Source organism: Cimex lectularius, unplaced genomic scaffold, assembly GCF_000648675.2.
Source record: "Cimex lectularius strain Harlan isolate CLEC.00 unplaced genomic scaffold, Clec_2.1 scaffold189, whole genome shotgun sequence".
Classification (NCBI taxonomy): Eukaryota; Metazoa; Arthropoda; class Insecta; order Hemiptera; family Cimicidae; genus Cimex; species Cimex lectularius.
Window position 1 is genome coordinate 223,561 of NW_019392780.1, and position 144,179 is coordinate 367,739.

The following is a 144,179-nucleotide window of genomic DNA, read 5'->3' on the forward strand; positions in this document are numbered from 1 at the left end:
CTATTTGCTTGCTTATTTATGTCAGACAGATATTTATCTTTTGAAAATACTCGTTAGAACAGGTCTTACACGATTTGCAAGTTCTCCTTGGCTTCTCCGACTTCCTTTCCAATGGTGTGTCTTCAGTCAGATGACCTTCCGTAAGTATATCCGTAAGTACCTAAAAGAAAAGTTTGTTCAAAAATATTTCGTATTAAATTAATAATTACAAAATCCCCTCCAGCTTCGTCTGCGGGGGGAAGCGAAAGGAAAACGCGACAATTTCTGATTACATCCTGAATATAGAAGGAGGCGACAATGTGCCGTGGGCCTTTGTCGAAGGAGCGCAAGGAGTGGAGGGAGACAAGGCATTTATCTTTGAATATAATTCATTAATCATTGTTAAAAGTTGGACAAGAGGGAGACAGAGCTCGGGATGAGGGAGAGGGAGCGAGAGGAGTGAAGTGCATTGTATAAGGATCTAGGAAAGAGCTTCCGATTGTCCTTTTGAAAGGGCCGAGTTGAATTAATTACAAGATTGTGCCAAGTGTCGCGAGCTCCCTTTGTCGTCGTGTTGTACGCAAAGCGGGTATTAATATTGTGTGCATGGGTTTCCTTGAAAGCTGCGTTTTCAATTGCGCTACACTCTGTTCAGCAAGCAACTTTACACAATAATATTATACTATTCAACATTCTCGACAGAATACGTGTGAATGTGTGTTCCCTCCTTATGAAATATCACACCTCTCTAAGTTAAGCGTGCTTAAATTTAGGAGTTTCTCTGTATTCTCTTCGTCTCAATTCAAGGAAAACCTATTCAAATCAAATAAAATATTAATACCTTTAATTTGAACATTACAGTGCAAAGTGTTAAATAATATATTGCGGTTTTGACCCGTTTAAAAAAGCCTTATAAATGGAAAATAAGAGAAATTTTATTTGTAAATTTCAGCGTTAAAATAGCGTTTATCTACAACCGGTTCAAATGATATTTCAATTGGCAAATTGTTTTACTGATTTATATAAGATATGATGTTTGCTGATCGACCTGGAGATAATCTATGTGGAGTTTCAATCTTCATGGAGGTCAGTAGATACGTGAAGAAAGGAAAAGACAAATTGTTGGGTTCACCAAGCTTTCGGCAACTTAAAAGTGCCATCATCAGGGCTTCCCCAAGAGTGCAGAAAACGAGTAAGTACGTCTTTGGTTTCACGTTATGAAGCACATGGCCAGCAAATTACATTAAACATGGTGAAAACAGTCATCTCGCTAATAAAATCCGTATGATTGTGGTTTCAACAATTTTGTTCTGACTAGCAATTTCTTATAGGTAACATTTATGATCACAGAGTATTTTGACTAGAATTATAGCTATTTATAAAGACTGTACATAGAATTAAAATTAATGAGAGAGAGAGAGAGAGAGAGAGAGAGAGAGAGAGAGAGAGAGAGAGAGAGCGACAACCACCGTCGGCTCAGGTTGAACTGTTACGAAATTTTCCTTTCTTCACCATCTACTGACCTCCATGAAGATTGAAACTCCACATAAATTTATATAAGCTCAAATCTCCACAGGCATATGTATACATACACACATGTCCAGAGTTGAGAATATCACTTCTCGTTCATCGGCAATTCCAGCCTTGGTAATTTACAATAAATTATCGGCAGGCCTCTAGAATCACCGACGCTGGCTGTTCGGAGTCAGACCTGCATACTGTCAACAATTAGGCCATTTCAGCACTTAACGTAGTCAGTTATTAGAGGTATTCACGATGTTTGTAAGATGTTAACTGGAATAGAGAAATGTCCAGTTAGATCATGAATGCCCCCTTCTTTTCTTAGCATGTTAAACATTAATTTGTCCGCAATGCTGCGCGTGGCGATTGGCAAATCTAAAAATAAAACTATAATAGTTCTTGAAGGCTTGTTTTTGTTTTAGTTTTCTTTTGTGTTAAATTGTAAGATGCCAGAAGTTAATAGAAAAGGAAAATTAATCAACTCTTTCAATCAAAAAGCTATCTACTCTCTCGAAAATACTAACAAATGGCACGCTTCAATTCGTGCCGACATACCTAACTTACCTAACCTGTAAACAAAAAACAGCTGTTAAATGCAAGGCTGCCATGTTGGTTACCTACTCCCTAACGTATAGCGTTGAGACTACATTTTCGACCTAACATATAACATTGGCCCTGGCCTGTTAGATCGAGCTAACTTAACCAGCCGATTCTTGCAAAAGTACGTCATCACTTTTCTCGATCTAACAGGACCCAACAGAGTTAAAAGGGTTATCACAAAGGTGATTGCCTCCTATAATTAACCGGGCGATTCGGGGTAAGTTCAGTTTAAATAAAAATTGTGCTCCAAAAGTGTCAGGTTAAGAGAAAAACTATTAGCTTATTTAATAATTTTAAAGAAAACTAAAATTTTACAGTGAAGTTAGTTAACCATAAATATACTCATTAGAATTTCAGCTTTTAAATTGAATTTGGCGGTTAAGCCATAGGGTCTGTTTTACACAATTGCTATGGCTTTATTGGTAACGCTATTAATGCAAATGTCTGAGGGTGCTGTTTTTCCAGCTGTCATTCCTGCTTGTATGCAAATAAAACAACTAAATATTTTAATGCTGGAATACCAAATATACATACATTCTGACGTGTCGGTATTCATGAAAACTCGTAGAAATTGTAAACTGTTAGCTATAAAATAATCTTGTTATATTTCTACTTATCGCTCACCCACAATAAAAGTGACACAACTCAGATAAAGAATTTACTAAGAATTAATTAGGAGAGATAGATGGAAGTTTACTCTTTTTTTTTTAACTTATGTATTAAGTACTCGCCATTACAGTTCCTGGCTATAAAAAACTGCTTTGATTCATCTATACTGTCTTTCATTTGACTAAGACTTAAGAGAAAATACAAAAGTTTTAAAATTTCGGCTGACACCTCCTCAAAGCTACACCTTTTTGAGATATGTAACTTTTCGTACATATATTGGTTTTTTTAATTTAGGTCGTGTGCTCTAACGACTATTGTGATCAATGAATGACAATAAACGTATTAATTCCATTAATTAGGGTTTTTAGTTGAGATAAAAAAGTCAGTGTCACGAGCGGGATTCGAACCCACGACCTTCGGCTTGATACGCCGCTCTCAAGTGGTAGAGTAGCGGCGTATCAAGCCGAAGGTCGTGGGTTCGAATCCCGCTCGTGACACTGACTTTTTTATCTCAACTAAAAACCCAAATTAATTGAATAATATTAATTGGTCAAGCGAACCAGGAGAACTAGTGAATTTAAACGTATTAATATTTTCGTGATAGTAACAGACAACGTACAAACCATAACAAATGACTATAAGTATCCATGTAGCAAATTTTACTGAAAGTATTAGTTATTTAATTGATAATTGATAATTGACTTAATTGATGACTGGTAATTAGTTATTTAAAATACAAAATTAATTATTGAAATAGAGTTTGTATTGATTATTAAAAATGTCAAAATTAAAAAATTAAAAATGGTGAAAAAACAATAAAATAATGAAGAATGATATTAAAATAAAAGAAATGAAACTAAAATAATTCACGAACACTCTTGATCAAGGTATAGACTTGAAGAAAAAAAGCAAATTTGCTTGTTAGTGCCCCTTTCAACCTATTTTAAAGTCATCATCAGGGATAATGAATTCCACATTACGAAAAACATGTTTGTACAATTGATATAACAATTGTTTTACATTTTAGATAATCATTTCCTAATTATTAACATTTAAATTATTTTAACAATGGTAGCTAATATTATATCTCGAGAATGATTATCGATCTACTGTTCAATCGGATTTTTTTGTTTTAAAAGAATGTAGTAATACTGTTTATTAATAATTATTTTTTATGGTGTAGAGCCCAGCAGAAGGCAACCCCGAAATGTCGACAGAAATTTCGAATTTTGTCTTGCTACACCTCATCCCTGATCACGCTAAAAATCTGTATATTAGACATAACACAATACAAAAATTACTTTTTAAATTGTTACCAAACTGAAAGCCTGTTTAGTTGTATGGATACATATTCTTACTGAATCTATCGCTACAATTAATAATGTTATGGATTACACACTCTCTCTTACTTAAACAAACAAGTTAACAAATCTTTAAAAAAATTAAAGTAGTGCCTCTATCTGTAATATAATCCCAACCTGAGAGCACAGTAAATACAGATACTGCAGTTCAAATAATTTATTTATTGTTGTATTTAATGAAACATTTGTAGGTTGAATCGCAAGTGAATAAAACTGAATGATTCTATATTACGTACACTACATCTTTAACAAAATCTACACAGGCTTAAAATGAGGGACGGCTCGTTTTGTTTGGAAAAACTGATAGCACGAGGACTCCCCTGTAGGAAATGGACTATAGGCGGTGATTTTTTTTACAACATCGTCAGAGGGGTCGGTTCTTTATTCTTTTGAATTGCACTTTGTTTGCAAATGTGCTGGCTACGAGCTATGAGATAAAGAAAAGGAAGTCCGGCCTCTGTTATTGACTCAAACTGCCGTCCCGGTCCCCTCGTTTCTTTCAGGCATCGATTCCCGATACTCCCGAACCGTCTGCAGATTCAATTATTCCCCCAGACCCGATAAGGCTATCCCGGGAGTCTTAATTATTCTGATGGGCATCTAAGACAAGTTTCAATACGTATAATGGCAACAGGGTCACAATAGGGACGAGGAGAATGACAACAATGCTGTTGACCCTTTGTTTCAGCTAGAGTTCGCAGTTGTTCCTATCCATTGTTATAACCTTAAAATGGGGCCTCTCTTTTCATTTGGATGTCATCTTTTTGCCCTCATCCGTCTGTTCCTGTTATTGCCGTGATTACTACGCCTCACTCCACTCACTTCTTTTGTTCTTCTCTTCAAGTAATTGTCACCCTCTCTAATAACCCTGATGGAATTCCAGCCCTTCTGATTCTCAGCCAGTTTTCCTCAACAAGTCACTTCATATCCCAATAGAAATTCAGGAATTCGCTAAATCTCTTCCCAAACAAAGATCTTTTCAATTCGATCCGGCTCTTCGAATCTTCAACTCTCGTTATCGTGTTTGTTGAGAAAACAGTTTTTACCACTATCGTAAAGAAATAATTTAAAAAAGATCATTTCAACTTTTTTAACCATTTGTATTGTAAATATAATTATATAAGATGATAGATATGATTGATGTTTTAGAGTTTTTATAAAAACAATACAGAAATGTGTGGTGATTAGTGACCGTTAATCGATATTTATTTAGAAATCGTGAGATGCGGTCTGGTGTGATGTAGGTTTCAGAAAAACATTTTCTTTATCGTGCCAACGTTTCGATCTTTATTGAGATCATCTTCAGGGCCTGGGATTTACAAACATTGTTTACATATAAAAATTACATTTTTGATGTGGAAAAGTGAATTTATACAATGCAAAATATATTTTTTATATGTTCAATCAAAGTATTTCTACTCACTAAATGTGTTTGTCTTCTGTGTAATTGTGCCATTCTAGCGTGTCGTGTCGAGAGAGCCAGTGAGATTTTGCTATTTTGTGTTTATATACGTTGGATTTTGAAGGGGTGGGGAAGGATGTCGGTTTGAAAATCCCAGGCCCTGAAGATGATCTCAATAAAGATCGAAACGTTGGCACTATAAAGAAAATGTTTTTCTTAAACCTACATCACAACAGACCGCATTTCACGATTTCTAAATAAATAATACAGAAAATTGAGCGATATTCAGTTATTAAATAGCCAACTTATTTTTTCAAGTTTTATTTATTTCTTACCGTAATGTTTGTCTATTTTGCTTTTATTTTATTTTCAACTAAACAAATCATTTGTTGCCTGATAATACTTATTACGTTGGGCTCGAGGTATTTGTAAGACAGGACGAAAATCGTCCCCCCCGGGTTTTTATTGCTTATTTATTCAATGCTAATGTTATGCTTCCGATGTTAAAAGCGTGTGCCAGCAACAATGGACTTATGATTTATGTATGGAGCCGCAAGCTGTTTGTTTGCGATAAAAGCCCTAATTACATAATGCTCCTCCACAGATCATTACTCGAGAAGAGAAAATAGCCTAGTAATTTTCACGACGCTATGTGCTAGATCTTAATTATGGAATGAAAAATATGAAAAGTGTATTTGTTTGTAACGTCTAACTTTGTCAGATAAAATTGGCAGTATCGAAACAATATTACAAAAAAGGAAATAATGAAAACATTTAGTAATTGTATTAATTATCAATTAACCAAGTTGTTTTAAGGGTGGCGAATAGAATTAATGTGTTTATTGGTGATCAGAAAATACTGGAAGACTTTATTAAATGTGACAAGAAAACTACTAAGAAATATGGAGTAATGCTCAAAAATCACTCCAACATTTAACAAATAGTAGTTATCAGCCCTTTGAAGGTGAAATTAATCAACTAAAAACAAAATCTTCCGTAGTTTTACTAACTTACGCTGGAACATGAATATGAACATTATGAATGTTATGCTGAAACATTAAGAATGTATTTTTTTCTTAATTTAACAAAACTAACTGTCCTGCCCTGTGCTGCATTAAATATAACTTTTGCGGCCCCCGATAAATTATCAGCGTTATGATATAATTTTTGAGAAAATATTTATCCCTCCGAACTTCAGGATGTAGTTCTTTGAGAAAATGAATCGTGACTATCCATCGCGCAAAATTAGAGTAGGTAATTTGTCTAACTTTCTAAGGACCTGTCCAGAAAGTTTTTCCTCGTGATGTTATTTATCGGTCCTCCCAATTGTACTTCCGAAAACAAATCTCCATGACTTTCGAATTCAGAACTCCAGAAAAAATTTGTACGGTAGGTCTATCTTTTCATGCATTTGACAGCATACAAATTTGTGCATATAAACTAATTGGCTTAGACATCTGCTCCTGCCCCTGAAATTTACGCTGTTTTACCGGAGGGGTCGACTTTTGTACAAAAGAAATTTGCAATGATCTCGATTTCCGTGAGTTCCTAAATGAAATAAATTTCATTTTTAATGTTTAGGCGAACTGGTCCTCAAAGTTTTTAATCAGAGGTTTAACCTTTTTTGAATGGATTTTGATTTTCTGAAATGCGTTAGCCACAGTATTTTTCTCAATATTTTAAGTTCTTGGCTTCCAAAATTCTTTCACATCGCGGGACCATTCAGCCTCATTATTTTTTTTTTTTTTGAAATTTTAGAGTACTACTAGACAGTTTCTGTTCCACCTCTGGACCTGACATAATCTCGTATAAATGTTTTCGATCCCGCCTGTCCCTCCAATTTTGTGACGACACTATCACCGATGATCTGGGATTGGGTATAGCCCCCATTGCGGATTCATATACATCTAATCCTGACATGCTTTTAAAAATATATGGCAATGTATTTTTCACTAGTCTTTTTTTATATTAATTGTATGTATAGAATTTCAACATATTACATCCATAATACAGTTATATATTTAATTCCCTAGTTTTCGTGGTCCGCTTGACCAATTAATATCTTTCAATTAATTATGGTTTTTAGTTGAAATAAAAAAGTCAGTGTCACGAGCGGGATTCGAACCCACGACCTTCGGCTAGATACGCGGCTACTCTACTACTTGAGCTATCGTGCCATTGACTTTTTTATCTCAACTAAAAACCTTAATTAATTGAAAGATATTAACTGGTCAAGCGGACCACGAAATTAGTGAATTTAATGATTTAAAATGAAGTACACTTCACTAAAGTTCTCCGTGGCCATTTCATTTGCCGCCGAGTATCAAATAAATTACACGACATTTGAAAAATGGTAAAAAGGAAGGAAAATTCAAAAGGTGCGGTTGAGATGGGAAGTTAGTGGTCCGAGTGGATTGAAGTCACGATAGCTGACACTGACTTTTTTATCTCAACTAAAAACCCTAATTAATTGAATTATATATTTAATTGTTACATTATTTCAAATTTGGTCTTATTGATTGAATATTAAATGTAGAGTAAATTGATAAAAGATAAATTCCCACAATCATCAGATAATGTTTTAACACTGAACCTAACCAAATTCGGTGCGGATATTTTATAACATACTGGGTCATAATCAGTAAAAAGAATTACTTCAATTCCTAACCTGTACTCATTTACATTGCAATTTATTTAATTGGCGTTGATAGCAAAAAAGGTTTATTTAAGTGGGGGAAGTTGCATGTTTAAAAAATTTCTTCGAGCCGGGCTTAGGATGACCAAAGCCCCTGCCTCAACTGCAATCTCAAGGAATTTTTTATTTCTATAAATTTTCACCAGTAGTAAAAGGGTGTAAGTATGACAGCTTAATCAAAGTGTCCATGTCTCTGTAATAATATTTCTTGTTTTTTTTTCATGGAGCCATTAAATTGAGGGTTGATTTATAGTCTGACCTGAATATTAAATGTGAAATTATCTTATTATGCAATAAACATTGTTTAATTTATTTTGTCAAAATGACAAACTAATAATATATCCACAGATTGGATTTATTGATCAGTTTTCCTTTTAAACATATTTTTTCTTATTAATGAAGAATTGCCGCCGTTATAATTAATACGACCCTTTAATATTACATTGTTTTGTTAAAAAGTCAGGGATAAGATCAATTTAAAAAAAATATGTTCAGTCTATTCGTCGAGCTTTTGAGGAATATATGCCTTGCATCACTACTTTGAATCACCATTAATCATTTAAAGGCTAATAAATACTTATTCAATTCACTAGTTGAGTGGTCCGCTTGACCAATTAATATATTACAATTAATTAAGGTTTTCAGTTGAGATAAAAAAGTCAATGGAACTAGCGGGATTCGAAAAATGGCAAAAAGGAGGGAAAATTCAAAAAGGTGTGGTTGAGATGGGAAGTTGATGTCCGAATGGATCGAGGTCACGATAGCTCAAGTGGTAGAGCAGCGGCCTATCAAGTCGAAGATCGTGGGTTCGAATCCCGCTCGTGCCATTGACTTTTTTATCTCAACTGAAAACCTTAATTAATGCTAATAAATACTCTCAAAAACAAAAACCGGACACTGGTATTTTGTTGTTTATTTCAAACTGTATGTATGTATTTTTATCGTAATTAATTACACCATTCTTCGTTTAATGTAAATTAAATTACCAATTAAACAACTATAATGGTTTGAAATAAAATACTTTATTTGTTCTTCAAAAATTATTTTTTAAATCTATTTCTTTTTCAATCAATCAAAATTAAATAATTTTTATCCTGACTCATGAATTTCTGATCCTGTCCAATTATGTTTATCTAAAATAAGTTTTTTGTAATTAATATAAAGATAAAAATACATATCGTTTGAAATAAACAACAAAATACGAATGTACGGTTTTTTAATTTTTTGTGTATATAAACAGAAGAGTTCAGTATTAGAACTTGTTGTTTCAAGAATAACGAAATTCAAAAACTGTATGTGATCATTTCTCATTCCAAAGAATTTCAATTAATAAAGATTTTTAGTTTAGATAAAAAAGTCAGTGTCACGAGCGGGATTCGAACCCACGACCTTCGTCGGCTAGATACGCCGCTGCTCTACCACTTGAGCTATCGTGACCTCGATCCATTCGTACACTAACTTCCCATCTCAACCCGACTTTTTGAATTTTCCTTCCTTTTTACCATTTTTCAAAAGGTGCGGTTGAGATGGGAGGTTGGAGTCCGAGTGGATCGAGATGACGATAGCTAAAGTGGTAGAGCAGCGGTGTATCTAGCCGAAGATAGTGGGTTCGAATCCCGCTCGTGACACTGACTTTTTTATCTCAACTAAAAATCTTAATTAATTGAAATATATTAATTGATCAAGCGGACTACTAAAACTAGTGAATTACAAATAATATTTATACATAAATCATTTTTTCCACATTAACTTTGTATATTGTAGACTACCCCACTTTCAACCTAGAGCATATAAGTCGGATATACAATCATCGTTCGTTTTCAATTGAACAACGGCATAAATTTGAAATTGATTTACTCAAAGCATAAATCCATTTTCCATTACTTATCTTATTTTTGGTTTTATTTTTTCCCCCATCGAACAAATATACATAGAAGAAGAAGCCCAACAAAGTGCTTCTGGTGCTGAAACACATGATGTTTGGGGTTCCAAACACGTCGGATTCAATATGACGGGGTGATTTTTTTTGCACTCTGGATCAATTTTCTGTTCCTGTTAAGGCCTATGTCGACTGAGTTCGTATAGAGGAAAAGCCAAGGCCTGACATGGGAGTCTTTAAAAAAGTTTTGTTTTTGGTAAAAAGCCTTTAGTTTAACGAAGAGCTCAAGACAATGACGGAGATTGCACAATAGAACTATATTGTTCGCGGTTAGCAAAGTTGTAAAAAGGCCGACTCTTTTAACCCTAAACCTTAAACGAGCATATTTAATTTTTTTAAATTTAATATGGAAAGTAGTTCTTGCCTTACAGGAGGGATTAAGGTACAAATATTTGTAGGAGTCAAACTACTTTCCGATACCTTTTACATATTATTAACAATTCAAATTTCATAAACTGTGCGGATTCGAATCCAGAACCGCTAGCACGGCCCTAACCACCTCTTTGTATTTATTTACGGATTGTTACTTTTCAAAAGTACTTACAAAACTAAAACAGCGGTATGAAGAACAAAACATAAACCAACTTGATTAACAGGTATGATGGATGTCCTCACCCAGTGCCAGCCTAACTACTCAAGAAATAATAGAAAATTATGAAACAAATGCATTTTTGTTTCTATTCAATTTATTAATCATTAATCATTAAGGCATCACGTTGCCACGGGGTGAATGAATGAAATGTCACGACTAGGGCATTGAAATTGATGGAATTTATTCAATTGGCTTCCGCAATTTCTAAAACAAAAATAATATTAAGTTACCAGTTCAGGTTTTGATTCGATAGTTAGAATAGAGGGTTAACATTTTTTCATTGGACTTTTGATTCAAATCTTTAGCGGCGTTGGGAGTAAGAATGCTTGATTGATCCACAAATTGCAATGCCAAAAGGTTTTAGAATAATTGTTGGCGGGTCGTCCGAGAGGCTTTTGCGCGTCAAGAGCACGATTCGTAGATGGCCCCCCGAGAACCTGAGCCGGAAACAAGGAATCGTCCTAACGCGATTAAGAATAGGCCATACACGGTTGACACACGGCCACCTGCTCTTGGGCCAGAGCCCGCGCAGGTGTCCCTTATGCAGAGAAAGGTTGCTCGATGTGTCCCACATNTTAAATGGTAAACATTCAAGTTGAAAAGGCTTAAAAAAAAAAAAAAAAAAAAAAAAAAAAAAAAAAAAAAAAAAAAAATAATAATAATAATAATAATAATTGTTGGCATGGTATCAACCTTTCGTAGTTTGGTGAAACAATGGATCGTCTGTCGGGTTGTGATGACAGTCGCTGTTTAATTAGATTTTAGTCTTGTGCTCTAATTCCAAGTAAGCCGTTTGTCTTGGTGGTGTCCGAATGTAAGTTTTCGTCAGTCCCAAAGTGGATCTGTTTTGAATTTTATTTGTTTGAGTTTGGCTGTCTGTGTGAAGTTAATATATCGGCCCTAGGTTGCAATTATTTTTATTTTTCACTTTTTGGAGTATATGTCAAGGTACTCCAAATGGTTTAGAAAGTTTCTGAATGCTTCTATTACAAAGTTTTAGAACAGATCTTTATGCTGGGAAATAATGTTCTAGCGAGAGTAGTTAGTGTTGTTTCTGGGTTGATATGAATGCCATCAGTCATCAGTGTATACGGTGTAAAAGAGAGGTCGAAAAATGCTCCCTTGTGGAAACAGCTTGGATAAGATAACTATGGGATATAACGATTTTAGGATTAGGTGAAAGAGAAGAGAGAAAGAGAGAGAAAAGAGAGAGAGTGAGAAAAAAGAGAGAGATAGAGAGAGAGAGAAAGAGAGGGAGAAAGAGAGAGATAAATAGAAAGAGAGGGAGTGGAGAGAGAGAGAGATAAATAGAAAGAGAGGGAGTGGAGAGAGAGAGAGGGAGAGAGAGAGAAAGAGAAAGAGAGAGAGAGAGAAAGAGAGAGAAAGAGAGAGAAAATAGATAGATAAATAGATAGATATATAGATAGATAGAGAGAGAGAGAGAGATAGAATACTTTATTCTGGGACGAGGTTTCGAATAATCATAAGGTCACTTGAATTAGTGATAGATTGACATTAACATATAGTAAAATAAATCGTATAATACTAAATAGAAATAATAGTAGCTATAATAAGAATTTATGTAAAATATAATAATAAAAGAATTCCTTGTCTTGTGCGATCATAATCACAATCTGTGAATAAATGTTAAGAAAAGGAAGGAAAAAGATTTTTTTTTTAAGCAAAAGGTTGTAACAATATTGCCTTTTTATGGAGGGAGGTGAGTTGCTGGTGCAGGAGAGATTTAAAAGAGATAAGGGAGGCGGCTTTACTGTTTGGCAGAAGAGAATTCCACAGATCTGTGACCCGAGCTAGGAAGGACGGTTAAAATGTGGTGAAGGTGAAGGTTTTGTGACGAGAAAGATATAGGTCATCAGGAAAAGAACGATTGTTAAGAGAGTGGATACAAAAATGAAATTGAAGTAGCTGGAAAATATAAAGAAGCCGACGAAAGGTTATGGTTCCTAGTAAAGGAAGGAGTCGAAGAATACTTCCTAGCAAGCGATGGTTAATTATAATAGGTGTTGCGTAGGATGTCCGGGTTCAAAGCCTTTTCGAAATCTTGGCGATGTCAAGGGATACCCCTGGCTGTTCAAGGGAAGCCGAAATGGCGGCTACCCTGACATGGATTGATTATGTAATATAGCGACCTAAATTCACTGGTGTTTCGGAATAGTTTCTATTAGACTGAACGATGGGGTAAAGGCGATTAAGTAGCTTTTCTAAAATTTTACACATTAGACCATTACAGGAAGGAGTTTTATCGGGCTTATGGTTTATGGAGAAGAATGTTATTAGAAAATTTCTAAAGTGCTCAGACGTGTTTCGCAAGTCTGACTTAAAAATGTAAGTTAGTTAGGAAAACTAAGGCTTTTTTGAGAGATAGCGGAGGATTGGACAAGTCATCATATCAAATCTAGATTCTTTTTGAAGGGGAGATGAATGATTACGTCTTTAATGTCGGAAAGTGAAAAAGCTTTAAGAGGGAGAGAAAAACGTAAAGAGGGAGTATTCAAATCTTTCTTCACTTCTGGTAATTTTAAATCTTTTCATTTTTCTTATTGTGTTAGTTTCTATTTGTTTTGACTTCTGCAACACTTCCTTAACCAGCTTTGAAGCATATTTTGAAAACTAATGTTATTTAGTAAGTATATAATCTACACGGTGCTGGTGATATTTTTTTATTATCTATATAGTCGCTTTAAAATTAATAGTATTATTTAAATTTATTCGAGGAATTTTCCAATAAAATAAACTTATATTTTTCTTATAATATGAAAATTTAAATTAATATCATTCAATTAATTAAGGTTTTAAGTTGAGATAAAAAAATCAGTGTCACGAGCGGGATTCGAACCCACGACCTTCGGCTTGATACGCCGTGAAGGTGGTGGGTTCGAATCCCGTTCGTGACACTGACTTTTTATCTCAACTTAAAACCTTAATTAACTGAATGATATTAATTGATCAAGCGGACCACGAAAAAATAGTGAATTAAAATTAAGATATCAATGAATTATTTATGGAAAATACAACAAAGACATGCACGAAAGGATAAGGATATGAACAAGAAAAAAGAAGTAGGGACTCCCGGTGCCTGGAACCATTCTACTGCAAAAGTAATTAAGTTAATTAAATTTTTAAATTACCGCATAGCTCTTTCTCAACTGGTCGTTTCAGCCTAGCTGCCTTCACGTCTATTCTCATTCTGTTTGAATTCTTCTTGTTTGGCCTTTGCCCCTTACTTTTTTATATTTATAAATTATGTTTGCAAATGTGTAATATCCCATTAAATGGGAACGCTATGTACTCTTCTTCGGTTGATTGTATTTCATACAATTTAAGAAATATTTAATCCTTTTTCGTTTTTCATTTGTGATGATGAGAAAACAGTTCTTGGCAATGACCTGGAGTCAAGTTTGGAATTAAAGTTTGTTTTCAGTGTTGAGCCTTTCAATTCTTTACAAGTCTTCCTCTAGAAAAGAATACAAAGAAAAAAATCCGACAGTGTATTTTCATCGCTTAGCAAGTATTATTTGTTGTCGGGCAGTTTTGCAATAAAAAACTTAATAAATAAAAAACCGGGGGGGAGGACCTTTTGTCATTGTATTTCTCGAAAATGGGCATTGTGTGCATTATAAACGGGGGGCGGTCGTTAAAGAAGTGGGTTTTCTCGGATTTTCTCTCGCCGTGGAAATATACGGGCCCGGGGGGCATACTAATGCCCTTTCACCGCTTTGTGCCCCAAACGCAAATCCCTATTTGTGTATATCAAATGGGACATTTTTTCCCTCTTTAAAAGGGTGGAGTGGGGTAGGTTTGACACAATAGAGCCCGATGTTATATTTTATCGGTAGTTTACTATGTCGTGCCGCCCCCGTCCGCCTTCCTTCCTGGGGGCCGCACAATGGGATTTGCATATAAAGGTCGTTGTTCGGCTTCAACCGCTCTCTTCACTAAATATCCCGCCGTACAGATCAACAGTGGACTATATTTACAAGTGGATTTTCATCAGAGATTCGAGTTATCCGTTTAAAAAAGGAAATCGATCGACGTTAACCTCTAACAATGTACAGCAGACCAATAACTGGCCATAGAAATTCGATACACATAGGAGGTTGTGTACATTATGATATATTCTTTAGCCAAGAGACCAAATCAATTTGAACTTTGAAGTACTGAGTAGTAAATAATAGAGTCATACAATAATTAAGAAAATATTTTTGTTCATATTTTTTAATCCATTAACTTATTAATAATAATTTGAAAGATTAAGTATAATTAAGTGTACATATTCTTCGAAAGCTCTATAAAGGAACTAAGTGTTTTCTTTCAAATTGAACTATTCCGTGATTTTTGAAGGATAATAATAATAATATCCTTCTATACAATTAATCCATAATTAATAAGCAAAAATACATTTAAAATTAATAATAATCAATAAATCCAAACCCTGTATATATCAGCTTTCAATATTAAATATAATTTTTTATTACAAAACTCATGATCAATTTACTATACACACAGTTAGTAAAACATGATAAGAAATAAAATATGTTCAAAAACGTTTAAAATAACCCTGTAATAGGAACGGGCTATTATTTAGACACAGAGTATATGATACATAATGGTATTAAGGAGGACAATACTTGCGGATAGGCCACAACAGGCTGACACGGGCATTTCCCGGGCAAATAAAGAGCACCGAGATGCCCTTTATGCGGTGCACAAGTATCTGTAAAGCACAGATTAACAGAATGCGAGGAATTAGCGGCGCGAAGAATAAGGTGTGGCTTGCCTACAGATTTTAAGCAAATTTTAATGTGTGATGTTTAGTGACCGTTAGTCAATGATAAATCACAGATCGTGAGATGCGGTCTGGAGTGACGTAGGTTTTTTTGTCGTTTTTGTCACACCAGACCGCATCTCACGATCTGCGAATAACAAATTCTAATGTGTGGTGTTTAGTGATCGTTAGTCAATGATTATTCGCAGGTCATGAGATGCGGTCTGGTTTGACGTAGGTTTTTTGTCACACCAGACCGCATCTCACGATCTGCGAATAACAAATTCTAATGTGTCGTGTTCAGTGACCGTTAGTCAATGATTATTCGCAGGTCGTGAATTGCGGTCTGGTGTGACGTAGGTTTTTGTTATTTTTTGTCACATCACACCGCATCTCACGATCTGCGAATAACAAATTCTAATGTTTATTAGTGGTTATAATAAGAAATTGATTCGAGATCTGAAGAAAATACATCGTGGAATATAAGAAGCCCTTTCATACATGAGTTGAAATAATATCCGTAATGTGAATAAATATATTTATTGGCGTGAACGTTGTTTGTATGTATTTGTAATGGAATATCGGGTACGCACAAACACACCAAAGTAGTCTAGGTTATTTATTTTTTATATATTTTCAGTGTGGTAGGGGGTGGTAGTCACTGACGTAGTATCAAAAACCCTGGTGGCTTCCAAATTGTGTGAATGTAATTACTGCCTGACTGTGTGTGTGTAGTCTGTGTGAAATATCGGATACCATAGACCTGTCGAACCTATTAGGTTAACTTAGGAGCGCGTTATTTTTATGTGTGTATGTGTAGATAGCTAGACAAATAGATTAACATCTTTATTTGTAAATTACGTTACTCCATAAAGAATTTAAAAAAATACATACCTAATATGACATGTTTTTCACCGTCTGTGAGTTGTCATTTAAAAAAAAAAAAAATTGATACAGTAAATAAAAATAAAAATAGAATAGAAACCATTGCATTGATGTAAAAACAAACATAAATTCAAAGAATAAAAAAGTGACCCATAAAAGTGGTTACTGATGGAAAATTTCATAATACTAAAACAAACTTTTTTGGTTATTAAATAAACACAAAAAGTAGAAAAAATTAGAAGCAACAATAATTGAAGCTAAATCCAGTATAAAAACACACAATAAACTAGATGTAAAATCTATATATTAAAAAATATAAAAACTGCAAAGAAAAAGAAAAAATCAATAATATATACATTAAATCCATTGAATAATTAACCTGTGAGATTAAAAAATGCATGTAAGTTTTGCTACTTTCATATATTTACACCAACTTTGCCATTCCTTTCCTTTAAGGTGTATGAGTTCTGACTCTGACAATTCTTTTTTCCATAAAGTACATTATTCTAAATGCGAGACATAACATTATAAATTATTTACTGTTTTCATGATCAATGAGTTATGTGAATATATTTATTGTAAATATTACATCTCTACCAATACCTTACATAAAGATTAATTAATTGAAAGATGTTATTTATGTCAATCGGACCACGAAACCTAAAGAATTTTAATAAGCAAAATGAAGCATATCTTCACTAAAGCTCTCCGTGGCCATTTCATTTGTCGCCAAGAATCGAATAGATTAAACGACATTTGAAAAATGGCAAAAAGGAGGGAAAATTCGAGAGGTGTTGAGATGGGAAGTTGGTGTCCGAGTGGATCGAAGACACGATAGCTCAAGTGGTAGAGCAGCGGCGTATTTAGCCGAAGGTCGTGAGTTCGAATCCCCCTCGTGACACTGACTTTTTAATCTCAACCAATACCTTACATTAGAGATTAAATAATTGAAAGATGTTATTTGGTCAATCGGACCACGAAACTAAAGAATATTTTTATTGTCGTGAATTAAGGGCGGGTGTCAAGGAGAAAATCATCTTACCGGGCTCCCAACCGATGATTCAGGCTGTACATAACATTCAATTAATTGAGGTTTTTAGTTAAAATGTGTGATGAGTAGTGACCGTTAGTCGATAATTATTCAGAACTCATGAGATGCGGTCTAGTGTGATGTAGGTTTGAGAAAAACATTTTCCTTATCGTGCCAACGTTTCGATCTTTATTGGGATCATCTTCAGAGCTCAAAGTGTTTGCGTTCTGTGTAATTGTGCCATTCATGCGTGTCGTGTAGATAGTGTTGTGTTGTTTTTAGTTGAGTTAAAAAAGTCTATGTCACGAGCGGAATTCGAACCCACGACCTTCGACTAGATACGCCGCTGCTCTACTACTTGAGTTATAGTGACTTCGACCACTCGGAAACTAACTTCCCATCTCAACCCCACTTCTTGAATTTTCCCTCCTTTTTGCCATTTTTCAAGCCTGTACATAACTTTAAGTAGTTGTAGGGTCAGGTCACAGTGGTATATCGAGAACTATTGAGACCCTCCAAAGTTAGAAAAATTTTTAAATAACATGAATGTGTGTTTTTCTTGACTCAGAATATTTTACTTTCGCGTGGAAGGATTTAACATCAAAGATATGGGTAATAAAACAAATGCGAGTTATATAATATGAATAGCGCTACCACGCTAACTAGCTACCAGCCAGCAGGAGGAAAAACAATATACTTCTTCTGTTAAATAATTAGGGAAATATATTTTGTCTATTGTTACATTAATTAGGTGTATATAAATTGGAACAATGTAAGTAAAAGTTGTCTATAAAACTGATGTAATTCAAATACCTAAATTATATTAATTACATGCTCACTTATTTTTATAAAACATTTATTATTTTTAATTAACATAACCGATTATTTTTACTTCATCCGGTTTAAAAAATCCTGTTTAAGAAAGGAAAGATTTTATCGAAAATAATGAGTGATCGGAAGCACTGGAAAAATAAAATTCTCTTATCGTTTTAAGAGTGGGAATTTATATTACGAACTTTTTTCCTCCAACAATTCCTTTTTTCTTTTTTGCGTAGTACATTTAAAACGCGTAATGCTGAAAGGGATGGAGGCCTTTCACGATTTTCTTGTTATCTCGCAAGAGTTAATTGGCGATATCAGTGTTGCCTTGGGGATTTTTGACGCTTGAAGAATTCTGGCGAAATCAAATCGGATAAAGGATTATTGAGCCATTATTCCAGTGATAATGGTGTCGCGTTAATTTGAATAACCTGTAAGTAAGAGAGTGTTCATTCGAATGTGGATTATTACACAGGCTGGTGAGCATAAAACGACGAAAGACTTAAGAGCGAGAGGGAAAGAGCGGATTAAAGTGAAAGGGGAGAAGCTAAATATCAATTAGGAAGGCTAACAAGTGCTTCTGCGACATTTTACGGCGGGTAAGTAATCGTTTAATTCGAGAGGTAGTTAGAGAGGGCTCTGTGTTTCCACATGGCAGGAGATCCTCGTTAGTAGCTCACTATCTCACTCCCGCGTAGGGGGTTGGAGTTTATGCAAAACCTTAACAAGGGTTGGTCGGACCTGTCTAGCACACTTCTCATCTCCCTTTTCAAACGATTCGTTCCCATCTAGTCAGACGGCAAATTTAATTAGCCGCTTCAAAAACAACTGCATGGACAATGTAGGCCCTGCGGTTTTGGCAGAACCGTGGAGTAGAACTTGAAGAAATTCCCAAAGATTATTAAGATGAACAAAATGATGCCCCAACTATCTGCTTACATCGATAAAGAAAGTACTATTCAAAAACATAAACTGATTCATTTAGAACTTCGTCTATTTAGAAACTGTTTAGACCGGAAACTATTTTCATTAGTCATCAAAAAACGTTTAGTTTTCGTTAAGGTTTGACAGATTGTATTTTCAGCATTTAAATAATCCGATTTAGTATTCTTGCGTTGCAGGGTAGAAAAAAGCTGAAGATGAAACAAGATCAACAACACATCTTCACTTAACAATTTTTAATAAACATCAACATAAATAAATTCAGATAATCTTGGTGGTTTTATGTTAGTAGAAAATCGAAAAGTAAAAAATATATAAATAATTGTATTTTTTAATCATTCAATCACCTTTTGAACAGTTCGTTTCATCTAGTGCAGTTTAATAAACTTTCGATTTTAGCTATACATAAAAAATATCTTGAGAAAATTATGAATTTTGAATATTATGTCTAAATTAATGAAGGTTTTTAGTTGAGATAAAAAAGTCGATGTCATTCGATTCGAACCCATGACCTTCGGCTAGATACGCTGCTACTCTATCACTTGAGCTATCGGTACTTCAATCCACTCGGACACTAACTTCCCTTTTGAATTTTCCCTCCTTTTTGCCATTTTTCAAATGTCGTGAAATCTATTTGATTGTATGTTGTTGTGTTGTTGAACGAATAAACGGTCAAGATAGCTCAAGTGCCGTGTTCGAATGCCGCTCGTGGTGCTGCCTTTTTATCTCAACTAAAAACCTTAATTAATTGAAAGATATTAATTGGTCAAGCGGACCACGAAAACTAGTGAATTTAATAAGTTAAAATGAAGTATACCTTCACTATACCTCTCCGTGGCCATTTCATTTGTCGCCGAGAATCAAATAGATTACACCACATTTGAAAAATGCCACCCCACCTTTTGAATTTGGGATTGAGATGGGAAGTTAGTGTCGGAGTGGATCTAAGTCACGATAGATGAAGTGGTAGAGTAGCGGCGCATCTAGCCGAAGGTCGTAGGTTCGAATTCCGCTCGTGACATTGACTTTTTTATCTCAACTAAAAACCTTAATTAATTGAAAGATATTAATTGGTCAAGCTAGTGAAAACTAGTGAATTATGTCTAAAGTTAATTTTTTCAGCAATAAAAATATATAAAAATTTACTGAGACATATTATAATGGATCAGAATTACAATCTTAATCCTTGTTGTTTTAGGCATATTTTATATTGAAGATCTGGGATTAAGCCATTTGAAAGAAAAGAAAAACCACTCAGTTAATTTGTCAAGCTTTCGAGGGATGTATTATCCCTCATCTGGACTTTAAGCCTACAATTCATAATTCACTACATTAACAAACGTGAATTTATATAGTTGTTTTTTTACAAAAATATTTTTTATAGAGGGTTTGCAAGAATAGAGGTCATATCGAACCCTCGGTGTGCCGGGTTTTAAAAAAAGCCCATTTTTAAATATGACGGGTTCGAATGCAGGGCCGCTGGATTTTGATAGAACAACAAACTCCATAAACTGCTCAATCCAAACCGTATACCTTTTAGGTCAAATGTATACAGACAAGATTGACACAGTCCTTTCAGAACATGATAACACGTCACAATTTTAAATTTGATAACACGGTAATCCTGGAGAAAAAAGAAACCTAACCAGACGGTTTGTATAAGCAAAATTGAAGTCGGTGAACTTGTATACATAAAACATATATACCCAAACTATGTTAACATTCATGGAAAACATTTGGGGAGCGTCGGATGCCGCAACGTTTAGGTGTTGACACGGCGCCCATCACTGGAAGTTAAGGTCCCGGGTTCGAATCCAGGCCCTGCATTCGAACCCGACATACATACAAATGGGCTTTTTTTTCAAAAACTCCGGCACCCCGAGGGTTGATATAACCTCTGCTGTTGCGAACCTTCGTAAAAAAAAAAAAAAAAAAATAAAAAAAAAAAAATGCATATATATTGTATACTTATTAATTGTATGTTCATTGTATACTTATTATTGTATAATTATTACTAATATTGTATATATAAACTGTCTCCATTTTTATTTTTTAACAATATCGAAGTATCATCAAAATGACTCCAAGTTGTACCAATATAAAAAAGTTAAAGCTATTTACATGTACATGGTGTTACTTGAAAAATATCCACAAGGAACACTCCATTTCTAGAAAATGCGTGTGGAAAAAACCGGATTCTACCTCGGAAACTTGTATGATTTCAATTACACCTCGGTTCAATTGAGGCTGTTTACTTTCCTAGCGGGAGTGACAAGGGCACCCTATTAAGTAGGTTGTCTGGGGAGACTGCTTAGGTGAGATAAGACCAAGGCTTTTGTCGAAGCACAGACCCTCTATTAACTTGGAATAAAGGGGGTCCGGAGTCTGTCACGCGATTCGAAGACCTCGGACAACTGTTCTATAAAGGGAATTTGCCGAAGAAGACGGAATTTACCGGCGTTGAGATTAAAATCTGCTAAATTCCGGATATGAAGAAAAATAATTCATGGTTGCGACCAAGGTTTAAACCAAATTAATAATTCGGGTTATCGTGTTTTTCTCGAGGTTTTACACCTTTTTTTTTATAACAAATTCATCAAAAATCTCAAAACCGCTAAGTATAAGTTTTTTTATTGGTAATAATACCATTTTTTAATTCACAATAAGTGATTGTAAAAAAGTGAGTCAAAATTAAAACATGTAACTTAATAAATATTTATTTAGAAATCGTGTGATGTAGGTTTGAGAAAAACGTTTTCCTATCGTGCCAACGTTTCGATCTTTATTGAGATCATCTTCAGGGCTCAAAGTGTTTGTTCTCTGCGTAATTGTGCCATTCTTACGTGTCGTGTTGAGAGTGCCAGTGCGATATTCGATTCACACCAGACCGCATCTCACGATTTCTCAATAATTATCGATTAACGGTCACTAATCACCATGTTGAGGGTGCCGCACGTTAAATTCATAACAGTTTTGACAATAAATGTCCACTTAAAAAATATATTTTTATTCATAATTAGAAATATATTTCCATAAAGCGGGTTTTTTATTTTAAAATAACGATCAAGGATGAAGCCAATTAGAAAATAATAACGCAAACTTCGTCGAGCTTTCGATGAATACATCCCCCTCATCATGGCTATGAACTATATACATATATATCATCGTTACCCGAATAAGAAGATTGGCCGATGAAGGTCGTGGGTTCGAATCCCGCTCGTCACCCTAACTTTTTCATCTCAGCGAAGACTTTACATAAAAGGAATAATTAATTGAAATAATCATTTATGGCTATGTTCTAAAATATAAAAAAAATCTAAACTACTTTAGTGAAAATAATTGTGGGCTGCAGGCTTATAAAATAAGATTGGGTTAGTTATAAAAACCAATTTGTCTGTAAGATGTTTGCAAAATTAAAATTGTAATACATTTTTTACCTCAAGAAAGAATTTTTTGGTTTCAGAACTGGGAATAGGTGATTTATAATTGTTGGCTTCATCCATGATCGTTATTTTCAAATAAAAACCCGCTTTATGGAAATATATTTCTAATCATAAAGTAAAATATATTTTTTAAGTGGACATTTATTGTCAAAACTGTTATAAATTTAACATTGATTACTTTTAGAGTCAAAACCTATTTTTAAAGAAATCATAACGTATAGCTGAAAATTTTCTTTGCCTTCCGTCATTAATTTAAGACTTTTGGGTCCGCCTTAACTCGCTGCATATTGTTTTAATTCATATGTTTCAATAGTTCCCAGAACAGCCTTGTGTACCTTGATTTATATTGTAATTAAGACTATTTGAAGGTATCTATGCTGCATCCTCTAGCGTTTTACTACGGTAAAACAGATTTTGAACGTAAGTAGACATTTATGATCATATGAATTAGAGATTGAGGGATTGATGGATGGTTAATAAAAAAACACTATAGGTAAACATCCTTTCCGATCCTTCAGTATTGAAAAATCAGGTAGTAACAGTTTCCTCATCGTTTAATATAGATTTATATCCTTTCTATGGCTAAGGTCTCGATACGCGTTTAACACTTGATCGAATCTTTTCAGGATTACTTTTAATCCGCGACCGTTTTCATACTTCACTTCTATCCGACCGAGGTAGTTCGTAGAAAAGTGCAGCCGGCGGACTTCCGTTGTTAAACTTTGTTTTCCCAGTTTCACTAGCGATCAGGCATCAAGAGCAACTCAACCGGAGGCACTTGTCAGATCTAATGATTAACAACTGGAAATGCGGTGAGTGGTTAAGCGGATTTCGACCAGCACAAAAGCCAGTTTCGTTACAAAGTCTGACATATTTTTATAAATATAACAGAGGAAAACATAATTAATTATATTGTACTATCACTACTCTTCCTGTTTTGTTCGATTATCTTTTATTCGATAATTCATAATACGGACAAATATGTAGCAAACTGCTTTAATAAATTCACTAGTTTTCGTGGTCCGCTTGACCAATTAATATCTTTCAATTAATTGAGATAAAAAAGGCAGCATCACGGGCGGCATTCGAATCCACGATTTGCGGCTAGATACGCTGATACTTTACCACTTCAGCTATCGTGACCTCGATTTTCAAGATAAAAAAGTCAAAAGGTGGGGTTGAGATGGGAAGTAAGTAAGTGTCCGAGTGGTTCGAAGTCATGACAGCTCGAGTGGTAGAATAGCGGCGTATCTAGAGCCGAAGGTCGCGGGTTCGAATCCCGCTCGTGACACTGACTTTTTTATCTCGACTAAAAACCTTACTTAATTGCTTCAACAAATTTATTTATTGATGAAACGGGATTCTTGTATTGTACACAAGAATGATAGTTTTGTGTACCTACCTAGCTTGTGTTGAGAGTGAATGTATTTATTGTCGTGAATGCGTAGTGTGAGAAAGTTGATGGCGGAATATTGATAACCCTCATTAAATTTGGTTATATAATAGGTGTAAAAGGTATTGGAGGAATATCTAGTACTCCACTACTTTAACTGAGTGAATGGTATGCAAATAAGTAAGAACGTACAGTTAGGAGAGGTTATTGATATTCTTATAGTATTTGAAAGCTTTTTAAATAATGAACATTTCGTGAAGTTTGACAACCTCTAGGATTAAACATAAGGGCATACTTATTTGTATATGCATTATTTCATAATAACTAAACTTCGTGGTATTTTTCAAATTTTAGCATTTATTAGAGTTTTGAATTGAAAATTGTTTCAGATAAAAACAGTATAAAGGAAATTTAATCCTTTTTAAAAAGACTTAACTCACAGTAACTTGTTTTGCAACGATCCGGATTTCGAGCCCTTTAGCTCTTCATCAGGTTGAAGGACTTCTACAACCACGTCTCTCGACATGAATTGCAAAAGTGAACCCGCTGATACCACCGCCAACGCGACGATCCAATTAGCAGCTGGTTTTTTATTGGCGCTCAATTTGAACGTCCGAAACGCGGAAATTATAACACAAATAAATAGCTAATTGGAACGTCGCGTTGGCGGGGGTAACAGCGGGTTCACTTTTGCAATTCATGTCGAGAGACGTGGTTGTAGAAGTCCTTCAACCTGATGATGAGCTAAAGGGCTCGAAATCCGGATCGTTGCAAAACAACTTACTGTGAGTAGGAACTATCTTTTTAAAAAGAATTGAACACCACACTCACTCCATCATTTATCATTTCTAAGGAAATTTAATGCGAATGAAAAACTGTGGTAGCCTTGACGATGTGTCTTACTCAAGTAATGTAAAGTTTCCTTGGAAAAATAAAGAAAAATCGTAACTCAGGGACTGAAGATACGTACAGGGACTAGTAGAAGTTTTTGCAAATAGGGCGTACTATTAACCAATTTTTTTTCTCACTATCCCTGGGACACCCTGTACAAATCAGCAATCACTAATCTGTAAAAACGGGCAAATCCACCTTAATTGACTGCTCCCTCCTAGGTAGCTGGTTTATTTACTTCTTCTCTGTATGCTCGAGGAATGGCATTTCAGGCAGGACATAAACTAGTAATTATTTAAAGATCGGTGATGTCGGTTAGAAAAACATTTTCTTTACAGTGCAATCTTGAGATTATCTTCATGGCCTGGGAATTATAAACATTGTTTAACATGAATTTAATAAACATTTTATGAAACCTACATCACACCATACCGCATCTCACGATCATAACCATATAATTAATCAATAATTAATAGTTAACGGTCACTAAATATTACACATGAAGGATTTTTTTTTTAAATTGCAGGAATTCGATACTCTTCGTTTTATATTAGTATAAACAAGTTAACACAAATCATATTATGCTAAATTTTTAAGGAAAAAAGCTTAATTTATTACTAATTGCAATATTTGTGTATTAACCTTTACTGGAGTTTATTACTAAGTTGTTGAACAAACATGTTTTTAATTGAATCCTTGATTCGTCAAAGATTTTATTAGAAATAGATAATCTCTATAGAAGTAGCAATATTTATTTTATTTTGCTATCGGTTTAGAATAAATATATGTATTCGGATGAAATAGGAAGTGTAACGTTTTTAATTACTGCGTCCTATTTTCTGGATAAAAAGATTGGACTGAAATTGGAGAAACGCTGTGAATAATTCTGGAGTAATGAATTATAAAAGTGTTTATTGAAAACAATAGGGAAGTGAATATAAAGAGGAGCCATTGAAACAATAGACGAGTGGGTGGGCGAGGAGCGGTGAAAAGCGGGGGAGGACGAGAAAGCGCTGTTATGATTGGCTTACGTCGGTCGAGGACTAAAAGGAGAAGGAGAGAAGGACGTCTTTCACATGATAATGGGAAGAAGAAAGAGAGTCGCGAAGAAAAGGAGGCGAAGAAAGGCCGGCTTCACCCTCTCACCCACCCTTTTTATTCACCCTTTCATCAACTTTCTTCTGTTGGGCCTTTATTGTGATAGAGCTTTGTAGCCCGCGGAAAGCTCAGAACTTTAAGTTTGCCCACCTCCATCCACCCCTTTCAACCATTATTGAAACTACTGGATTGAAAAGTAAAAGGACCCGACAGACAATCTAACCCGACCCCCGGTGTACAACCAATCCCACTTCCAACAATATACCAATACTGACGAGGTGTGGAGAAATTGCGGAGTTTGCTTCTACTTTGCTTTACAATTCCGCCTTTTATTGACTTTTGTAAGAATCATTAGCAACCCTTTCATTCTTTACAATTTAAGCACTTAAAAGGAATAAGATTATTTTCCCAAAACAATTCTCCCTCCAAAGGAACAGAGGAAAGTGACTTTTCACTGCCACTTAAGTTTGTTTATAATTGGTGCGGCAATGGAAGTGTCTATATCAATCTGGCAAAAGTTGTGAACTTGAACTTCTTTCTACTTTTAATTTCTTTCTAGAAAAAGACCTCTGAATATTTCCAAGTAACAGATAGACGAGATGTTCAATATTAGAGCGTTACCCATCTACAGTGGTATTTGTTAAGGCCTAATGTTATAAATCCCCTGCTCATTAATGAAAACATAGATTTAAGTCACGTACAATTACCTCACAAAGATTTCTTCATTTCTTTCTCATTTGGAAAATTATTTCAGAAACAATCCTTTCTGGAAAATATTTTTATGTTCTGTTTTATATTTATAAATTCACTATTTTTCGTGGTCCGCTTGACCAATTAATATCATTCAATTAAGTAAGGTTTTTAGTTGAGATAAAAAAGTCAGTGTCACGAGCGGGATTCGAACCCACGACCTTCGGCCTGATACGCCGCTACTCTACCACTTGAGTTATCGTGACGAGTAGCCCCCCACCCGGGCACTAACAGCCTATCTCAACCCCACCTTTTGAATTTTCCCTCCTTTTTGCCATTTTTCAAATGTCGTGTATATTTCTATTTGATTCTCGGCGACAAATGAAATTATTAATTTAAATTTTAACGACAATCACAAGTTATTGAAAACCTACGTGATCATTTTTTAAAGTAATTTGGACCTTGTTCTGCTTTCTTCGCGGTTGTGTCTGTCAGTCGCGTTGCCGCACTTTGCCATCTTCAACGTTGAGTTTTTAATATAATTGGAAAGTTTATATGTTGTACATTGGCAGGAGGAAAAAAAATCGATGTCGATTTGAATTATTATAATTAAATTTGTTAAAATACAGCTCGTTCGTTTCTCAGATTTACTTCAAGGCAGGAATTAAAGATTTTTTTTAAATAATTTATTTGTTGCCTCTACATATTTGTACTAATTACAAATGTACTCATAGAACCTTTTTTTCACATGGTCATAGCACAAACACAAATGCTTCACTCGTAGGGCACATGCCAGGGAAACCAGCAAATGCTGGCACTCACAATCTGTATGCGGGATTACGGGAGTTCTCGAGACCATCGCCAATTAAGGCGGGTTCTCAGGTTGGGAATGTGTAGAGAGGGCTCCAGCTGTAGGATTAGGATGGATCGAGTGGTTGGTGTGAAACTTTGGAATCGGAAATGGTTCAGTTCGTTGACAAAAAGGAATTGAGGTTATATTTAGATAGTGTGGTTACTGACGTATTAAGGAGCTTTGTCGATTTGATTGAAAGGATTGGATGTTGGATGGCTTGTCAGAAGTTTCCAGTTCAGAACAGTTCCACTCCATACATCCAAAGGGGTCGCAATAAAGTATTGTATAAGGTTATTCAATAAGGTGATAAGGTCAAGTCGGATTTCGGTCCTTCCTAATTGCCTAAATCTTCTGTTAAGTTGTTTTCTCTCAAATCATGTGTGTGGATTTCATGGCAGTCCGTTTCGTCCTAAGTTCTTGGCTTAAATGAATGCCGATAACTCGTTGTTATTGATGTACAGTGAAGACTGTTTTTTTCAATCTGAACGCGTACATTTTTCTTCATTCAGTCTTATCCTCCACGTTTTGCGTGTTCTTGTATATTGGGGTTAGCACTATTTTTTAAAATGTTATTTGTTTATGTAGATGGCATAAAACGATAACTATACAAATCTTAAAAGAATTGAAGTATTGATCCATGTGTCCAAATTTAAGTGTTATTCCTTGACTCGTATAGAGAGCGAGTAAGATGCAACCTGGTATGAGAATTGGTAGCAAATATTTGGGCCCTGCTCAAATTATTGGAGGAAACAAAACTCTATTTACAATATATAGAGTGTTTTTTAAATGATCTCATTGAATTTCTTTTAAACCAATGACTGATGAGTCAGGATGTATAGGGTCGTATTTGAAATTTTAAAGTTAAACTGGGCCTGAGATATCCTGCATAATTTTCTCCAAAAAAGGTAACAATTAGAAACTAGACCAAAAAATATTAAAAACTTTTTTTGTTTACCGCCATTAGTTCAAGAGAAATTCAGCAGGCTATCAAAAAAGGACACCATGTACATTGATATCTCGTTTTATGTTTCTTTTTGTGGAACTCCATCGATTCTCAATTTTATTAGATGTATACCATGTATACATATTATATATACATTTTTGTGTGAATTGAAGTAATATAAACATATTAAAAAAATTACAAGGTTTTTGTTTTCTTTTATTTTTTCACGACAGGTTTCAATTTTTCATTTGAAGTCCTCTTCAGGTGCTTTTCTTGTTTCGAACAAACCTTGTAATTAGGAAAACACTTTTTTTCAAATTATTTACTATATATTTTAAATGGTTTTATTTATTGTTTATTTAATTTTTGAAAAAATGTATTTAGTGAAAAAAATTAGTTTTGGTTTTTCTGTTGGTATGAAATCAATTAAATGACAACGTATATTTAATAAAACAGATTTTAAAAAAGGCTTTGTATAGATAAGACGTGTGTGCGTCAATCCCGAAAGGACTTTGTCAAAACATTCGCTATAATTCTTCTAAAATTAATGTCCAGACCTATAGTTCGTCCCGAAAGTCCGCGTATTGATTCCAACGTGCTCGAACTTTAACCTCCACTGTTATCAATCTGATGTGTCCTTTGTTAGCCCGTAGATAGAAGTATTGACGTCCCTACCAGCTAGCCTCCCATCCAAAACATAAATCACGTGAGCTTTCTACTTCGGCCTGCTAATATAATATTTTAAAACCCACTCATCGAACAGGGAAACAGGCGTACGATTTGAACAACAGTCCGTTGCTTTGGTGATTGATTTTTGAAGTTTACCCATAGACATTACAAGTATAATATATCATAACTATTTTTTTTAAAGTATACCTTCTCACAGTCTTTGTCAGAAAACGGTATGAACAACTACTAGATATTCAGGTCTACTAATTTTATTTTATTTTTTTTCGAGACAAATTAATTTATTGGCACTACCAAAAGTTGCTATGCAGGTTATATACAGGGTGAATTGCTACTCGTGCTACAAACTTCTCCAGTAGATTCTTCACCCTAAAATGAACAAAAAAGTTCATATTGTCCATGGTCCGATTCTCAACCATTTCAGAGTAATTTCGCTTTTTATCGATTTTGAAAGATATCACGTCCTGGCGTCGGAAAATCGTGATATCTTTTAATCTAAACATTTCTCTTAAAATCTATAAGCACCGTTGAAATCCCCGTTAATTTTTAGAGAGAATCAAAATCATAATTCCATTGAAATTTTTTAATTTAATTTAATGCCCATTTAGTATGTAATGCTTAAGAAGTTTACAAACAGCTAGAAGGTCAAGGAAGAAAGACCCAAACGTTTTGCCACCTTCATCTTCTTATTGAAAAATTAACGGGGATTTCAACGGTGCTTATAGATTTTAAGAGAAATGTTTAGATTAAAAGATATCACGATTTTCCGACGCCAGGACGTGATATCTTTCAAAATCGATAAAAAGCGAAATTACTCTGAAATGGTTGAGAATCGGACCATGGTCAATATGAACTTTTTTGTTCATTTTAGGGTCAAGAATCTACTGGTGAAGTTTGTAGCACGAGTAGCAAGTCACTCTCAAACATTAGCAATCCTTGAACCACCATTTTTTCTCTTTTTGTCATCAACATCTTGGTCTCACAACCACTAAATAAGAAAATGACGAGTGCGTTGGAAGCGTTATTAAATCAGGTAGTTTTCCTCAAATTTGCTGCCTTCTGAGACTAAAATTAGAAACTCTGGATTACTTTATACACTTTCCGATTTACACAATTTTCCACTCTTTTTGTAGTTCTGGCTGAAATAAAACACAAAAAATTAGCCCAAACATTTTGCCACCGTCATCTTCTTATTGAAAAATTAACGGGAATTTCAACGGTGCTATTAGATTTTCAGAGAAATGTTTAGATTAAAAGATATCACGATTTTCCGACGCCAGGACGTGATATCTTTCAAAATCGATAAAAAGCGAAATTACTCTGAAATGGTTGAGAATCGGACCATGGACAATATGAACTTTTTTGTTCATTTTAGGGTGAAGAATCTACTGGAGAAGTTTGTAGCACGAGTAGCAATTCACCCTGTATAAGCTCAAACCTGCATATATGAACAATATGTTCATACATGTTATTAATCTTATCTAAGGTTTTTGGCTGAGATGAAAAAGTTAGTGCCACGAGCGAGATTAGAACCCACGACCTTCGGCTCAATATGCCGCTGCTCTAACCGGTTGACATATCGTGACAAGTGGTTAGAGCAGCGGCGTATTGAGCCGAAGGTCGTGTGTTCGAATCTCGCTCGTGACAATAATTTTTTCATTGCTGCTTTTCTGCCGCTGCTCTAACCACTTGAGCTATCGTGACATAACTGCTCAGGTCTTTCTTTTGTATGATCAAAAATAAGTCATCCACGTATTTTATAATTATTTTGGTTGTTAAATCGTTGTAATTCAGTTCCACCCAATCAATCTGAAACTGAATGATTGTCCTACCACATACCATGGCCAGACTAAGCGATACTTGGGAAAAAGAATTAGACAGCAAAATTATGATTGCAAAAATAGACCAGGTAATACTTTGTCAAAACATTGCCATAAAAAAAACTACTAATTGCATTTTGATCAGGTAAAAATCACGACACATGAGCCTGTCTTTAGCCGTAGACTCATGAAAGAGGTGACATACATTTTTAAGGATGAAAATAAATGCAACTTACAATCAGAAATCAATAGTTCAATTCACTCAGACACCAACTCCTCATTTCAACCTACAACCTTTTCGAATTTTTCCTCTTTTTTTGCTATTTTTCAAATGTAGTATAATCAGCATTCGATTCTCGGCGACATATGAAATGGCCACGGGGAGCTGTTAGTGAAGTTATACTTCGTTTTACTTATTAAATCCATTATATTTAGTGGTCTATTGACCAAATTACTTCATTCAATTAATTATCTTTTTATGTAAGGTTTTGGTTGAAATGAAAACGTTAGTGTCACGAGCGGGATTCGAACCCACGACCTTCGGGTAAATACGCCGCTGCTCCCCCGCTTGTGACTCTAACTTTTTCATCTGGACCAAGACCTCAAATAAAAAGAATAATTAATTGAAATAACTAATTTCGTCAATTAGACCACTAATCATAAATGGATTAATATTTAATTTAAAAAATTGAAGCGTGTAATCATGCTGATGTATACTCAATTTATACTATGTTCAATTCAAGACCATACATAAAAACAAAAATTAATTGAAATTTTTAAATTAAATTAAAAATCCCAAGTTCCGCTCTTGCTTTGTCGGCAGAATACTTTCATATGTCATGATAAATACTGTTTATTCAGTTATACATAGTCGGCCGTAGTAATGTGTAACAAAATTATTTTACCAAAATAATTTCCGGTTGTTCTTATTCCGAAACGTCGCATACTTTGGCATTGTTCGTATTATTACCATAAATATTCTTATTCTTACACATTTTTAAAGCTTTGTTGGATTACAACGAGGTTGTAGTGTAACAGGGCAGACAAAGAACTTAAATTTATGGCTGAATCGTGTCGCCATAGGAAACGTGCCTCGTAAATCATAAGAATGTGTAACTTTTGGACTGAACATTTGACAATCCTGGCCGAAAATATCCTAGTCCAAATATGTGGACAGTTTGAAAAATCAATGCTGAAAATTTTGTCGGGGTAAATAAGAAACATTTATATCGAGTTTGATTATGCTTCGCACAAATCCTGGATCGATGTATTTTTGCAAAGAAAAATCGACCGTTAGTTGAAGTTAATTCCCTGTACAATAGTTTCACAGGACATGTTTTTCTTTTTCTATTTTAGGTAATTAAATATACATAATTCTCTTTATAACATCAGAATTAATACGGTCATTAGAAGTTCAACACTTTAGTTTATCGCAATCAAATATTTTACAAACTATACATCTTTGGAATATTTATTTTAATTGTGGTCATGTCAGAGGAAGGTTTGGCCTATTTTTCCCTTTTGTAAAGTCGCATTTGTATTCGAATTAGGCACGGGGCTTACCCGTCTTTATCTCAATTCTCTCCGATCCGAATAATTGCAATTTCGACCCTGAGTGTGTGCACATTCTGAAGGATGCAAAGAAAGGAGCCGCGATGGGAGAGAGATTAGAGCAAGAAGGGCAATTAAAGAGAGGGTGGACGAGGGTGCGGTCAAAGGAGGGACAGACGACAAGGATTGAGACTCTTCCGGCCAATTTTCTTCTTTTTTCCACATTCCCAACCATATTTGTTCTTATAATTTCCGCTTCGTTTACTTCGAGTTTTATTCTTCATTAAAGAACTACTGTTTAAAAAAGTTCTAAAAATTGAATTGTATTCTTTATGTTAATGATCCTTTAGAAATAATTGTCCATCTGGGTAATCACAATTGCTGAATATGTATAAAGCAATATTTTAAATTAAAAACAACTTTTATATTTCCACTGATTTTTCGCCATTTTTTGTAGTTAGTACTAAGTACAATCTTCTGTAAATTCCACTTTTGAAGATCGACAATCCGCTTTCACATGCCGGTGAACTTTCAGGCCAGCTGAATTATTCAACAAATACGGCGTAAAACCCTGGGTGAAAACATTGGCAGAAAAATAAACCACTCGACAGAAACCGGTGTCGATAGGATTACTTGCAAATGGGGCGTTATTACCAGACAACATTTATACAAGGAAGATGTCGTCACCGACCCATTTAATACCCACGCATTTGTCACGATCAGGCTTAAATAACTTATATGGTTAAAAAACACAGCTATTAAAACTCCATTGTGTGTTCTGTTGGAAAAAATATGTACTTAATGAAAAAGCAAGATATGTGAAATCAGCCAAAAATAGTTGGAATTATAAATTGGCTTAAAATGGAATCATAATCCTTGTTTAAACTTATCTATCGGACCGAAAGAATAAAAGACATCCTACGATACCTCGAACTATCCAACAATGTCGCTTATGTATAAAGTCATCTACTTATAAGTCGTAGGATTTTTATTGGGTATCTCAAAATCTTTCGATTCTGTATACCAGCACCGATTTCAACATTAGTATCAAAGGTTCAGTTCATAATGACATTAAATCATATCTGTTAAATAGGATTTATAAAAACAAAAATAAGCCAAACCTTCAGCTATTATATTAATTGTGGTGTTCCACAGGGAAGTATTTTAAGGCAGGACTTTTTAATTTACATTAACGAATGTTAAGCTAAAACTTTCAGGTAAAATATTGGGATTCGATGATGATACACAAAATCATTAAGTTTAGTCTCTCAACTCAAAACAACTTAAATGAAAATACATTATTATATTCTTATATAAATACATTTAACTGTAATTTCCCTACTATATCCTTTTCTAAACAAGTTACAAATTTGGGAATAATTTTTGATAATAAATTTAAATTTAGGTTTCATATTGATGATTCGATACGAAAAATAAGAAAATTATTTCGTAAATTTAAAATTTTAAGAAATATTCTTCAGTTAGATTTAATTCGGTATGTTTATTTTGCATTAGCACAATCCTGACAACACATGGGATCCTCTTTTGGGGAGGTCCCACAAAATCTACTATTTCTCCAATAATTATTGCTCAAATTCTATAATAAAAATATATGTATAAATAACTCTGTACATGTGCAGATTTAAACTTATTCATAAATGAAAATTAGCAATATCACTATAAATTATCTGCATAATTTTATTTAATCTCACTTTTAATCTAAGGTTGAGATGAAAAAGCAGGTGTCACGAACAGTGATAATAATTTTTTAGTGGAGATAAAAAGTCAATGGCACAAGCGGGATTCGAACCCACGACCTTCGGCTATATACGCCGCTGCTCTACCACGTGAGCTATCGTGACCTCGATCCGCTCGGACATTAACTTCCCATCTCAACCGCACCTTTTGAATTTTCCCTCCTTTTTTAAATGTCGTGAAGTCGGATTGGATTCTCGGCGACAAATGAAATGGCCACAATAGATCAAGTAGTAGAGCAGGGCGTATCAAGCCGAAGATCGTGGGTTCGAATCCCGCACGTGCCATTGAGTTTTTATCTCGACTAAAAACCTTAATTAATTTTACTATAGTAATTTGTCAAGCGGACCACGAAATTAGTGAATTTAGTGATAATAATAATAATTATTTAAAATAAAATAGGTCAATCATGACTACTACATACATGTAGGGATATATATCTGAATAATCCATTAGATTTCGTGGCCCAATTGACCAAATACTTCTTTTAATTAATTAATCTTTATGTAAGGTATTGGTTGAAATAAAAAAAGCCAGTGTCACGAAATACGCCTCTGGTCTACCTCTTGAGATATTGTGACTTCGATCCACTCGGACACCTACTTTCTATTTTAACCAACCTTTCGAACCCACCTCTTCTCCGTGGCCATTTCATTTGTCGCAGAGAATTGAATAGATTGCACATTTGAAAAATGGTAAAAAGTAGGGAAAGTTAGAAAGGTTGGTGGTGAGTTCGAATCGTGACACTAACTTTTTCATTTCAACCAAAATCTCACATAAAAAGATTACTTAATTGAAAGAAGTAATTTCGTCAATGGACCACTAAATATAATGGATTTCATAGTATAAACATCAACTTATATCAACTCTTCAGAAATTGAAAACAATACCTTACATAATATCTGAGTAATGTTTAGAGGGGAAATAAATTCTATGTTGTCACAATTTGGAAATCATCTTTTTTCTGAATGGTTTTCTGCTTCAAATCATTTTTGCATACGACATAATGAAAAATTACGGAATGTGAGGCCGGTTTCAAAAAAGGTTCTTAACTTCTCCTATCACCATTACCCTTTCATAATCTTGTGTGAATTTGGTACTCATGGTATTATTTCCACAGAAGGATTACCAACCGTCTTGTAATCATCAATATGTTGAAGTTACAACAGTCATCTGGACGAATCAACTACCCTCAATTCGGTAAAATGATTGAGATAGGAAATATACACACAGTTAAAGGAAATAGTGGAAATTCTTCTTGGATGATGTGAATACATAAGTATGTATGTGTAGTTTCGTTGGATACATTAAATGGAGAATCAAGGACTTTTCGTAAGGTTAAGGATTGTGCAGCGAAAATCATCGAAAAGGGCCAAACTATATTTTCATCACCCCGTAGACCCAAAAAGGAAATCTCTCAACCCAAAAGTGCTTTGTTAACCTACACCCCCTCCCAACACAACTTTACATTTTCAAACATGTTACATACATAATAGAATCTTTGGTTAAATCAGAGACGATCGAATTGTTTACATAATATTTAATGTAATAATAATACAGTTAAATTTGCAATCTTAATGTAAAAAATTCGAAAATGGTCAATCAGAATAGTGTCGGAATAATTAAAGAACACGTTCAGCCTACTTTCAGTACAACCTACTTTATAGTACAATTCGAGAGCCATTAGGCTAAATTAATTCGTTATGATTATTAGAATTTTGAAGAGATTGTTCATCGAGCCTGTTACAGAAGGACGGTACATCGATTCTCAAAACTTTATTTGAAACAATTACATGTATGAGCTTTTAACTCAGCGATACCCCAGAATTCCTGAATTGAAAGGTAGTTTTGTTCCAACAAGACAACGCCTCTCAGCACACTTCCCAATTTACAAAACAAAAGCTTTCAGAAAGGATGGAATCGAGCTGCTATCTCGCCTATTCTACAGCCCGGACTTGACTTCTTCCGACTACAACCCCGGACAATGGACCGCTTCCTTCGGGGAAAAACATTTAAATCTTGAAAGAGGTGAAAAGTGAAACGAAGAACTGTTCTATGCAAAAGCCGAGGAAGCGCCTATCTTCTAGAACAACCTATCAACATTGGCCTCGAAAACAATTCAACGAATCAATAAATTTATTAACTAACTAATTTAATAAATTATCAAATATTATTCTATCAAATTAGGCATAATTTTCAATTAATTAAAATTTTTAGTTGAGATAAAAAAAAGGCAGTGTCACGAGCGGGATTCGAACCCACGATCTTCGGCTAGATACGCCGCTACTCTACCACTTGAGCTATCCTGATCTCGATCCACTCGGACACTAACTTCGCATCTCAACCTCACCTTTTGAATTTTATCTACTTTTTGGGAAGTTATTGTCCGAGTGGATCGAAGTCACGATAGCTCAAGTGGTAGAGCAGCGGCGTATTTACTCGAAGATCGTGGGTTCGAATCCCGCTCGTGACACTGACTTTTTATCTCAACTAAAAATCTTAATTAATTGAAAGATATTAATTGGTCAACCAAAACTAGTGAGTTTATTTCATAATTGTTTTTAAAATATTTGTCAGTCTGAGAGTTAAACATTCGGGCGTTCCGATTTGAAACTCATTTGTATGATTTAAGTTGCGTGAGTTGCTCGTAGGAATAGTCAAGATTTAATCAGAAGATGCTAGTGTAAATAAGAATTTGTAAAAACTTTTTTTTAATCTCTGTTTTTCAGAGTCGCACCTTGTCCCTTGGCGCTAAACCTTTGTCCTTTGGCGTTTAAAATTTAACCCTATTCTTTTCACCACCAGACACCGAGCCAGGTCCTGCAAAATATTTACCAATGAAAGGGAATAAGGGGGAAAGTTCCATTCTTTCTTTCCCGCTGCTGCAAGGATTAACAATAGGTAACAGGCGTTAAAACATTCAACTGGGACCACGATGGTAAAAAAAGGAGGCCTGAATGGGGTTCGACCATATAATTAATTTCGGGGGTGTTTATCCTTCCTCTTGCATTGTGGATTCTACAGAGTCATTGTGGCAAACACATACATATCACGCTCATTACTGGTGAGTTCTTTTGTCGGCTCAAGGGCCCGGTAATAAGCATTGTGGCCCTGGCTTTTGTCCCCTTGTGCAAAACCTGCTATTTGGCCCCTTCTAGCAGCAGTTTGACGCTTATTACCTATCGGTTGTTAACACTGACGTAGATAAGGGCGCATGGCCAATACGTTCGCTTTTTTTCTCTATTTACAGAACTAAAGTAAAGCTATTTGTGTGAGTAAACCTAAAATGCAATAATAACAGTCGATTCCGTCGTGGATCCTGTATTATTTACCATTAGTGCATATTGATTAATTAATCTATGCTTGTAAAATATGTTGTTCAGAATCAGCGTTCCATTGCAACAATTAAAACAAAAATAATGCACATGAATTATGTTCGTGCATTAATGATTGTATGTCATTGATTACTATGGTAATTAAACCCTGTACCTCCATTTTAATGATTTAAAGTACTTTAAAATACTTTTGTTCGAATATTATTAGAATACTATACAAATAAAAAGAAATTTACTACCATTTGTACAAATATGAAATATCATCTTTCACGATCATACTAGTTTGGCTGTTTTTCAATTGTCATCAGTCGTCCCACATCAGAATAAAAGGATAAAACCAAGCCGCAAATACTCCCTAAGCATATATACATCCCAACATTTCAATATATACAGCTAGCAAAATCTGACATAAATTGTATTTAAAATAAATTGTTTTGTTAGTTTTTCTCTTTTCTTAGAGGTCAGCGGGCTGATGAACCGGAAGCTTGGTCATTTCTGATGATTTTGGCATGCGGTCACTGTTTCGGTCTGCCAGACGCGTTTCATTTTTTACCATCTTCAGTGATCGATCAGGTATACAAACAGGTTGAAATGAAAAAGTTAGTGTCACGAGCGAGATTCGAACCCACGACCTTCGGCTCAATACCCCGCTGCTCTAACCACTTGACCTATACAATAATTAATTGAAAGAAGTAATTTGATCAATCAGGCTACTAAATATAATGGATTAAATAAGTAAAACAAAGTACAACTTCACTAACAACTCTCCGTGGGGCCACTTCATATGTCGCCGAGAATCAAATCCTGATTAGACATTTGAAAAATGGCTAAAAGGAGGGAAAATTCGAAAGGTTGTAGGTTCAGATGATGTTGGTGTCCAAGAGGATCGAAGTCGTGGGTTCGAATCTCGCTCGTGACACCAACTTTTTCATTTCAACCTGTTTATATCCCTGATCGATTATTTAAGATGGAAAAAAACCAAATGCGTCTGGCAGTCCAAAACAGTGACACTAACTTTTTCATTTCAACCAAGACCTTAACAATAATTAATTTAAAAAATTAAAAGGACGCGCTTTTGCGAATAACAGGCTAGTTGGATTGTAAACTCTCCTGTATGATGAGAATGACTACTAATCCTATAAAAAGCAATAAATTTATTATATTTTGTAACTTTTTTTCAACATGCATAAAGAAAAAGAAGCAATTACTTAATAAGTCATTTTCAGTTAATTAAGGTTTTAGTTGAGATAACAACAATCCAAACTAGTACAATTAGATTCAAATTAAATTCAGAAGTTGGGGTTGAGATGGGAAGTTACTGTCCGAGTGGATCGAGGTCACGATAGCTCAAGTGGTAGAGCAGCGGCGTATATAGCCGAAGATCGTGGGTTCGAATCCCGCTCATGACACTGACTTTTTTATCTTGGCTAAAAACCTTAATTAATTGAAAGATATTAACTGGTCAAGCGGACCACGAAAACTAGTGAATTTAATAAGTAATCTTGACCATTGACTTTGCTGACATCATTATCCTTCCTCTGTCCTAAATAAATCTTGAACTTACGAACTTTATTTGTATTTAAATTTATTTTCCTCATTGGCTAGGGATTGGTGAATTTATATGCAGCAGTTTCAGTCATTCTGTGCTAGATACCAAAACTCGTCTGACGGGAAAAAAATACTTTAAAAAAAACGAGAAATTGACAGAAGAGGTTGATTAATGACGATCAAATAATTAAATCTGTTAAAAATTGTATGAGTTGGTTCAATGAATGTTTCTAACTGTTGGAGCCTATTACTACCTAATGCCAATTTTGTTATATAATATTTATTGGTTTTTAACTTGTAACATAATTTTTTATGATTCAGGTGGTGTTTTTTCTTGCGAAATGAAAAATCTCGTGAGAATGAACATCCAAGCTCTTGTCCATGATTAAATCCTTACGCCCACTTTGAAAATCCCGCAGATCCCATTTATAAATTCTTTGTTGTCAAATTTCTGAATTTTGGGCGAAAATCACTCACGTTAATTTATCTAGAGGGAAAACCGACAATGACAGGTTAATTACTGAGGACAAAGGGGGGTTGCCTCCCAATGGCAAACTCGACAAAGACTTAACCCCCTCGACATAAACGAGATTGTGTTAATAGGTGTTGGCAAAGCCGGCTGCTGTAATGCCGGTAATGTGTTGTAGTGGGTGGCGCTGTGAGCATTGTAGTGTCCTCCTGTAGGGCCATTGTGCTCCCCGTAGAGACAACAATGCTCAGACAAGTTGGTGTCAGGATTCGACCGTTGATAGATTTACATATAGATTAGTATGACAGGCCCTTCTCCCAGAAATCGTTATTATCTTCTCTTCTCAAACCCGTGTCATCCCCTCGCGAACGACAATCACTTTTTTCGTGGGGAGATCTGCTATGATTCGCAATTGTTCTTTTCATATAAAAAAATTGTAAAAGCATTATTCCATAAGCATAGTATTTAATTATAATGCATGTTTATGACGCGATTGTTATGTAAATTGTTACTGTCTCTTGTTAATTATTAAGGAATCTCGCTATACAGCACCTTTATTTCATGAACCATAGTATATAAGCATAATATTATCGTAAGTATCTTAAAAAGTGTAATACATTTGTTGTCCAGTCCTTAGAGATGGAGAGGCTTTGTTAATGTTACAATCTAATTATTAACATAGGAAATAAGTAATCTTTTTCTGATATTTGTATTGCGAGGGTGATCAATTCATGATCGCTCCTGCTGCATATACCGTTTGCAATTGTATACGCTTTGGCACGAGCTTGAGGTGGTTCGATGGTGTCTGCTTACCTGATCTGCATCGCCTCCTCAGGGCGGTTACTCCTGTGACAGGTTCTCCGTTGACTCTCTCGTAGTTTTCTTGCCGAAGAAATACGATTAACTGGAGGGTAACGAAAAGGCGGACGAGGCGGCTAAAGCCTTCTAATTTTAAAAAAAGCAATAAAAGTCATTATTAGAAGAAACGGGCAGCGTTGGTGGGCCGGGTCGGCCACGTACCAAGAGCTCTGTCGATAAGAGGTCCTCGTAGGGTCTGACTTATAAAAGAGGGGTCAACCTTACCCGATTAAGAATGGAGGTTGATACAAGGAAACGTACAGGTCAAAACCGACGTATGAGCCTGCATGTAGAAAAAGATGTCTCACCTAATTGAAGGGTGCCAATCTACGGCTCCATATAGAGAGCGTGCGAGAACACCATCCGATGTGAGAATTGTGCTTCAGCACGACATTGAGCATTTGGGTATCCGGCGTGTAGAGAAAGGTTGCTCGATGTGTTCTACCTCGTTGAATGGCGCAATTCCTCTGTTCCTTAGGGAGTAGAATACAACCCGATGTGAGAATCGTGTTGCGCAGGAAAGCGAGTGTAAGTTCTCTATTAAGATTTTTGGAGAAACAGTGGTTTTCTTATACTATATATATAATTATTATTGTCTTTATGTATATAGAATTTTAAGATTTTTTTTTTATCAAAGAGGGAACTAAGATAATAAATTTGAAGAGGAGGGAGTAGCTGGAGGAGCAAACGGGATAAAGTCACTTGCAAACTGAGCAGCAAATTGGTGAAGCGTGATATTGGAGTGATCAGGATAAAAGAACAACCGCTTTATTTCTTCACCATATTACAAAAATTAGGTTAATTCTTTTGATCAGCTCACGAGTGGAGCCCCATCTCAAGGATGCCTAATACATGTCAATCACCTCTCAGATCATACGAAGAAATCTCACATATATATATATATATATATATATATGTATATGTATATATATGTTTATGAATATATATGTATATATGTATATATGTGTATATATATGTATATATACATATATATATGTATATATATATACGTATATATATGTATATATGTATATATGCCTAATACATGTCAATCACCTCTCAGATCATACGAAGAAATCTCACAAATATATGTATATATGTATATATATGTATATATGTATATATGTATATATGTATATATATGTATATGTATATATGTATATATGTGTATATATAATATATATATGTATATATATACGTATATATATGTATATATGTATACATATATATACGTATATATATGTATATATATATATTTTTTTTTTTTGTGAGATTTCGTCGTATGATCTGAGAGGTGATTTTTACATTTTTTATTCGCTAGGTTGCTAAAAAGCTTACTATATCAAGCAGTACTATTCTCGCTATTTGTGATACTTGTATGATGCTTAGTGCTGCAGGTTTTGTTGAAGTAATTGTTTATATACTTGTAATGCTTAATTCTATATATTGTATATAAGAAAATATCCAACATTCATCCACCTATCTGACAAAAAATATCCATATGGTAACGAGATATGTGCATTTCAAGAAGTCTTTTCATTTCATTTCAAGAATGTGGGTTTTTAGTAAAGAATTGTAGTCCCTATGTTTAACTGAATAAGCCCGTAGGTTCCCACGTTTACTCTACTTAATCTTTCAAGTCACACATAAAAAAAACCAAGATTGTTTCATTAAACGTCCTGATTGATTTATTACCACATGTAAATTAGGCACTATTTGTATGTGAATTAACTTTTTGTGAATGAACAACTATGTTTCTATTCACAAATTGATTGATTGTTCGCTGCAAAGAGTTTTTCTAAAGAAATACATTTATTTTTAATATGTAACATTTTACGACGAATGACCACATTCTATCTATTTTTCATTCAAGACTGTACAAAATAATGGTTTTCCGAGTTCAAAACATTTTATCAAACCCGTAATCGTCAACAAACAAGAGTTATTTTTACTTTAAACACTGGAAAAAAGGAAAACAAAGAATTTATAAAAAAAAAGGTTTTCGATTGTTTGTTAACTGGCTAATTACTGTAATTTCAAGCACAGTTTAACAAATATCTAGGTCTCAAAACTACAACAATTTTATGAAAAAACGAAGCAAACCATTTTAACGGAGAAGTTAATAAAATGAAAGTAGAACCACGATGTAACACTTTTAATTCAGAAGACAGAGTTTAAAGGCAAAAGATCGCCACCTTAGCTAAAATAGCCATTCGTACTGAGAAAATCTCCATATTTTCAAAACCTATCAGAAATCTTCAAAATAAATTGTTTTATTCACTAGTTTCGTGGTCCGCTTGACCAATTAATATCTTTCAATTAATTAAGGTTTTTAGTTGAGATAAAAAAGTCAATGTCAAGAGCGGGATTCGAACCCACGATGTTCGTCTAGATACGCCGCTGCTCTACCACTTCTCAACTAAAAACCTTAATTAATTGAAAGATATTAATTGGTCAAGCGGACCACGAAACTAGTGAATTTAATAAGTTTAAATGAAGTAAACCTTTACTAAAGCTCTCCGTGGCCATTTCATTTGTCGCCGAGAATCAAATAGATTACACGATATTTGAAAAATGGCAAAAAGGAGGGAAGTTAGTGTCCGAGTGGATCGAGGTCACGATAGCTAAAGTGGTAGAGCAGCGGTGTATCTAGCCGAAGATAGTGGGTTCGAATCCCGCTCGTGACACCGACTTTTTTCTCAACTAAAAACCTTAATTAATTGAAATAAATTATTTTGTTTAGAGAATCAAACAAGAATTAATGAAATATGAAGTTACACGCCTGAACTCACTGATGTAGTTTGTCAATTTTATAAGGCCTAGTAAAGTTAGAAATAGCAAATAGTCTTTAAATCAATAACAAGTAGGGAACCTACTACGTTGTTAGCAAATAAACCAAGGTACGTGCTCGGAAAAATACATTGATCAATAATAAATTAAATACAAACATTTCAATATTAAAACGTACACTAATTTGTAATTTTAGAAAGTAAATCTGAAGAGGGGAGGCGTAAACCTGAAGCCCCCTAAGTCTATTTCATAAAAATAAAAACTTTTTTTTAAAAAGACAGGATTTTTGTAAAAAACCCTACTACATGTGATTATCCTGCCAGTAAAAGAAAAAAACCAACGAGATATAAAATTTAAATAAATTAATAAACATATCTATTGCATATATCTATTTCTTGAGAATGTATAGCTAATGAGCTGTGTAACTAATTAATAATTAATTTGTAAAAATTATTATATTAACTGTATTTTGTAGAGCCCCAAAGAAAGTACAATAAACATCCGAAAGCTAGGCGAAGATTTTATATTAAAAATTTTTTATTTGACTACATCCCTGATAACTAAGTGAACATTGTCTGCATAAGCTGGTCGATAAATGTACAAAACATTAACTATGTAGAAAAATTAGAGTGAGGATTTGTAAAAGTCGAAGCAGCACATTTCGAGTCATCCCAGGATGCTCAAAAATCCCCTCTAAAGTAAAGCTCATGAAACGCAAAATAGTGAAGCCAAAGGGTACTAGGTGCCACGGGGATGAAAGCCCCACTGGAGCTTTCAGGGGAGTTCTGCAAATAGCCGTTGCTCAAATATTGTAGACACTAGGTAGTGAGCAGTCAGTGGTTAACACAAGTCACCGACTAGTCATTAGTTGAGTCGGGTCAGTTGGTCACGAATTAGTTACAATTTACTGTGTAGAGTTAGTCATTGCCCAGAAATGATTTCGAAGTTGGATTTTCAAAGTAACAGTGCAATTAGCACAAACTGAATTTAGCGGATTCTTGAGAAATTCGAGAATTCGAGAGTGAAGGATTACCCTCAATTTTGTTGGCTCACCCTTTCTCGCACAAAGTTTGAGTGTGTTGGCTTCGAATTCTGGGATGTTGAGATTTGAACTCGGGACTCTTACAGTGATGAGTCACAATCTTTCCAGCACCGACACCCCCTGTGTCTATTATTATTATAGTTAACATTAACACTCAGCTATAAGGATTATACGTTTAATTTTGTTTATTCAGAAATCGTGAGATGCGGTGTGGTGTGATGTAGGTTTCAGAAAAACATTTTCTTTAACGTGCCAACGTTTCGATCTTTATTGAGATCATCTTCAGAGAAATTTGACAAAAAACAGTGAATTTATACAATGCAAAAAAATATTTTTTTATAATCAATCAAAGTATTTCTACTCACTAAAAGTGTTTGTTTTCTACACATTGTATAAATTCACTTTTTTACACAACCTACATGTTTTTTGTTAAATGCAAACAATGTTTGTAAATCCCAGACCCTGAAGATGATCTCAATAAAGATCGAAACGTTGGCACGATAAAGAAAATGTTTTTCTGAAACATACATCACACCAGACCGCATCTCACGATTTCTGAATAATCATCGACTAATTAATCACCACACACGTTTAATTTTGTATTAACAAAAGTTAGGATAATGCCTATTTTAAGAAAACAGTTCCTTCTTCCGATAGGGAATGGACAGATTGTACATCTCGTTCTACTCGGAAAATCAATATTTTTGAAACCGTGTTTCAGAAATGTAAGTAGGCGTAGTAATAATAATTTGAAAGTCTTGATGGAGGGGATTTATTCCTCAAAAGCTTGAATGAGATTTCCTTGTAATATAAAAAGCTGCTGTCAATCATATCGAGATAAGTTACACGTTTGTAAAACGTAATAATTGATATACAATAACTTCGTTATAAATAAAGTCTGCACTTATTTTCCACAAGTTTGACGTTGTAGCTTGGTTAGCTTTATAACTAAGCTTAGTGGAAAACAAAGACGTGACTTAGCTCGTTAAAAACAACGTTTATAAAGTACTTGTACCTAGTTTAAGAGAAATGCCTTTAATACAGGCAATTTTTAAAATATACAATCTTTAGGTAAGGATTTTTTGGATATTCCGTTTTATTATAAAGGGTCAGTCGAAATTGAATCTAAGTGGTGATAACAAAGGGGGATGGGAGTATGGGGAGGATGAAGAACGGCCGAATGTTTAGAAGGGCAAATTGCAACAACATAACCTCGCGCATTATGCTCGGGACCCTCCTACATTCTAACCATTGTCTCACAGGACAGTGAAACTACAATAGGCCCATTGTCACCCCACGGCCAAACATCCACCCGGCATAATGAACAGCTTTCGCCAAACGGGAGTCGCGTCGGCACAGATTTAACGAGGATCTGCTATAAAACTAAAGACCATTTCGAAAATAATGACAACCCTCGGAAACGTACAAAACCATAAAATACATGGTACTAAGATAATTTTTTTGAAAAAAGGATACATTTAAAATGGGACATTTAGACTAAGTAGAGGGTTGCAATTACAAAAGTATCTCATTTGTCGGATGCTCAACGAAAGACGATGTCTCGGTTGTAACAAGGTGCGGGGGAAACGGTATCGATACAAACATTTGAAAGCCGTGTTTCGAGGGGTTCGCCCAATCAGTGACAACAATGAGAAGAGGGAGCTTGTTAAAGCACGACAGTTTGCCATACACAACATAGCCCATGATCTTTCATCCCCAAGAGGTAGATAGCTAGGAAGAAATCGATTGGGGAAAACGATGCAGAGACAAACAATATTGCCTTTTCTGAGGTAATATAATATTTTACAAACACCAATATTAAGCAGAAACCTGGAAATTTGAACATTTTTAGTAGCAAACAATACGCTAAACACCAATTATTACGCTAATTAACATATATATGTAGGGTTTATGACCAGATTTGTAATGTAATAAGGTTGCTCAGAACACTAAATATCGTTACTATGAAATCCATTATATTTCGTGGTCCTATTGACCAAATAACTTCTTTCAATTAATTAATTTTTATGTAAGGTATTGGTCGAAATAAAAAAGTCAGTGTCACGAGCGGGATTCGAACCCACTACCTTCGGCTAAATACGCAGCTGCTCTACCACTAGAGCTTTAGTGAATATATACTTCATTTTACTTTATTAAATCCATTATATTTCGTTGTTATCTCGACCAATACCTTACATGAAAATCAATTAATTGAAATAATTTATTTGGTCAATCGGACCACGAAATATAACGGATTTAATAAATCTTATGATTCTTCCTTCTTGAAGGTGGGATAATAGGTCATCTCAAAAAACCACAAGCAATTTTTATCCGCAACGTTTCGGATTTATGTTAATCCTTCCTCAGGTGAGTTAACGCCTGTACACAGAACAATTTTTTTTTTTTTATTTCATAAAAAAAACAACGAAGTATATCTTCACTAAGCTCTCCGTGACCATTTCATTTGTCACCGAGAATCAAATTGATTAGATGACATTTGAAAAATGGCAAAAAGGATGGAAAATTCAAAAGGTGGGGTTGAGATGGGAAGTTGGTGTCCTAGTGGATCGAAGTCACGATAGCTCAAGTGGTAGAGCAGCGTCGTATCGCTCTTATAAGTATAGCCGAAGGTCGTGGGTTCGAATCCCGCTTGTGACTTTTTTATCTCAACCAAAATCTTAATTAATTGAAAAGAATTTATTTGGTCAAGCGGACCACGAAACCTAATAAAATTTATCTAAAGCATTCATATCACTTACTTATTAAATTCACTAGTTTCGTGGTCCGCTTGACCAACTAACATCTTTCAATTAATTAAGGTTTTTAGTTGAGATGTGGTAGAGCAGCGGCGTATTTAGCCCAAGGTCGTGGGTTCGAATCCCGCTCGTGACATTTACTTTTTTTATCTCAACCAATACCTTATAAAAGAAATTACTATGAAACTTCAATCAAATTTTGAGGTGCAAAGACTGTGCTGGGTAGGAGATTTATATCGTAAAAACCGACAAAACTCCAAAAAATACTTATAAGTGTTTGACTTACGTTTGTCCATTCGAAATGGACCATTCCAAGAATATCCTTAAAAGCAAATTGGCGTTGGACATTTGTAGTAGGATAGTTTAAATAAAAAGAACCGAGAACATTTTTTGAGATGGTTTATTTTTAAACAAATCGTCGTACTTTATTACATTAGGAACGTCCCATGAGTCGACAATAAAATCGTATAACAACACAAATCTTTGATAAAAGTAAACCGCCGAAAATACAGTCACAAATAAAGACCTATATAATCACTTCTGCGGTAGGAACATGGCCAGTGATAATATCAACTAAAGACTTAAACTAATCTCCAATTATTTAAATCACAGTTACATCTATTTACAAAATAAAACGTATAGTTTATTATTTATGACATATTTATGGCACAGGTTCTCTAAACTATTGTTATTATATCTAGACGATTAAACCTCGTAGGAGAAAGGTGCAGAAGTGCGAGAAATCAATTGAAGTCGGAAGGAGGCGTGAGTCAAAGACGGTGAGGTCAGAAGATGACGGTAAGCGGCCGCCTGTAATCCTGAGGAGAAGCGGGCGGAGGGTGCCCGTAAGAAGGGTGGTAATTCGGCGGAAGGGGAGTCGGATAATAGGAGGATAAGTGTGGGACGCCTCCGGGCGACCCAGCGCCCGAAGAAGAAGAGGAGGAGTCCTGTTCGGGCCTTTCCGGTGATGCGGTCGACCCGTTTTCCTGTTTGATGGGCTCCTGGTGCGGGAACGACTTGCCGGGGTCGGCCGGCGGTCCCTGGTACATGTCCCCGGGGTACATGCTCTTCGCGGATTCGAAGTACGCCTTTGTGAAGTTGGCCGGGTCCAAGTAGTTGTAACTCGTCTTGTAATCCTGGGCGTACTTAGCCGGCTCAGGATAGCCTGGAAAGTGGCCACTGGCTGCGTAAGCGTTTCTGTATTTTTCCTCGACAGAATATTTCATCGCCTCCATAGAAGTAACCATCTATATAATAACAAAAATAACAAAACAAAATATTAGTCAATTAGGATTATGAAACGATAAGTACATATCATTATATGAGTATTTTTTAGGCTTGTTTAAAAGGTATTATCAACACTCTTACTACTTAGCAAGAAATCTTTCTGTCCTTCCATCGTAATCGTTGTTTTTTTTTAAATTAAAATTAAAATTAAATGAGCTTTATTTTGTCAAAAAATCCCCTATCCTCGACTATCCTGACTAAGTTAATATATCGACAATAGTTCATTCTACGCCTACTCTCGCGGGTTTAGATTTCACTCCACTGCTTCACGTCGAGTTCAGTGAGGAGCTCCCTTTGAGTAACGTACCCTGACTGGCTGAATTAAACTAGCAAATTTAAATGTGTCTAACCACTCACTTGGTCAAGAAAATCTAATTAGTAATAAATAAAACATTAATGATCATATTAAAACAATATTCATTTTTCAGAACATATTTTTAATATATTTTTAGTCTGTATGTTTGAATATAAATTTAGGAAATTGTTTAACGATATAACTTTTTTTTGGGTTTATTGTAAGCAACCTTCTATTGTAGGATAGATTTGTTTCATGTTACAATAATTATTGTCTAGGTCTTACGCATATTCATGTTGTTGAGTCATTGATCATAGAAAACGAGAATAACTGGATCTGAAGATCCCCTGATATGATCAGCTTATCCGGCCATATTCGCACATGTGCGTCCGGTAAAAGATACCAAAAGAAACCGGATCTTTCAAAAGTTGCTTCACACGAGACGGAATATCGGATGAAACCAACGGAAATCCGTGTAATTGTTAGTCTAATCTACCGTTACAGAAGGAATTATAAGTTAAAAACAGCAAAATAAATGCCACAAAGAATGGTTTTTTTAGAACAGAATTTTTTGGTTTTCCACAGATGCACGCAGAATAATGGTCAAAACTTATGTTATACATCACACTTTTTTTCATGTGAAATTATCGAATTTCGTTATTTCGATGAAAATTATTAAATCTGTTGAATAATGCTGGCTCATTTTAATTTTTCCGGTTGAAAGCCTCGACACTTTTCTATTTGCGGACCAATATAGAAATTATTTTATTTATTCAATCCTTTCAGATAGTTGTGGCATCTGCCGTTTTTCTATAAAATTCGTATCAAGGTGTCATTAATGAGGATTTTTTTTCTGATTCCAGATATAAACTTTGCCTAGATTAATCTACAGTTTTTACCGAATACCAGAAAGAATCGTAAAAATGATAAATCCTGTCATATTGTTACGTTTTTTCATGTGAATCTATTGAATTTTCTTTATTTCGCCGAAAATTATTAAATGTGTTGAATAACACTAGCCCATTTTAATTTTCCGGTTGAGCCTTTCTCCGGTTACCTTGGCTCTTTTTTATATGCGAACCAATATAGAAACTATTTTATCTATTCAATCGTAACTTTTAGATAGTTGTGGCACTGCTGTTTTCCTATAAAATTCGATATTAAGGTATCATTAATGAGGATTTTTTCTGGTTTCAGAAATAAACTTCGCCTACATTAATCTACGGTTTTTACTGAATACCAGACAGAATCGTATTTTAAAACCATCAAAATTCAATCATCAAAGCACTCTTTTTACGACAGAGGATTTTTCGTTTTCCATATATCCATGCAGGATAATTGCTGAAAAATCCTGTTATATTGTTACGTTTTTTCGTGTGAAACTATTGAATTTTCTTTATTTCGCCGAAAATTATTAAATGTGTTGAATAACACTAGCCCATTTTAATTTTTCCGGTTGAGTCTTTCAACGGTTACCTTGACTCGTTTTTATATGCGAACCAATATAGAAACTATTTTATCTATTCAATCAAAACTTTCAGATAGTTGTGGCATATGCTGTTTTCCAATAAAATTCGATATTAAGGTATCATCAATACGGATTTTTTTCTGATTTCAGAAGTAAACTTCGCCTAGATTAATCTTCAGTTTTTACCGAATACCAGAAAGAATCGTACTTTAAAACCATCAACATTCAATCATCAAAACACATTTTTTTAAGGCAGAGGATTTTTCGTTTTCCATACATCCATGCAGAATAATTGCTGAAAAATTTTGTTATATTGTTACGTTTTTTCGTGTGAAACTATTGAATTTACTTTATTTCGCCGAAAATTATTAAATGTGTTGAATAACACTAGCCCATTTTAATTTTCCGGTTGAGCCTTTCTCCGGTTACCTTGGCTCTTTTTTATATGCGAACCAATATAGAAACTATTTTATCTATTCAATCGTAACTTTTAGATAGTTGTGGCACTGCTGTTTTCCTATAAAATTCGATATTAAGGTATCATTAATGAGGATTTTTCTCTTAGACTCTTAGAAATAGACTTCGCCTAGATTAATCTACAGTTTTTACCGAATACCAAAAAGAATAGTACTTTAAAACCATCAAAATTCAATCTTCAAAAGATTTGTTTTTACAACAGAGGATTTTTCGTTTTCTATAAATCCATACAGAATAATTGCTGCAAAATCCGTTATATTGTTAATTTTATCGTGTAAAACTATTGAATGTTCTTTATTGCGACGAAAATTATAAAATGTGTTGAATAATACTAGCTCATTTCAATTTTTCCGGTTGGAAAGTTTGACGCTTTTCCATGTGCGGACCAATATAGAAACTATTTTGTCTATTCAATCCTAACTTTCAGCTAGTGTAGCATCTGCTTTTTTTTCTAGAAAATTTGATATTGCGATGTCATTAATGTGGATATTTCTCTTATTCCGGAAATAGACTTCATATATTTAGGAGATATGTCAGTTTTGTAATTTAGAGATGCACATCGATTGCATTTTGTCTAACAATAAGAATCAGATGACAGACTGCTTGATCAACTTTCCTTTTTTACGGGGATCAAGTAAGCATGATGATCTTCCAAGAAAAGAATATTATCCCTATGTTAACCTTTTCAAGATTCCTTATTTCCTTGGAAATCTAGCTTTTCTACTAGTTCAGTTCGTAGCAATTGAGCTGAATACGATTTTCTGGTTCGATTAAGCAGCAAACGTGTAATTTTATTTCGCAGTTTACGGCCGGAAGGTCATTAAGATGGCTAAAGTATGTTATACGCGTTGTCAGCAAGCTTAGTCATTTATCATTTAGCAAAGTGCTAAACCAGAACCTTCCGCAGAAATTGTTATATTTTTAATTTTGATGTCAATTTATACTTTTACTTTGCCGTCAACAGCCTAACGTTCAATGGAGGTCATAACTTGTTTGTGCACGTCAAGGTTTCTTTCAACCCTTGAATTAATATTTATATTGAGTTTGACGTGTGACGAACGATGCGGATGACAGTAGCCGCATGATTCGAGCTAAGTTTAACAAGCCCGGTGTCGGTTCGCAATTAATGCTAATGTTGTCATGTAAATAGGTTCATTATCGCTCGAGTGGGGCAATGGTCATACTGTTGACGTTAGATGGATATCTTTCCACCTTTTTTGTACAATTATGTTAATAATGAAATGTTCCGGTCTAGTGTTCTTTTTCTCGTTCTTTTTTTCAGTTGGTCGTAATAAATATATTCAAGATGGCGGGTAGGCGGGTCCCTTCTATCCACATCTGAAGACACATAAATATCATCCCCCACTACGTTAAGTCGCGTGACATGCCGCTCACTATCATAAAACATCCGACGGCTCACGTGAGCGGAAGCAGAAAACGTAAATCCAAACGACACAAGGTCGTTAATCAAAGGGAAGCGACCACAAAAAGGGCCTTCTGGAAAAGTTTTTTCCCCTCTATCCCCATCCGATAATAATCCGGGTCGTGTTGACTTTTGACTTTAGCCCACATTGCATAGTCCGTGTTTGTGAAGTTTTTTTGTTAATTTGTAGGAAAAGCTTGATAGCTAAAGGCCTAGAGGGGGCAACGGTTGGACAAGATAGCAGGACGGCGCAGTGAATCCATACCGGCGGATCCCTTCTGTTGCATAGGAATCCACTCTATTAACGAATATCTCAGACAGAAGGACAAAAAGAAAATGAGAGAACTTTGGAATTCACTCATTGGACATAGACAATCCAAGAATCTTCTAACCAATTTTGATAGGAAAGAAATTACAGAATCTGTCAAAGGAAGCAGGATCAGACTGCGAGACTGCGAATCCTAATAGGATTCCTAACAGGACACTGCAAATTAAATGGACACTTAAAGAAAACTGGAACAATCCAAGATGGCACATGTAGATTCTGCAATGAGGCAGAAGAGACACCAACACATCTACTAACAAACTGCGGAGCTACATTAGCCCGCAGGAGGAAATGTTTTAGGATGTATGTGATCATAGAAGAGCTTCAACCACTGAAATGGTTGAACCACCTATTAATCAAGTTTCTTGATGAAATAGGACTCACCGATGTGCTGTAGGCAGAGCACGGGGGATACGATAGCTCTTAAAGGGCGCAGTATACTATAACCTGAAATTACATCTACATCATACCGGCTGATCACGGCTACCTATCTAGTTCTTATGGTATGCAAAATTATGAGATCTTTCTGTTCTTAACGGCTTCCTTCGACCTTGCCCTAAAAGGTACCTAATCTAATAAGTCTTTCAATAAAACTATATATACAATATTTTAATAAATGACTAACAAATGTGGAAATAAGAAGTAACCAGCCCGTAATTAAAAGTTCAGGGAAGCGATCTAAACTTAGCTCAGCCAAAAGACTTGAAGGCCTCAAAGTTGTTCTTTTCTTTAATCAGTTCATTGAGGGTCGGTAGCCAAATGTGGCGGAAAAGGAGCATTAAAGGTTCTCTCGCACGGAGGTGACAGTTGCACAGTCCTCGTAGGACACAGTCATAAAGTCCGCAGTCGGGATACAGTGGACTTCTCTATGGAACCGGTGCGGGTAAGCGTTGAAATTCCCGGTCCTGTCATTATTTGGGTGTTCAAGAAATTTGGATGAAACCTCGATGCTCTGGCTCTTAAATCTTACAATATGAACCCTATATGTTTTTTGCACATTAATTGTTAGAAAGTGACCTTTCGTTTTAGTCACACATTTATGCAAGCTATAGGAAAGAAGAGGAAAACGACAAGAAACAGTTTTCTGATTTCGACATTAGCAATGGCTAACCGGATAAGCTTATTTTTTCCGTTCAATCTGCAGTTATCAAAAATTTGATTAATGTGATTTTGAAAGCTATTGTACTAATACAGTAAAAATTACAAATTTGCAACTTTCTACAACGACCGTTTATTTAATTTTTCTTCTGTATAAAAACTAATGAAAATTATCAAGCTGTTCTATTTCAATTTTCATTTATTTTGATAACCACTATAACTTTAAAATTTGACTGAAATATCGGCATGGACAAAACGTTATCTGAAGCTTACACACACCAACACATTTATCGTTAAGACTAAAATGAAAGGTCACTTTCCAACAATTAATGTGCACAAAGCATATTGGGTTTATATTGTGAGATTTCTTGATTCTTGATTCCTGTACATGGGTGTACAAAAAATTGATATCAATGAAAAAATCACCATCTCGTTCTACACTCATGCAGTTTGACCGTCTCTTAGAATCCTCGCAGTTATTATCTGCCAAACACGTTTCGGCTTTTCTCCATCTTCAATAGTCGATTTATTGTCTTGCTTTTATCCCTGCTTATATCACTGACTAACCGCTGGCAGAACAAAACAATCCGATCCTAGCGTAGTGATGGTCACCGCAGATCATGAAAATAAATCTTGCCACTCTCTCATCACCAACTCCAACTCTGCAGACCGATGGAAACGAACAACGAACTTCAATAGAAATTGCCGGTGGGTTCCGAATTTTAAGGAAGGGCGGCTTAGGTATACAGTCGATTCTTAAATTACTTAAAGTTCATGAAATGAGAGTTCTCTTTAACCTACAATAGGTGAAATCGTTGTTGAACCTAGAGAAGTTTTCTGATTTTGCAACATAAGCAGATTTTGTCATTGGGCTTTGTTTGGCGTCACCAAGTGAACCTTTTTTTTGTTATGTTAACTTGTTTTGGATTTTGTTAGGTTGTTTTTAAATTGACTTACACTTGGTGAGCTGGTGACAGTAGAAGGAACAGACTGCTGTGCGACCGCGGCGGCCGCTGCTGCTGCTGCTATGCTGGCTGCGTTCAACGAGTTGTAAGCAGCAGGGTTGTAATACGGCGAGATCTGAGCGCTTCCCATCCCTGAAACGAGAAAATCACACCGAAACATTAAAGACAATAAGTTAATAAGAAGACAAAGTGTTTCATTGGCCCGAACAATGGGCACAATGGCCGAAAAGACGGTACGTACACGGCTCATCTGTTAGTCAAAACGGGCCACAAAAACAACAATACGCTCGCTGCCGAGTCTGAATGGGCGTAAATTAGAGAGGCCCGGATTTACATTGGGCGTTAGTGGTCGTCACATTGTTCGACCATTGTGAGATTTGTCCAAACAAGCAGGCATAAGTCATGGAAACAATGGCTCATTATTAAGAACTTCTACCTTCACTCTTTACTAAGAATTTGACTCCCCCTTCTCGTCAAAGAATATGTGACACACTTTGAACTGTAAAATTTGAAATTCCTTTTCATCTTCGGCTCCAAAATTACTATTTCAAAGTCGGTAACCGTTTTATAGAATGAGCAAATATTTATAAATGACAATCAACAAAATGTCGCAGGAAATGTTATTCACCCCAACATCAACGTTTCTATAAATCGCTCTTATCGCTGGTCTTAGTACTAAATTATTCTTTTGTTATAAGTAAAATGCTTATTCTTCAGAAACTATTCGAGATATTAATATAAACAAGGCGATAGGTATCTTAGATATTTATAAAAGATTGCAGAAAAAAAAAATGATGACAGTATAGTTTGAATACACTCCCTTGGTTGTTTAATTTAGAAGATGAAACATATCTTTGATTATACATTACTATCTTTTAAATTAAATATTTAAAATAATTAAATCATTGCGGCGATTCATACCGATTCTCTCTCCACAAATATGATAAAAATTCCGAACTTATAATTCATAGCTCTAAATCGAATCAAATTTCCTTTGTATTGAGCCCAATTAATTTCGAAGAACTGGAAAAATTGTTTAAAAACTTTAACGATAAAAACTGATTTTTTGATAATTATCTAACAAACCGTTTATTTAAATTGATTTCAATGTATATACTTTTATTATTCATTCCGTTCTTTATATTTTTAATTTGTCTCTTTCACTGGGGATATTTTTTAAAAGAACACCTGTTATAAGATTATTAAAAAGTTAATCAAAATTACATATCAATAACTAACGACCTGATTATTTATCCCTATAATTAGCAAAAATCATGGAAAAATGTATCAAAATCGATTAGTTAAATTTCTTTGCAAAAATAATATAATTTCTACTAATCGGTTTGGTTTTTTTCGTAATAAATGAGACGAACAAGCTCTATTTGAAGTTATTAATCTGATTGCTCATAAATTAGATAATAAAATAAGGGTTGTAGTCATTTTTTGGACGTTAAGAATTTTGCTCTGTTGACCATACAATATTAATTCCACAGTTATCTAAAATTGGCATCAATGGAACTTTTCTAATCATATATTTCTGATATGGCACAAAAAACAAGAATTGAATCTTGCTGAAGTACACTATTATCAATTAAATGTGTGCTACTACTAAGTACAATTTTAGATCTTAACTTTTCTTCATTGTTGGTTTTTCTTTTTTGGTTAAAACATTACAACGATTTTTTAGGTAGCATTTTTGGACCCGTGTTCGGATATGGTATTTTGGTAGATGAATATAGTCGAAACTATTATATCAGTAAGATGACTGAACAGAAATAAAAATGAAATTGTTAGAATACACTTTCATCCATATTATGTTATTGTGGTAAACAAATTAATTATAAACAAATAATAAAGTCAGGATATTTTGGATATAATTTGTCTAAAAAGAGACCCCACTTTGGGTCTCTGTTTTCATAAATTAATTTCTTCTTCGGATAATTTTGTATAGGAGGTATAAATACAATAATAATAATTTCAATTAATCAAGGTTTTTAGTTGATATAAAAAAGTCAGTGACACGAGCGGGATTCGAACCCACGAATTTCGGCTAGATACGCCGCTGTACCACGTAAGTATACTTCACTACTTCATTTTAATTTATTAAATTCATTAGTGTTCGTGCTGATTCTCGGCGACAAAAATGGCAAAAAGGAGGGAAAATTCAAAAGGTGCGGTTGAGATGGGACGTTGGTGTCCCAACGTGGATCGAAGTCACGATAGCTCAAGTGGTAGAGTATGTGAAGGTCTTCGGTTCGAATCCCGTTCGTGACACTGACTTTTTTATCTCAACTAAAGACCTTAATTAAGTGAAATATATTAATTGGTCAGCGGACCACGAAAATTAGTGAATCATAATAATTGTGAGTACCGGTGGCCGCAGACTGGGGTCCCGGGTTCAAAACGGCGGTCTTGAATTAGATCCAAAAGTACAAAATTGACCACAATGTTAATCCATTTTTTGTTTAGATCTTAGTGCCGCTGTTCTATTATTTAATTTGTAGAAGTAAAAATCAATAAATACATAAAATGATGACCAGAGTGGTCGTGTGTTCAACGCGAATTCGCCACTGGTAACTGATTTACATATACACAAGCACTTCTCTACTCAACAGTCCGCCATCGGCCCTCTCACATATTCACGCCAATAAATACATTTACTCTCAACACTTTCTACGTGACACAAAACTATCTTTACTATATGCAGTAAAACAACCCTGTTTTTCCAAAAATCTGAAGGGGCACCCAGATACCCGCTATCGTGCTCAAGCACTATTTTCATATCGGGTGGCATTCCTACGCGCATTAATTCCGGAGGACATCCTCGTCTCGTACACCTATTAGTTATCCTCCAGACCCTAGATGTGTCCGAGTTACCCAGATAACAACCACCGTCTTTGCCGAGACGCTCCAGCTCGCGGTATTCCTCCAACAAGAGCATAAATAGAGGGACCACCGAGTACCACGTTGATCAGAGACCTCGCTGAAGGAGGCGCTGTAGACAAGGTGAACCGAGCCATCATTTCAAATCACCCAAGAACTTGCCATATCGCACAAAAGTCCGCCGTATCAACGTTACAGTATTTCCGTGCTATTACCTATTTGCCACGGTATGGTATGGTGAAAAAGGAAGCAGGGTTTGCACTCCCCAGGCATTACAGCCTTCTGGCTTATTGTACCTTCCTATTTCCCTAGTTCAGTGCAATAGACTCAATCCTTCTCCTTAGAAGTATCAGGTCATTGACTGTCACTGCTGCTATTTGCCACGGTAGTTGTTCAACAACTCTTGGAATTTATTCCAGACTAGCTTTGTATCCCGGGGGGTAATAAGTGTTATTTAACACATTATTTTGAGTATACATATTTCCATTGTTAGATAGGAGAATATATATAAATGAAATGAACACAATTAAATGTTTGATATCGATGATTATTTAGTCATTATTTATTAGTCATTATACTAGCTATTTATATATACAATATTATTTTTGTTTTGGATTACATTGTATTGAATTGTAGTTATTGTTCTATTCAGCGGTAAATTCATTACGATGCTATTGGATATGCAATGTTTTTCGTGATTCCATTTGAAATATGTGCAAACAACAAACCCCCCATCCTGGTGTATGCAACGTAAAATTAATCGTGAGAAAACCATGGATTCTACAAATTCATTTCACATAATAGCAATCATTGACCCTGTGATTTGTTGATCATTACTGCAAAAGCCAGTTTAATTGGAGATTGCAATCGTTTGAATTGTAAAGGCACTTCTGTTGGTATCATTGGTATATGCTGAATTAGCACAGGTTCTCCTTTTAATTTTAGTAAGAATATAAATATTATTATACGAACAATATGTTGTCGTTACGATGATTTGGCTGTTGGCTGAGTGGAACGGTCAAGCCTTATCGTTTGTATCTTCCTGCTTGCTATCCTTGCCTCAGCAAAACCAATTCTGTAGTTTTGGCGACTATAATGTATTAGCAGTTTTACAACTATAACTGATTCAGTAAGTTTTGCGACTCTAGGGTGTTAGCTTAGTTTCTGCTTCTATTAACCGCGCCTCCAAATAGGGTGTGAAAGTCGCAGGAAACCTGAAAGAAATGGAAAAGCCGAAGGCCCGTCTGGACAGCTGAGAAAATAAGTGTGAAAATGGATGCCACAAATTCCTGACCTATATTTTTTAAAACTTGACGTATCTTATTTGTAAATTATGTGCCTTACATCGTCTTTAACCACTTTTGACACTATATATATATATATATATGATCACACATTCGGGACACCGAATGGGTTGTTGTTCTCCTCAAAACTCCTCCTCGAAATGGTTCATTGTAAACATTATCAGTAATTTATTATCATTTCTTTTTTGCATTTCTGATTTCAGCAACCTGTAGTATTATAAATGATAACGAGTAGAAGAATTTTGATTGGCCGTGTCTTGGAATTAACCAATCGATCTGCAAAACATATAAAAATAACTGTCATAAATGCCGTATACATGGATTTGTTGACGATCTCGTCTTTTGTGTGACAGCCAAATGCAAGTACGACCACCAATGTCCACGGGAACAAAACTCGAATACAATAAGCTATTTATACAGGTGAGTCCGCAATGTATAGGTGTGCCGTAATAAAAGAGAGGCTTTAATGATATAAACAAACAACTGCACATTGTCGGGGCCCGGGCTTCGTGCAGATGTGTAAATTATTATCAGGGATCCTTTGTGACGAGGGACTGACGAATCGACTCTTTTCACAATGGCTGTTTGTATAAGAGAGAGGGGGATAAATAACCATTGTGAACTGGCCTCTAATGAGTATTGACGGGATACGACAATCCATCATTTATTATTCAATTCCAATCAATTCAGGAGGAGGAAGCCTTTTCCGGCAAAGGAAGAGACCCCTCGATTTTTTTTTTCCTTTGGCACTCCACCCTTTCGGAGGTGCTTCTTCACTGGTGACGCCGGCTGAGTTCCACAAAAAACTTACAGAAAATATACATTATTTTTATTATCTTCTCACAAATCGCATGAAATTAAAATGCCACGATGGCAAATTTCAACAAAATGCATAGACGCTGTAAATATTTTTCGAGCAAACTTAAAATTACGTACTTGATTAATTCCAATATCGGATTTCGTTCGGCAAATGATTGTCTACATAAGAAAAAGACAGAATTTGATAGTATTTTAGTTGTTCACTTTTATCTGCAGCGATTTATGTCTCATTATGGCCCTTAGGCTATATGAATGCTTGCTTGATAAATTTTATTAGGTTTCTTGGTCCGCTTGACCAAATAACTTCTTTTCAAATAATTAAGATTTTAGTTGAGATAAAAAAGTCAGTGTCTCAACCGAGATTCGAACCCACGACCTTCGGCTAAATATGCCGCTGCTCTACCACTTGAGCTATCGGGACTTCGATCCACTCGGACACCAACTTCCCATCTTAACCCCACCTTTTGAATTTTCCCACCTTTTTGACATTTTTCAAATGGCGTGAATTTTTTCGTGACCACGAAACCTAATAAAATGTAATATGAAAAATGAAGTATACTTAACTAAAGCTCTCCGTGGCCATTTCATTTGTCGCCGAGAATGGAAATTTGGATTTTTCAATGTCCTTGTAATAATTCTAACACTTGGTTTCCCCAGCTGAACAGCATTCCCTTGACACTGGGTTTTAATGGTTTAAATTCATAAAATAATTGTTATCAATTAAGTTAAACAATATAGTTATTATTGAGAAATGGGAGAACCAGCCCTGTATATTGAAATGGCTTTAAACAAACGATACAACAATATGATTTGAACCTAAGACGGTTAGGACTTAGGTTGTTTATCTAGGCTTTAGTGAGTTATTTTTATAAGCATAATCCATGGTCAAACAGAGACAAAGTTTATTGTTATTGCAAAGAAGCCCCTTAAGTTCAAATCTTACGTTATAAATGAGTGAAAATTTTTATGTATTTTTATTTTTTTAATGTTATGTAATAAGCTTTTAGTTATAATATGTAGGAAGAGTTTGTTCTATATGTTTTATTCTATTTTAATTTATTTCATACAGCATCCTTTTGGGTTTTATCTTTACCAATTCAGATTTTGCAATTACCTTACATTTTATTGTAATTCGGTATTTACACTTTTATGTTTATGGATTTTAATGAATGCTGCAAATGATGCTTTGAATAATATTTGTATTTATGTTCTATTTGGTTCTTGTAGAGAATGTAATAAGATTTTATCTAATACGGTTTTGTTCAGTATATATTATCCAGAATCCTTTTGTGGTTAAACTATAACTTTATTGAAAATGCGTTTCATTTATATTTTGTTACAACTTTACATTCATTAGTGATTAGTGACCGTTAATCCCTAATGATTCAGAAATCGTGAGATGCGGTCCGGTGTGATGTAAGTTTCAGAAAAACATTTTCTTTACGGTGCCAACGTTTCGATTTTTATTGAGATCATCTTCAGGGCCTGGGATTCACCAGACCGCATCTCACGATTTTTGAATAATTTTGCTTTCCTTCTTTTATATTTGTAGAGTTTAAGTTACTCCAATTTATGCTCTATTTTTATTGTAACGAAAGTATTTAGATTTTATGTAATATGTTTTTTTTATTCAGTTTATTTTATATAGCAAACTTTGGGGTTTATCTGTAACTTTATACCAGATTTTTTATTTAATTCATACCCTCATTCAAAATGTATTCATTCTTTTATGTTCATAAAGTTTAAATTACTCCAATTCATAGTCTATTTTTATTATTTTATTTTGTTTTTTTATTTTTTTTATTGCAAAGGACATGGCATGATTTTATTCAGTATATTTTATCCAGCATCCTTTTGTGGTTGAAGTCTAAGTTATGATATTATTCAGTATATTTTATCCTTTTGTGGTTAAGTTGTACCTTTATCTTAGATTTTAAATTCCATTTATACTCTACCATAATTATTTTATATTCATGAATTTTAATGAATTCTACGAATATTACTCCTATGTTCTATAATTTTTTTTTATTGTAAAGAATGTACAAAGATTTTAACTAACCTGACTTTCTTATTCAATACATTTTATCATGTGTCTTTTTGTAGTTAAACTCTAACTTTATTTCAAATTTTGTATTTCATTTATATTTTATTATAACTATGCATTCATTATTTTATATTCATAATTTTAATCTACTTCAGTTATGTTCTGTTTTAAATTTTTGTTATTAAGTTTTATACATTTTATATAAATTCTAACATAAACTCCACTTTGTGAAATGATGTACCTATATCATAATATAATTTGCGAGCTTGTAACGTAAGGAAAAAATACAGTAATTTTTCTGTCCTATTCCGTGCCTTATTGAGGAAATTTCAACCAAAGATCTTTCTCACAGTTTTTTAAATTGTAATGGTTTAGCAGAAAATTCATCAAAAACACCGTTTATTGACAGAATGAATTTAACTAACAATTTATTACATAGTTGGTCGAGTACAGCCGAAGACAAAAGAACTGGATACTCTTATTTTATTCCATATTATATGTATTTACCTGATCAAAAATTAATGAGTTTTTATAAAAATTATTTAATTTTAATGGCTTGGCAGAAAAGTTATCAAAATATTTCTGAACCTGTTAATAAGAGTGGGACAGTTGACCCAACATAATTGAAAATATTGTTGATTGCAATCGTAAATTCTGCTTAAAAGTAGAGGTTTCTTTATTCAATATACTTTGTAAAGAATGCTCCTATTTTTTGTAACATGTCATGAAAACAGCAGGATTATCTTCACTAAGCATAATTTGCATAAATACAATACATCTCCTATTGACGATTATTTTTATACAAAGGTCGTTAAACTGTATAAAAATCACCACTAAAGACTTAAATCACGGCGATAAAAGAAACACTGATTAATTTTGATTTACAATGACATTAATTCGAATTGACTACACTGGCCAAGCCCCGGGACTCATTGGCGACCGCGTGTTTTGAAATACAATCTGTCACGATTTCAATTTAATTAGCAAAGCTTAAGGATTTGTGTTTGTACAATAAAGTTAAATATATACCTCTCTAAACAATACAGATATTTCTGTCACGAAGTGAAATAAGTTGGCTTAACGCAATAACTTTCAAATTAGAAAAAAAATAAGTTGGAAATTCTGTCAAAAATTGAATAAACAGGTGAAGGTTCTTAAGGTAATCTTTCTCTTATTTTTTTATTTTTTATTTTTTTACGAGGGTTCGCAACAGCAGAGGTCATATCAACCTCGGGGTGCCGGTGTTTTTGAAAAATGCCCATTTGTAAGTATGTCGGGTTCGAATGCAGGGCAGCTGGGTTCGAACCCGGGACCTTTACCTTACAGTGATGAGCGCCGTGTCAACGCCTAAATCGTTGCCGCCACCGACGCCCCTTTCTCTTATTTATAAAATGTCAAACAAGTTATTTATTTTTTTACGTAATTGTCTTAACTTTCAAACATTGCTTTAACATTCTTTTAAAATCTCTTGGTCAATACTTCAAGAATTTTCTAAGTTAACATCCCATGGAAATGAAACAAGAAAAGCGCGTGGCTAATAAGAGAATGTCCCATTTTATACAATAGCATATGGTATTCATTTATTTTTGGTAAACATTAAATGTGTTTAATGAATAATTTGAGATCTTTGATCCGTATGTTTTGCTCCCTACACTTATCGTTTCGCAGGAAATAAAATTAATTTCTCTGGCTTGCTGTTAAAGCACAAGGGCTTCCTTTCACGAACCTTTTCATTACAAAATCCTATCAAGACAGGTAGTACCGCATCACTCAGGGGGCTGACTCCCCAACTAAGCGGGTATCCCTAGGGCAGCTCTTAGGACCGTTCCTATTCACATTGAATATGTCCAATTTTCCTGTTTTCCCACACATTACTATTTTGCACACAGCCATCCTGTCATTTCATCCTAATCCTTCCTTAATGAGTCATGACACTCAACTCCATATAAGCCTTATTCAGTCTTAGTCCTAGCGCACCTAGTTGTAGTTCCGGTGCCCTGGGAGGCTTTATAGTTGCCAGACTGTATGAGAGTATCTCAGATACTCTGTCATCTCATCCTGTCATCTCATTCTCCGACCTTAATTAGTCATGACACTCAACCCCATACAAGCCTTATTCAGTTTTGGTCCTAATGCACCTAATTGTAGTTCCGGTGCACCGGGGTCAGCTTTATAGCTGCCTGACTGTCTGAGACTATCTCATTAAATTTTTAAGTCGATTTAAATCGTACTAATGAATATATAAATATAACTTAAAAAGTCAATCATCCCCATTGTAGAGAATAGCAATTGTTCCTGTCTTTTTAAATTACACGGCGTGGACATTAGCATAAAATTAAAAACCATTTGCACAGTAACGTTGTCAAATAGTGGCAGGCAAGCGATATGTGGCACACCTTTGTCCACAAGGCGGGATTTATGATGCACGCCTGCAGCTATAAATCACAATTTTATGGACGCCGTTTTGTCCCAGGGTTAGAAAAGAAAACAAACAAAATTGTAGACAATTACGCGAGTGTCACGGGTCCTCGTTATGTACAACATTCCTTTTGTCGAAGAATGATTGGTGCCCAATATTTATCTGTTCATGTCTCGGCTCCGGGCTGTAAAACCTGGAATACTAAACAGTTACCTACCACAGACCTCGGCTTTTAGTGTTAATTTAAATCTTATAGTTGAAGAGCAATGGCATGTAAGAGAAAGCGCCCACTGATGTTCTGCGAGCACTCGTAGCGAAGAAAACGAGCCAATCCATTTATCTGGTATTATGTGTAATTAAAGCTTCAATTGTTGAAAAATCATTTTAATGTTGTACAACACATTATTGTTGAACTTTAAGATGAAAGGTAAATGCATTGTACTGTGTAAGTGGATCGAGGTCACGACAGCTTAAGTTGTAGAGTAGCGGCGTATATAGCCGAAGATCGTGGGTTCGAATCCCGCTCGTGACACTGACTTTTTTATCTCAACTAAAAACCTTAATCAATTGAAATATATTGATTGGTCAAGCGGACCACGAAACTAGTCAATTGAATGTAATGCACTACAATGACTATTTCAACTTGAAACATCGTTATTTTAATGAAATGTTAATTTTTCGAATATAAAGTTCAAGTAAATAATTTTACTTATTGTCGCTTTTTCTTTAAGAACTTTTCATTTTATTTAGTTAAATTATTAAGTCCGGTATAACTCCACATCCGCTTCAGATTGTGGTGATTAGAGACCGTTAATAAATAATTATTAAGAAATCATGAGATGCGGTCTGGTGTGATGTAGGTTTCAGAAAAACATTTTCTTTATCGTGCCAACGTTTCAATCGTTATTGAGATCATCTTCAGGGTCTGGGATTTACAAACATTGTTTACATATAACAAGCACATTTTGGATGTGGAAAAGTGAATATATACAATGCAAAAAATATTTTTTTATATTCAATCAAAGTATTTCTACTCACTCAAAGTGTTTGTCTTCTGTGTAATTGTTCCATTCTTGCGTGTAGTGTTGAGAGTGCCAGTGCGATGTTTTATGTTTGTATACGTTAGATTTTGAAGGGGTGGGGAAGGAAGTCCTTTTTTCCACATCCTACATGTATTTGTTAAATGTAAACAATGTTTGTAAATCCGAGGCCCTGAAGATGATCTCAATAAAGATCGAAACGTTGGCACGATAAAGAAAATGTTTTTCTGAAACCTACATCTCACGATTTCTCAATAATTGGATAATTAGATGAAAAAGCTACCCTTTAATTATTCAGAAATCGTGAGATGCGGTCTGGTGTGACGTAGGTTTCAGAAAAACATTTTCTTTATCGTGCCAACGTTTCGATCTATATTGAGATCATCTTCAGTGCTCCAAGTGTTTGTCTTCTGTGTAATTGTGCCATTCTTGCGTATCGTGTTGAGTGAGCATCTCACGATTTCTGAATAATTATCCATTATTAACGGTCACTAATCACCACACATTGCTACCCTTTAACTTAATTTTATTTTATGTATATTAAATTCACTAGTTTTCGTGGTACGCTTGACCAATTAATATCATTCCTTTAATTAAGGTTTTTAGTTGAGATAAAAAAAGTCAGTGTCACGAGCGGGATTCGAACCGGCTTGATACGCCGCTGCTCTACCACTTGAGCTTCGATCCACTCAGGGACTAACTTCCCATCTCAACCCCAAGTAAATAATTTATTTATTTTGTAACATGTATTTCGTATTAAGTAATACAAAATTGTTTATTATTTATATTTTTTATTTTTATTATTTATATTATTTTATTTCACCATTACTTGAAAGGACAATAATTTGATACCATAGTTTTTTACGAATTTTTCCATTGCTTGTCTGTGCTGTTTTGCTCCTAAAACGATATTTAAAAGATAAAGAATCGAATAAGAAAGAGCTGCTTAGTTACAAACAGAACTGAATCATAAGTGGGTTCCGGTGAATAAAGCTCATTGTCACCTATCTCGGAACGTTTAGTTACGCCGATTTCCTAATCTACGAAACCCTATTATGGCCTCTTCTGGAGAAATCAATTCGGCACCAACGCGAAAACTGAGAACAAGCGACTCAGTGAACCATATAAAATATATGTTGAAATGTCTTATGTAAACGTTACTTAATAACTTAAAGTTATATGGTTCGGTAAATTTGACTTGACACGTGAAATACTTGCACTCTCAGATTTCAAGGATAATCAGTTTTCTATGACAAATTAATTTTGCTCATCTATTTGTTTATATAGTTAGGATATTTCGTCCATTCAAATAGTCTCGCCATTTTGGGTCAGATGTCCAGCGTGTCATCTTCAGTGTGTTTTTTCTTAGTCAAATTACATCTTCCGCTCATGCCTAACAGTGTTACTTTTAAAAACAATAACCTTCAACCAAGATGATCATAATGGATCCAATTCCGCAGACTTCCTGATTAAATATCACACTTTTTTCCTAAGAGAAGTATCAAATAATAAAAATTGTCTCATGGAAAAATGGTAAATGTCACAAATGAACAAAATGTACATATAATTACATTAAATTATATGTAAATATAAAATGTGCCCACTTCTTGTTCACTTCACAGTGGTAAGAAACATGTTAAATAAACATTTTACTTAAAGTACATTGTAAGAAAGCCAGAACAAATTAACATTTTTAAAAAAAAGCTTCTAACCAGTTGTTTATAATTGTAATTTTCAATATAAAACGTATCGACCACTTTTTCACTCCCGAACTCTCTAGATCATGGTATGGTCTTGAAGAAAAAAGCAAATTCACTTGTTACTGCCGAACTGCAAAGCTTTCGATCTCATTTTAGGTCATCATCATGGCAAAACAATCTTAAATAAGTCTACATATTGACATATTTAAGTTTTGTGCAGAACTATAACGTCATGGTAGGACTGAGTCTGTCTTCAAGGAAATTTGAGACGTTTGTAAAAAAATTGAAACATGTCAATCCGTAGACATATTTAATATTGTTTTACCCCGATGATGAGCTTAAAATAGGTCGAAACGTTGGCAGTAAAAAAATGATTTTGCTTTTTTCTTCAGGACCACACCTTGATCCAGAGTATTCTTGTATAACTTCCAAATTAATAATTGAAAATTATTTCAATTAATGAAGGTTTTTAGTTGACATAAAAAAGTCAATGGCACGAGCGTGATTCGAACCCACGATTTTCGGCTTGATACGCCGCTTCTCTACCACTTGAGCTATCGTCACCTCGATTCACTTGGACACTACTTCCTATCACAACTCCACCTTTTTTTTATATATATTTTTTTTTAATTTTCCCTCCTTTTTGCCATTTTTCAAATGTCGTGTAATCGGATTGGATTCTCGACGACAAATAAAATGGCCACGGAGAGCTTTAGTGAAGTATACTTCATTTTAAATCATTCAATTCACTAATTTCGTGGTCCGCTTGACCAATTAATATATTACAAATAATTAAGGTTTTTAGTTGAGATAAAAAAGTCAATGGCACGAGCGGGATTCGAACCCACGATCTTCGGCTTGATACGCCGCTGTTCTACCACTTGAGCTTCGTGATCTCGATCCACTCGGACACCAATTTCCCATCTCAACCGCACCTTTTGTTTATTTTTATTTTATTTTTATAATAGTAAAAACCTTAATTAATTGTAATATATTAATTGGTCAAGCGGACCACGAAATTAGTGAATTTATTGAAAATTATGTTTTAGCAATTGATTGACTTTTTAACATCTAGACTTACTTCAAAAACGATTCATTAACATTAATTTATTCTTGAAAAAATTAAAAATAAAGGAATATTTGTTATAAAATAGAATTATATAGCAAAAATAAATGGAAAAAATGGAAATATGATACAATTGGCTTTTGAAAAATTTATTCATTAACATATATTACTAATCCTCCCCTTCTCTTTATGAGAGGTGCATTTAATAAACGGGCCGAAAGATTTCATGCATAACATCGTCGACAAGTGGCTCTTTTGTCATAACAATCATAAAAGGGGGAGGCTGAGAGTTGGAATATGTAGTATGAATAAAATCAGAATTCATAAATTAGTAACCAAAGTCGGTGAAGTCATAATCGTCGGTAAGGGTGGTCGAGTGGACGTCGAGGAGGAGGCTTTGTTGCCCGTGATAATTGCGTGTTGAGCAGGGGCGGATTAGACCCCCGCCCTCTTCAAATCTGGATCCTCTCGATGATCGTTGACTGAATAAGTTTTTGACCGATTTCCCCGCGTCCCCGTTCAAAACAAAGTGCCTTTTCCGGGTTAATTAATTTCCCTATGACGTTTATAATTGGACGGTTTCGAGTTGATGGACCGCAACGAAAAGGATTGCCAATTATCCTGGGGGGATTGCTGGCTAAGGTCAACAAGTTTTCACTCACAGCTTGTCAGTGGTACAACTGGCGGATTTCTTACGTTGAATTAGAGTTTAAAAAATGTAACTTTCTAAAAACTCTATGACCGGATTAATTTGAATTACTAAAGAAAACCAGATTTTACATTGCAGCTAGAATTATGCATATTAAGCAATAATAACATGAAAAAGAGCTGGTATGATGCTCGATTGTATGAAAATTTTGACAATACATACACTTTTCAACACTTCTTCAAGTGAAACTTAATAAACATCATACATTTTCTGTACAAACTTTCCTTGCGACAGGGCGGACATATCCGAAGTAAACATTATCCCAACAATGTAAATTTATACTTGACTAAGAATGACAATAAATTAATATTTGTGATTTGGTCATTTTGTTCTACCGATACTATTTTAACGATCTTAACGTTCGGATTTTTGACATCATCAGTGGCGTCAACTTATTAATATCCCAGACCTCCACTGATGCTCGGACAACTGTACAAGTTTATTCTTAAAAGAAATCTCAAAACTAGCCTGTAACTACTCCCAATCAGTTAGAAATTTTAATAGGTCCTTTTAACAACTATATAAGCATAAGTTATAATATATTAATTATACAATCTCGTCTACTCAATAAAAAACTTAAAGTATAGGTACTATCACACCTAACATACAAATACAGCTTGGATGTCTGAGATCTTGGCCCGCTAATTCTTACTTTGTGTCAAACTACTGAAGATGGCGAAATGGGGTGTCTGACCGGCAAAACCAGCTAGAATAGCAACAACCAGGAGGATATGAGTCAATCAAGATACAATTCACTTCATCGCCTCGCAATCCTCAACAAAATATAGCACAGTTGGCTGCCCTACAGTTACCATTTTTTTATTATCACACCGACACCCAAACAACAAATAAAAGGACAAAAGTTAGAAATATCTTTTAATTTTTTATTAAGTGTGCATGGTAGGTTTCCTACAATTGTGTTTCCTTTATTACCGTTTATAGTTTAAATGTTTTCATATAATTTATTAAAGTTGGAATTTATGGGCGAAATAATGTTAAAGTAACATCAAGTATAGTTAAATATACAAGGGTGAATTGCTACTCGTGCTACAAACTTCTCCAGTAGATTCTTCACCCTAAAATGAACAAAAAAGTTCATATTGTCCATGGTCCGATTCTCAACCATTTCAGAGTAATTTCGCTTTTTATCGATTTTGAAAGATATCACGTCCTGGCGTCGGAAAATCGTGATATCTTTTAATCTAAACATTTCTCTGAAAATCTAATAGCACCGTTGAAATTCCCGTTAATTTTTCAATAAGAAGATGACGGTGGCAAAATGTTTGGGCTAATTTTTTGTGTTTTATTTCAGCCAGAACTACAAAAAGAGTGGAAAATTGTGTAAATCGGAAAGTGTATAAAGTAATCCAGAGTTTCTAATTTTAGTCTCAGAAGGCAGCAAATTTGAGGAAAACTACCTGATTTAATAACGCTTCCAACGCACTCGTCATTTTCTTATTTAGTGGTTGTGAGACCAAGATGTTGATGACAAAAAGAGAAAAAATGGTGGTTCAAGGATTGCTAATGTTTGAGAGTGACTTGCTACTCGTGCTACAAACTTCACCAGTAGATTCTTGACCCTAAAATGAACAAAAAAGTTCATATTGACCATGGTCCGATTCTCAACCATTTCAGAGTAATTTCGCTTTTTATCGATTTTGAAAGATATCACGTCCTGGCGTCGGAAAATCGTGATATCTTTTAATCTAAACATTTCTCTTAAAATCTATAAGCACCGTTGAAATCCCCGTTAATTTTTCAATAAGAAGATGAAGGTGGCAAAACGTTTGGGTCTTTCTTCCTTGACCTTCTAGCTGTTTGTAAACTTCTTAAGCATTACATACTAAATGGGCATTAAATTAAATTAAAAAATTTCAATGGAATTATGATTTTGATTCTCTCTAAAAATTAACGGGGATTTCAACGGTGCTTATAGATTTTAAGAGAAATGTTTAGATTAAAAGATATCACGATTTTCCGACGCCAGGACGTGATATCTTTCAAAATCGATAAAAAGCGAAATTACTCTGAAATGGTTGAGAATCGGACCATGGACAATATGAACTTTTTTGTTCATTTTAGGGTGAAGAATCTACTGGAGAAGTTTGTAGCACGAGTAGCAATTCACCCTGTATATGGACAATGAAAACAAACCCCCTCAATTGCACTAGAAATTCTGCTAAGCATACACTCCATTTGAACAATTTATAAAAGGAGAAACAAGGAAAACTTCATTTACGCACCAGGAAACCAATTTGGGTACTAACTGAACACCCCGGGCACACAACAATCAATCAAGTCATAGAAATGGGGATTGACTACATGATCCCACAAACATTCTTCACAACATCTTATAAATTTGCAACAGAAAAATGAGAAAAATAATTCTGGATAACTTGCAATGCTATGGTATAAAGATGGCTGCAAAAAACATGAACCGGGGCAGGCTTTTTTGTACAAGCGCAAAACATGAGAAATGACACTCATTAGGAAGTACTCCTGGTTTTTCAAGCTAAAAACAATGCATGTGTCTTGAGAAATATTAATTTAGGTTACACAGACAATCAAAATTGTGTTTCCCCAGGTTTTGGAGATTTTGGATGCATTAACTGATTAGTTTTGATGTGATTTTGTTTATATTCCGTGTTTTAACAAAATCACATCAAAACTAATCAGTTAATGCATCCAAAATTTCCAAAACCTGGGGAAACACAACATCCTACTGATATTGTTGGTATCAGGACAGAATGGACTTTTGGGTAAGGAAAACGCAGACACATTGGCCTGAGGAGGATGTACAAGACCTTAGAGAGGGCTAAAGTCGGAAGAGTGAGTGATAGGACTATTTAGCGGTCACTAGCTTCTGAGAAAACTTCGACAAAATAGGGTATATTCAATGATGATGTGTGGATTATGCAATTAGAAGGAAGAAACAGCCACCCATATCATCTTAAAATGTGAAGCAACCACTCAAGACACTGGGTTACAAGGAAAACCCAGGAAAAGGAAGACAGCCAACGGCTTAGTACTCCTTAAAAGACCTTAATAAGTAACTAGTAAAGTAGAATAGGCCAAAAAACTGCAGTATTGGGGAACATAACCCCCCCCCACTTCCTAGTCTCTTTTCACCATCATCATGATAATAGTAAAATATAACAAATTTAATATACTGAATTTGTTTTTGTTGAATTTTCTCATTGAAGTAAAGAATTAAAATTTTCTTTGGTACCTGTGTTAACCTTGCATAATTAATTTTTGACATCAAAAGGTTGGCCTATTAAAAAAATATTGGCAATTTATCCTGATTTTTCTCTTGCTTTGGATAAAATAGACCAAAATGATCGGAAACGTCCGATCCTGCGGAACCCAAGAAACCGCAAATCACTCAGTCAAAAAAAATTTAGTTATCTACCGAATGCAATGTCTTAATGTCTAAACAATGGGTGAAATTCTGTAAAAAAAATTTGCTGTTGTTCTCGGATTGACAACAAATGTGGACATATTATTATGAAAAAGTCAAATCTCCTCGCGACCGTTGAGCTTATCTATTAAGCCGTTTTGACGAACAAACCTCCATTATAAGTAGTTTTTTCTAATCGATCAGCTCCGGGCTCAAGTGACTTAGAATTCAATGGAAAGGTTGGAGGTCGTGGTTGGATTTTGTCTCCAAAACGAAAGCAGGATTTCTATTTTCTTTTTGCTTTGTACTCGGTTTGCTATTTATTAATCATATTTCATGTTTGAACTGCCTGCATTGGGTAAAGATTTGCTCTTTTTAACCACTCTTCACCGGTGGTCAGAGCGATAGAGCCAGGGGAGATGGATTTACAAGCATTTTCTATTCTTTCTTGAAGATCTTCAACTGAGGTTGCTGGGTTATGATTGGCGCAGACACAGTTTTTTTAAATGGCCCCAATGTGGAGTTAAATCGAGTGATCGAGGATTGTACTCAGACTCAGTTCAACTAAAAAAAAATTGCTGTTGTTCTCGGATGAACAAGAACTGTGGACATATTATTATGAAAAAGTCAAATCTCCTCGCGACCGTTGAGCTTATCTATTAAGCCGTTTTGACGAAACAAACCTCCAATATAGTAGTTTTTCTCAAATCGATCAGCTCCGGGCTCAAGTGACTTAGAATTCAATGGAAAGGTTGGAGGTCGTAGTTGAATTTCGTCTCCAAAACGAAAACAGGATTTCTATCTTCTTTTTGCTTCCTTTTCATAAATACACAGCATAGAATGAAGAAGTGTTTCACTATTTTACATTTAAAACAGTTGATTTAAGCCTAATGTAAAAAAAGATATCAAAGACGGCATAAAATCCCATCTACCAAAGACCACAAATTATATTATTTATAATAATGGACTTTCATCTGTATGACAATCTAAGCTCGAAGATGAAGTTTCCTCCGACAATGTCTTTCATAAAAAAGCAAACAGAGGATACCGATTCATTTGCATGAATAAAAAGGATGGATCGTGTCCGATCAGCACGGTGCCTGGCTACCGAGGAAAAAACAGAACAGATGCTCTTCCCCCTCGAGCCGACACGGACCATTGACCAACTAAACAGGATGTTTAGTTTTACACACTCTGCACTAAACCATTGTCCGAGATTTTGGAAACATCCACGCTCCATTGAATTTAAATAGTGACTAAACACTCGATATTTAATTTATACGGGGGAAGGCGGAGTAAAAAAAAAAGGCATTCTGGCATGTTTAGTACTTATGGAAACGTTATTGAAGATGTTTTTTAAAATGTAGTATTGAAAATTTCAACCCCATGAAAGTAACGGGGTATGAATTATACGTGCTTCGATACATATATAAAAAGGGAAAATAAAAACGTACATAAAAACAGATAATACATTGAACAAGGTAATAAATTCTCTCCACAATTCTTTTTGCACACCTTTGTCCTTTTTTTCATCCAAAATAAAAGGATACACGATAAATACTCTAATCGGTCCATTTGAAATTTACCCGCTTTTACACGAATAATACCATATCATATAGTAAACAAAATGTTGAGTGAATCTATTTATTAGCTTGAACGTTATAGTATGTTTGGGTGTGTATGTGGTGGAATATCGAGTAACTACAACCACATAAGAGTAAACTAGGTTATTTAGTTTTAAACAGGGTGTCCTTTTTGTATGGCAGGGTGTTCTTTTTATATGGCCCGACTGAATTTCTCTTGAACCAATGACAACAAAACATACGTGTTTGATATTTTTTAGTCTAGTTTAAAATTTTTACCTTTTTTGTTTGGTGATTAGTGACCGTTAATCGATATTTATTTAGAAATCGTAAGATGCGGTCTGGAGTGATGTAGGTTTCAGAAAAACATTTTCTTTATCGCGCCAACGTTTCGATCTTTATTGAGATCATCTTCAGGGCTCAAAGTGTTTGTCTTCTGTGTAATTGTGCCATTCTTGCGTGTCGTGTCGAGAGTGGCTAGTTTACCTTTTTGTTGAGAAAAATTATACAGGGTACCTCAGGGCCAGTTCAACTTCAAAATTACAAACATCGACTCTATTCATACTGTCAGACCATTTTAAAGGAAATTTTACTCTGAAAATAATGCTGCAATTGCGTTTTAAAGTGGTTAAAAAATGAGAAAGCTTTGACAAAAAGTTTGAGAAAAAAATCGTCATTCGGTTTGCTATTTATTAATCATTTTTCATGTTTGAACTGCCTGCATTGGGTAAAGATTTGCTCTTTTTAACCACTCTTCACCGGTGCTCAGAGCCAGAGAAACAGCGGAAATGGATTGAAAAGCATTTTTTATCCTTTGCCGCAATTCTTCGACTGAGGTTGCTAGGTTATGATTGGCTTAGACACTGTTTTTTTAAATGTCTCATTTGCAAAGAAATGTCTGCAGGGCATCCATCAAGCTGGAAAATCATTCTTTGTCGTTGTTGCAGAGGAACATAATCTAATAATAACAATTTTGGTAAAGCCTCCCTCAAAAAATTGAAGAACACTATTTAAAAATTTTCGTGGAAATAAGGCCCAATGAATTTATTTCAGAGAAGTCCACGCCAAATGTTGGTGCAGTGAACCACCTATGGTGACAAGAGTACGAAACGTCCGGATTTTCCTCCTTGTTCGAAAATTCCAACAGTTTAGTGTGCGATTAATAGTTAAGTTGGATTATCAGTCATAGAATGTATGTAAAAACGTTTTCTTCAGCCTCTCAAATGGACATTTGTGCAAGGATCGTTAAACGCTTGTCATAGTCAGAGTTCCGAAGTCCCTGGACGAGATGAGAGCGATACGGCTTGAAATTGTAAGTCCGGAGTGCATCTCTAATTTTATTTTTTGAAAACCTAAAACCCTTCTAACATTTCGGCAAGATGAATTCGGATTTTGATGAACATATAATAAAATATTCAGCTCTTCGTCGAAATTACGCTGCCGGTTTCTTTTTGCCATAACTTTGTCAGTTTTTGGCCAATGTACAATACGAATGCACCATCGTTTTCAGCGTAAAACGTTCTTTAAAATGATATGTCATGATGTATAGTATAATGTCGTAGTTGAAATTTTAAAGTTGAACTGGGCCTGAGGTACCCTGTATAATTTTTCTCAAAAAAGGTAAAAATTTGAAACTAGACTAAAAAAATATTAAACACTTTTTTTTACTTACTTTTTTTACAGTATTGTTGTTGGTGGGATTAGTCAACTAGTAGTAATATCAAATCCCTAGTGACTACCCAATTGTAAGAATGTATTCATTTGCGTGAGAGGAAAGGATGTGGACACTGTCTCTGTGTGGTATCGAGTACCGACAGACCTGTCAAACCAATTAGGTTAACTTTCGATAGTGAATGTGTGATTCTTTACTGTAAATTAATTTATTGTCATGAATGAAGGGAGGGAGTCAGGGAGAAAATCGCCTTGCCAGGTAGGTTTAGGCTCTACGTAATTTTATTACAGTGGTATAGATGGGGTCTCAGCAGTAAAACGAGAACTCTTGGGACCCGCTAAATTTAGGTTAGAAACTTTTAAATAACATGAATGTGTATTTTAATTGACTTAAGATGTTTTACACACTAGTCCAAGGGTTAGATCGGATTTGGGGTTAAAAAAACAAATGCGAGATAGCCAAATCGTGAGAAGCCGATAACATAATATCGGGTTGTCCGGAAAATAATGCAGGATTTTAAGTTTTCATTAAAAAAAATCTATATAAAATATTCTGTTTACGTTTACAGGATTACTCATTTGTATGAATGTCAANTTTGATTAAAGAACATTGCTTTAAAGTAACTAGTTTCTTTTTTTTTGTTTAATACCAAAATCCTGCATTATTTTCCGGACAACCCAATAAAATGATATTAATAAATTAAACAAAGAAAGGATTTCTTTTTGGTAAATAGTAAAAGACTTTTTTCAAATTATTTCCTCAATTCTATTCAAAACTAAACATTAACAACACACTTACTTAGTATGATAATTGGAATTTTAAATTTTATAATTATGTAGTTTTGTTTCCTATCTTCCGATCATTTTGGCCCAACTATACTTGCTATTTCGGTCCATCAGACGCGTTAAGGCTTTTCGCCATCTTCAGTATAGTTCGCTGTAATTCTTCAATGTGCTTATTCCCTCAAGATGATACAAGTTGCAAGCCTCCTAAACACGTATAGCAGATCAATATTGCCTGAAGTGGCCAAAATTAAATTTTCATCAAGTTTGATGTCCAATAATTGTTAATAAGCAAAACAAAAACAAAGTAAAAGAAATTATAATTCCAGTAGCACCTGTCTGATGTAAAACTGTGAAATGTTAGAAAAGCGGAACCTAGGAGGTACTTCAGTACGTTTTTCTTATGTTTGATGCAGTAAAAATGTCAAGTTAAAGGGGTGTCAAATTCTTGGCAATGGTTAAGTGGAATACTTTCCCTTTTTAGTCCCTCCGACTTGTAAATCTTTCATTTACAATTTATAGCCGACCGACACAAGAACAATATTATTACTTAAAATTACATAAATATCCTTTAAACTCTAAGGAAATATTTGTAAGTTGGAATCATACAAATAAACGGTATTAAAGGTATTATCATAATCAATATCGTTGGTACGTGAAGAATAATGGGCTACCACTAAAAAATTACTGAGTACATAAAATAACAGAAAAACGCACTATACATTTAAACAAAACCTGTTAATACAAGCTATCATAATACACAATTGGTGCTTTCCTTCTGAAGTTATATTGTCAAAATTTTAGTATTTGAGGGAAAGTCATTTTTGTCTTCATTTTATTTTTTTTACATTTTGTATTTTGTGAAAGAAAGAAATAAATTCAAAAATAATAATTTACTCAATTTTTTCCTGTACTTCACTCCAGTAAATAGTCTTTGTTTAAATTTATTTGCTTAATAATACAGGCTTATTAATATATAAATGATAGTTCAAAAAATAAATTATTCCAACCTTCAGAGAAAGGTTGCTCAGTGTGTCTCACCCGATTGAGGGGTGCAAGTCCTTGGCTCCTTATAGAAAGCGCGTAGGAATGCCACCCGAATGTAGCGAATATCCGGGAATATAATAAATGTTTTATAAAAATAAGTGAGCATGTAATTAATATAGTTTAGGTATTTGAGTTACATCAGTTTTATAGACAACTTTTACTTACATTGTTCCAATTTATACACACCCAATTAATTTGACAATAGACAAAATATATTTCCCTAATTATTTAACAGAAGAAGTATATTGTTTTTCTTCCAGCTGGCTGGTAGCTAGTTAGCGTGGTAGCGCTATTCATATTATCTAACTCGCATTTGTTTTATTACCCATATCTTTGATATTAAATCCTTCCACGCGAAAGTAAAATATTCTGAGTCAACAAAAACACACATTCAAGCTATTTAAAAGATTTTCTAAGTTTGGAGGGTCTCAATAGTTCTCGATATACCACTGTGACCTGACCCTAGAACTACCTAAAGTTATGCACAGCCTTGAAAAATAGCAAAAAGAAGGGAAAATTCAAGAGGTGGAGTTGAGATGGGAAGTTAGTTTCCGAGTGGTCGAAGTCACTATAACTCAAGTGGTAGAGCAGCGGCGTATCTAGTCGAAGGTCGTGGGTTCGAATTCCGCTCGTGACATAGACTTTTTTAACTCAACTAAAAACAACACAACACTATCGACACGACACGCATGAATGGCACAATTACACAGAACACAAACACTTTGATCCCTGAAGATGATCTCAATAAAGATCGAAACGTTGGCACGATAAAGAAAATGTTTTTCTGAAACCTACATCACACCAGACCGCATCTCACGATTTCTGAATAATTATCGATTAACGGTCACTAAAACACACATTTATATTATAGTATTATTGTGTATAGGTAGGTCCGCAGTATAAATGATATAAAGAATGGGACCAAGAATGCTTCCCTGTGGGACGCCGGCTTATATCTGTTTTACTTCCGAGAACTCGATGCCACACCTCATTCTGAACCATCAGACGGTTAGGTACGATTTCAGTGAGTGGTTAGGAAGTTTATAAGTTAAGTTCAAGTTTATAAAGCATGCCCCTGTGGCCGACTCTATAAAAAGCCTGTGCTACGTCAGGAGATCTTTTATAAAGTAGCAAAATCTATAGTACGTCTCATTATATAAATTTGTAAAACAATTTTTTAATTTTTTTCCTTTTTAGTTATACTAATTAGTTTCGTTATTTGATTATTTGATTTTATTGGCTTAATTAAAATAAGTACGAATTAAATTGCTAGGTTTCTATTGAACATATTGATTTTCATATACTTCAGTTCCTTTTTTTTTCTTTTATAATCTTGTCAGTACAAAAAGGACTGACTGTTGGATAAAACGTAATGAAAGTAGGTAAAAGCAAACTTTTTTTAGAGCAAGAACAATTTCTTCGGGAAGTGGAAACCACTTTAGAGTAATATAAATTCGAGGTATAAAGGCGAACACCTAGCTGTCCATAATCCTATTCAAATTTAAACAATATGCTCTTTAGTGCTGGAGTTTATTAAGGAGGCCGAAGTTGATCCTTAAATATGATCGTACTTTTTCGGTTTTAAATAACAATAAAAAAAATGAAGAAGGAGGGGAAAAAGCCTAAAAAGCGAAAAAGAAAAGCCGTCTGCCAGAAGTTCGAGTTAATACAAATTAATAGCCCCAGAGGGGAGAATAATGTTTTTAAAATGTATTGAAAATAAATCCCGTTTGGGTCCGGTTTTGTAGGGCGGTGGAGGGAAATCTGGTTATTTATTGTCTTCCGAGGATAGGCGTAGGTGTCACAGACAGGTATGCGGATGCCGTCCGTCCTGCCGAGCCCGGACACCGAAGGCGAACGCTGAAGAAATTCCGAGAAACAATTCCCTCCTGAGGGACCAAGCCTTTTTATTAGGCCATAAATCATTTCATTGTCAATTTTGCCCATCTTCCATACTCCAAGCTTAAATGACATTCGGGATTTGAAAGCTTAAAAGATGTAAACACGACCGGCTTCACTATTTTAGTTTCTTATCCCCTTAATCCCATCCCAATACCGAATAAAATAAATTACAATTTAATTATTGTAATAAATTCGCAAATATTTATATTACAGTGTGTCAGTTTATTTTTCGCCTAGCTTTTCCACAAATATTAACAGAAAAACAATCCAAATTAGTACAATTATTTTCTATTTTAGATGTTCTAGTTTCGAACATTTTAGTCAGTCCATTCGCATGAAATGGCTTGTCAGATAGGATCCGGCCTTTCGCCTTCATCAGTGATCGTTAGTGTGTTTTTTTTTCTCAGGGTGTTTTATATGTTTGTCGCGAGATGTGAAAGGAATCGTGTTTTTATGTTTAAGTCTAGGCGGTTTGATTTGTTCTAATTTTGATCGACAGTCCTTTTTCCTTTTTATTATGTTATAAGATTAATCATACATGATTGAGTTTTACGTGTTCACGAACTTTTTCCTATTGAATCTGTACATTTTTATTTTTTTGAATATGTCAATTTTTCGTCATTAGTAATTTGAAACATGTCTCTATTTGTGAGAGTGTGTTTGTTTTTTAATTTGTTAACCAGTTCTATTATGCTGTGCATGTTGTCTTGTTGTTCTGAGTGTTCTTTCCTATTTCACGATGAACATATAAACTTGTGATAACGAAAGATAAACCAAAATTGTCAAAAACGCCCAATCCACGAAAATGCCTTTACTTTAATACAAATCTGTATAAATACTCAATTAATTATACACAATTTTTTTCGAAATGAAAAATTTGTGTCACAGGCGGGATTCGAACCCACGACTTTCGGCTCAATAAGCCGCTGCTCTACCACTAGAGCTACCGTGACTTCGATCGCCCATACCACAAACTTCTCATTTCGACTACCCGATCTTATTCTAATTATAAGCAAATCGCGGCTTCATATAGAAACACTTTTTATTAACGATTATACTAGATTAGCGGGACTGTGTACGATTCTATATGAAGCCGCGATTTGCTTATAATTAGAATAAAATCGCGTCTAAATTATAATTATAATTAGAATAAAATGAGAAGTATGTGGCATGGGCGATCGAAGTCACGGTAGCTCAAGTGGTAGAGCAGCGGCGTATTGAGCCGAAAGTCGTGGGTTCGAATCTCGCCTATGACACAAATTTTTCATTTCGAAAAAAATTGTGTATAATTAATTGAGTATTTATACAACTAATAGAAGCTGATAAAATTTAGAACAAATCTATATATTGAGGTAAAAGCATTTTTATTCTCTCATTTATTTATATATTATTTTCCCGTAACCTACGAAACCAGATATTTTTAAAAGAAAAACGTCGCAAATTATAACTGCATTTTTACATAAAAAATAACACTATGTACTTATGTTGGTTAATTTTCTGACATGTTCTTTACATCGAAAATTTATTAGTCTATAAAGTTTTGATCTTTTCCTTGGTAATCGTATGTAGCATAAATCGACTCTTATTGCCTTGCTATGTGTCCAAAGGTTGTCAGTCGTTTAGCTTATAATAAAATATTAAGCGATATAATAAAAATACAATATAATATTCCGTTCGGTAATACCTCTTTGGCTTTTAATTCCTTTTTGTAAAATTATCAAAACAATCCTTTCTTTCGATTTTATCTGTTGTCATTTATCTCAAAACTACACAGAAAAAATTCGTACCTTTTTCAATATCATTTCAATTACTGCGGAAGTTTTCATGTCTATAAATTTATGAATATTATTGTTGGTATTATTATGCCTTTACTTTGGGTAAATAGGATGTGTTGATTGTACGATATAGAATAACAGGCTGGAGGATAGGTTTTTATATAGTGTTTGGATATTTAATGAAGGGAGTTTTTGATCTCCTTCGCTGTAAATTCAATGTTAATTTCATTAGGATCGAAGAATTCTTAAGTATTAATCTTGTATTGTTTATATTCCTTAACCTCGTAAATATTATTGATAGTTCCAAAGCAAAACTCGATAAAGTAACTGAATATTTTCATTCAAATCGGCATTTTAGTTTTTTAATATTAACATTGGTCGCCGAGAATCAAATAGATTACACGACATTTGAAAAATGGGAAAAAGGAGGGAAAATTCAAAAGGTGGGATTGAGATGGGAAGTTAGTGTCCGAGTGGATCGAAGTCACGATAGCTCAAGTGGTAGAGTAGCATCTAGCTGAAGGTCGTGGGTTCGAATCCCACTCGTGACACTGACTTTTTTATCTCAGCCAAAATCCTTAATTAATTGAAAGCTATTAATTGGTCAAGTGGACCACGAAAACTAGTGAATTTAATATTAACGTTGATATAAATTATAATGGAGATAATGTTAGAATAAGTTTATAAAGATATTTCTTATTACCTAGCAAAAAAAAAAAAAATTAATTACCTGGCCGCAGGGCGTCAATAGGTACAGATTGATACGGCATGGAATAAGGGTAGCCGTCCTTCCTCACTCCAGTTTTGGCTTTCCGTCTCGGCCTGTATTTGTAATCGGGATGTTCTTTCATGTGCATCGCCCTCAGCCTTTTAGCTTCGTCGATAAAAGGCCGTTTTTCGTTTTCCGTTAGCAGCTTCCATTCAGCCCCTTTGAGGAATATAGGAGAGAATTACTATAATGATCAAATTCAAAATCAAAATTGATAAATATCCAATTGAATTATAAACTATATTGTTGATCATATTGTTCTATACACAAATTTAAATATATGAAATTTGTTTATAAATATTTTGTGGGTCGTATCCCAGCACCACCCGAATCAAACAACATGTTTGCACTACAATAAGTCTGGTCTCAATCACTCCTGCAAACTCGATATTCCTTGGAGCGAAGTCGAAACAAGTCCATTCTCGCTAATAATTTACTTTTACTCTCCAGTCACAAGATAATACTCGGGGTGGGGTTAAACAACGCCTTCCTTGCACTCCAATAAATTACATTCATTCCCATAATTAACATAAACGCAACACTCAATTCAAACATAGAATTCTGGTCTCAATCACTCCTACAAACTCGATATTCCTTGAAGCGGGGTCGAACCAACTCCATTCTCGCTAATAATTTACTTTTATTCTCCAGACACAAGATAATCTTCGGGTGGGGTTAAACAACGCCTTCCTTTCACGCCAATAAATTACATTCATTCCCATAAATTAACATAAAAGCAACACTCAATACAAACATAGCAATCTGGTCACAATCACTCCCCCAGAGTACTCGTTATTCCTCGTGGTGGGGTTAAGCAACCCTTCCTTTCACGCTAATAATCACTTTCATTCCAATAAGTTAACATAAAAACAACACTCGATACAAACAATTACAATAAACAATGTTCTTGATATTGATAGATATACCATGCCTATTGCTAAACATATGGACTCCTTTTTTTTTCTAGTTGTTGTTTTTAAATATCTTTTACATCATAACATGTCAGTTCTGGAATGAAGTTATGTAACTATTAAATATAGTTGTTTAAGTAAATAAGATTATATATTTTCGAATTTTTCTTTTTTACTGTGGTTAAGTTGAAACCGGATTCTATTCCATTTATTTTTCTTTAATCATGTGCCTACTAAATTAGTTGTAATAAACTCCTGCTCAAAATTAACGCACCACCTTAATTTTTAAACAGAAATTCTTTTTAGAGAAATCCAGCTAAATCTCTTCATGTTTATTCTCTTTTTTATGCTTCACAATCCCACAAAAGTAAACAAGAATTGTTTACAATCGTGTTAATCCGCTTTGAAATGGATTTGGTAAGATACACAAGAGTTTCCTCCTGGTTTATTCCTCAGTTTCACTGCATCTGCTTAACAGACACCATTTCTTTTGGAAGTTTAAACTTTAATTTAGANACAATACTAAAAATAAAAATAACGTTCAAAAAACACCTGAGAAAAACATATGGTGAAATATTGAAGTGGTGCGTTAATTTTGAGCAGGAGTTTATTTAACTGCTAAGTCTATTTGCACATTTGCCAACAGTTTGATGTACCGAGTGTACACCTGCCATCCCATCCTCAAACTACCACCCTAACCTTTCCAGACGACACAGCGATCATTTCAAGCAATTCTGATCCAGTCGAAACCTTCAAGAACACCTCACACTACTGGAATCATGGTGTAAAAAAAGACTAAAATTCAACCCAGAAAAATCCACTCACATAACCTCCACCCTCCGCAAAAAGACCCCTCCTCCAGACTACTTCAATCAAATAAACCCCCCCCCCTCAATTGCGGACAAGGTGCGCTACCTAGGACTATACATTGCCAAACGTCTGACGTGGAATCCCCACACACTGAAACGACAAGAAGTTATGAAACTTTACAGAGGACGACTTCTTGACAGACGTTCTAACCTACCTCTCTTAAACAAAAGACTACTTTGTACCCTATACATAGGGAATTTATAAGAATCGGTGACTCAAATGTTCCTTGGCCCAATAGTGTTCAATACTTTGGTTTACACCTCGATAGCAAACTTAACTTTGGTATCAACACTTGTAAAAAGGTTGAAAGATGGAAGTGTGCTATCAAGGCTCTGTTCCCTTTAATGGGTAGAGAATCTGGGATGAACCCCCAAAATAAACTCATTATATATAAAACCATAGTTAGACCAATGCTGTTATACGCCTGTCAGGTATGGAGCTACACAAGTAACACCAACAAAAAGTGCCTACAAACTACTCCAAATAAATTTTAAAGTTAATAACATTCTCTTAAAGAAGTGTTCGTATAAGCTATATGCACGGAATTTTAAACATCTCATACATTAACGATGATATCAAAAGGATAACTAGCTCCTTTTATGAACGTAGCGCTGAGAGTACAATTATGACAGTAAAGAATGGAGGAAACTATAACCTCAACAAAAATTGGAAACACAGGAGGATCAAACACATTTTAGTATGACTGCTTTGTATATTTATTCACTGTGTTATTATTTACTAAATTATTTATTAAATTGTTTAATTTTACTTCTTTATATATGTATTTATTTACCAAATTAGTAAATGTTTGACTATATATGGTACAAGTCTATTCAATGATTTTAATTTATAATAATTAGTAATTATTTATTAACTTGCTTATTTATTAATTTATTTATGAAATTAACTATCATTAAAGTAAATGTGTTGTTTATCATACTTATCTATGTAGTCAATAATTTATAATTTATAATATATGTAATTATTTGTAACTTCCCTATTTATTAATGTATTCTTTCTGCAAGTCGTTTTTATAATAATTTTCACCACTTTTCTTATTTCTCTAGGCCAAATAAAAAAAATTTAACTTAAGCGCTCTGCCACAAAGATGTATAACGTCCTAGACATTTCCCTTTGTATTCACTTTTTACAAAATGTATGTAATAAATAAACTACAAACTCACTTCACTACTTTATATCACACAGTGAAAGCCGATATGAACTTATGGACTAGAAGTGTGGGGCTTAGCCAAAATTCCAAAATATTACGCATCCAAAGAGCCCAATCCATAATCTTCAGAAAAATCCTTAATGCTCCCTTTTATGTGTCCAACGACACTTCTCATATAGGCCTAAATACTCCTTTTGTCCAAGATGTAATCCACTCTCGTTACCAAAAATTTTTCACAAACCTCCCAACCACTATAAATTCTCAAATTCAAATCCTCTCATCTCGACGAATTCCTTCCAACCCTCTTCGCCGACTAAAAAGATCTTCTATCCAATGACAACAATTGAATAAAAAATACTTAGGAGTACTACCAGTGGGTAGTTTCTCCACTCTTCTTTAAAGATTTACTTATTCATACACTATTACTAAATACCAAAATGAAGGTAGTTGTAATATACAATAAAAGCAATAAAAAAATCTATTTTTTTGGAAAAAAACCAACAGTTTGATAAAATTGTCCCGCTTCTTTTCGCTGACAGTTTTGTTCAGAATCGTTTCGGCGACTTAACTGACTGCTTACAAATGCTTAACAGCCTATTCAACTGTAAACGATAGCATTTTACAATGCAAAATTCGTTAAACCAGTAAATCAATTTGTCGTTAGGATCTTATTTTTGCTATATAGGGTCGTGCTAGTAATAGTGTGATACCTGTAGGAAATTAAGCCGAACGGGATTATGTTGCCAGGATTTTAGTAAAGTTACTTGATTCTGGTCGCCTATTCAAGCAGAATAGTTTGATAAAATCTGTTTAGGCATTTCCAATTGATCAGGGATCAATGAATTCAGTCTGCTTGGAAATGTTTAACAAAAATTTGAATTTAAAAAATCCAAATCCGTTAAAAACCGATTAGATTTTTTTTGCTACCTGCTGATTGAGAACAATAATTTAGACACCTATTGAAGTTGGCATTAAGCCGGACAGGATTACAATACCTAGCCAACCTTTCAGATAAGCCGATTGATCTGCTCCGATTAGACTATCCAGACTAAATATTTTGATCAGACTCGTTTAGGAAGGTTTAATAGTCCGTAGACGATTCAACTGGAAAACATCTTTTCTATTTTAAAAATTGACGATCCGTTAAGCCCGTAAATCTATTTGGCTTTAGGGACTTATTTTTGCCCGCTTGAATTACTGTGTCTAGTAACAGTCTAGACACTTTTTGGAAATAGTTTTAAGCCGGAACGGGACTTCAGACCTAGCCGACTTTTCAGAAAAGTTGTTTGATCGTTTCCGATCCAAGTACACTTATTAAAATTGTTTTGACCGGTCAGTACTTTCAATGGATTAGGGATAATTGGAGCGCTTACAAATGTTTAACAGAAGACTATTTGTATTTGTTCTTGTTTAATTTAGAATATCAATATTTGTTAAATCTTTAAGTCTAGTCAGCGTAAGATTTTCACTTTTTACTACATCCTGGAGTATTAAACAATGGACCACTAATTCAGGCTCATTTATGCACCTTCAATGGACCAGGAATGATAACTCTGCATTTATTTAATAACCAGCAAACCATTAAACTGGGAATGATCTTGTCTAATTTTAAAATTCAAAATCGATTATTAGACAATATTTTTCTGTAGATACATATTTTTTCTTCCTCCGGAATTGTTAACGTTCAAAATTGTTTCATCGTTTCAGGTCGTCCTGGACTATCTTCTGCAGGCTACAGAAACAAGCTAAAGGGAAGCCCTGAAATAGAGTAGTGACTGAAGCTTTTTGTGAATGTTCCCGAAAAAACCAATAGAAATGTCTTGATAATAAAGCAGATTCACATAGACAGACATCCTTTTGAATCTGAACGATGAAAATTAAAGGAAGAGCTTACACATTACTTCATGTCTTTAGCAGAAACTGTACGCCACTAGAATGTTTGTAGGTGTTTCTCAGTCCTTCAACAATGTATGGCATGATGGTCTATTATACAAGTTAAAACTATTTGTTCCCTAGATTTATTATCTGATTAAACGATCATACCTTAAGTAGAGATTTTTCACAGTAAACCAGGGATTATGAAGTTCTGAGTTGAAAGTAGTACTTGCAGGTCAATACGTGGTCCACTGTTGTACACAATTTTTATTTCTGGAATGCGCGTAAATGAAAATGCACGTACCGCCATATTAACAAGTAACACTTCTATACAAGCTATGCTAGAAAACCACATATCTACAATTGAAAAACGCAGTGTTGGAAAATAAAGTTTAACCCCTCAAAGTCACAACTCATCACTTTTATCGATCCCTATGCCATGACTCATGTCCTAGAATATACTTATACAACGAACCTGTTCCTAAATTTGACGATGTTACCTACCTAAGTCTTACATGTGTTGGAAGATGGATTGAAAAATGGCAAAAAGGAGGAACAATTCAAAAGGTGGAGTTGAGATAGGAAGTTAGTGTCCGAGTGGATCGACGTCACGATAGCTCAAGTGGTAGAGCAGCGGCGTATCTAGCCGAAGATCGTGGGTTCGAATCCCGCTCGTGACACTGATTTTTTTTATCTCAACTAAAAACCTGATTAATAGAAAGATATTAATTGGTCAAGCGGACCACGAAAACTAGTGAATTTGATAGAAGACTAAGTTGTCACAGTAGTATCACAATCTGAAATTGAAATCTAAATTGCTGGTTGTATACATTATATATACAATTAGAATAATTAATTGAAAAAAGTAACTTGGTTAATTGACTACTAAAACATAAAGGGATTAATACATTAATACATATACAGTTGACGATACAAATAAACAAAATAAAACAAAAGGTTAGACCAATTTATATGTATGTCTTAGTATTAATACCCTAGCTGTATTATATATATATATANTATATATTTTTTTTTTTTTTTTAAATAAATATTTATATACTAGACTTTAAAGAGGTACTTTCCTTGCTTTGTTTGTTATTGAACTATTATTAAAAATGTACTATGTATATTAATTTTTTTAATGATGATAAGCAAATTAGGATGACCATAGACGGTCAAGCTCAAAAATAAAAACCTCAAAGTTTCTCAGTTTTTAGACAACTCCTCTGAAAATTATTTTAAAATACTTAAGAATAATACATTAATTTTAGTGGATAACATAATATATTATCAAACAAGAACTTGATCCTTCTCTTGTGTCTTCACCCAAACAATAATGATCGATCGGAATTTCCATATAGTATTAAATGAAATTTCTACTGTTTCAATATAATACATAATTCAATTAATTAAGGTTTTTAGTTGAGATAAAAAAGTCAGTGTAACGAGCGGGATTCGAACCTTCGGCTTGATACGCAGCAGGCACTAACTTCCCATCTCAACCCCAGCGCCGTATCAAGCCGAAGGTTCGAATCCCGCTCGTGACACTGACTTTTTTATCTCAACTAAAAACCTTAATTAATTGACTGATATTAATTGGTCAAGCGGACTTCGAAAACTAGTGAAAATAATACATAATGTATACATAAAAATCATGAGAATGTTTTGCCGGATTTTTAGTGTCGCTTCGAAATAACGATCATTTTTTCCCCTTAGGGGAGACATGAATCATAAAAATTGTGACGATTGTTAAATCCCTGTATTATAATCCGAGATGGACTCCGATAGGATGTGGGACTATTGTCATCTACTCTTCTAAAAGAATCATAGTGGCACATTAGAAGGCATTCAAGTCAAGAATCCATTGTAGTTAAGTTAATGCTGCATCTAGATGCAGGTGAAACAAATAATGACAAAAGGCGATGTGGGCAGCGGCACTCCTTCCCTCGACTGTCTACTGGCAATTGGAAGAGGATTGAATAGTGGTGACCGACAGCTGAAAATAGCTGTATCCCTCGAGTTGACAGCCTATTTCCCTTTGGGTGGCAATGCGGCGAGAAAATTGCTGGAACGGCCGAAAAGCGCATATAGCATCCATTGTAATCCCCCTGTACTGTCAAACGTCATTTGCATCAGTTTCATTATCTTTCATTACCGTATCACAGCGACTTAATTGAATAGTATTCATACTACATAAACTATAAGGTTTAGGAAAATCAATAACAAAGTGAAACACATACCCTTGAACTGTACATACAGGTGAATACTCCATGGATAGTGGTTTAATCCTTTCGCTTTTTAGTTAATTTGTTTCTATGATTATAAAAATTTTAATATTCTACTTCTCATTAAAAATTCCTTCATGTAAAGAGTGACTTTACGAATTTTCTCGTTACATAAAACGTAAATAAATCAAACACAGATGAAAACGATGATAAGTCAAATTTTCTGTCACACTATTTGTCCAAACATTTGTCAGGTACTATTATCAATTTGTGTCATCTCAACTATTATATTAACGTCAGTAAGATGGAATTGAAGCCACAATCCATCCAGAGGCCTTTAAAATGTCCGTTCTACATGTTTTATGTTTAAAAATGATATCTTTCTTTTTATGCCACCTTAAAAGAAAAATACTAAGTTACAAATAAATAATATATGGCATTAATGGTGAAAAACGCTAAATAAACGGTTAGACAATATAAATTGTAATATGGTACATAATCAGGTCATTGAAAATCGATGATCATGAACCTCCATCAACTAGAGGTTTATTCGGAAATCGTGAGATGCGGTCTGGTGTGACGTAGGTTTAGAAAAACATTTTGTATATCGTGCCAACGTTTCGATGTTTATTGAGATCATCTTCAGGGCCTCGGATTTACAAACATTGTTTAAATTTAACAAATACATGTACATTTTTTATATTCAATCGAAGTATTTTTACTCACTCAAAGTGTTTGTGAAACTAGTGAGGAGAAATACTTCGATTGAATATAAAAAATATTTTTTGCATTGTATACATTCACTTTTTCCACTTCCTACATGTATTTGTTAAATTTAAAAAATGTTTGTAAATCCCAGGCCCTGAAGATGATCTCAATAAAGATCGAAACGTTGGCACGATAAAGAAAATGTTTTTCTAAACCTACGTCACACCAGACCGCATCTCACGATTTACGAATAATCATCGACTAACGGTAATTATAATTACATTAATCCATATATGTTTAGTGGTCATAATTTACCATAATAATTATTCTTTATATCTAAGGTATTGATTGAGATGAAAAAATTAGTGTCACGAGTGAGATTCGAACCCACGACCCAGCTCAAGTTGTCAAAAAAGCGGCGTGCGTATTGAGCCGAGGGTCTTGGGTTCGAATATCGCTTGGGACACTAACTTTTTCATTTCAGCCGAGATCTTAGATTAAACGAATAATTGATTATAATTATATTATCACTACACAAGTATACTTTTATTTTGATATATTTATGACTTATACAAATTTTTACATTGTTTGGTTACAAAAATGAAAAACTGAGATGAAACACGCCAGAAATAATTATCATTTTTCACGACTTAATTGTTTTTATTATATAAATCATAATTTTATATTAGATTTGCATTTATGTAAGCTCATACTCATAAGTATACACACATGTACAGAGTTGAGCCTATCACTTATAGCAGTCCACCGGCAATTCCAGCTTTTGTAATTTACAATCATTGACAGGTGACTCCGGTGATGGCAGTCCTGGTTCGGACCTCCGTGTGCTGTCTACAGCTAAGTCATTTTAGCACACGATGCATGCAGTTCCTAAATCCAAAACCATTCACACTCTCACCCCAGGTATTCACCTTTTACACATATATAACTAAAGTTCGATCTGTATTCAATATTCCGACATCAGCTCATTTACATTACACATTCACGCCAGCAAATACATTCACTCTCAACACACGCTGGATACACAAAACTATCAGTACTTTATACAATAAAACAACGGGATTCGGAACAAGGGGCCGGACATACAACATACAGAGAGTATGGCACATGGAGCTAAGGAATTGAACCCCTCAGTTAGGAAGGACACATCGAGCAAGCTTTCTCTGCCTATGGGACACATACTTGGGCATCGGCAAAAGTAAATGTCCGTATGTCAACTTCGCATGGCCTATTCTTAATCATGTGAGGATGTCCCTTCTTCTGGTTAGGTCCTCCGATTTTTTATTACAAGAAACTGTTACTATGAAAATCGATAATGACGGATTTGTTTCTCTTCAAAGAACCTTTTGTACAGCACCCTGTATGAGGGAGACAAAGGTCTTATAATTTAAAGGATGAAAGATTAATAAACCTGTAAATGAAAAAAAAATTCTAATCCTGCAGTATTTTCCAAAATCTAAAATTCTCAATAACTAGTACTACGGAATTCATTTACCTACATGTGTTTGTACTAAATTAATAGTTCCTTACCTAATCTCTTCGATATTTCGGAGTTGTGCATTTTGGGATTGTCCTGGGCGATTTTTCGTCGTTGCAGCCTAGACCATACCATGAACGCGTTCATGGGCCTTTTTATGTGTTCTTCTCTTTTCGAAATTTGAGACGGGCTCTGCTGAGTCTGTATCGGCTGAGGCTGTTGTGGCATGAAGTTGGGCTCACCCATGGCATTCCCAGATCTGAAACATTAAAAAGTAATGAACACATTTTTGCTAGATTTTTTAACAGTTTCGAGGCAGAGCAAATAAATATAGCCCAATGGCTATACACTGTAATTAGACACAAAATTACCTATGGATCACTAATCTGGTAGACCGAAAGTCAACAAAAACTACCCATCCAAACACTAGGCAGCTATCAAAGATTAGCAAATCCATGTATCACATTGCCCCTGTGATACATCAGATGCAATGATATGGTATACAGATGGCTCTAAAACAAACGAAAAAAACGATCGGGGTCGAAGCCAAAATATGAGCAATCATTAGGCAAGTACACTTAGGTCTTTCAAGCAGAATTGTATGCCATCAATGTTTGTTCCCTACAAAAGCTTTTTTGGTGTTTTTTGCGTTTTTCTTGAAAAATACGTTACAAAAACCGTGCCTACGAGCCTTTTACATCGAAAAGTCAATAAAAAAATTTCCGATTTTTTTGGGGTATATTCGTTTTTCTTGAAAAATAAGTTAAAAAACGTGCCTACGAGCCTTTTACATCGAAAAGTCAATAAAAAAAATTTCCGATTTTTTTGGGGTATATTCGTTTTTCTTGAAAAATAAGTAAAAAAGTGCCTACGAGCCTTTTACATCGAAAAAGACAATAATAATTTTTTCGATTTTTTTGGTTTTTTCATGAAAAATACGTAAAAAAACGTGCCTACGAGCCTTTTACATCGAAAAAGACAATAATAATTTTTTCGATTTTTTTAATGTTTTTTCGTTTTTCTTGAAAAATACGTAAAAAAGCGTGCCTACGAGCCTTTTACATCGAAAAAGACAATAATAATTTTTTCGATTTTTTTGCTTTTTTCATGAAAAACACGTAAAAAACTTACCTACGAGCCTTTTACATCAAAAAAGACAATAATAATTTTTTCGATTTTTTTAATGTTTTTCGTTTTTCTTGAAAAATACGTAAAAAACGTGCCTACGAGCCTTTTACATCGAAAAAGACACTTACTGGCGAAAAACTGATAAGATTGAATAGGTATTAAAGCATTAACATGTAAAAAATTTACATCAAACTAATCAGCGAATGTATCCAACATCTCCAAAAACACAACAACCTAATTATATTTTGGGTACCATGACACAAAAGAATTCAGGATAACGAAAAAACAGAGACCGTATATATGGCAGGACGTATTCTTGGGATAACTAACAGAGAATCCTCCATCACAGAATGGATCGGTAAAAGACAAAAAGAGTACTGGATAAACTGAAGAGGTACTGGACTACCGGTATTATTTATACCAATGATATGATTATTGATTATTTGTACGTGGGTTTCGATCATCATTAAGGTCATCCAGTGGGTGTCATTTATACGATACACAGTAATTACACATCTACACAAAACACAAACTCTTTAAGTGAATACAAATCTTTTGAGTCTAAAATTTCTATCATTTTATAAATTCATTTTTTTCACGTCTTACATGTATTTGTATAATTTAAACAATGTTCATAAATTCCAGGCTCTGAAGATGATCTCAATAAAGATCGAAACGTTGGCTCGATAAAGAAAATGTTTTTCTACATACACGTCACACCAGACCGCATCTCGCGATCTCCAAATAATCATTAATTAACGGTCACTAAATACCACACAGATAAGATTAATAATTTAATAGATTATTTCAAAGAGTACTATGAGACTACTGATCGTAATGTATAGTACATTTATTTCTGCAGGAATTCGCTCTATTGTGCAGTTAGACGGACTTACTATTGGTTTTAAGTTTTCAATAATAATTGTATGAATAATTTAATGGTTAGGATAAATGTATGCTCTGGAAGCTTGAAAGCAGTTTATAATTATGTTTCGAAATTACCAGAAAATCGTATTTCAACGTCATGTCATTCTTGAATAAAGCTCATTCAAATCAAAGTACAGAATGGTAGCTTTGGGCTTAATGTTTCCCTTGATCTAAATACTAATATCAGTAACACCATCATCGTAAAACGATACAAATTTTTTCTAAAGATTATAAAACGTTTTGAAATTAACTTATAAAGGTTACTATATCAGACAATTCGTTGTAAGATCGTGATTTTAATAACTTCGTATATACATTTTTTTTCAAATCAAAGGATCTTCGCCACCCCTTGCAAAATCACAGCCCATAAATTAATGGCGTATCATGCGACGCACGTGTTTCCACGGAAAACAATGGCAGTCGTAAGAGGGGGAAACAATCTGTTGATCCTGTTCAAAAGTGCGTGTATAACTGACCCTAACAGTGTGATTCCTGCAGGGAGAACCGGAGGGGGGAAAGCGGCAAATTTCTTGCGGAACATATGTGCTCAATGTGTTGTAACTTGAGGCTAACGTGAAATGACAGACCCCACCAAACACTATTGTCGTTTTGAGCCGATGATGAAACCCGTTTATTCTCGCACCATTTCACATGCCACCCTCTCTCGGATACGTTGAACTGCAAATACTGGATACTTCTCATCCGCACTGTGAGAATTAGCCCAAATGGTCGTTGTTCGTGCGGAAATTAAAAAAGAAATAATACCACCTGTAATGTTCTTCGACGTATGAAGCTTTTGTATTATTTATGAGATGATTTATGAGAACCTTAACTGTAGTTTGATTTGTAAGAAGATACATGAAAAGGTTCAAAATAATTATGTTTGCATAATTAATCGTGTGTGCAAAAATTTTATTTTAAAATCAATATGGTTTAAACTTAAGTACCGTCAATTAATTATCAATAAGTGCTTATAAAAGTTATTATATATTAAATCTTCGTTTTTAAATATTTTTGGATTTTTTTAAATGGATTTTACATTATAGTTTATCATTGATAATCATTATATATTTATAAGCCAATTACAGAATATTTGAAACAAGAGTCTATAACGATGGGCATATTGATTCAGTCAATTAATTGGTTTTGTACTCCAAGCTTTAATGTTGTGATCAATTTGCCCATCTGGTGGATGATGCCAAAAAATATTTTTATTTCTAAATACCTTGTAGAAACATTTACGCATTGTCCATGCTGAATATTTATTTTAAACATTATAGTTATATATTGATTAATGTACATTATAATTATTATACCGCTTTAAAAAAAAAAACGCGCAACTAGTGGGACAGTCTAAGTTCTTGGAACTTAGAACTTGTAACTAAACTAACTCACTCAACAAGTTGACTCTAGAAAAGATGAAATTTAACTGATTTTCTTTATTTTTAATCTAAAGGGTATAAAAGGATTAGATCCATTTCGTAAAGGTAAACAATAAATTATTGACATTGTGATAACTTATAAGGCAACTATTATATACCTAGTTATTATAGAAAATAAACAAATAAACACAAGTACCTTGTTATTTTGGTTTGTTATAAAAATTAAAAAAAAAGGTTAAATCCATTACATTTCGTGGCCCGATTACCAATTAACATTTTTCAATTAATTAATATTTATGAAAGGTATTGGTCGAGATAATATCAAAAAAACTCACTAGTTTTCGAGGTCCGCTTGACCAATTAATATCTTTCAATTAATGAAGGTTTTTAGTTGACATAAAAAGTCAGAGTCACGAGCGGGATTCGAACCCACGACCTTCGGCTAAATACGCCGCTTCTCCACCACTTGAGCTATCGTGAATTCGATCCGCTCGGGCACCAACTTTCCATCTCAACCTTTCTAATTTTCCGTCTTTATCTCGACCAATGCCTTTCATAAATATTAATTAATTGAAAAATGTTAATTGGTTAATCGGACCAAGAACTGTAATGGATTTAATAATTAAGCTGAATTACATTTTCACTAAAGATCTCCGTGGCCATTTCATTTGTCGCCGAGAATCAAATATATTACACGGCATTTGAAAAATGGCAAAAAGGAGGAAAATTCGAGAGGTGAGGTTAAGATGGGAAATTAGTGTCCGAGTGGATCAAGTGGTTGAGCAGCGGGGTATCTAGCCGAAGGTCGTGGGTTCGAATCCCGCTCATGACACTGATTTTTTATCTCGACCAATGCCTTTCATAAATATTAATTAATTAAATAAAATGTTGAGGAAAGAAAGGTCCAAGGTATGATGATATGATTGTAATATAAATAATATATGTAACAAATAATTGAAATATGAATAAATGAAAGAATAAATCTGTTATCTAATCTACTTCATCAAAGTTCATAACTGCACTAAAGCAAAAAACAACGTAATTTTAAAAAAATCGAACACCTATTCTGATTGTATAAAATTAATTAAGGTTTTTAGTTGAGATAAAAAAAGTCAATGGAACGAGCGGGATTCGATTGCCATTGACTTTTTTATCTCAACTAAAAACCTTAATTAATTGTAATATATTAGTTGGTCAAGCGGACCACGAAATTAGTGAATTTAATTGTATAAAATGTTGCTTTTTTAATTATAATAAAAACTCAAATTATTGTTCGATCTAAGCTTTTATTCCCAGTTTAATTAAATTGTATTTGAACGCATAGGTTTCAAAATTTTGAATAAATCGTTGTATTTGTTAACGTGTTAAATTAGAAATTCGATATTTAATGAGGTCGTAAAGAAGGCTTAAAAATGTGTTTTTTCTTACCGTTTAGGCTGATAGGTATAATTTAAGGTAGATCACTAATATATATAGGAAGCAACAAATCTTGTTATTTACTTCAAGTTTACCCGTAAATAACTGATCATGTAATGCAACGTCTGCCCGTTTTAAATATTGGAATATCTGGAAACAAATGGACTCATCAGCAGATAATAATGTTTGTGTTGAATGTACAAAATAAACACATATCGATTGAACTTCGCATATTTAAGCCTTTCATGTAAACAACACGCTCCAGAAAGAAAAGACCCTTCAATAGAGGATTGATATGTAAACCTCAGAATGCCGGAGCCAGGGGCGCAAATATTTTCAAGGCCATGAGGGTTTTTTGTTTAAAACTGGGTGAATGGCGAAAGAACAGAACAAATGTTAATCCGAGTCTTGATGAAAGATTTTTTTTTTATATCCTGGGAAATTGAAGGGAGGAAGTTGGTCAGTGGACAGTTTGTGAACAAAAGGCCTATGCCGACTGTTTGCCTAAACAGTATCCATTGAGACCCCCGAGCATTCATCGGGCAGGGTCCACTTCCTATCGTCTAACACAAAGGCCCAGGATATCCCATTGTCATTTCTCAATAGATCTATATACATTGAAGGGGCCTAACCGTGATAATATAAATAGCCTGGAGGCGAGATTTAGTAAAGCCCTGCCTGAGAGTTTTAAGCTTTGGGTCTGGTATACCTTTTACGAAACAGGCCATACAAGTCCGGCAAACGAATCACAGCATAAACGCTTCAAGGACAACCACAATTAATCGACTGCAATGTCAATATTCCCATCATTAAAGACGCTGGTTTCACTGGTCACAATGTTCTAAAATACAAACGAACGTTCACTAATTAACTAAAATGAACAATGAAATCAAGTACAATCCTACCAAACGACCTTACAATGATGAATCACTTAAAAAGTATGACATGTCATTATTTAGCTAATCCATCACATGCCTACAACAAAACATTCGGAGTATGCGATATGGTATAATGTACGTTAAGATGACCAAATTACCGAAGTGACCCACGAAATAATAAGAATCGTACAGCCAATTTGGAAATAAATACTTTTAAGGATATTGTAACGTAATAAAATATGTATGCATTATTATTTAACCGGATATGCCTCCTGGACTGGCGGTGTGTCAATCTCAATTTAATAAGGCCTAGGATAGGCTTAGGATTAGTGTAAGTGGGTGAGTCGGGACAGAGAAGAGAGACAAGTGTGACGGTGTGATTACGCTGAAAAGTCCCTCGAATGCGTGAATAGTGGCGGATGGGAACGGGTAGTGAATCAGTTGCTCCTACTCCAGTATGCTTTGCACGTAGGTGTAGGCCGAGCTCGATAGGAGGCTTTTACCGAAGGCGGTACTCCTCTAGGGGGTGGTTAGCAATTCCACTATAAACAAAACCGCGGCCGGAGCGGATCCGGTAGTTTCTACGCTAGGGAAGCCCCAATACTCTGGGAGATAGAGTGGCCTTCTCTTTCTAGGGAGTGCGCGGGAGACCGGGCTGATGTATTTCGGCTTAGATAGCCCTTTGCGCGCGGCATACGGTCTGATGCTTGCATGGGGCAAGCGGGAGCGAGGTTTTCTTGGGCCTTCGGGGCTGAGCTGCCTCTACACCAAAGCTGCGGCAGTAACACCATCCTGTCGTATGCGGAGGTGCGTCAGCTCTCATCTTGAGAATCAAAACGTCCGATAAGGCCGCATAGGCTAGGTGCGGACGTTAAAGATCCTCATTGTCCTTTTCAGGACGACCGAGTATACGGGAAAGCATGTGACGAAGGTGTGCGCGGAGATGGAGCAGCCTGGCCGTAACTTTAGAAAATATCAATTCCATCATCAACTAAGGCGACAGTGGATGTCGACTAATGGCGCCCCAACTTGGAGATGATTTTCAACATCGTCGGGATCAAGAAACGTAGATGGCACTAGTTCTCAGGAAAGTTTAGCTTGTAATAAATCTTTGTGTAAGGTATTGGTTGAAATGAAAAAGTTAGCGTCAAAAGCGGGATTCGAACCCACGATCTTCGGCTAGATACGCCGCTGCTCTACCACTTGAGCTATCGTGACTTCGATCCTCTCGGACACCAACTTCCCATCCCGCTCGTGACGCTAACTTTTTCATCTCAACCAATACCTTACATAAAGATTAATTAATTGAAAGAAGTTATTTGGTCAATCGGACGACGAATATAATGGGTTGTTACAAATGCGTATTTAGATTTTAACATAAGTTCACTAATTTCGTGGTTCTCTTGACCAATTAATATATTACAATTAATTAAGGTTTTTAGTTGAGATAAAAAATTCGAATCCCGCTCGTGCCATTGACTTTTTTATCTGAACTAAAAACTTTCATTAATTTTAACATAAGGTTCATTTAGTCTGTAAGGTTGTTTTCAATTTGTTGTCGTCGTACTCATAGAAAATTAAGTTTGTTGAGAGTCTTGTTTTTTTGGGTATGTAAATATTGTGTACTATTTACTTAAAATTTGCTCATTATACGGTTAATTGGCCTGAGGAAATTATTTAGTGTGAGAGGTTGACACATCTAGCCAGTTTATTTTATAGGAAGACACAAATACAGGCCTAACTTCCTAATTAATTTCATCATAACTCTTTATTTAGTTAATTTTAATTTAATTTAATTTTATTTCATTTATTTTTTTTATTGTTTTACGGTTTGCTGTTTCCGTTTTACATATTAAACAGCGTGGTGCCCATTTTAAATTTAATATTATACCACATAACCCCGCCCGTCTCCACGGAGCAAAACCGGCAAAATTTTTGGCGTATGAATTGTAGCTTTAATACATACAATAATTATATTGGAATGCTTTGCATTATTTTGAGAGAATTTCATATTATCTAACCATATATAATTTCTACACTATTAGAACTACACTGTAATCAGGACTGACAATGTAATCAATTGTAAAAACTTTTAGAAAATATAATTCTAGCATCGTCATGAAAGTTGCCAACCCTTAAAAAAATCTTCTAAATAATTTGTAAATCCAAAAGGAACTAGTTTAGTTGGGAATAGGATAACAACGCTGCAAGAAAAGATAAAACATCCTGTGAGGCATATTAAAACAGCAAAGTACCATTGCTAATACTGCATTGTTACTCTGTCATAGTTATTCTTGCGGTCTGAGTGGTGATGAACCTATAATTTGGTCGTTACTGAACATTTTGGTCCGTATCGATCCATCACAGCTAGTATGGCCTGACGAAAATGATTGCAAACGCCAAAATTGAGACGTCCAACCAATACATTAATAATCTGCCTGTTTCGGTTTCTTCTAAAACTGGGAACAGAATACTGAAAACATAGCTGCTGTGCTTGAATGAAAAATCGGGTTGGCATTTTAACTGGTAAAGTAGAATAACTAAGTAACTGGAGTACTAAGAATCAAATCTTGTTTCCTTGCTCTCCGTAAGGAAAGAAGATTCGGTTCTTCGGTGATGACCCTTAGATCATTAAATGTAATCTGAACCCAAAAGGAAACATTGATACCAGGACCAAGGCTTGACAACTAAAATCTGTACTTACATTGTACAGATTGACATACGACACTACCAACAAGAAGAAAATGCCAATGCCATTAGGAAACAATTGCACATATTAATTCATAATATAAAAATATATTCTTCCAAAATGATTTTGAAACAATTAATCTCCTGATACAGCAATGTTTTCAAAGAAACAAAGCCTGCGCACATTTCTGGCGCCTCCTATTTAAATTGTAATCAACCTTCTTACAAAATCAGGATATTCGCTGGATTTACATTGACTTGAGCCAAAAAAAAAAAATATATATATATATTTCTACCATAGAATACATAATTACTCTTGGGATCAGGGGTCTGCCTTACATGCGATTCTAGTGTAAATGATAATTTGCGTATTTTTTTATTGGAATGCTCTGTTTATAGACCCGTAAGATTAGTGCTGATACCGGTAGCCCATGAGAATTCTCTAATAAATTCACTGAAAGAGCAAAGCGATGCAGAACTGCACAATATATATAACAAACGTGGGTTGTAACGGAGAATTTTTTGATAGGGCGTTTAAGTTGTGAATTTTCGATAAAAATGTCAGAAATAGAGAATTTTGTGTACCCCTTCACTTCGAAAAATTAAATTTTCGGCCGATCAGGTTGGTTTTAATCTCATTCGGCGCAGAAATTAATCCTCTACAGATGTTGTTTCAAGCCGTTTTACGGTCAGGCTAACGGTTTACTAACAATTTCACGAATAAGGTAAAAAAACGTGGTTTTTCATGGTTTTTTGCCTGTAGCTCGGAACAGAAGGGTTTGCGGACACAGATTCATAGGACCTTTTTTACTCAGCGTTCAATTTCCTGTAAGATCTGGAAGAGTGGCTGAATCGATTGGGGCCACCTTGTATATTTACATAATTAATACTCTAAAATTGAGGTCTTCTACAATAAATGAATAAAGTTCTACGTACTTTTAATTAAGAAATAGAAAAATAGAAAGGAAAATAAAGAAAAGAAAAAATTAAGTGTAATCTCTTCCGTTTAACCCTTATTATAAAACAGTAAGGATAGGAATATCTTCCAAATAGTATTTTTTTTATTCTCTTTTTAGCTCAACATTTTACGTACCTCCTGCAACTCAGTGAACTACAATTCTTAAGTTTATTTGTCTAACCGTTATTTTACTTTTGGTACAATTCTATTGTATTCACTAAATAATAAGTGTTGCTTTTAAGTTTTAACTTGATTGGCAACTAACGAAGTATAAATGTAATGATTTCTTGACGAATAAAGTACAATTTCAAAGTACAATATGATTGTTAAGATGAAATATAAAAAAAATTCGATCGCTCATGGTTTTGTCAGGTTTTAGACTTTTGTACTTACTATTGACTAGAACATAACTGCAAGAAATAGGCTGACCAGAACGAACAAGAACGATTGCGGAATCTACTACTATTGTTTGATAGTCATCCTGATCTGCCTATCATAGCCGGGTTTTTGTTAATCAAGGCGCGTCTCAGCTTTCGGTTCAGTGTTTGGGCGATATTAAACAAATCACCGAAACACTGAAGATGGCGAAATACCGAAACGTCTGACAACAAAACCCGTCGAGGGTAGGCGGACCAGGATGATGGCTATCACACAATAAGTTTTGTCATCCCTCAGACCCCAGAAGGAATTCTTATAAATTATCAATCGCTTAACGCTTTATATACTTACAAGTACAATTTATTTTTAATTGTTGTCATTCGAATCAAATAAGGTCGGATTATAGACAAGGAAGTAATAATTAATAAGCTAATGAAAAAGTTCGAGAACGATATAGGCAATGGGATGTAAATTCGTGATTCTTTAAGTCGCGGAGGGCATCGAGTCAAAAACTGAATGGGCCAATCTCCGCATATTGACCAACTTCACACACTTATTTCTGAGAAAATGTCAACAAGTCAATAGGTTATCCTCTTATTTTGCAAATCGCACGAAAACATTTATTTTTATTATTGCGACTTCGCAAAAAATTCTACTCAACAGAATTTTCTAACTAAAAAAATCAATTAAAGAGAAACCTATTATGTTTAGTGTCTGATAGACCAAATTACTTCTTTCAATTAATTCTTTTTATATTTTTTTTTCATTTCAACCAAGACCTTACATAAAAAAAATATTTAAAGAGAAAGTTGTTCCTTACATAGTTGTCGTGACCACGTGTATTTTTTGACTTATCAGCGTTAATCTTGCATTCGCTCAACACGCCTCGCTCAAGCAATAAAGTTCGTGAACCCTCCAATTAACAATTTAGACTGCTTAATATGGTAATGAAACCTCCAAGGTTTTTTTTCAACCGCGAATACAAACAAAAGTTTCGCTCTTTCAGATACTCCATTTATTTTAAAGAATGTGAATGAATAACTGTTCGGCTATTTCAAAGATAGTTATTTCTTTATAATAAATATTATGTGCGTTTTTACAGTTACCATTGTGGGGGGTGCCCATGGGTAGTGCCCAGTCATCCTCCCGTTACACTCGATTGAAACCGTCCTAAATTGAGACGTTTGTGGCAAGGACCGTGACCGATCCGATTTCGTGAGCCTTCAATCATTTTTCCATTCTAGTCGCTGTTCCTGGCATTTCTTTCACCTTTATTATTTCCGTCTGCTTTCACTCAACAAGTGAAGTAATTAAACCGTGCCAACATATTTGCTTACGGTGGTAACGACGGCACAGTGAGCAATATTTATTTTTCTTTGCTAATGAAATGCAAATCAATCTATACCTGCAAGTCTTTGTTCAGAAATTATCATAGTTTGGGCCGTATCTAATAGTTTTGGTGTCTTAGGTCTGTTTGGTTCCCGGTCGTTTGCTGATAACGGACCTACTGAAAATGACGAGAAGCCGACAGTCAAACGAAAACTCCGAGGGTGGACAGTCGTTGGCAGCGACCAAACTTCAGGTTCTTCAACATATTTATACCAAGCAGTGTCTTGGAGTTTATAGCAGCACTTGTAAAATTTGACACCTATTGAAATCTTTAAAATGATTTTTATTATTTCAAATCTAATTATTATTAATTCCAGTTTGTTCTATATAGTTTTATTATTGAAATCAAAACCATTAGGTGTTTAGCTTAAGACAACCAATTATTGTCCCCTTTATGGCCAAAGGTTGCTATTTATTTTTTCAATAGTTCGTAGTATTTATTTGAAATATTAGGCAAGTGAGGATGATTCAATTTTTTGATAACATAATTTTACTTAAGTCTCGAAGATCCATTGATTTGTATGTCTGTGTTTGTCTAATTTATGTTTCCAATTATCTAATTGTCATAAATCATTGTATTAAACGAACGTTTTTATACCCAATCAACAAAACATTTTTCTTTTCTTTGTTCTTTCTTCTTGTTTTTGGTTGTTCTTCATTTCTTCGTTTATATGAATGTGTTAATTTTTCTTATTTCTAATGGTGACCATTTTTTAAAGGTGCTTATGTTCTTATGTCTTGTATGGCCTCACCGGTTGTAAATATTCTTTCCTACGTTTAATCACCTTCAATAAAGACCTAGAATATAAGGGAAAAACATTTTTCGATAAATAGCATTTGACTTTCTCTTTCTTTCTCTCTCTCTCTCTCTCTCTCTCTCTCTCTCTCTCTCTCTCTCCCACCCTCCCGGTGTTTTTGACAAAAAGCCCTTTGTAAGTATGTCCGGTTCGAATAAGGGGCCGCTGGTTTCGAACCAGGGATCTTTACCTCACAGTGACGAGCGTCGTATCAACGCTTACACCGTTGCGGCCAACGATGCCCCCAAGTACTATTTCTTTTACATATTATTATTATGTTTTACTGTTTTAAAGATTATGAACGTAAATTGAACGGAAATTATGTAACAACTTAAAAGGAAGCTTTTGTCATATTTGATTCATTAATTAATGTTATTATTGCATATATAATTTATAATGATTATTCCTTAAACTAACAATTTACTCCTTTCAGTCCTTTCAATTAATTAAATTAAGAGATTTGGTTGAATTTATTGACAAAGATCCCAATGTAGTAGTAATTTAAATTTAATTATATGTACTATCCTACTACTATGAGTAATTGAATATATTCCAAATGACTTCTCGCCAAAAAAACAAAAAAAAACAGTTCAATTGTTTTTATGGATTTCAACACGGAATGTAGGAGGATCCGAAAATTTCAAAAGGACAGCCATTGACGAAGAACAGCTGCGTTCACACCGCAGCATGACAGCTGTTCAGCCTTTTGTTTACAGTCGGCGCACGGTTTTACAATCCGATGTAAAATTTACTTTGGAACCGCACCAGTTTTAAACAATGAACGTGCGGTCGTTCGACGAGCGAAACGTCGTCCTTCTTACGGGCTTACTTTCCGGTAATCTATTAAACATTCCCATCGTCATCGGTGGTTCATTGTATGCTGTGATCATGCGCATTCAGAAGCAACAATCGATTCATCGCCATCAGCATTCATCAAATGGGTATTTATGCAAACGCAGGTCGACAAGTCTCACAGGTCGAGTTTAGAAAACCAAAACTACACTTTTTTTAATAAATTTTGACAAAAAGTATGTTTTGTATTCCTCACTATGTTTTGCGGGTGTTTAAAAATTATATAGTTAAAGTGCTCTTTTTTTCCCCATTAATATGCAATAACGTGTTTTCTATAAAATGTGCATTTTTTAAAATTTATAAACATATCATTGTTATAAATAAAAAAAATTGCACAATATAGTTTTCAGTTTTTGTGATGTGATAATTGATAATTTTATTATTCAATATTTAATTTTTTGTCAATCTTCTATAATAAAATGACAAGATGACATGCTTTTTGACTAATGAATTTCATTCGGTATGAATATTTTCTAATTATTTTATTATAAAATATTTGTCCATGTATGTTTATGACTTTATAGCTATAAATCTCCCTATTTATATAATCTCTTTTATATAAACTAGGCTGTTTTATTGTAGTGTACCCTAGTGTGTGAGAGTGAATGTATTTATTAGCATGACTTTGTAGTGTGATATGGTTGATGGGGAAATATTGAATACCCACCCCATCGACTCTCAATTAGGTTAGTTATACATATGTATATATGGTGATGGAAGAATATCGATATACTCCACCATCTTAATTAATGAATGGTATTTAAATAGAAGGGAATATATTTAAGGACGAGTGAGAGTGTGATTTGGATCTAAGACCTGCATGCGTTGGGTGCTGAATTGACCTACCTATTGACAGCATCCGGAGGTCAACCTCGGGTTATGGACGGTTAAAACCTAGGCCTGACCCTGTACTGCCGACACCGCCGGTGTACTGCTAGCAGTGATAAGCTCAACTCTATGCATGTGCATATATGTACACACATGTGAAAATTTGAGTTTATATAAATCCAAATTTTAAAAAAATTGTTTATGTACCAAAATATTTACTTCTCACTTAAATTTATTCCTGTTTAAAAAATCAGATTTTTTCCACTTTCCAGATAACTATCCTTTTGATAATAACCTAATTTAAACCTCATGCATAAATCGTAATCAACATAATTTGATGCACTACTTTAAACGTGCAGGTTTTTTTCCCCCAAACAATATCACGAGAGTGAACGTAAAATGGCATGCGCATGAAAGAAAAACAGTAACTATGTATATATATTTTTTTAATAATAGTCAGCACCGTTACAGTAAAAAATGGGTCACAAGGTTACATCAATTTGTATATTTAGTACCACAAGAATTTACGTTGAAGGTAAGCTGCCTATTGGTTTTATTATAGCAGTTATTTGGGTTGTTTGGAATGTTTTCGTTACCTTGTAGACAAGTTTAAATGATTTTATTTTAGGAAAACTGCCTAAATGTGAATATTTATGTCAAGGGGTAGTTTTTTTAAAAATTAAATCGTGGAAAATAGTGCTTTAAACATGCATTTCAAATTTTATTGGAAAGAATGAACGAAAAAATAGAATTTTATCTGATTGACTGAGTGACTCACCTTATGAAGTGATCTTGTATGAGGTCCATGTCAAATTCGTGTAACCACTGTCAAAAAGCGAGACGAAACGGACCGATTGAACGTAATACGATGTCGAATACGCGTTCAAATTAAAAATCTCTCAGCCTGGAGAGTGGAGAGTTGAACATAGCGTATCACTGAACACGGATTGAGAATGGACTGGCGTACTTCGGGCGGAGGGGATGAGTGAAGGCGAATTCGCCCCCACCCAAGATCGGAGTTACGCCCACCGGCGGCGGGGGTGGCCAATCCGGCTCGGCCCTCGCCGCCACCACTCCCATCGCCCCCAAAAACCACCCCTTCTGTCTTTCCTCCAGGCCTGGATCCTCTTTTAATGAACTCGCCCTTCCAAGATAGGGATAGGGCCTCCTTTCGACTAATTTCACCGCTTTTCGACTTTTAATCGCTGTTATAAAAACGTTTTTCCCCATTTAAATAATTAAAAATTTCTTCCCTTCTTTCTGCGCCCCTCTGGTCGAAACAGGAAGAACGGGTTTCCTCCTTCGTTTTTTTATATTTCTTGTAAAAGGGTTGATGACAGGCTACCAGCGCCCCGAGACTCACTTCTCCCCTTTGACTCCCTTTAATGGCATTCAAATTGTAATTTGATACTCATTGAATTCCATTATGACATTGTATAAATGGTAAATAAAAAAAGCGATTTTCAGGGAAAAAATGTTTATCTTACCCTTCGAGACGAAATCTGATCGCTGGTAATTCTTCCAACTACAATAGCAATCTACAATGAAGTTTTTACTTTCTTTATCACGCATAATCTTTAAACTAATAGTCTCTCCAGTTACATACACAAAAAAAGAAGCTAAATCCAATAAAGCTGGGCTGTTTAAGCAGCAATGATTATTTAGACAACAAGCAGTCACGTGAAATTTCAAAAATGGAATGTTTTATTTCTACAAATTTCATCGCCCCTAAAAATGGTCTAAAATTTGAAACAATATTTTCAACTTTATGACTAATTATTACCCATCCTTAAGTACTAACAAAACATAGTTTAAAAAAAGGAGTCTATCCCCAACAATATTACATTAACCTAGCTTGACATTTAATGCGACTTCAAGCTTTCAAAGCACAAAAAGCTCAAAAGATGGGGGAAAAGTCCAGGTTTTTTTAATACTCTTTACCGTGTAGAAATGTGTGGTGATTAGTGAACGTTTGTCGATGATTCCTCAGAAATCGTGAGATGCGGTCTGATGTGATGTAGGTATCAGAAAAACCTTTTCTTTATCGTGCCAACGTTTCGATCTTTATTGAGATCATCTTCAGGGCTTGGAATTTACAAACATTGTTTAAATTTAACAAATACATGTAGGATGTGGAAAAAGTGAATTTATACAATGCAAATAAATATTTTTTTATATTAAATCAAAGTATTTCTACTCACTCAGTGTTTGTTTTCTGTGTAATTGCCAGTGAGTAGAAATATTTTGATTGAACATAAAAAAAATATTTATTTGCATTGTATAAATTCACGTTTTTCCACATCCTACATTTATTTGTTAAATTTAAACAAGTTTTTAAATCCCAGGCCCTGAAGATGATCTCAATACAGATCGAAACGTTGACACGATAAAGAAAATGTTTATCGGAAACCTACATCGCACCAGACCGCATCTCACGATTTCTGAATAATCATACTCTTTACCCTTAAACCAATCAAATAATCAGGTTTTTCCTCATAAAATTGACAATTTTTTGTGACATTTCTTCTAGAGGTCTCACATACCAATAATGATGAAATTAGGTCAAGAAAATATCAATTGTGAGTTTCCTCCTCCCATAAGTAAATCGTGGGTGATGAATCTAATTCCTAATAGTTTTGGCCTGACAGTCGGGTTTTGGAAGAACGTGAGAATTTTAGTTTATCTCTAACCTTTTGTTCGGTACATCATCGAAATCCACCACTGAGGAATGCGAAAGACTAGTTTGAATAAACGGAAATGATCCGAAACGGTCAAGCTGCGGAAATAGATTTGCCGGAGTAAGGTCTGGCCTAAATGGTAGGTAAGGCAACGGGAATTCACGCCTTTTGAAGATCCTCTAAATTTAACTTTTCCTTGTACCGATGGTAACTCTGACATTATTAGCGATACCTGGCTGGAATAGAACTTATTTACGGTTAAAGTGGTTGTGACAATTTCTCGTACATCCTTTCAGATTGTGACATTACAGTTCAGAGTTTATACAACATCCATCCGGAACAAATTCTTGATAAGTACATTTTCGTTAAAAAAAAAATTATTTATTATTTAGATTTATAGCCTACTTGCAGCAACCGCGTTAGTATTAATCAGTTATTAAATTAAAGTTAAACTTAGTTTTGCAATATTTATTGACCGTTGGATTTTCAAAACAGTTGTACTTATTAACTGTGCACCGGATAATCCAAACAAGTTGGATAGTAGTGAAAGTAATATAACGTGTACAATACGTACAATTTTATCTCCCCTGTGGGAAAATGGGCTATTATTTTTACTTTAAAGTTTTTATTAAATTATTTTGTACAATTATGGACAAATATTAAAAAGATATTTACATTTAATACATATTCACAAGCAGACAGAGAGGCTATTATTTCTGTCATGTTTATTATTATAAAATAATTGTTATATATTCGCGGACAATAAGAATATTAGAAAGTATTTAACCATATTTTCTATAATTAGAAAAATGATTATTCAGAAATCGTGAGATGCGGTCTGGTGTGATGTTTTCTTTATTTTCTTTATCGTGCCAACGTTTCGATCTTTAATGAGATCATCTTCAGGGCTCAAAGTGTTTGTTTTCTGCGTAATTGTGCCATTCTTGCATGCCGTGTTGAGAGCACTCTCTGTCTGTTGGGCACTCTCAGAAAACAAACACTTTGAGCCCTGAAGATGATCTCAATAAAGGTCGAAACGTTGGCACGATAAAGAAAATCTTTTTCTGAGATCTATATCACACCAGACCGCATCTCACGAGTTCTGAATAATCATCGACTAATCACCAGACAAAATTAGAAAATTTTTTTAAAACACTTTAATACAATAAAACTGGAAACTATAGACTCAATAACAAACAAAAACCGGACATATATTCATTTGTTTATTTGTCATAATAACAGGGTATAAAGATTAATAGTTGACATAAAAAGTAAATACAACATCAATAACTTGTTTCCCTATCCTTTTATACTGTTTAGATTAAAAATAGTGAAAATCAGTTCAATTTCGTCCTTTCAAGCGCCAAATTGTCTAGTGAGTTAATAGCTTAAAAACAGAAACAATAAATTTCAGTAAAACGTTATTTACCTATTAATATTTTTTCCTTAAAAGCACGGTTTTAAGTCCAGAAGATCTCGCCCGGGCAGTTGTTTTGGCATGTTGCCCAACCGTCATAGCATCCGTTACAATATCCAAGTCCTGGAGGTGCCGCGCTTTAACACCCACGATGATCTTCAGCAGTTTAGGGCCTCCGTAAGTCTCTTTTGAAGAAGAGGGTAGTGGTCGATCGTGAGTCTAGAGACAACCGTTTTATTGTTTTTACCGCACTACGGAATCGTTATTTAACGGCTTCCCTAATAGGTAGTCAACTCCAAACGGTCCTTAATTAAGGGTGAGCTATAAAACAGTCATCAGAAAGTAAGAATAGCCTAGACTTTAGACCTTGGTATCAGGCTCTCTACAACTGGAGAGGCATCAAGTATAAAGGCGTCTATTTGCAAATCAGAATCTCTTGGACAGTTGAACAATGGGGGACGTTCTCTTCACAGATGAGTGCCAATGTGGTTTGTGGCAATCAGATGACGGGGACCGTGTGTGGAGAACGCTTAATGTGCCATGCGTGAGCCACAGTCTTTTTAAAGACAATTGTGGTACGTAGTGAAATCAACGTCCATTCACGTACTGAATCATTGACTGTACTAATGAGGAAATCTTCTGGAAAATGAGGTCCATTCGCTCCATTTATTGGGGAAAACTTCATGTTAATGTATGATGAAGCGTATGTAAATAATGCAAATGCATGTAAAAGTTACCGTTAAGGTATATTGAATATTAAAACAAATAGCACACTATATATACATCTCTGAAATTTCTTTATAAGGGATGAGGGTGTTCCGTGTGTTGAATTGATCCAAGACCAAACTGATCTGTAACGACCAAAATACTGGTTCATTATCGTGCAGAACTCTCAGAGCATTTTCAAAGTGTGGCTTTAACTTTGTATGTAAATAATTAAGGTTTTTAGTTGAGATAAAAAAGTCAATGGCACGAGCGGGATTCGAACCCACGATCTTCGGCTAGATACGCCGCTGCTCTACCACTTGAGCTATCGTGACCACGATCCACTTGGACTCTAACTTCCCATCTCAACCCCACCTTTTGAATTTTCTCCCCTTTTTGCCATTTTTTATCTCATCTAAAAACCTTAATTAATTGTAATATATTAATTGGTCAAGCGGACCACGAAATTAGTGAATTATAAAACTGAAGTATGTATTTGCAATGACGGCTTGCTCTCTTAAAATATGCTTCAGAAGAAGTTTTATCCTTTCTTGTAGCTTTGGTTACCTATTCGCTAATAAACTAGTTTCATTGGATTTCCAAATTGGTTAATAATATTTCACCCAGGGTTAGCAATTTAGCTGTGCCCCTTTTTTACTTGGAAATTGATAGTTTTTAGGGTTATATTTTTACTACATAACTTCACTTACCATGTAGCTTGTTCACAACGACACACGCTTTTTGTATACCTCCATCTTCAGTGTAAAGTTAAACTTTGAAAAAAATGTTTTTTTCAAATTTCTCACTACTAAAACACTTATTTCACGAACGTTTACGAGTTTAGTATTTATCGCATCTTATTTGTAATTTATTTAGAAATCGTGAGATGCGGTCTGGTGTGATGTAGGTTTCAGAAAAACATTTTCTTTATCATGCCAACGTTTCGATCTTTATTGAGATCATCTTCAGGGCTCAAAGTGTTTGTTTTCTGTGTAATTGTGCCATTGTTGCGTGTCGTGTCGAGAGTGCTTATTTGAAATTTAACGTAGTTTTCAATAGTATCAATGGATTTGTCCAAAATGGTTTAGTTTTGGAGTTATCATTGTTTATTTAAAGCAATGTCGGGAAATCTTTAAAAATCATGAAAAGTGACTCCTCCGAAACTGCTGAGAATCCGACCATAGTTAATTAGGACTTTTTGGTTTCATTTTGTATGTAGAATCTACGGGCAAAGTTCGTAACACTAGCTGGACACCCTGCATTTTTATAATGACAAGTTTTATTAAGTTGTTTCATCTCCATCTTTGTATCTGACGCACTGTTTATCAAATAAAGCTAGATCAATGTAATTTCATAGTGAAAAAAGTGAATTATAATTATTATAATATAGTATTTTCATGTGTAGTATTCTCTTGACAGAGTTATAAAGCATAAATTTACACAAGGTCTAAGTTCCAAAAAGCCGGTTTGGTTTGTGGCAATTAGATGACCGGGACCGTTCACGGAGAAGACGTGGAACGCTTAATGTGACATGCGTGAGCCACAGCTTTTTTAATGACAGTCATAGTACGGGGTGAAATCAACGTCCCTGCCCGTACCGAATCATACATACTGTACTATTGAGGAAATCTTCTGGAAGATGAGGTCCGTTCCCTCCATTTATTGAGGGCAACTTCGTGTTAATGCATGATAATGCTCGACCGCATACAGCTCGAATTGTCACCAGTTATTTGAAGGATGTAGGGATTACCACAATGAAATGGCCGGCACGTTCTCCTGATATAATCTCGTAGAACACTTTTGGGTCATGATAAACAGACGGGTATTGTATCTTCGCCGCCTCCAACAAACGCTGAACAGCTCCAAACCGCTTTTGCTAAAGAATGAGATTCTGTTACGTAAAACGAAATTTTTCAGTTAATTAATATTTATGAAAGGTATTGGTCGAGACAAAAAAGTCAGTGTAACGAGCGGGATTCGATCCCACAATCTTCGGCAAAATACGCCGCTGCCACTACCACTTGAGCTATCCTGACCCCGATCCGCTCGGGCACCAACCTCCCATCTCACCTCACCTCTCAGATTTTCCCTCCCTTTTTGCCATTCTTTTTTATCTCGACCAATATTTTTCATAAATATTCAGAAATCGTGAGATGCGGTCTGGTGTGATAGGTTTCAGAAAAACATTTTCTTTCTCGTGCCAACGTTTCGGTCTTTATTGAGATCATACATATACTATCTAGATAACATTGATAACATACATATATCATTACATTACATTCCACACATCAAATATTTTTCACATAGTCTAATTGTCCAACAATTTAGCTTTCCTTTTCCTATTTATCCCTTTCTATATAATCCTGAAAGGATAATCTGGCCGAACTATTACCAACACATTGTTTCCCTTCGTCGGCTCTTTTCACCTCAAAGAACCCGACGCCTTATACAAAAATGTCTTTATTATACCGACTTCCTTCCCCACCCCTTCAAAATCCAACGTATATAACCAAAAAAAAGCAAAATCTCACTGGCACTCTCAACACGACACGCAAGAATGGCACAATTACACAGAAAGCAAACACTTTAAGCCCTGAAGATGATCTCAATAAAGATCGAAACGTTGGCACGATAAAGAAAATGTTTTTCTTAAACTTATCACACCAGACCGCATCTCACGATTTCTGAATAATTATCGATTAACGGTCACTAATCACCACACACTTTTCATAAATATTAATTAATTTAATTTAATTAATTGGTCAATCGGACCACGAACTGTAATGGATTTAATAAAACTAAATCTTGCTCGACGCTTACATGACTTAAGGCCTTACGTGAGGCCAGATGTGTTATTAAGGGCAAAACTAGGTCATAAATTATTAGTTAAATTTTAAACTGTGAGAGACATAAGTGTGACCATGTAAGTAACAGTGTATTTTCGTAGAACAACAGTAGTATAAGAGCAAATAATATATGAAAAATGATTACTTCTACCATTTCATTAATACACACAGCAGAATATTTAATAACGCCAGAAAATAAACTAACTTTTTTTTCAAATTCTTGAAGAATTCACTAGTTTCAGTGGTCCGCTTGACCAATTAATATATTTCAATTATTAAATTCACTAATTTCGTGGTCCGCTTGATCAATTAATAAAAACCTTAATTAATTGTAATATATTTCAATTAATTAAGGTTTTTAGTTGTGATAAAAAAGTCAGTGTCACGAGCGGGATTCGAACCCACGATATTCGGCTAGATACTCCGCTGCTCTCCCACTTGAGCTATCGTGACCTCTATCCACTCGGGCACTAACTTCCCATCTCAACCTCATCTTTTTGGACTTTCCCTCCTTTTTGCCATTTTTCAAATGTCATGTAATCTATTTGATTCTCGGCGACAAAAAAGGTGGGGTTGAGATGGGAAGTTAGTGCCCGAGTGGATCGGGGTCACGATAGCTCAAGTAGTAGAGCAACGGCGTATCTAGCCGGAGATCGTGGGTTCGAATCCCGCTCGTGACACTAATTTTTTTATCTTAACTAAAAACCTTAATTTTCTTGAAGAATTATTTACCATATGCAATTGTTTATTTTGAGAACAGTCAAAAGTTCAATTTATCTATCTTTTATAATTTTTTCTCTACATAATATGTAAATTGTCAAAACAAGAGGGCATCTTTTGAAATAAGGTGGTGACAGACGTTTTTCCAGAGGCGAGAAGTAATCAAGTGTTATTATTGGTAACAACAGGAGTTCTTTTTGAAACGACGAGATTATCCGAGAGTATTGTATTGCTCTGGAAGCCCATTCACTCCTTAACACCTATCTAAACAGGAGCCTATTCCAATAGCTGCCAACGTTCCCGCACCCATTCAAAACCCTTCCGAGAGACAATATTATTTTAAAGAAATCGTTACTTCGCCATCTTTTACGTTTTTCAATCTTGCTTTTGTTGAAATAAGAAACAAGCTCGTTTTATTTCCATTGTGAAGAGCCGTAATATTAATAAGAAAAATAATGACTGTGCGTTACGATTCGATATAGATAGGACGCAGTATATTTTTACAGATAAACGACACCATTCATAAGACTTCGTTTTTAAAAGCTTTTAATCTGTAACTAAAACTTTTTGATTTGTTTGAGTAATTAAAACAGAATGAGATTTGAAGGTCTCATAACGGGCTAATACACCGGGTGAGGTTGCAAATCTCAGCAAGTGCAACAATTTCTGCAGCGTCATCCACCAAATGCGAGGGCGTGCTTTGTCATGGGACGACTTCATTCTGTTTACTAATGCAGACTTACTTGATATAGCATTTAGTTAGTAGACTTTAGAATAGCAATTCATGAGAATAACCGTTTCACCCTCGGGAAGGAATGCACTTGCAATCATTGGGTGAAATTCTCACTGAGAATTTATTAACGAAGGTTCATTTGGTTTGATAACCACTTGAAAAACATGTCTTTCTGATATTTACTACATCTCGAGTGGCATGCAGTGGATTATTTTGTAATTTAAATATCTAATGCACTGTCGTAAACATTGTAGTAATAATTGTAATGAATTAACTCAGAATGACCCAAATAATAAATTTTTTCAAAGAAATAATTTTTTTCATGATTCTTTGAAAGGTTACTAGAAAATTAATGTACTTCATTGCATCTTCCTATAAAGTAAAGGCTTCACAAAATAATGGTCATATTATATAATTAACCGCCATGACTTTTGGCAGTCTGAAATGACGTCATATTGACCGAAATCGACTTTGACAATTAAGACAAAGCTAACACTGTACAAGACTTTACTAAGACCAATATGGACATACGGAGTAGAACTGTGGGGCACTGCCAAGCCTTCCAATATCCAGCGCATCCAGTACTTCCAATCGAAAGACTTTACAACAACATGACAAATTTTCAAAGCACCTTATTATGTCACTAACCTTACTATCTACAAAGACCTCAACATTACTTTTGTCAACGAACAAATCCGGTCCAGATTCCAAACATTCCATACCAACCTTTCGAACCATCCTAACCATACTGCTCGAGCCCTATCCACTCATTCCCATCCTGACAACCTACCACGTCGACTCAACCGATGATGGCCTCGGGACCTCCTTGACCCCTAGTCATACACACTGAGTGCCAGCAATGGCTGGCTTCTCGAAGCATGTGTTCTACCGGTGCAGTGCTGTGGTTATATTAATCATGTGCACATATTTGTATAATATACAATCCTACATAGGTAACAAATAAATTAAAAAAAAATCACTTTTGGTCATATTCAGCGTTAAGTTTGATAGTTTGGCATCAGCTACAAGTCACAGCTTGTGAGATTTTTTAGGTGATTTCTACAAGCTAAAGTAACGACCAAACAACGAAAAATAATAACGTGAGATCTGGCCTAAATGGTGGGTGTGGCGGGTGTTCAATCCCAGTAGACTTCTTATCTTTTCCTTGGTTTATCGAACTTCAAGCGATATCTTATTGGAAGAGATTGGCAGTCAATCGAACGATGAAAATGCCTGCAGTTGGGTAGTTTAACTCACCAAGTAGAGGACAGATAGGAATACATGTTGAACCGGCACAGGACACTACTGGGTCTGTCTTCACTCCCGCGAGTGAAGACAGACCCAGTAGTGCCCGTGTGCCGGTTCAACATGAGTTCGCCAACTCGCAGACCAAACCCCATCATCTACTACAGATAGGAATAGGTTTGCCCAGTCTCGTTGTTTTGGTGTCGTCTTTTCGCCGTCTTCAGTGGTCGGCCTGAGTAAAATTTTACTAAAGCCATTATTGAAAAGCAAGAAATAAGGAAACAAAAATCATGAGGTGTGATGTTTGGTAAACTTGAAAAATTTTTAACGTCTTATTTTAAATCTCCGATTCGAATGTCAACACCTCAGGGATACAAGCTTCAGAAATTGATTTGCCGGATGTCTGGTCTAAATGGTGGGTAAAGCGGGAATCCAAGCCTTTTGAAGATCCTCTTACTTTTCCTTGATCCCATCGTAATTCTGACATAGCGTAATCTTGCTGGAAGAGAACTCATTTAAGGTTAAAGCGGTTGTGACAATTCCTCGTACATCTTTTTCAATTATAAACATTAGAGTTCAAAGTTCATAAAAAATACATCAGGGAGAAATTCTTAATGAGTAACCATTTCGTACTAGAAAGAGCACAGGGTGGACTGGATACTTGACCACCTCCATGGAGCAATCGGAAAAGCCCTTTTATCGTTGGTCTTTGGTTTGTCTATCAAGATTTGCCTAGTAAATCCATATAGCATAAAAACATGCCACTCCTTTATAAAAGTGTAATATTGCAAGAATTTTTAGAAGATTTTCACAAATATGACACCCTTAGTATGTCCTATTGCTGGAGTATAAAGTCATGCAGGCGAGACTGGGGCACATCGGAAAGCTGGATAAATAGATTTCTAGGAAAATGGTATCAAAATGTTGTAAACAATTTACTTGTCGAACCTCCGTTCAACCAAATCACGTTTCTTGACCAACGAAAACAGCGTTGATCTGTTTTTTTGCTGCCAACTTAGGACAAGCGGATGTCCTTGTCATCAGGAATTGAATGTGAGATTTTTTTTGAGGTCAGCAGAGTGATTCTGTTGCTTACTCGTTGCCGATCATTTTGGTTGATCAGAAGAGTTTCGGCATTTCGCCATCGTTGGCCAACCAGCCATTCGCGAACCTTTTATTTGTCAATAATTGACAAAAAATATTGTGAAGTCCTGAAGTTGTTCTTAATCCCCGCTCGCGACATCCAAAGGGTAGTTTGGCATTATGACCTTATGTTTGGCAGAAATTACTTTATTTACGTTTACATTACAAGCAAAAAATTCTGAAATGAGTCTGAAAAACCGAGTTATCAAGGATAGGCAAACCTTTATAACCTGAAACCAAAAAAACTCTACTAATTATTGTAGAAGGAAAATATAAACACATGAAAACATAAAAGAAAGCTTGGCTTCGAAATGATACATGTAATTTTTCTCAATGACAGTCTTTTTCATTAATATTGATAAAGATGAAAGGTAAATTGCCAAAGTTTACATTTTTCAATTGAAGGGATTTAATCGTCATGAGAAAGAGGAATAAAAGGGATTGGAAACAATTCAAAAAAATATTTTGGCAAGGTTAAATATCTTTTGATGATTCATAAAGCTCTCAGGTTTAAAAAGAAATTTGTTTTTCTTAGCGTTACGCAGTATTTCACGGCTTTGTAACTGTCTGACAAAAGACCCGGTTGACCAATTCGGCAATAATCTGTTAGAAACCAACAGTCCAGGGTTCTAGATCGGCTATAAAGCCCATTTTGCGAAACCTAGTCGCCGGCGAAGGGCTTGCCCTCCAAGTCCGGCCGGAAGCCTTTTGTCGGCGAGATTTCATTGGAACAAATACGTATCCAAGTTTGCCAACTTCGCTAACTTCTCAAGACTCCGGAGAAACCAATTTTAATACCTAATTGAACAGGTCTACAAATGAAACGCGCGTGTTTTTCAAAAATCAAAATTTATTTGACATTTGCATCAGTGATATCATTGCAGAAAAGATATTTAGACTGTCTATGGTTGAAAAACAATTTAAAATTTACTTGATTGCTAATTAGCTTCTCAAGGTATGAAAGGTTTTAAAGGGTATGTTGTAAATTTGCTAGTTGGAACAAATTGGTTTTGAAAATTGGGAAATGCAATTAATTATATAACAACACTTTTTGCCGCTTAGACAATAAAATATTCATGCAAGACCACTCGACCACAGCCGTGATCAACAGAAGGGGGTAAACATTAAAGTATTGACCTTGTATTAGGCGAGAGAGAGGTGATCTAATGAAATACTGGGTAAACAACCAGAACTGAAGCAACAAAGGTGTATCATTGTTGTTGGTGCTGGGTCATCGTCCAGGTGGTAAATGTACCACATGACTCAAGTGAGTCACTATCTGACTTGCACCTTCTAAGCCTATTGTTTCTGCCGGTTCGATCTGTTCGACTATTAGATCACTTTGGTTGATAAGGACTGTTTCCTATTATTAACCATTTGGGTGTGAATACTTTACCGTGTCCTTCGAACAGATCATTTTGGATTATTTAGGTGAATAAAATAGAACGAGAATATTAGCTGTTGGCCGCTTATTAAAAAAAAATTAAAAATAATAATTTCAATTACCTATAAGATGTAAATTAAAAACGGTTGGTTATAAAGATGGAACGATGGTGTCCCGTTTAATACAGGCTTTGAATGCAATCGAGTTTATGATGCTATTGAATCCCGTGAATCAAAACGAGATAAAAACGAATACTACGTAAATAAATTCTTTGGAACTCACGACTATATGTTTATTGAGAGTGTGGGAGGACAATGCTACTTTTCAAACGTACGTTCTACTATTTCTGGATTGAACTCACCGTACTTTGAAAAGATTACGAGTGCCTGGAATTATTTTATGTCCTAAAATCGCAAAACGTGTTTAGATTTGAAATAATTAGTATTAAAAATGTGTCCACTGTCAAAAACTTACGAACTCACTTCTGCCTATTCGTGTCTAATAAAACAATAAGCAAGAAATAGAGATTATTTGGAGATCGTGAGATGCGGTCTGGTGTGACGTAGGTTTTAGAAAAATATTTTCTTGATTGTGCCAACGTTCGGTCTTTATTGACATCATCTTCAGGGCCTGGGATTTACAAACATTGTTTACATTTAACAAATACCCACCATTTAGACCAGACCTTACTCCGGCAAATCTATTTCCGCAGCTTGACCTTTTCGGATCGTTTTCGTTTGTTCAAACTAGTCTTTCGCATTCCTCAGTGGTGGATTTCGATGATGTAATGAACAAAAGGATAGAGATAAACTAAAACTCTCACATTCTACCAAAACCCGACTGTCAGGCCAAAACTATTAGGACTACAGATTCACCACCCCCGATGGTGGAGGAGGAAACTCACAATTGATCATTATTGGTATGTGAGACCTCTAGAAGAAATGCCACAAAACATTGTCAATTTTATATGGAAAAGCCTGATTATTTGATTGGTTTAAGGGTAAAGAGTGTGATTATTCAGAAATCGTGAGATGCGTTCTGGTGTGAGTTAGGTTTCAAAAAAATATTTTCTTTATCGTGCCAACGTTTCGACCGTTATTGAGATCATCTTCAGGGCCTGGGATTTGTAAACATTGGTTAAATTATACAAATATACGTAGTATGTGGAAAAAGTGAATTTACACAATGCTAGAAATTTTAGGCTTATTTTCACATCCTACATGTATTTGTATAATTTAAACAATGGTTTATAAATCCCAGGCCCTGACGATGATCTCAATAAAGATCGAAGCGTTGGCACGATAAAGAAAATGTCTTTCTAAAATCTACGTCACACCAGATCGCATCTCACCATCTCCATAAAATCATTAACTAACGGTCACTAAATACTACACATTAATTAGTATTTTGCTATTGCGTACTAATATAAACGATTTATTAGGTGAAGGAAAATAAAAAAATGAAATATATTCCGAGAATAGTATTATTTTCTAACATTGAAACTTACATTAGAAAATCTGCATTTTATCTGATATTTTGTTAAATTCGGAAATTTTAACCAAATCCATGGGAGTTTTTTCTCTTTTCAAGAAAATATGGTTTTATCAGGTTTACGAATTGAACTGAAATTTGCTGTTTTACTTTAGCTGCTAGGTTTCAGAAAAACATTTTCTTAATCATGCTAACCTTTCGATCTTTACCGAAATCATCTTCAGGGCCTGGGATTTGTAAATACTGTTTAAATTATACAAATACATGTCAAAAAAAGTAAATTTGTACAATGCTAGAAATTTTAGACTCAAAGTATTAGTACTCACTCAAATAGTTTGTTTCTTGTGTAGATGTGTCATTACTGGGTGTCGTGCTGAGAGTGCCAGTGAGATATTGATGTTTTATGTTTATATACCTTGGATTTTGAAGGGGTGGGGAAGGAAGTTGGAACAGAAAACGTTTTTATACGAGGATTCGGCTTCATTTAGCTAAAAGGAGCCGACAATGGGAAAAAATGGGTAATGGTTCGGCCTGATTATTCTTTCAGGTTTATATAGACGGAGATAATTAGGGAAAGGAAAGCTAAATTGTTGAAAAATTAGACTATGTAGAAATGTTTGTTGTATGGAATGTAATGATTGTTTTATATGTTTCGTGTGATGTGATGATGATATATTTATGTTATCGATATTGAATTTGATTATTTATATTAGCGTAGCTGCGACTGAATTTACATATGATTGGTCTGTAATTGATGCTGCGTTTATCTCTGTTGATGTAAACCATTTCTAAAAAGATACGTTTATTTTTACTTTGTTCTATGTGTTTTTGGATTGTTGCAGTCGAAATTCTGTTGGTGTTCCAAATGGTGGGTATCCAATGCTGTAGTATTTTGTTTGGATTTTTTCCAATCATAGATATGTTGCTTTACCCTCTTATTCGGATAATGGGATGCAATTCTGATGTAAGTTGCCGGACAGTTTAAGCAATTGATTTTGTAAATTACTTCAGACTTATTTGTTACTGATGCGGGATCTTTAAGTTTGGAAAAAAGTGTGTGAATTGTTTTATAGTTTCTGAAGGCTATTTTAATCTTATCCCAAGAGAGAAATGTGTTTAATTTATGTGATAGGCCGTGAATGAATGGGATGGATATGTATATTGGTTTGTCTGTATTTGATAGATTTAATGTGGTATTATTAGTAATAGTAGATGGTGTTAGTGTTGAGTTGTAGTTGTTGATTATTCTTTTGATTATATGTTTAGGGAGGATCTGTTTGTATATCTTTATGTTCTTATGGTGAAAAAATTCATGACTTAGTTAAGAATTCTGTGAATTAGCCCTTTGGCCGTGTTTATTATTGTATGAAGAGGATAGTGAGATGTAAAGTTGAAGTAGCGATCTGTGTTTCTTTGTTTTTGATACCAATCTGTGATTAATTAAGAAGAAATAGACAATTCATTTTAACTGACTGACTAGTTTAATTTTTAGAAAACAAAAATGTATAACATAAAAAAATCATACATTAATTAATAAAAAATTTAAAAATCCTCAGATACTCTTGTAGAATATACAGAAAAACAGATAGTAAAGTAAATAAACATGGACCCGACTGAGGTTTGGCCATACACGGTTGACACATGGGCACCTGCGCGGGCTTATGCAGAGAAAGGTTGCTAGATGTGTCCCACATATTAGAGGCGTGTCATGCCTTTGCGCCATACAGAGAGCGTGTAGGCATGCCGCCGGACTTAAGAAAAGTTCTCGAGCACTGCAGCGAGTTTCAAGGACCCCTGTTCCGCTTTTTAGGGGAAATTGTTTTTTTTTTATTGTATATAGTATGTCTTATGTGTTGTGTGTCTATATGTCTTGTCTGAGTGCATGTATTTATTAGCGTGAATGGCGAGGGGTGAGGGTGAAATATAACGTAATCATAACCCCTCGAACGATGAGAGCGTAAGAGTGTATGTTCGGGGTAGATGGCGGAATATTTATAAAAGTACTCCATCGACCCCAATCTAGATTAGTTTGAGTATATGGTCGGTGGAGGAATATCAAGTACTCCACCGACCAAACGGAATGAGTGTACTGTATGGATGTATTTATGTGTATGTATTTATTTGTATGAATGTAGTGCTTGAAAGGGTAAATAGAATATAGACATAGTTGGGGGCTGAAATGACCTAGATGTCGGAAGCCCCAGTCAAAAAAAAAACAATAAATAAATAAATAAACATGGAGATAATAGTAATAGTAGATAAGGAGTAGACAGAACAATCAAGGAGAAAATTCATTAACTGATTGATAAACATAAATGCAATCCTTTTTAAAAAGAGAAAAGAAAAGAGAGGTTGAAGAGAGCCTTCAACCTGATGATGAGCTAAAGGGCTCGAAATCCGAATCATTGCAAAACAACTTACTGTGAGTAGGAGCAATCTTTTTAAAAAGGATTGAACACCACACTCACTCCATCAATCACTATTTATAACATAAATGCATGTAGAAAAACGGAACTATTTACTGATAGCTAAATAAATTCATTATTAAAAAAAACGAATATTCATTGACAACATATTTAAAAATAAAAAGTATAAAATAATCAATAATATACGGAGTACATAAAGATGGATAAAGATGACAGTTGAACAAAAGGGCAGAAATTCAAGCGTATGGATTAAATAATGAAAAATTGACAGCAACCGATAGAAAGATTTAAAAAAAGACAATTCTATAAGCTAGTTCATCTTAAGATAAAATAATATGCTGATAAGGTAGAGAGTGTCGTATAAGGAGAGAAGGACGACAAATTATACTAATCAATTTTTTTAAAAAGTTTTTCTTACAAATAATGTATCAATTGTGTTTTCTTGGCATACTCTGAAATTAAGATAGTATTTAACTTTTTTTTTTAAATTGCGACGACGCAAAATTACCTCGACTTTGAAACTAATTTGATCCACCTCAGCACACGACTATTACCATTTCCGACAAAATGAGGAAGTTTAGATCACCGGTACAAGGTGCGAGATAGGAATGCCGTTTCCCTTTCTTGTCCGGTAATCCGAAAAGGGGCCGACACAAACTTGCCATCTTGTTCCTCAGCGGGGGTGAGGCCCATTCGAACCCGCTCATTATGCTTACGGCCTGACACATACATCATTGTAAAGATCCTCCTGTATAGATAATCGACTCCCGAGATTTAATCCCACACCCGGTGAAACAATGTGCTCTGATCGACGCGTGACGAGCCACTTCAAAACCTGATTGTGTCCATTGTACATGAAATAAAATAATTTTGAACATTTCTAGTTCTATTTGGTTCTAAGTAGCTGCGATGATAAATAATTCAGCTTACTTTGCCTAAACAGTCAGGATATTCAACACTATGTACCAAGAGGCCAAAAAATGTGCCGTTAATGTGTACTTTTTAAATAAAATAATCCATATCAATAATGTATATTTACTTGCACTTACGAAACCTGATTGTGTCTATTGATCATGAAATAAAATAATTTTGAACATGGATCTAGTTCTATATGGTTTTAAGTAGCTGCGATGATAAATAATTCAGCTTACTTATTCAACATTATGTACCAAATGGCCAAAAAATGTGCCATTAACTTTTTAAAGAAAATAATCCATACCCATAATATATATTTACTTGCACGTAAGAAATAATTATCAGGCAATAATAATCATTAATAAACAACAAATATCATTTTTGGTCTGTTTTGAAAATTTTCGTTTGATGTCTAACATAAATGTGTGATGATTAGTGACCGTTAGTCGATGATTATTCAGAAATCGTGAGATGCGGTCTGGTGTGATGTAGGTTTCAGAAAAAACATTTTCTTTATCGTGCCAACGTTTCGATCTCAATAAAGATCGAAACGTTGGCACGATAAAGAAAATTTTTTCTAAAACCTAGATCAGACCAGACCGCATCTCACGATTTCTGAATAATCATCTAACACAAATATAGAACTAATTCCTGATAAACTGTGAAATTCCTCCTGTGGTCTGTGGGATGACCTTTGTAGTTTGTTGTTAAATATATCGTTTGATAGTTACCTATCAATCTGGTCTGCTTATCCTCGCTGATTTTTGTTGATTCAGATGTGCCTCGACATTTCGCCATCTTCAGTGTTTGGATGATATTAGCGAACCGTCAGGAAACAGCGAGGATAGGTGGACCAGACCGATAGGTAACTATTAAACAATAATTTATTATAGGTCTTGGTTTCAACATTTGGCGACTGACATTGTTACATCTGACATCACATAGACAATTTAATACGTCATATTAAAATATTCAAAATGATTATTTGGAGATCGTGAGATGCTGTCGGGTGTGACGTAGGTTTTAGGAAAACATTTTCTTTATCGTTCCAACGTTCCGATCTTTATTGGGATCATCTTCAGGGCCTTGTATTGCCTGCATTTCAACAAATAATCATTAACAAACGGTCACTAAACATCTCACATTTCTACACGAGAAGAACGAAGAACATGGCATTCTATGAACGGATTTCAACTATGAATATGGACACCGAGCAAAGAGTATTCTGAAGGACATAGCCAACAAGGAAAAGAAACTTGCTTCGGCTATCAATCAGAGAACTGAAGAAATGGACGCATACAAAAGTGAGTTAAATTTCTCTTAAGACTTCATGATCCAGTGATAGGAGCGGTTATTTCACCAACAGAACAGAGATCACTTGGCGACACATCCCTTGTCGACTTCAGGCAACTATCGGGTTGTCCGGAAAATAATGCAGGATTTTAAGTTTTCATTAAAAAAAATCTATATAAAATATTCTGTTTACGTTTACAGGATTACTCATTTGTATNTTTTGATTAAAGAACATTGCTTTAAAGTAACTAGTTTCTTTTTTTTTGTTTAATACCAAAATCCTGCATTATTTTCCGGACAACCCAATAAGTTGTCGCTGGCCTACGTCGCTTCAATTTCCGACGAGTATTGGCGGTTAATTTGGGAGACAATTTGATACATTTTGAATATTGTGTGGTGTTTAGTGACCGTTAGTTAATGATTATTTGGAGATCGTGAGATGCGGTCTGGTGTGACGTGGGTTTTAGATAAACATTTTCTTTATCGTGTCAACGTTTCGATCTTTATTGAGATCATCTTCAGGGCCTTGTATTGCCTGCATTTCAATAAAAAAGATCTCTGATTGTTGACTTAGTTGCCTGAAGTCGATAAGGGATTTGTCGCCAAGTGATCTCTGTTCTGTTGGTGAAATAACGGCTCCTATCACTGGATCATGAAGTCTTAAGGGAAATTTAACTAACTTTTGTATGCTTCCATTTCTTCAGTTCTCTGATTGATAGCCGAAGCAAGTTTCTTTTCATTGTTGGCGATGTCCTCCAGAATACTCTTTGCTCGATGTCCATATTCATAGTTGAAATCCGTACATTGAATGCCATGTTCTTCGTTCTTCTCGTGTAGAAATGTGTGGTGTTTAGTGGCCGTTATTAATGATTATTTGTTGAAATGGCAAATTTAACTCCCTTTTGTGTGCTTCCATTGAAATTCAAAAAATAAATATTTCGGGAGATTTATCGATATAAATAAATATTTATACGAAAATCGTACGTAGTTGAAAAAAATATAAAATATTTGTATAAAACACAGAGTTAAGAATCAAACCATAGTTCATACGCACTTTTTTATGTTGCATTTGACGTGTAGAAGCACTGGATGAACTTTGTCGTACGAGTAACGAATCACTGTATTTCTCAAAAGCTCGACGAAGGAGACAAGTGTTTTCTTTCATTTTGCCTCTTCCCTCATTTTTAAAATAAAGTTAAACCTAACAAACTAACCGGTGGAATAGTGATAACAGTCTTAAATAGTGTGTGTAGAGATTAGTGACCGTTAATAGATAGTAATTCAGATATGGTGAGATGCTGAGATTAAGTAGCTGCGATGATAAATAATTCAGCTTACTTATTCATCATTATGTACCAAATGGCCAAAAAATGTGCCATTTATGTGTACTTTTTAAAGAAAATAATCCATACCCATAATATATATTTACTCGCACGTTCAAAATAATTATCAAGCAATAATAATCATTAATAAGCAACAAATATCATTTCTGGTCTGTTTTGAAAATTTTCACTTGATGTCTAACATAAATGTGTGGTGATTAGTGACCGTTAGTCGAAAATTATTCAGAAATCGTGAGGTGCGGTCTGGTGTGATGTAGGTTTCAGAAAAACATTTTCTTTATCGTGCCAACGTTTCTATCTTTATTGAGATCATCTTCAGGGCCTGGGATTTACAAACAATGTTCACATTTAACAAATACATTTAGGATGTGGATAAGTGAATTTATACAATGCAAAATATATTTTATATTCAAACAAAGTCCCAGGCCCTGAAGATGATCTCAATAAAAGATCGAAACGTTGGCACTATAAAGAAAATGTTTTTCTGAAACCTACATCACACCCGACCGCATCTCACGATATCTGAATTACTGTCTTAAATAGTGTTAAACTAGTAAATAGAATTGATATTTATTTCCTATTTATCTATTTGCTAAAGGGGTGAATTTTTTATAAACCTTGTTCTAGAAGTTCCGACGGTTGCGAAACCGACTTATCTCAACTAGAACGCTGTATCCCTGGGAAGTACATAGAGAAAGAAATAGTGCAGCACAACGTTCCGGAAGACTTGCCTTTCTTTTTATCGGTCTGCGAACACGGAGTCAGTTACCAGGAATTGTTGTTTCATTGCGGAACGTCATGAAGGTATTTAAAAAAAATTGAGAGGAGCCACTCCCGGAAGGACACAATAGACTTCTGATTAGTGACGTGTTGGGAAGAAGAGCAGGACAAGACAAATCAAGGGTTGCTAGAAAGGAACCGAAGTAGAGCGAGAGGGGTAAATAATATTTTTTTACGAGTCGTACATTCTCAGAGGGTCGTCTCTAGGCTCCCTACTGCAAATTGTCAACCATTGTCCTCATATTCTATTACAGTTTCCCACAACGGAAATGAAACCGCTCTCGTCTTAAATACTGTGAAATGAGAGTTAGTCGCATCGTTGTGAATGTCACGTTTTATCTGATCTCTGTGCTTTTTCATGACAGAGGCATAATCGATTTTACTCTCATTGTAATAGGAGCGGGACTAGAATCTCCTCCGACAGTATTGTTGATGTATCTAATTGTCTATAAGTTTGAACGTAAGACACGTTAAGCGACGACTTGAAACGCGTCGTACTTACATCGAAACTAACTTTTGTTTCACACAACATAAATCACCACTATCTATAATCAATCAAATCGACAGAAAGCCAAAACAAATGATCAGTAAATTAATGTTTTTCATGCAATACTCTTAACGAACCTTTAAAGTTTAGTTATGGAATATTTTATTGACCAATCGACATGTTTCGTCATTTAGCTTAGAAATAAAAATATAAATGGACCATATTACAAAATACACACAGAAACAAAAAATAAACGGGCACTAGTTCTTGTTTATTTTAAACCACATGTATTTTTATCGTTATATTAAATACAACATATTTTTTTAATGTAAACCTAATTAAACGTATTAAGAAATTCATAAGTTTTAATCAAATATTTTTAGTAATTCAATTAATTAAGGTTTTTAGTTGAGATTAAAAGTCAGTGACACGAGCGGGATTCGAACCCACGACCTTCGGCTTGATACACCGCTACTCTACCACTTGAGTTATCGTCATGAATTAATTAATTGGTCAAGCGGACCACGAAAACTAGTGTGAATTTTTAGTAATGATCATTTGAGAGTAAATTCACCAAAACACCGGAAAATCATTTAGTGGTAGATTCGAATTTAACTAACAATTTATAATCCAGTTTTTTCTTAATTACACGCTCGCGGAGGGCCTTAAGTCTCATAGGCATCAACTTAAGCAATCGACAAGGGACTTAAGCGACCGGATTTCGTCTTATGAAACAGAATCCTATTCTTCAACAAGAGCGGTTTGAAGCTCTTCAACTATTGTTGGTGGGGACGAACGATGTCTGACCTGTCTGTTTATCATGTTCTGTTGGATCCATACCAGGAGAACGTGATGGCCGTTTCATTATGGTTATCCCTACATCCTCCAAATAACTGGTGACAAGAACGATATGCGGTCGAGCATTGTCATACGTTGGCCAAAATTGTCCTGAATAAATGGAGCGAATGGGGGACCACAGTGTCCAGAAGTACTTCCTCAATGTACCTTGGTGCAGTCCTAGTTCCGGTGTACTCCGTACCAAACTGGATGTTTTTGAAAAGGCTGACTCACACATGGCACATGAAGTAAAATGTTACCCACGTCTTCGTCACACGGTCCCGGTCATCTGTTTTTCACAAACCAAACCGATACTCATCTGTGAAGAGAACAGCCCGATTTTTCAAGTTTCCAGACTAGATGATGGTATGCCAATAAGCGATTCTAATCGATGCCTTTCCACTAAGAGAGAACCTGATCCGGGTAGTCTAAACCACTATTCCCTATTATTCTCAATTCCACTAGTTGTCGTGGTCCGCTTGACCAATTAGTAATTTCAATTAATTAAGGTTTTTAATTGAGATAAAAATGGCAAAAAGGAGGGAAAACTCAAAAAGCTGGGGTTGAGATGGAAAGTTAGTGTCCGAGTGGATCGAGGTCACGTCAGCTCAAGTGGTAGAGTAGCGGCGTATCTAGCCGAAGGTCGTGGGTTCGAATCCCGTTCGTGACACTGACTTTTTTGTCTCAACTAAAAACCTTAATTAATTGAAAGATTATTCTCAATAATAACAATAACTATTCTCAAGGAGACTTCTGATGACTAATTTAGTTCATCCTCAGTCAGAACATCCAGTTTTACTCAATATAAATTTATAGCCCGACGTTTCGGAAGGTCATTTCTTCTTTTTTTTTAAACGGAACTCGGACGCCTATAAATAATAATCTGCATTAAAAAAAATTACATTTGACCATACAAAATATTTTGTAGGTTTATACGTATTTTACTCACGTTAATTAACGAGTGTCGTGAGACTTGCTGTGTCTAGAAATAATTGATCTGGATTTAGTCGAACTATCCTTGTAACGAATGGTGTATCTATTTTACTTTTCACTTTGGTTGTTTTGGGTTTCTAAATTAATGTACAAACAATAATTACGGTTATATTTTCTTTATATTTGAGTTTCAATGAGCAATTTAAATAAGGTAAAAAAAATTTGACTGCATTCCCAAAACAACAATCAATAATGAGAAACTCTTATCACATTTTATGTTAAACATATATTATGGTTAATTGATTTGATGAAAATACACCAATATTTTACACTCTAGATGATGTGTTATGATACACTTTTGATATGAAACTTTTACAATTCAAGGCGTTTCCACTCATGTATATAAAATTCGACGAACATTTCAGACAGGACATTTCAAAAGTCGGTCATTTGTATAGAAGTGAGATATTACATTTAACTTTCTGAACCAAGACTTAGCGTGAAATGCATATATAAAAATTTAAAATATAACCAGTATTATTTGTAAAAGAAATGACATACTAGATTTCAAAAGAAAACTCGCAGATTGAATACGTTGATGCATTTAAAATTGTTTGTAATTAAATATTCCATTAATTTACACTAATTATACATTCTTCAAAAAACGTCAAGTACGTAATAATGCGGAACGGATCTATATGTATTATTCTACACCAGTTTTTTAAATAATTAAGTTGCTTATTGATATTGACAACTGTACAATATACTACACTTTAATTGAAATTGAGCGATATGTTTACATAAAAATAATTTAAAAAACAAATTTCACCGCTGCGATTTCAAGCATATTTATGATTCACTAATTTCGTGGTCCGCTTGACCAATTAATATCTTTAAATTAATTAAGGTTTTTAGTTTTTTTGAAAAATGGCAAAAAGGAAGGAATATTCAAAAGGTGCGGTTGAGATGGGAAGTTAGAGTCCGAGTGGATCGAGGTCTCGTAGGTCAAGTGGGAGATCAGCGGCGTATTTAGCCGAAGGCCGTGGGTTCGAATCCCGCTGGTGACACTGACTTTTTTATCTCAACTAAAAATCTTAATTAATTTAAACATATTTACGATATTGCAATTTATTCCCAATACCTGTGAACAACAAATTACGCAGTTTTTCTTATTGGCTGTCACTGAGACTTTACTTTATTGGTACTTATAATTTTGGAGAAATACATCGCGCTAAAGACGATTTGAAAAACAAATTACCTTCATTAGACGTCAAAATCGATCCGTCGATAATATAGATAATATAAACATTCTTCCTAATTTATAAATTAACAGACTTCTTAGATAGCAAAAGTTTATGTTATAACTAGAGCCCGGATTTGGTTGGTGATCAGACATTAATCCGAAAACACCATGGTCAAATTTTATCTTTATATTTTTGCATATTCGTAGAATATTGCATACATCTGCATATTTGAAGATACTAGTACTATTTAATGTAGTTATTCATAAACTTGTTAACTATGAAAACTGTATGTACATTTTCATAAAGTTCATTTAAGTTGTTTAAAGTTTCATTATCTGGCCACCCTGACCTATATTGTCAGACATAGTACATAGTTATTTACAAGTCTAATTTATAAAAGGCTGAAATCTTTGAATTATTAATCAGAAGAATTAGGCAAATTGTATCTGTAATCAAGCATGATTAATAATAACAAACGTTTGGTAAGTGAATATAGTATTTAATTTTTCAATTCAAATGTTAGGTCAACATCTAATTGATAAAACGTTCTTCCTAATTTATAAATTAACAACACTTTTTTCGGTATTAACTGTTTCACTAGAAGACTTCCTAGATAGCAAAAGTTTATGTTATAACTAGAGCCCGGATTTGGTTGGTGATCAGATATTAATCCGAAAACACCATGGTCAAATTTTATTCTGTATATTTTTGCATATTCGTAGAATATTGCATACATCTGTATATTTGAAGACTATAGAGAATTTTAAATATTTTTGATTACTTATAAAAATGAACTGGCCACTAAAATCATAAGAGGAAAAGACAAGAGTATAAAAGTTGAACTTAAACAACCTCTTTTTTGAGGCCTCCTCATTTCGAAAACTTCTGGGTGCAGTTTTTTCCTTTCCTGAAAATTTATTTTTTCTGAAGTAATAGAGTTGTAAAAATAGAGATGTTTGAAACACGAAAATAGGGTCAGTCCTCTTTCACATTTTCAACCTAATAAACTTAAGAAAAATACAGAAACTGCTCTTATTTTCTTCAGTTTCGGACTTCAATATCTTCTAAAATAGAAGGCTGGAATTTTTTCAACGGAAATTAGGTGGTAGTTTAATCCGCAGGGATGTACGAATTGTATTACAAATGGAATTTAAAAAAAACATCCCTGATAAAAATACCATATCTGGATGTTAATGGTGAAAATTAATGAAATCTTGCAAAAAATTAAGTTGTTATACAGATAATCAATGATCCTTAAGCTCAATTATTTATTTTCTATAATATTTTAATTTATATGATTTTTGTGTCACTAGAAGTTTTCCTTTTAAAAGGAATTTGAACTAGACCAAAACGTTCATGTCTGACATTCAACTTCCGTATTTTAGTACTTTTAATAGGCATATTGGAAGGTTTTGTAGTGCTGTCTGTGGTGATTAGTGACCGTTTGTCGGTGATTATTCAGAAATCGTGAAATGCGGTCTGGTGTGACGTAGGTTTCAGAAAAGTATTTTCTTTGTCGTGCCAACGTTTCGATCTTTATTGAGATCATCTTCAATTTACAAACATTGTTTTAATGTAAAAAAATACATGTGGGATGTGGAAAAAAATTGAATTTATACATTGCAAAAAATATTTTTGTTTATGTGTGGTGATTAGTGACCGTTAATCGATATTTATTTGGAAATCGTGAGATGCAGTGTGGTGCGATGTAGGTATCTGAAAAACATTTTCTTGATCGTGCCAACGTTTCGATGTTTATTGAGATCATCTTCACGGCATGGAATTTACAAACATTGTTTACATATTACAATTACATTTTGGATGTGGAAGAATGAATTTATACAATGCAAAATATATTTTATATATTCAATCAAAATTTCTGAAACCTACATCACACCAGACCGCATCTCACGATTTCCAAATAAATATTTTTTGTTTATATTCAATCAAAGTATTTCCACTCACTCAAAGTGTTTGTTTTCTGTGTAATTGTGTTCCAAATCCAACGTATATAAACTAAAAACAGCAATATCTCACTGGCACTCTGAACACGACACGCAAGAATGGCACAATTACACAGAGAACAAAACACACTTTGAGTGAGTAGAAATACTTCGATCGAATATAAACAAAAAATATTTATTTGCATTGTATAAATTCACTTTTTTCTACATCCTACATGTTTTTGTTAAATTTAAACATGTTAAAGTTAAACATGTGTAAATCCCAGGCCCTGAAGATGATCTCAATAAAGATCGAAACGTTGACACGATAAATAAAATGTTTTTGTGAAACCTACATCACACCAGACCGCATCTCACGTTTTATGAATAATCATTTTATAGTGCATATAACATTATATGTTTGAGAATATATTAGTGGATATTACATGGCATATTTGAAGATTTTTATTGCATAAAAATCTATTATCTATGATCTATTAATAACTATGTATATAAAAGTAATAATAAATAGAATTCTTACTTTAATCTTATACTATTTGTATATATAATTGAAATAAGCATGTAATAAAATACATAATAGAAATAAATAATCAAAAAATTTCTCTTCTCTTATTAAAAATTGATTAACTATAAAAACTGAATGCAGATTTTTATTACGTGGGAGTGATGTAAAATTAATTAAAATCAAATTCTGAAAAAAAATCAATAAGGTTTAGGTTTATGTTCGTGTGGATATAAAAATAACCATTTTTGAAATTGTGGTATTGCATTAAATTGTATTTGCTATCAGTCAACATGTACGAATTCATCGAACGACTTTTTACGATTTTACAATTTACTTTTAAACGAGACGATATTTATTTTCTATTATTACGAATAGAAAAGTGGTGAAAACCGATATGGAGACGTATGGTTTATCGGGATACTGTTCTTGAAAACTTAACGGCCTTCATAAATCGTCCGGTATGCAGGAAGCAGGTAGAGAGGTCCGTAAATATTTCAGAAAAACAAGGTGTTCATGAGGCGTTTCCCAAGAAGTAAGTCGTAAACTAGGGCAGAGAGGGGTAGGACAATAAAAATATAACAGGACGATCTGCCTGCCAATCTTGATTATGGTTTACAATGGGGAGACCCAATATTCAGGAGGATCCCCTCGGCCATTGTTATTCATCGCTTCCCAGGATAATAATATTAATATCTAGAAGGGGAAGATCCTACGAGAAAGGGGTTTGTTATTTAACAATTAAACCTTATTCCAACCTGTGCGAATCTATTAACGATCCTCTTTCCACTCGTTAGATTTATTTCAAGACGGATTTCTAGGCTAACACCCGAATAATCCGGGTTTAACCATCTCACGAACGCCCCTTTTATCCGTGAAATCTCATTCAATTGAAAGGAGATAAAGCGGACGGTTAACATATCGCGGCTGGCAACCATTGTCGACAGACGTGACACGAACATTGTGAATTATGATTCTCTCCCGCTTATTCCTCTAATTACATCCATCATTATGGAAAGTAATTGTATTATTTCCTCTTTAATAAATGACGCCATGGGTTGGAAGTCAACCATTTATGCATTAACAATCTCCCTCGGATAAAATAAAACCTAATAAATCGGATACCTAAAGACCAATATGAAAGGAAAAACATAAAGAACTAGGCAAATGCGCGTTGAAATATACATAAAAATATATTAGAATGAAAGAAACCCTATCCCCACTGCCCAATGCACCAAAAAAACCTAGATTCTTGCTTTTTCCTTATGTTTTCAATATTGAGCTCTAAAAAATTGTAAAAGTAAAAGCTAGTATCTTATTTTCTGTTAATAAACAAGTTTTCTCCCAGACGATATGTATCATATCATCTGTATCAAACTTTTTTTTTCAGATTGTTAATCGCTGTACGGTAATATGTGGTGGAAATAGAGTCGATCGACCGGATTTAAATTGAACCATATTTACTCCTTTATTATGTGTATGACTGCCAGTTACATGTTGTTACCCGAATAATGCCATTAACATGAAAAAGCTTCTGGTATCGCACACGTTTGAATAATGTATGTGCTACCAGTTTGGACGGCTGTCGATGGGGCCACGTGGCGGTGAAGGGAACAGACGTTAAATCGACGACTGTCCCGACATTATAATAATGCTAATTTTCACTTACGGAGGTGAGAGACTTCAAAGTTCTTCGGCACAAGCCATTCATTAGCATGAGAAGCGCGATCGAAACCCTACGGAATCCGGGCCCGCATTCCCCACATGCAACTGCGTACAATGTGGACAAAGATCGTGTTTATTTTGAAAACCGATTACTATCCCTTGTTGGGGAAGTTGCCACACGATTCGATATAAGATTTATTTAAAATTTGAAATTCTAAGCTTGAATTTTATAAAATGTACTGATTCTTACAACAAACTCAATAGCCATGAACTCTCGATATACCATATATGCTAATATTGTCAAAAAAATAAAAACTTTAGTAACTATGAACCACTGTCAAATATGCAGCAAAGAAAACCATAGATCAACATAAACAAACAGATATTGGTAGAGGCAAGGCGAAAGCCAAGACAACTTAAACTCCGAAAAAGATATTCGAATTGAAACAAAACTATAAACCCAAACCCCTAAAAGGAAAGATTTGTTAAAATTTGGTTTAAAGATGGATCTACGCAAGAAGGTCCAAGCACAAGATATTTGGTTCCAAAATTATATTATCAGAAGCCGTGGGCTTGTATACATTACTTGAATCTAAAAAGGGGATATAAAACTACAAAAATATCTAATCGTACCGCATCAGAAGCAGCTATTAGAGAAATGAGTTTGAATATCATCACATTCAATAAGTTGCTGAAATGCAACAGTACAGTAAGACAGAACAATCAATCTTCAATCGATTTCGGGATCTTCAGAAATAGAGGGAAGTAAATAAGCCAATGCCCTCGTAAGAAAAATTGACAGTCGCCAAAACATTCTGCAGGATCCACACTATCAGGAACGTCTTAGAAAATAAAATTGAGTGGGTAAACAATTGGAATTACCCGTTGAACAGGAGCAATTCAAGAATCTACCTACGGGAATTAAATTATAGAATGCACCAAACGAAACAGGAAAATACTCGGTATCTTGATCGAATTCTTGACGGAGTACTGTAGACAATGGACATCTTACAAAGATTGGGATCGATCAACTGTTATTTTATGCAAAAGAACTGAGGAAACCTAAACAACCGTTTGTATAACACAACGTTTTTGGACACAAGGATTTTGGACTTCATACAAGGTTGTCGGATTTTTTCTCTTCTTGAAAACCCTGAGCAACGGTAAAGACCATATAAACGGAAGATAAAACCGGCGTTTACAAATGTACCTGTGAATGTAACGAAGCGGTGTGATGATGATGACTAGGAGGCGGGGTTTGTGCTCCCCAGGCACTGCAGCGTTCTGGCTTATTGTACCTTCCTATTACCCTAGTTCAATGCAATCATTCTCCTCACAAGTATTAGGTCATTTTTTTGCTACAATTTCATTCCCTAGGTTTTTTCCGTACGCTTGGTTATGTCTCCGTTGAGCCATCTTGATATGGGTGGCTGTTTGTACCTCCTCATTACATTATTTGAAAAGAGAATCATCATGCCCATGTTATGTAGTCGTTTTCTCAGATGCCAGTGACTGGTCCTATCACTCCTCAGAGTCTGGCCCTCTCCAACTGCAGCAGTGAGTTTGCCAGCTTGGGATTGTTTTAGCTGGATCCGTTCTGATGGAAGATTCTGATAGATATCCCAAGTATAGGTTCAGGGCCTAGGTATTATCTTACGGACCTTCCTACGTAGCTGTACATTGGTCGGAAGAAAAATAAAATAAAAAATTGCATCCTTCTTCATGCACGTAGAATATCTTCACACTAAGTAAAAAGAAAGATTCTCTACTGGAAAGAGGCCTATGAAATTACATATGAGAAAAAATAAAAGTGAACTAACAGACCACGATTTTAAACTATTTATCCAATAGCAACATAATCCGGTAGACGACGTCAACATCGATGTTTTAAAACTGTTACCCTCCACTATTTTTATATTGGACATTTTAGGAAAAATCCCTAGACACGTAAAACTTTAACCTAATTTTTCACGAGCGAATAAGTTTTGTCACTCCAGAATATTTATTTATTCAAACGTACTCATACCCAAAATACAATATTCAATAAAAAATACAATTTTTTAAATAAAACTACAACTTAAAGAGTTTGAATAAATTGTACATAAAGAAGGAAAATTAGTTGTGAAGATTTTTACGATATCCATAGGAAAAAGTAAACTTAAATATTTTTACAACAATTACTATTACGAAATCGTGAGATGCGGTCTGGTGTGATGCAGGTTTCAGAAAAGCATTTTCTCTATCGAGCCAACATTTCGATCTTTATTGAGATCATCTTCAGGGCCTGGGATTTACAAACATTGTTTACATTTAACAAATACATGTCGGATGTGGAAAAAAGTGAATTTATACAATGCAAAATATATTTTTTATATTCAATCAAAGTATTTCTACTCACTCAAAGTTTTGTCTTCTGTGTAATTGTGCCATTCTTGCGTGTCGTGTTGAGAGACACCACATATTTTTACAACTTTACTTTAAAATAAATATTAACTTGGAATTAAAACAATTCAATCATTAAAGTTTGATTATCGGTGCAGCCACTAGTTCCAACTGATTTAACTTTTTTGGGATGCTTTTAGTACAGACAAGAAACCTGCTAGCATGAAAATATACTCTCTTTTCTGTTATTTTGTACAAAACAGAGTAGTACATCTTGTGGAGTGCCAAAAAAGTACACCGAATCTTGAAAAAATCGAGGATTCAATAATTTTTTTAGTATTATTCAAAAACCTCAAGTTTCAACAAAACAAATGTTATTTAATTTTTTTTGTCAAACATTAATTTCTTTACATTTGTATTTGTGTATTTTGTAAAAATTGAAAATTATTAACCAAAGAAATTAATTTACTATCAATTAAAATGATAAATAATTGGTTCTTGACCCCTCAAGGAGAAGTTCGAAAAGATTTCGTTTTTCCAATAAATGCAGGATATTTTTTAGGAGGATCCAGCATTGAAAAGCCGAAACCTATGTCATACCGAAACAGTGGAGTAAGAAGATGTAACCAAAAAGATCGGAAACACCAAACAAAAAGTACAGGCATTTTTTTTTACTTTACTTCATAAAACTTACAACTGTATGTTTTTTCTGATTTTAGAAGGTATTTCAATACACTGCTTGGGGAAGGCATAAACGGTTGAATCTATCGTTTTAAATTTGTTCATTGTATTAAAAATCTGTTTCCTGGTTTTTGTTGTCACCTTATCCCTTACGATCCAGTGTAAATTGATGGGTGTAGCAATTTCATACAAAACGGGGGGCGGCTTGACTCCCGGCCGTCCGCTCATTCCGCAAGAGAAGCGAGACAGTGGCAGGCATTAAATCAACACAAATCCCCCATTTTTTTGTCGCCGTGTAGGCGTAAGTTTGAAGCTGGTGTGGAAGAAGACGGCGGAGCCCATTCAGGTACTCCTAAGCCGTACAAAAGGAGTTAAAAAGAAAAAAAAGGGGCGAAAAGAAAGAAAAAACGCCGCCCTCTCTGAATGGAAAGACAGGTGTGTGACTATTAGCAACTGTTTAAGATACCATTGTCCCCACTGACGTAGGTATACTCCCTGCCCATTATTAAATATTTCGAAATATTTACTTTTACACTTCGTGCACACAGACCGATTACATAAAAAATACTGCTTATTCAATTTGAATTACCAGTCAATTGTATATTATCAACAAATAACTACTGTCAGCTCAACATGCAAAATATGCATGTCTAAATTGAGATGTTTCGAGAGAATTCAACGTTCAAGCATATTTAACCAGTCAAGACACGTATGGACTTACAAAAAATTTAAATTATTCAGAAATCGTGAGATGAGGTCTGTTGTGATGTAGGTTTCAGAAAAACATTTTCTTTATCGGTCCAACGTTTCGATCTTTATTGAGATCATCTTCAGGGCTCAAAGTGTTTGTCTTCTGTGTAATTGTAAACCTACATCACAACAGACCGCATCTCACGATTTCTGTATAATTATCGATGAACTGTCACTAATTACCACACAAAAATTTTAAATTAAAAAGGGATTTTATACGAAAGAAAATACGCCTCAATGAAATATTGCTTAAACTGAACACTTTGGACGATAAAATAAATGCTTAGATATCGAAGCTGACGTCAGTGCAATAATATAGACTATAAAACACGATCTTGTGCAAAATCATGGATTTAAATGTAAATTTGTAGAGCGGTTCGATCTTTTCTGTTCCACCGTTTAATGGACAGTCGTTTTGCCAGTTTAAGTACCCAAGTTTAATATTTGCTGGAGACTAGTGTTTCCTAACCTTTTTTGTACCATGTTCCACTTAGAATTCTGCAAATCTCATCAACACCGACATACATAATCCATAATATAGTTAAACTTAAATAGCTCACTGAATATAGTTAAACATTATTGGGAAAATCACTATAGAATTATTCATAAACACAGAAAGCAAGTTTTTTAAAACCCCATAAACCATGTTCCTCGTCTTGAGCGTTGGAACGAATGTGCGAGTTAATAAATTATTTGATCTGGTTTATTATATCATTTTATGATGTCCTTCAATTTTTAAGTTAAAGAAGTTAACGCGCCTATATAAAGAGACTACGATCAAACGAGTTAATATGGCATCAGTAAGAATCAATCTTTTTTTTTTCATTTTTACAATTATTTAGAGATCGTGAGATGAGATCTGGTGTGATGAAGATTTAAAAAACATTTTCTTTAGCGTGCCAACGTTTCGACCTTTATTGAGATCATCTTCAGGGCCTGATTTATAAACATTGTTTAAATTAGACAAATACATGAAGGATGTGAAAAAATGAATTTATACAATGATGTAGACAATATACTAGAAGTTTTAGGTTTAATCAAAGTATTTATTCTTGCTACACAGAATACACACACCTTGAGTGAGTACTAATACTTTGATTAAACCTAAAATTTCTATATTGTGTACATCATTGTATAAATTCATTTTCACTTCTTACATGTATATATATAATTTAAACAATGTTTATAAATCCTAGGCCCTGAAGATGATCTCAATAAAGATCGAAACGTTGGCATTGTGCTAGACAAAAAAGAAAATGTTTTCCTAAAACATACATCACACCAGATCGCATCTCACGATCTCCTCATAATAATCCTAATAATCATTAATTATCGGTCCCTAAACATCACACACTTTTTTTTAATAGCGGTCGTTGGCGGATGCCAAAGAGTTTGTTGGAACACGACACCTTAGATTCAAGTCCAAAGTACTTTTAAAAAGGGCATCTGGTAGATCTAAATTATACTTCGTCGTAAAATAGTTAATTTTTCGCACTTTAACAGGTGCATCGTTAAAAATATTTGCCGGGCATTAATATCCAGCTAATGTAAAACATAGTAAATTTCAGTTCAATTCGTAGACCTGATAAAACCTTATTTTCTTGAAAAGGGAAAAAACTCCCATAGATTTGGTTAAAATTTCCGAATTTAAAAAAGTATCAGATAAAATGAAGTTTTTCACATGTACGTTATAATCTTAGAAAATAATACTATTCTCGGAATGTATTTCATTCTTTTTATTTTCCTGTACAAGTCTAAATTTCTAGCACTGTATAAATACACTTTTTTCACATCCTATAAGAATTTGTATAATTTAAACAATGTTTATAAATCCCAGGCCCTGAAGATGATCTCAGTAAAGATCGAAACGTTGGCACGATACAGAAAATCTTTTTGTAAAACCTACGTCCCACCAGACCGCATCTCACGATCTCCAAGTAATCAGTTTCTTTTTTATTACTATCTTCAGGGCCTGCGAAATATAAACATTGTTTAAATTATACAAATACATGTAAGATGAGAATATGAATTTATATAATGATGTACACAATATAAAAATTTTAGGTTTAATCAAAGAATTTGTATTCACTCAAAGTCTATATTTTCCATGTAGATGTGTTGTGATTGTTTGTGAGATATTAATATTTTTTGTTCATAAATGTTTAATTTTGAAGGAGTGGGGAAAGAGAGAAGAAGTAAGGATAGAAATACATTTTTCTATGAGGATTCGGCTTCTTTAATTATATAACAGTAGTTGTGTTGGTAACATTCCTGTAGTTTGATCGTTTCCGATTTTGATCCGTCAATCCTCGCTGTTTTGGCCTGTCAGACACCCTTCGACCATTTTTAGTGGCTGATCTGTGTTATTTTATCCCAAACCCAAGGAGACAAGGCAGATCCAAAGATTAAATTTCTCAATTTTTAACATACCTTAATAGTCAAAAACGGATTATGTAAATCTGGGTTGCTTCTTCGTGAAATTAAAGTGACCCCCGCATTATTAATTACTATAGTAATGTAGTAATTGCAGTAATTGCAAAAGATTGTAGTAGTGTTGATGGTAGTAATACTATTTCTACTTATTACGTGAAGATTTTGTCGATTATCCGTAAAATTTTGCAGTGAAAATTAACTTGACATAAAAAAAAGGCGATTGCCACGTGCGAGGGCTTTATACAAAATTCAACTGAAAGTGAAAACAGGAGGAGAAAACGGACCTTATTTCACAGTTGAGCAAGTGCCCCGTAGATCCGGCTTTGCTCGGATAAAAAACGTGATAAAAGCCTCCCCTGAATGCAATTTGACCAATAACTTCTATTTAGGTTAAGCAACGATTTTTCTATTTGAGGATTTCCTAAAAATATACGAACATTATATCAATCGGCACTTATATAATTGCCTTCTGAATAAATTTAAAATTACACATAGAAAAGTGTTTATGTTCGATAAAAGTAGAAAGAATTCAGACCGTCGGTGATTGGAGTAGAAAAGAAACCAGTTAAACAATCACCGCATGGAGTGGCTAGTTTTAAATCCACATTTTCTGGTTGAACCGAACGCTCATCCCCATTGGGGCGGGGGTTGAAACGGAACAATACGTTAGCCAGACATCCTCCCAAACCTGGTATTGTCCTTTCGACAAGGGAGTTCTCACCCGCTGAATGAACCATTGTCACTGAATCCTATCCGGCACAATGGTAACCCTCTAAACAGGATGCATCAAGTATAATAGTGAAGTTCCAACTATAAAAATGACGGAAAATTAATTGTACAAAATACGGACGGCACCGCTTTCAAAGGGCGGAAAAAAGTGTCATTCCTACCTGCTGGGGACAACTTTTGAATACCGAGCCTACTACTGGAAAACGCTTGAAAAAAGTTTTACTATTTTTGCTAAGACTGCCAAACCAAACTAATGAAAAATATTGCATTTAGTTTCTTGCTTTTTCCGTGACTATACCGAGAACCACACAGTTTCAATATGGCATTTGAATTAGCACTTTAATCTCACCCCTTTGCTCTAAATTGTGTGCAATATTCACAATAAAAATATTATTGGATAATTAATAAAAATAATATTAATTAATAATATTATCATGTTATTACCGTGCTTATTCAATTCCGTATCTTAACTAGATGGATTTTGTAAAATTTTTCTTGAAGGCGGCATAATAATAAATAAAGCAGAAGGTCCTGGGTTCGAATCCCGTTCGTGACACTTACTTTTCATTTCAACCAATACCTTATATAAAGTTTAACTAATTGAAAGAAGTTATTTGGTCAATCGGACCACGAAATATAACAAATAATACAATTTTCTAAAACCTATTGAAAACATAACTTGGGTAAAATAAAGTGTATTCAATGCCTTGACGATTTGGCTACCTAGAGTCGAGTAAAAGCAAACAAAAGTTCAATTGTGCGTTTTCCGTAAAGTTTGCAAAATTGATTTTTTAAATTTATTTTATTGCAGTTCAAACGAGTCAAATGACCCAAAACTAAACAATCAAGAGTACAACAAACATTTCAGGATATATAATTTAAAATCAGATAAAAAGGATAGATAAAATCTTCAATAAATAACAATAAAACGTGTGACCAAAGAAAAAATTAAATATAAATTGAAAAAATAAAATAAAATAAATAATACAAGGCTCAATGAATCCTTTTTTAATGCTTGTGAAATCATTTTTAAAATCAGCAAGAAATCAAAGAATGGGTCCCTGACATCTCCTTATCGATTAATGTGTCGAAGTATCCGAGAATGGTAAAATTCCGACCCATAATTCGTCCTACGTTAGGGAACATAGAATAGCTCACTGAAGCGGTGTCAGTGTCGGTGGACAAGATCTCCTGGGAATCACTCGTACTGTTAAGTAACTTTCGTAACGACAAAGCGCAAGCAAAACTTTTTCTCTTCCGAAGAGTTTAATCCGACCAAATCAGTCTTCCTGTATAAGATAGCTCGCTAGTGACATGTTTAACAGCAAATATTCAGATAGCATCCTTTGTAAGTACTAAATTATGAGCTATCGCTGTTTCATACTGGCGATTAGACAATATTCGCATACTCCCAATGCAGAGGCAACGAACAAGTGATTTGTTGAAAATGTTGGTCACGAAAATTGCACTTCTTAGTAAAAATAAACTCAAGGTCGAACAAACACAACAAACAAGTCAAGTTTATTCGCGACCTTTTTCTTTGACCCCCGTTATTTAATTTTAAGATTCTTATTGTCGCACCAAGACCAGAAAACGTCCAGTTCCTCCTGCAATAAATTACATTGCCCAAATGAGCAATTTAGGCGAATGATGTTAGGTCGTCTGCGAAGAGTAAAAATTAGGAGTTGTTAATGACTTAACCAACGTCTTTGAAAAATATCAGAAACGATACACCGGAACACTGGGTCCAATATAGTGTGGTATGTGGAAGAACGAAAAGTGTAGTTGGTTCGGGAAAATTGATGGTAGAATACTATTTTACTGCGGTGAGGACACTGAAAATTGAGGTATGATAACAAAATTGGGGACTCAAATGATTCTTAAGAAGACCGTGAATAAATATTATATCAGCCATATTTCTTCTTGCAAGGAGTGAAAGTTAGTTAAAAGAAACCTTGACTTGTTGCGGAAGGACTTTAAGGAAGTTCGCTTGTAAATTTTCTAACATTTGGATGTTGATGTGGTTTGTGGAAACCAAATTGCATTGACAGATCAGAGTAGTGATTCTGTGAAATAATGAGAGGATTATAAATGAATTTTAATAGTTTGTATGCCCTTTTACGAATGGTTCGATATTAATTTCGTAACATTCCAAACTCTATCTAGTGAATGCTGCTTAACCAGAGAAAATGATTACTTAATCAAATATACATGATGAAATATTGGATAAATCTATAAATCAGGAGCTTTTTGCAGATCTGAAAAATCCTGAAGCTAACCTACAATTTGTACATTCTAATAAAATACAGATGTAGTTTATATATTTCCTTAGGTCCTGAACTAGCTAATGTGGAAAACACAAGAGAAAATCAATTACGATATTGGACACAATAGCACAAAATCTGATAATAAAATATAGGACTAATTTTATTGATGATGGGTGTTGCGAACTCATGCTGAACTGACATAGGGCCATTGTCACATAGGGTTCTGTCTTCACTCGCGGTTTGTTGAATTACTCAAGTGCGTTTCCACATTGCTTTATCTTCAGTGAGGAACTGAAAATAGAGGAAAACAGAAGATAGAGCAATGGTGAAATGCGTTTGAGTAATTCAACAAACCCGCAAGTGAAGACAGAAACAGTAAGTGACCCTATGCAGGTTCAGAATTTTTTTTTAACGAGGGTTCGCAACAGCAGAGGTTATATCAACCCTCGGGGTGCCGGTGTTTTTGATAAAAAGCCCATTTGTAAGTTTGTCGGGTTCGAATGCTGGGCCCTTTGCCTTTACATCTTTACCTTATAGTGATGACCGCCGCGTCAACGCCAAAAGCGTTGCGGCCACCGACGCCATCCAGGTTCAGAATAATTTTATTACTTACATTAATTGATTCATGGATAAAGCAGGTAATCCTTGAACACCGAAGCAGCCTGGTCGTTGCGAAAAATATTTTTAATTTCAAAAAGTTTTCAACCTGAATGAGCTTCTTTAGTACAGAAATATGAAGTTGATATCCTCGCTGTATGACTATTTTTGTTTTTCACAGTTGTATTAATTTTATGATGACTTTTTCTAAAAACTTCATATACACATATTGTTAGGCTATCCACCAACAAAATTAATATTTTACACCAATTTTCGTGATTATGTAAATTTTTATGATGGACATTATAGATAATTTTTATTATGTTATTTTTTAGGCCTATAGTTTATGTAAGGTGACCTTCCGTATCTGGTCATCCACTTGGTATGTTTCCACTTGTCTTATTGATTCATAACAAGGTTATTTTAGTTATTGTAATATATGTTGTGCATATTTAAGGTTAAAAACAAAATAAAGTCTCCCATGGCTATGGCCCAAATATTGCCGGAATGTCGTCAAAGTTATAGATTTTTTGTCAGAAATTTTGAGATATATTTTTCAACCTGCAGCCATTTGACCGTCTCAAACTGTTACCGACCCTTTGCTTTTAATGACTTAAGTTAACATCCTAAATGCTAAATTCTCATTTGGACCTCAGGCTGTCAATTACAGAATAGATAAAAAACATACCGTACACACCACCTTCTATCTAAATACATTATTCATTTAGCGTTTAGGGGCATATTTTAAGGCCTAGCTGTCTATATTTGTGACTGTTTAATAGTAACAACAACTATTCAGAAATCGTGAGATGCGGCCTGGTGTGATGTAGGTTTCAGAAAAACATTTTCTTTATCGTGCCAACGTTTCGATGTTTATTGAGATCATCTTCAGGGCTCAAAGTGTTTGGTTTCTATGTAATTATGCCATTCTTGCGTGTCGTGTTTAGAGTGCCAGTGAGATATTGCTGTTTTATAAAATATAAAAAAATATAGAAATTAAAATATAAAACAGCACTGGCACTCTCAACACGACACGCAAGAATTGCACAATTACACAGAAGACAAACACTTTGAGTGAGTAGAAATACTTTGATTGAATATAAAAAATATATTTTGCATTGTATAAATTCACTTTTTTCCACATCCTACATGTATTTATTAAATTTAAACAATTTTGTGTTTGTAAATCCCAGGCCCCGAAGTTGATCTCAATAAAGATCGAAACATTGGCTTGAAAAAGAAAACATTTTTTTGAAACCTACATCACACCAGACCGCATCTCACGATTTCTGAATAATTATTGATTAACTGTCACTAATCACCACACGTTATAGATTTTAGTATTGCAATAGTAACATACACCTTCAAAATAGCCTTAA

General features: G+C 34.6%; 1 protein-coding gene across 2 annotated transcripts; it reads right to left on the reverse strand.

Annotated features, from left to right (window-relative positions):
• Positions 1 to 47,464: 47,464 nt before the first annotated feature.
• On the reverse strand, positions 47,465 to 105,180 carry LOC106667008 (transcription factor Sox-14). 2 transcript variants are annotated; one of them, XM_014394599.2, is made up of 5 exons: positions 104,989 to 105,180; positions 90,643 to 90,848; positions 81,296 to 81,493; positions 54,413 to 54,552; positions 47,465 to 48,329 (listed from the first exon to the last, which is right to left on the reverse strand). In XM_014394599.2, the coding sequence occupies exons 1-5, from the start codon at positions 105,015 to 105,017 to the stop codon at positions 47,868 to 47,870; spliced, it is 1,035 nt and encodes a 344-aa protein (XP_014250085.1). In that variant the 5' UTR covers positions 105,018 to 105,180; the 3' UTR covers positions 47,465 to 47,867. The 2 variants fall into 2 exon arrangements, with proteins under 2 accessions (XP_014250085.1, XP_014250086.1); XM_014394600.2 differs by lacking the exon at positions 104,989 to 105,180 and adding an exon at positions 95,455 to 95,611.
• Positions 105,181 to 144,179: the final 38,999 nt, after the last annotated feature.

Excerpts from the sequence above, each read along its gene's own strand:
- LOC106667008 (XM_014394599.2), bottom strand. The coding sequence starts at position 105,017 with ATGGACCTCATACAAGATCACTTCATAAG. Across the intron at positions 54,553-81,295 it reads TATTGACGCCCTGCGGCCAG|GGATGGGAAGCGCTCAGATC; the intron begins GTAATTAATTTT and ends TTCTCGTTTCAG. Across the intron at positions 48,330-54,412 it reads CTGTCACCAGCTCACCAAGT|ATGGTTACTTCTATGGAGGC; the intron begins GTAAGTCAATTT and ends GTTATTATATAG.